Below are 129996 nucleotides of genomic sequence, written 5' to 3' on the forward strand. Positions count from 1 at the left end.
CTGAAATAAAATACTGGAAAATGAGCCATGTAAAATGGTGGCGTGAGGACTACAGTTAAAGGGGTTTAAAGTCCTTGTGTTGCTCAAGAGATTAACATTAAGTTTATTATGCAGATTAAAATTTAAGGGCAGCCTCTAAAAGAAAAGAAATAAAGTATCTAACTTCTAAATGGCAGACCAAAAATACACTTTCAAAAAATCCAAAAATGTGTGGAAAAGCAGGAAATGGGGAAAAAAGTGAGACAAACAGCACAAAATAATAGAAATAATTCCAAATAATAAATGACTATAATATGTGTAATTTGGACTAAACTTGCTAGTTAAGTCACAGACTAAGAGATTGAATTTTAAAAATCCAACTACACACTGTTTACAGGAGATATAAAAAAATCATTAAAATAGAGAAAGATTTAAAATAGAAAGACGGAAAAATGTAATTAGCAAACACCAAAAGAAATCTGGTGTAGCTTTATTAATAACAACAAAATAGACCTTAAGTTAAAGATTGTTACTAGGAATAAAAATGACTTCTTGATTATAACAAAAGGTTCAATTAACCAGCAATAGGTTTAATAATAAACCTATATGCTATTAATAATGTAGCCTCAAACTATATAAAGCAAAAAGTGACAGAATTATATGCACAACTGACAAATCCACTATTACAAAGATTTAACACACCTTTCTCAGTAACTAGTAAACAAATAGTTTTTAAAAATTAGGCTATAGAAGATTTGAACAACACAATTTTTGCCTAATGTACATATGTAGAAGCCTGCACTCAATAATTAGAGAATACATATTGTTCCTAAGTATACACTGAACAGTTATGTATACTGACCACAGTGTAAGTTCAACAATTTAAAAGACATTCTCAATTGGACAATGTTGTTTGACCATTATCCATGAAGCAATTAACTTAGAAATCAATAAAAAAAAAAAGATTAAAAATAAACATTAGGACATTAGCTATACACTTCAAAATAACACTTTATAGGTCATGAAAATGTAATAGAAACGAAAATATTTAGAACCAAATGATAGTGAAAATATTACTGGTATAATTTGTGACATAAACTAAATTAGTGCTTAAATTATTCATAACCTTAAATCTTATATTAAAAAATAAAGTCAGAATTTATACAGCTGAGCATCCACCTTAAGGTAAGAAAAGAAAATCAGAATAAACTTGAAGAAGGAATAAACACAGAAAACAATGAAATAGAAAAAAATACAACAGAGAAGTAATTAAGCCAATAGCTCTTTCTTCCTAAAGATTCAAAAATTGGACCAATCTTTGATAAGACTGATCAAGAAAAGACAAGAAAAGGTACAAATAAAGAATTTAAGGACTAAAAAGAGGATATAACTAAGATACACTAGAAATCTAAAGGTAATAATACTAAAAGCAATTTTGTGCTAATAAGTTAAAAATTAGACAAAATGTAGATTTTCTTAGAAAAATATAACTTACCAAAATTGGCTGAGGAAAAAGAAATCCTGAATTTTAAAATATATATTAAATAAGTTGAATTAGTAATTGAAAACTTACCTATCAATTAAACAAGTAAATTCAACAGGTTAAAATTATTTCTCTAGTGAGTTCTGCCAAATTTTCAAAGAACAGATAATTCCAATCTTATATTAAATCTTCTAGAGAACAGAAATAGAGGGAATACTCCCCCCAAAATTTTCAGGGCTAGTTCAACCTTGATACCAAAGATAGACAACAGTATAAAATACAGACGTATAGAATACAATAGGAAAAACAACAGACATTCATTTATGTAAATACACAGATGCACAAATCCTAATCAAAACATTAAATATAATTTATCTCTATATAAATAAATCATGGTCAATTTGGGTTTATCTCAGAAATACAAGGATAACTTAACTTTAGAAAAATCTATGAATGTAAATCACCGCGTAACTACAGCTGACTCTTGAACAACGTGAAGTTTAGGAGGGGCGGCAACCTCCGCACAAAAATCAGCATATAATTTCTAACTCCCCAAAGACTCAAGTTGTCCCTCGGTAACCATGATGGAGGTAGGTTCCAGGACCCCCACGGATACCAAAACCCTGGGATGCTGAAGTCCCCTATATAAAATGTCATAGATCATTGTACACAGTTCACCCTCTGCCTCCGCGGACTCCCAGCTGCGTATGGAAAACAGTACAGGTATGTATTGGGAAAAAAAAAGTCTGCACATAAGTGGACTGCGCAGTTCAAGCAGTTGTTGTTCAACTACATATTAAATGGTATGCTCATTTCCATATATATAGAGAAAAGTTATTTGATAAACAATTTATAAAAGATGCTGTACCAAAATCTTAGAGCAAACATCATATTTCATGTTAAAACATTAGAACGATTCCCTACAAAATCAGGAATGAGACAAAGGATGCTTCCTATTCCACTTATATTTAGCAAATGAATTAGAGCTTCTGTCAAAGACAGTAAAAGAAGAACAAACCAAAAAAAAAAGAATGAAAATAGAGAAATGAAAATGTCATTAATCACAGGACATATGACTATAGAAAAATCCAAGAAAATCTGAAGACAAGTTATTAGAATTAATAAAAGCATTCTCTAAGGTTCTACATGGAAGTTATACATAAATCAATTTCATTCCTATGCATGAGAAACAGTAAATGTACTGATGTTTTCACCATTACAATAGCAACAGCAAAAAAAAAAAAAAAAAATAGGGTAACTAAACATAAATTTAACAAAAGATGTATAAAAACTTCATGAAAAAAAATTACAGAACGTCACTGAAAGGCATTAAAGAAGACCTAAATAGATGGAGAGGTATACTATCTCCTCATCCAGAGGAAGACAATATAATAGAGATGGCTATTCTTCAAAAATTAATCATATCAATTCAATGAAATTTCAATCAAAATCATGCCAGATTTTCTTCATAGAAATTAATGGAGTTATTATAAAATTTATATTTAATAAAAAGGCCCAAGAAGAGCAAAGGCAATTTTAAAGAATAAAAACAATGTGAAGGTGATTTGATCTATAACATCATGACTTATACAACTACAGTAATTCAGATGTGTTATTGGTACAGGGATAGACAAAAAAACAGCTGAATAAAATAGAAAGCTCCAAAACAGACTTGTGCTAATGTGGAAATTTGAGAATATAGGTATCTTGAATGTATAGATCTCAAAATAGATATGTAACTCTCTCTCTATATTGAATATATATAAAATAGATAAATATGTATATTCAAGATACATATATCTCTTGTTTATGTATTATATATACTATATAAATTATATAAATATGCATAAATATTCTGTGATATTTATGATGCACATTTTCACATTGCAGGTTTTATGGCGTCAATATTTTTATGGTACATTTCAAAAATTCCTGCAAATATTTGCAATAAGAAGCTAAGTGCCATTTAAAAGCCAGAATTTATGTGATAAAAAATACAATTAATTTCTTATTCAAGTTTTCATGTTCAGGTCAAAACTGCTATTTTATGCTTGCATTTTTGCTCACTGGGTCTTTTCATTTTCTGAGTGTCATGTGACTATCTATATGTATACTTTTCTCAATATAGAGCCCTGAGTATGCGTATTTGTATGAATGACAGAGGTAAAATTGCAGATCACTGGGAAAACAATGGACCAACCTCAATAAGTGGTTTTGGACAACTGGTTAAGGAAACGGAAAACGAATTTGGATCATGTCCTATTTGGGATCCCTAGAAGCAGAGCCTGAGATGGGGATTCTTGTTCAAGTGGCTTATTGAGGAAGCGCTCTCAGGGAATATGGGGTTAGGGGAGAGCTTCAGTTTGATTCCAGGGGAAGTTCTAGAGCACAAATTGTACCATTAGAGTAAGTCCCACTCTGTAGCAAAGGTTGGCCTTTTGAACTCTGTCAATTACTGGCCTACGTCTGTCCTTGGGGATGGGAGTGGGAGCCTTCTAGAAAGCTGGCTACTTTGGGGCCTGCAATTCAGAGAAGGGGGCAGCTGACAGTTATCAGCCAGCACTCACAGCAGGTAAGGGAATGGGTATACTGGCTAGACGAAGAGGATCCATCTGGCCAGTACAGGTGGGAAAGAGTGACCAGCTGTCCTGATTTGCCTGACCTGGGATTTAGCACGAAAATTCTCACATCCTGGGCAGCCTTCCCAGCTCACACGCCAAATATCTTGGTCTTCTTGTGATGGGTGTGGGAGATTAGGGGAAAAGTACAAAATCCATGTGACTGCCCCCCCCAAAATAGGGGCTGAGAGCAACACTGCTTTTAATGTTGAATGGACACACCATAGATTATTTGACTTCTATAGTCACCATCATTGTTTTTGTCCCCGACCATTGATGTTGATAACCATGAGTTGCATTTCACAATTGTGATCATCGTTGTATCATTCTGAGGGAGGTGACCTAAGTGTGCAATTTAAGTGCATTGCAGTCATAAGCATTAGCAGTCCATCTTTGGCTTTGCCTGTGGATTAATCGTTGTGCCTCGTATAAACTGAATCTTTTAGCATCATGAATACGGTAACCATGCTTTATAAGAGTTAAGATAATGAAAATGAGAATGATTATAATACCAACAACAGCATGACCCAGACATCATTGAAAAAGAAAGATAAATGACTGTGTAATGTTAATGACAGATGGAAAGACAATATAACTAGATTAGGAAGGAAAAAAAACAGAGCACACTGCACAATATGTAGAGAAGAATTTTGGATTGAGCATGGTGGAGAGGGGATGTGAAGGCCCTTGTAAATCAGTTTACAACTCTGTAATGAGACAGACAAGTACTTTAAATTCAAAAGTTTTTCAGTTTCCTCAAAAGACACCCATGCTCAGTTGAAAATAATGGCTGAATTATTTTGGGCATGTCACATGAACCAATATGCATTATTGTATCATGCCTTTGATTGATCTGCAGAAGTGAGAGAGGTAACCTTTCCTGATTCAAAAAAATGTTCCCTCTAGCTCTTAAGGTAATTTGACTTGAAAAGTGAAGTTTCAAATTGTCTTCAAGATGTCTATAAAGATTTTAATGAAACCACAACACATAAACCAAAGGGTGTTACATCTTGTCCAAAGACAAAGAAGACTTGGCTCATTTATCTGCTTTCAGTGCAAATGTTAATTTTGACAAATTCTATTCAGCCTAAACTTCTTACCAAAGAAAATGAAAGGGTGTCATCTGCTAAACAAACACCTTATACAGAACACTGTTAAAAGAAGGGTGTGGTTTGCTTACCTGTGATAGGGAGGTTTTCATAATGAAAGTGTTTGGTCAATTTCAGTTTCCTCAAAACGTATGGAAGCATTTAATGAAATTTTTGACTTTATACAAATGGAAGGAGATAGTTTCCTTAATCATATGCCTACAAGATGGCTATCATTGTTGCCAGCCATAGAAAAGATGTTAAATGTTGGCCTGCTATAAAATCATATTTCAAAATGTGGAACAAGAACAATGTCCTGCTCCAATTTGGAAATACGTTCGAGAATGGGGAGAAAGATTACAGTGAAACAAATAAACTTGCTGGTTCTCCCAAACTGTCTGATAACTTTTGAAGATGCCATAAGGAGTCTAGAAAAGAATGAACCAACTGCATCTGAGTTATTCAGTGTTGTGACAAAAACTTCAACAGGAAAAAAAAAAAGCTTAATTTTTTTGGAAATAAACTTTTTCAGAAGTTAAAAAAAAGCAATCAAGTTAAACAGAACTTTTTCTGAATTTCTTCACTAAAACTGGGAATTTCATTGGACACTAACTTCAATTTAACAAGTTGAAATTACCTCTATTCTTTAAAACCATTTACCCTGGGGAAGAGAGGTTTAACTTACTATGACATACAGTGTGCTTCAAAGTGTTTTAAAAATGATGGGCATTTTAGATATGGAGAATCTACATAGTTAATTTACAAATGCAAAGGACATGATTGACAAACAGTTGGTTTACCAAAGTAAGTCTGCAGATTCAAAATGGGTGGACATTTGGAGAGCTGGAATGGAATTCCAACAAGTTTAAAAACTTGCTATGTTAGTAAGTAAAATCCTAAGCATTCTATACTGAAACACTTTTGTTGAGAGAATATTTAGCATAACATCATTTGCATCAACAACAGGAATTAGTGCAATGCAGGCAGAAGAACAGAGCTACAAGTTAAAATTTTATATTTGATTGCATTCAATTTTACCATTACATGAAAGAAAAGAAAGATGTCCTAAAGGCTCCAGGCATTTCAGAGAAGTATTAAGGAAAAAGAAACAGAAAGAATACAAACATCCCACCATATCATGGGACAAAAACATATCATTGTATTTTTTGATATAGGTAATATCTGTTTAATTAGTTCTATTGTATTTACATTCTCCTTTTAAAATTATTACAGAAACATAAAAAGTCACATTTTTCTCACACATATTATTTGCTTAATTAGTCCTTCTATTAATTATTACTAGTTGCCATTTTTAACTAGTCCCATTGCTATTTTGCTTAAATGATAGCATTTAAGCAACATAGAAGAAATATAACAGAATATATAATTTCAAGTAAATACCAATTTTTCATGTTTTTAAATTAAAGTGATAAAGTGTATAATTATTATATATTATTATTTATTTTCACACCCACCAGATTGCCAAAATATAAAAAGTCAGACATTTCCAAATGTTAGCAAGGATGTTTAGAAAAGAGACTCTTATATGCTACTTGTGCAGTATAAAGTGGTACCGTTACTTTGTGAAATAATCCACAATATGTAGCATATTAGTGTTGTATTGCTGTGTAACAAATTATTAGAAACCTAGTGTTTTAAAACACATTATCTCATAGTTTCTATGGGCCAGGAGTCCAGGCACAGTTTAGCTGGTTCTTCTGTTCAGGGTATCAACAAGGCGGCAATCAAGGTATAAATTAGGCTATTTCTTCTCCATTTGGAGGCTTGAGTCCATTTCCAAGCTCTCAGGCTGTTGGCAGAATTCATTTCCTGGTGGTTGTAGTACTAAGGGCCCTGGCTTCTTACTGGCTGTCACCTGGAGGCTGCACGCAGGTCCTAAAGGCCATCCACAGTTTTCTGCCACATGCCCCTCTCCGTAGGCAGTTCACAACATGACATCTTTCTTCTTCAAGGCCAGCAGAAGAGTACCCAGCTCCAGTCTGCTAAGGTAGAGACATATATGAAATGTGATCATGGGAGTGACATCCAATCATTTTTGCCTTATTCTATTGGCTAGAAGTCAAAGGTCCCACACACACTAGAGGGGTAGAGATTATATACAGTAACATCAGGGGGCAAAGATCATCAGGGCCATTTTCGAATTCTGCCTACCACACTGAGTAAAGTTAAAGTTGCAATGTCTTAGGATCTAGCAGTTTCCCTGTACACACGAAGATACGTACAAGAATGTTCATAGCAGCATTGTTTGTAATAGCAAAACTATTCTTTTATAGTTTTTAAATCTCTCAAAATACAAAAGGTACAGTCAGAGACATTAGCTAATAAAACACTATGTATGGTATGATAACATTTTGTAAAAGCAACATATATATAGGAATTCTGTTTCAGCAATGGCCTACCCTTGTTGTCTTGAACAAATCCTCCCACCAACTGGACAAAGTATAAAAAAATTAAGGCATTGAAGTGCTAACATGGCAGTGAGAATTTGTGGGTCCAAGATCTGGAAGAAAAGGGAACCATGAGAGGTGAGCCTGACGTTTGCCATCACTTTTCCCCCTGAAGTGATTGCTAATTCTGAAAGCACTGGCTGAACTGAGCTTTTGGCTGTCTGCCTCATGGGACTTAAGAGACCTGGACGAGGAAGCGAGGCCCTAGTAAATACACCAGACTTGGCTGTGTTAAACTGAAAATAGAAGGCCTTTACAAGTGAGAGGTAACAAGCGTTTATTTGAGATCAAAGACTAGTTATTCAGGAATCAGTGATTCTGGCAGAAACCCAAATAGTGTTCCAGTTAGGGAAGGGGAACAATTACATCAACAGAATGAAGGCATTTCTGTTGGTGCAGATAACGTAACATAATGATGGTAATTCCAAACAATTTTAAAAATTTTCAGTTCAGTAGTCATCATTGATAATCATAATATCTTTCTTGTTATCTTTGAAAACAATTCTTTGGGACACAACGTTGCTTTAGGCCCAGTCTGCCCAGTTTTAACATTCCAAAGGTTGGAGGCATAAGAAGTGCAAGGCAGTTCCTCTGGGATGACAGCGCTGCCCCCATTTTAAAGTGGCTCTGTTTATATTATTTTTTACAGTGGGGACCCTGAAGGGATACCCTAGCTAGGAGTAAGGATGAACTGGAAATAAACTGGTTTTAACGAAGACTAAAGTCAAGTTCTGAATAATCTTATCTCCTGATTGGAATAAAGTGATCTGTCTTGAGCTTAGCTGTGGTCAGGCATACTTGCCCCAGAGTCTCTTAGAATACTTTCACTTTTCTCAGCCCCTTTGATCAAACTCAACTCTGATACTAGAAAACACACCATCAGCGGATAATACCGATGCAACGGCAGAGAGATCCAGGACAAATAAACATTGTACAGCCTGCAGTATGATCCTCTCTCCCACACTTATAAATGTATTAAACTACTCCAACTCTTTCACCTTGCTTTTGGGTGGAGAGGTGGGGGTGTGGTTTAAATCGATTTGATAAACCATGTCACACGTGAAACTTTCTATTCCTTGGCCTCTGCTTGTCTGGCTTCAGTCTTTCTTCTTTAGAAGCCACTGCTCAAAAAGAATTCACCATAAAGAATTCCATCAAATTTAACAGTAACAATTATTTGCCCCAAATTTTCGTTTGAGAGCACCGATTGAGAGTAAACAAGTATTTGTGTTTCATTTAATTTCTTAATGACTTTTTTAAAAATTAATTTATTTATTTCTTTTCTAATGACTTTTGATACTCCTCGTACCTTATTAGGCAAAGGCAATGGGAGAGAACTGAAAAAAGGAATATACAGAAGCTTCCTGAAACGTGATGCATGTGAATGCCTTAGACATGATGTACTGACTTTTAACACCTTTGTTATACACCCTCAGCCTTCATTCATTCCATCATTCATTCAATAAACGTGTATTAGGTACTAACGGTATTACCGGAAGCTAGATACAGATAGAGACGCGCAAGGGTTCGATCCGCCCTGGAAGAGCTTCGAAGACAGGTTATATAGCTTTAACTTCGTAACTCAACCTAAGAAGTATCGCTTAATCGTCACTCCACCCACCACAACTCTACAACCTTTACAATTGACTCCGAACCTCCTCAGCGAGACCTTCTCCTCGATCTCCCACTCTTCAGCTGGTTGAGCTAACGGATAGAGGTTCCACCGAAAGAAGGTTGAAAGACTACATCTCCCGGCAGCCTCTGTATCAGGGCAGCGAAGGGGCGCGCGCAGGCGCGAGGGCCGGCCCCCGTGCGCAGACGCACTGCGAACGCCGGCTGAGCTAGGTCTTGCTGCTGGGTGCGCGGCGGCGGATCGCGAGGCCTGGTGAGCACGGCCAAGGATCTCGCCGGCTCTTCGAGGTTGTGTGCGCGAGAGGTACTGCGGCCCGGCGAGCGAGCAAGCGGCTCACCACAGCAGTGGCACGGGGATCGCCCGCCGTTAGCCTGGTGAGTGCGGGGACCCCTGCGGCCCCGGCCCCTCCCCCTCCCGCCGGCGGATCCGGCAGTCCTCGGCGGGACCCGGGAGAGGTCCCGGGGCGTGGGAGGGCGCCGGCCGTGTTCGAGCTCGGGTTCCTGGGCCCGGGCGCTCGCGGCGCGTCCGTGCGTCACTGGCCCGGCTGTCCTAACGGCCGCGCGGCCGGCGGAGTGACTGGGGGGGGGGCGCCCGGGAGGGGGAGCGCTGGTGTGATCGCCATCGGGAACGCCGGTCGAGGCGGGGCGGCGGCGGTGCTGGAAGCGGCGGCGGTGACTGCGGGGCGCCGAGGCAGCGGGGCGGAGAGGAGGCGAGCGCGGAGCCTGCGCTGTGGCCCAGAGCGAGCGGGTGGGGGACGGGGTGAGCAGCGCAGAGTGCTGTGACTGAGGCAGGAAAGAGCAGGGGTGGGGGGCACGCAAAAATCCTGAGCCAGGCTGGATGGGACTGTCTGGGAATTCACAAGTTACAGCCGGAGCCGGAGCCGGAGCCGGTGGTTTGGAGGGAGGTGGAGGCGGGGGTGGAGACGTAACGACTGCAGTTTACAGATGTCATAACAACATGGGCCTGAAGCGGCTGACAGGGGTGTGGTAATTATAGGAATGACAGAACTTAGTCTGCACATTGCGTGTGTAAGTGGTGATTCGAGGGAAACAGCGAGGTGTTAGAGTAAGCCCAAAATGGGACAGGAAAACTGGAGGATGACTGGAGTCAGGGAAGTCGTCATGAAGGAATGTTTAAGGTTTGAATGAAAGCATTTAACATCCCCCTTTTAAGTGAAAGATTTCACAAGAATTGATTTTTAAGGTTTAAATTAAGAGTAAACAATTGCGCAGTATTTTCTAAAACGTGTTAAATAATATTACTTTTTTCTTTAATAAACAGTTTCTTCAAAACTTGTTTCTAGCCGATGGTTTTGCTCCCTCTTGTTGCTTTAAGAGTCATTCTTGACATTGTTTCTTCCTCAACTTGTTCTTGTATTTGTGATATTTTGAAAGTAATCCACAAGTTATTCCCCCTCCATTTTAAAGATTGAAGAGATGAAATTTTAACTTTTCAAAGAAAAGTGAAAATGAACTCTCTTGTATTTTTACTGTAATAATTTATTATTGGGAGGGGCGCTTTTATGTGTAATACCTGATTTTAAGATGGAGGACATGAGCAAAAGTGAAGGAATTAACATTCATTGAGTTCCTTTCCAAGTATTGTGCTAAATACTTTATATTAAAACATTTAATGCTTACAGTAACTCTGAAGTAGATATTAATTTTTCCTGTTCTACAGATGAAAACGTGGACGATTGCAGAAATTTAACTTACCTAAGGTCATCCAGCTCTTGTTGGAACCAGCCTTAGAACGCAAAGTTACTGCCATTTTTTGAAAATTATTTATCTCCTTTCAGACCTCTTGGTTGTGTTTTCTTTATTTAACCCATTCATTCAGCTAATACTTAGGGAGTGATTATGTGCCCCAACACTGGGGATGCAAGATATGGTTAAGACACTCTTCCTGTCCTCGTGTAATTTATAGTGTAGAGGGGAAGACTAACAAATAACGAATATAAACACTGCATGACACTTCATCTGTCATTATAGTTGAGCAGAAACTGTAAAGAACTCTCCTAAATAGCAAAGGAAGTTCAAGTAGAATCAGGTAACATAAGCCTTGAGTTTACGGTAGTAGGGAACGAAACATACATTTATAAAAACCTAGAATAAACTACATGATAGAACTAAATGCCTCATCTGAAGTCAGTATATTTGCATTATGTTATTTTATGTCCTCATGGAAGTTTTTTCACAAAGCTATGATTTAATATTATGTATCTTGACTTCTCTCTAGGATTGATACATAAGAAAAGGCAACATGAAACTCTTCATTGCCATCCAAGACACTGTTTCTAATTTTTTTATTTATTTTTACAGAGTAGAGACTTAGAAACAATTTTTTTTAAGACCCCAGTGATGAGCCTTTTAAAAAAAAAAAAAAAAAAAAACAAATGGCTGCTTTTATTACATTATTTGTGTTTTGTAGGCATTGGTGTTTCTCTTTACACTTTGGCTGTGAGGAGAGTCAGAGATGTGTCCAATTTTTATAATTTTCCTTAGCCTTGACTATGTCACAATTATACCAGATAGTCTCGAATTGCTCTGAGTTGTTTCCTGGATTATTTTCTTTGTTCCCTGTTGCTATCAATTTTGTTTTATTTTTTCCCTTTCATTTGAAAGTAGGGATTATATTTTATTTTAATTTACAATGTTTTAGGCATAGTGTTTGTTGAATTAATGATGAAGTCTTGATTTATGATGTTTGTATTTTACCTCTGTCAGATTGTTTTAAGAAGTATATATGAATACTTTGTATAAAATCAATTAAGACTTTTGTATAAAATCAGTTAAGACTTTGGTCCATGTATGTAAAGATGACTGATCTAGTGATAAAGATAATTCCCTATTACTATCTTTGTTTTAAGATTTCTGTACTTTGCAGGGTATTATGAATTCAGCCATAATAATGGAAGAAAACATTGCAAATGGTAAACAATTCAATTAGCTATTGTGGCTGATTTCACTCTATTCTTGCTGCAGTAAGCAGGAGGTGGCCCTAGGCCACTGAGGGGCCAAATAGAGCCTGCATTAGAAAAGTTTGAGGCCCTGCAGTTGAAAGAGCAGGGATGAAGACTGATGGAACAGTACAGTTTTGTTTTGTTTCGTTTTGTTTTATTTAAAGATGTTCCAACTCTACAAAACTGACCTAAGTGATAAAATGGTTCTGACCTAGTGTAGTAGACTAATTGGGACAGTTCTTGAAAGCAGGCAGTAATCCAGAATGTGGATAATGGGGATAATCTCCTTCACGTAACAAGAATAATGCTGCCGTTCATATACAAAGATAAGTCTGCTTACTCATCGTCATTGATTTCCCAGTGTGCGGAGGGATATGTGCTGAGTTGTCCATGAGCCTCTATATTCTGTGATCAACAAGGCAGCTTAGGGTCAGAATGGGGGTTTATAGCTAGGGAACAGAAAGACAAGCAGAAGGTAGAAATATTTATTGATGGGTCAAGCACTACATCAGATGCTTTCACTTAATTATCCTTGCATAATACTTTGAGGAGGTGGTTGCTTGTACAGGATGGTTAGGTAACTTGCCCTACTTCACAGAGTAAGTGGTAGCGCTTGCATTCAAACACAGGCTTATTTGGACTATGTTCACCTCAATCATTAAAACTTGATTTTGTTTTGGTTTGCAGTTCAGTCTCTCCAGCAGAACAAACTAGATGTAGTTTGTTTAACATCATGAAATGATGTTGTGAAGATTTAATTTACTAAAAGCTGAATGGCTGTTCATGTTCCTTGCTTTATTGCCATTAACAACACAATTTTTTAATTAGAATAATATCTGAAAAACAACTGTCCCTTGTCCCAGCGTCTGCACGTTAGAGGCTACCATTTCTGTCTTTTAGCTGTTTCCTCTTTCATATTTCTAAATAACTTCTATTACTATTTCTTGATATGGCAGTTTTAGACGTTATCTATTGACTTTTCTCCACACCTCCACACTGCCTCTCCCATCTTCCCAATATAGTTATCATAGGTGTTTATTAAGTCAATATTCAGTGTGTTTATAATATTATAACTATAAATATTCACAGCTGAATCATGTAGTATGATATCTTTTCTTCACTTAACCAGTTTTTGTTTTTCCAGAACTTAATACCTTTTTCCCCCCCTTTGTTTCCCGGGACAACTGTCCTGCAGCCCTCTGTTCTTTTAATGCAGTCTGGACTGATTTTTTTCTGAGCCTACTTCACAGCTTTTATCCTGGAACTTCGCTTTATGTCAGTCTTAAAATTCTCTTTGCCCTTTTCCTGTATTGGATCTCCTATTTCCCATATATTTTTTTAACTTCCTGAGAAAAGGGCACCTGGGAAGTAAAAACTTTCTGAGAGATTGCATGATTGAAGAAGATTCTCATTCTACCTTAATATTTCATCAATAATTTGGCTGGGTATAAAATTCTAGGCTTAAAAAGTTTGAAAGTCATAACTGTTGTTTTCTGCATTCTGGTGTTGCAGTGGAAGTCCAAAGGCATTCTGATTATTATTTTTTATATGACCTTCCTTCAATCTCTAGAAACTTTTAGGATAATTTTAACTCCTGAAATTCCATAATGATGTGCATCAATGTGGGTCATTTTTTACGTAAGGGCACTTTGTGGACCCTTACAAGCTGGGAATTCATGTCCGTTAGTTCTGGGAAATTCCTTTTATTATTATTCTTTGGACTTTCAGTAAAAAAAGTTTTAGAGTTAATTATGCTTCTCAGTTCTTGACATACTGTCAACAGACCTTACAAAGTCCTTTAAATTTTTCTCTTTCATTTCTGAGCTCTACTTCCTTTATCCTTTCCAGCAGGCACCCGCTGCATTGTGGTTGATACATTCTTTGGTTATACATGCATCATTGTGGAATATGCAGAGGGTTATGTGTATGTACTTAGTTTATGTACAGTCATGTGCTGTGCTGAATAGTGACGTTTTGGTCAACATTGGATTGCGTATACTACGGTGGTCCCATAAAAGTTCTTGTCATGGAAAGTTACTAGTGATGTCATGACATCTTAGCCCAACATATCACTCACGTGTTTGTGGTGATGCTAGTGTAAACAAACCTGCACTGCCGGTCGTATAAAAGTATGCCACATGCAATTACAGTAGTCGGCTAGACCATGCAGGTTTGTGTAAGTGGACTTTATGATATGCAGAAATGAAACCACTTAACGTCTCATTTCGCAGGACGTATCCCTGGCGTTAGGTGGGATGACTATACATGTGACCTCTGAATAATTCGGAGGTTAGGGCACTGACTCCCATGTAGTACAAAATCCAAGTATAACTTTTGATTCCTAAAAACTTAGTTGTTCCTTGGTGTCCTTGGGGGATTGGTTCTAGGACTGCCCCCTTCCCTGTGGATTCCAAAATCCATGGATGTCAAGTTCCCTATATAAAGTGGTATATATAGATTATTGCATAGAGTTGGCCCTTTGCATCTGCGGACTTCCATCCGCAAATCGGAAGCAGTACAGGTATTTGCAAAAATCTGAGTGTAAGTGGACCCGTGCATTTCAAACCCATGTTGTTCAAGGGTCACTGTATTTTGTTATAGACCTTGTTCTGTTTCTTTAATGCATTGTTTTTCAGACCTTTCTGTTTTGTTGTTTGTACATACAGTTATGTATAATGTAGAATTATGTAATGTACATGTACCACATTTTACTTTTCATTCCCTAATGACTGATAACAAAGTTGCTTTTCTGGCATCACAAATATACTCTTGTACATCCTAATGGACTTGTATGAGTTCTTTCGGATATATACCCAGGAGTGGCAGTCCTGGGTCATAGAATAGGAGAACTAGTTTATGTTATTATGAGTAGTGCAGGAGGGTTCTTGTTTGCCTACATCTTGGCCAGTACTTGAATTTGTCCAGTTTTTTGTTTTGTTTTTTTCCAGTCTGATTGGTATAAAATGGTATCTCATTGTTTTAGTTTACATTCTCTGATTACAAATGAGTCTGAGCATCTTTTGGATCCATTCAAGTTTTTCCTTTGGATAACTGTCTATTTTTTTCTTTAGTCTGTCTTTGGGTATCTTGTCTTTGTTTTCATCGGTAGAAGTTCTTTGTGGAGGTTAGATTGGAATGGACTGTTGTTTTAGGCTTGGAAAATATTTTTTTCTAAGAAAATATTTTTTTCTAAGCCTGTCTTCTGTTTAATTTTGTCCATATTTTCTTTTGTTGAATAGATTTTTATTTTAATTTGATGCATTGTTTCTTTGATAAGCTCTTCCTCATCAGTTTTTGTTCTCTATTTTGGACTTTGGGGATTGGGACTTTTAGGTGGTTCTTCAATTTTCTTTTCCCTCCAATTTTCCATCACTTAGTTTTTTCTGTTTACTGAGAGATTTCTTCAGTGTTATCATCCAACCCTTCTATTGAATTTTGCATTTCTATCTATATTTTAAATTTCTTAGAGCGTTTTGAAGTTCACAGCAAAATTGAATGGGAAGTACAGAGTTCCCATCTACCTCCTACCCCCATACCGCAATCTCCCCCCTCCATCAACATTTGTATCAGAGTGGTAATTGTTATAATTGAACAAACACTGATCAATAAACAGCGTTATCACCCAAAGTCCATAGTGTACATTAGGGTTTATTCTTGGTGGTGTACATTCTATGGGCTTTGGCAAATGTGTCATATACTGTGTTTAGTCAGAGTAGTTTACTGCTGTAAAACTTTTCTGTGCTCTGCTGTTTCTCCCTCCCTCCCCTCAAACCTATGGGAAAGCACTGATCTTAGCTTTGCCTCTTCCAGAACATCATATAATTGGAATCATACCCATGTGTTTTTTCAAAAAGCTCTCAATGTGACAAGTATTATACCCCTGTCCCCCACCCCTGCAAAGACGAGAGGAGGGGAGGATATTATATAAATACGAGGTGTGACAATTAAGTTCACGAATTCATCCTAGAAAAAGTGCTATACACCTCATTGCTGAATATCACTATGGTCTCCTTTCAAGTACTCGCCTTGGGAAGCTATGCACAGAAGCCAGCACCTAGTACACCCTTCAAAGTAATTTTGGAACTCTTTTTCTGGAATGGCCATCAGAGCTCTCGTCATATTACCCTTGATGTCCTGAATGTCATCAAAATGTCTTCTTTTCAATATTTCCTTTATATTCGGGTAAAGAAAGAAGTCATTGGGGGTCAGATCAGGTGAGTAGGGTGGACGTTCCAATACAGTTATTTGTTTCCTGGCTAAAAACTCCCTCACAGACAGTGCCGTGTGAGCTGGTGCATTGTGGTGATGCAAGAGCTCATTTGGGACCATTTTTGCACACAACTTTCTCAAGCCAAAATTGACAGTTAAGGTTTTCCTGATTGTTTCTCTATCGATGTTTACTTGGTCTGCTGTGCTTCTCACAGTCAGCCGACGATTTTGACACACAATTCGATGAATTTTTGCAATGTTTTAGTCAGTTCTGCTCATTACTAGCTGCCCTGACCTCTCTTTATCAATCACGCGTTCTCTCCCCTCGGAAAAACGTTTAATCCATTTGTACCTTGCTATTTTCTTCAGGGCATTATCCCCATAAACTTGGACTGACGTACCTGATTTCACTCCCACTCTTGCCAAGTTTAATAAGAAATTTAATGTTTGTTCGTTGCTCTAATTCAAGCTCAGTCATTCTCGTGACTACTCACAAAAGCACACAACAGCAATAATGAACGCCACTCAGCAAGACACCGCCACATGTCGACACAAACACAGCTGTGAGACACTGATGTACCAAGGTTATGAAACCTTACCGAGCTGCTTGTACAGTGCTGCCAATGTAAGTGCATGGTGGCAAGTTCGCGAACTGAATTGTCAGACTTCATAATCTCATTTATGGGTACATTTATAGAAATTTTAAGGAAAACATTAAGAGAATTAAAAAGGGTGATACATCATGACCAAGTGTGTTTATTCCGAGAATCAAGAATCATTCAATATTAAGAAATCTATTAATATCTTACCATATTTAATAGGTGAAGGGAGATAAACAGTGACCATTTTAATAACTGCCAAAAAGTCATTTGATATAATTCATATATTTCAGGTTTTTAAAACTTTAGTAAAGTAGGTATGGGTAGGTGTACTTGCATGTGGTTTTTTTTGTTTTTTTTCAAAGTGTCTGAAAACAATACTGCAACACAACTGGAGCTCTCATTGCTGGTAGGAATGCATGATGGCACAGCCACTTTGGAAAACAGTGTGACAATTTCTTATAAAGTTAAACATGTGCTTACCATATGACCTCAGCATTCTCACTCCTAGGTTTTTACCCACAAAAATGAAAACATTTGTTCACACAAAAATTATGTGTGAATGTTTAAAGTGGCATATACATAATCACCAAAAACTGCGAACAACCCAAATGTCTAGCAACTGGCGAATAAACAAATTGTGGGATACAGGGGAATATACTTCAGTAAAATTAACGAATTACTCATAGATGCAACAACATGGATGAATCTCAAATTAGTTAATAGAGTGAAAGAAGGCCACACTTACAAGGTTATATACTGTATGGTTCCATTTATGTGACATTCAGGAAAATGCAAAACTGTAGGGACAGAAAATAAAGAAGTGGTTGCCTGAGGTTGGGGGGAGTAGCTTTACTAGAAAGGGACACGACAACATTTTTTGTAGTGAAGAAAATATTCTTTATCTTAATTGTGGTGGTGCTTACTTAAATGGTAAATTTTACTATATGTAAATTATACCTCAATAAATCTGACCTTTAAAAAACCCCAGTATCATGGCTAGTGGCAAAACACTAGACGTAGATCAAAATTAGAAATGAGATAAAAATGCCAAATCTAACCTTTGTTGCTTAACATTGTCCCGGAAGTATTACTTAATACTTTAAGAAGTGAAATGGGATACAAACATTAAAATGGAAAGACAAAAACTATAATTTTTTAAAGCTATTAAAATATTAGAAACAATTTAGTTGCTGATTTAATTCAGTGGCTGACTGAAACAGAAATAGATAGTAATGAGTAATTTTCCTGTATATAGACAGTAGCCAATTGGAATGTAATTGAAGGAAACTTCAGATTTATCATTGTAATCATAACAAAAAAGGTAAATGGAAATACGTATTTAATTCTTTTAAATATTGTAACGATGTTGCGTTTCCTTTTGAATCCTATCTGAATATCAAAGGATTTCCTTAAGATTATCTGGAACAAGGGTTCTCAAATTTTTTGGTCTCAACTTCTTCACATACTTACGGACCCCAAAGAACTTTTGTTTATGTTATTTTATATCTGTTACTCTATACTGTACTAGAAATTAAAGCAAAATTTGAAAATACGGGAATACACAGCACACATTCCATTAGGCATCAGAATGATGATTCTATCACATCATAAAGCCTCTGAAAAACTTATGAGTGAAAGTGAAAAAAGCATATAACATCTTAGTAGTATTATGAAAACTGTTTTCATGAGACGCATTTTTTTTCACATATCATATTGTCAAATGTGGAAAAGTTTAGATCAGTCCCGGGTTAGCTATGGTGGTCATTTGGATCTGGTACACTCATGTTTACGGGTAAATTGGTGCAGTGTTTTAGAGGGTGTTTGACAGTATCAAACTTTTAAATGTGCATACTTTTGACCTTGAGGTTCCATTGTTTATAATTCATTCATGGATATAGCTGTAAAGTGTGTGCAAATACATGAAAATATATTGGTTACAACATCGTTTGTGATACAGAATTGGAAACAAGCTTAATTGATGTCTAGGGTCTGGTTATTATAAAAATTAATTAATAAAAATGACTTAACTCTGTAGGCATTGATATGGAAAGTTGTCCAAAGTTGAAGCAAAGTACATAACTCTGTGTATAATTATTCCATCAGTGTATAATAAAAACCAAAAGGATATGTGTATACTTGTATAACCCATTTTTGAAAGGATGTACAGAGAACTTGATGGTGGCTTCCTTTAGAAATCAGGGAAGGTACACGTTCATTTTTCTCTTTATACCCTTCCGTGTTGTTTGGGGTGTTTTTTGTAGAATATTTTTCTGATTTTTGAGCCTTTTTATAATTTAAAAAGGAAGAATATTTCAAAGGCACAAGTATACTGTATGGATGGTAGAAATTGTTAGTGTTGGACTCATTTGTGAGTTCTTGTATACCACAATTGAACAAAAAAGGTGAGAAAGAAAACCAAGAGGCCCAGCCATTTCTGATTTCTACCTGCTGCTTTCGAGGCACGGTTGCTCTAATCATATGGGATGCACTGCTATTCCTCTTCACTTGTGCTTTCTAACGTCTGTGCCTTTAATTTATATTCTTCTCTCTGTTTTGTGGGTTTTGTCTTTTTCAACCTTACCTGCTGAAATCCTGTCCTTCAAAACCTATCTGAAACGCCACCTTCTCTGTGAAGCCATCCTTGATCACTTTAGTCAGAGAGATTTTTTTTTGAACCTTTAGAGCTATTTATAGCCATTTTTTCATTACACAAATATCAGGTGTGAACTCTATATGGGCCAGACAATGGAAGTTTGCTTTCATATGTTTCTTTTCTTCACCTCATAAGGCATTATCTCCATTGTGAAAATGAAATTAAGACTCACAGAAGTTAGGTATTTTCCCAACATCATTGTTCTAAGAGGTAAATTTGAAAACAGGACTTCAAGGCCAGACCACTTCTCTGGACTTAATTTCTTATGTCACTTTAATAAAAAGAAGCAAGTCAATAGTTAATTTTTGTGTGAATATTTCTTTCCGTTTAGATTTTTTTACAAAGTTTTGAAATAATTTCAAGCTTACAGAAGTTTTAAGAAATGTGCAAAAACCTCCTGTTACCCTTCATCCACGTTCCCCAGTTCACTTTACCTTTTACTCCATTTGCTTTATTATTTATCCTCTTTCTGTATATGTGTACCATGTTCCAAACATTGCCGTTTCTTAATTGTTTGCCCTTCCAGCTCCATGTTGAATAAGTCTTCCAATACTGAAGTTTAATTAATTGGCTTTTGATCTTGTTAAACTTTATCCAAGTCTTGTCCTGTTACTATAGGCGTTCTCCTTCCTTTGACCTAAAACTTCTGATTCTTGACCTTGGATGATCATTGCAACACTACTATTAGGCTATTTTGTAATATTTTAGAGCCAAAGTGCTTTCTGCTTCAGGAACCCAGCTCTTCGTGTCATTTCTCAGCACTGTCAAATATGGTATCTTCAGAATTATTTGCAAATTCTCTTCTGCGTTGCACCCAACTTTCAGTCTAATAAAGTATAGTCTGACAAAATACCATAAAAGGGTACCACAGACTGGGTGGCTTAAACAACAGAAATTCATTGTCTCATAGTTCTGGAGGCTAGAAATTCGCAATCCAGGTGCCAGCAGGGTTGGTTTCTGGTCAGGCCTCTTTTCCTGACTTACGGGTGACCACCTTCTCATGGTGCCCTCACATGGCCTTTTCTCTGTGCACATGCAGAGAGAGAAAGATCTTTGTCTCTCTCCGGTGTCTCTTCCTTTTATAGGGACACCAGTCCTATTGGATTAGGATCCCAGCCTCATGCCCTCATTTAACTTAATTATCTCCTTAACGGCCCTATATCCAAATACAGAAGGTGCCAAGAAAATGTATGTACATTTTAAGAAAGGAAAAACCTATTAAAATTGTAATACTCAATGTATACTGATAACAAAAGATTGAATACAAGTCACGTTTGACTTCTGCAATTACACAGCTGCTCAAAGTGGTTACCATCAGCGTCCAGACACTTCTGATTACAGCGAATTACTGCTTGAGCAACGTTGACCAAAGTGTCCACTTGTGTACATTTTTTTGGCACCCTTGGTATAGTCACATTGGGATTTAGGACTTCAATACATGAATTTGTGGGGGCACAAATAAATTCATAACAGCAGTGCGCTGGGTTTATAATCAGGAGATCTGAGTTTATATCCTTGTTCTATCTTGTGTGTAACCCTGGCAAAGTCACAACTTCTGTGAGCCTCCTGAATCCTTACCTGTAAAGGATTAGAATAGTAATTCTTGCCCTATAGGTTATTAAGAGATCCAGTTAAAATAGATGGTGTGACACCAAATTATAAATTAGTGGTTCTCAACCCAGGCTTGCATGAAAATCATCTTATAATTGTTCATGTGACTTCCAGCCTGACAGCATAAGGAGCTCTGCGGACCAGCTCCCTAGTAAAACTGGGGGAAATTACTTTAAGGAAACAACTATTTAAAGCCTTTGGAAATGGTTCTAAGGCATACCATGAATAAAGATTATTGTGCAGGGCGTCTGGCGGGGTCTCTGCTCCCGCTCCCCACAAGAGAACGCAGGATATGGCCAGGCCCAAAAGGAACACCCAGGGAGCCATAAGTAGGGGAGTCATATCACTATACTCTCTCTGGTGGCATCCGCCTCTCTGCAGTCCACTCTTGTTAGCTCAGCCACCATCTTCTTGCTAGCCTCCATTTTCTGCTAGTGAAGCCACGGCAGTTATATTAGTGGCCAATGGCTCACTGGTTACAGCTGACGGCCAACTAGCCACAGCTGATGGCCATCCAATCACAGTTGATCGCCATTTTCTACCTGAGCTAGCACCTTTCTATGTTAGGCCGAGAGCCTGAAAACTGCTTTCTGGGGCTCTGTCCCCACAAGATCCTCCAACTGGATGGAAAGTTTTCTACCTGGGAGGAGCAGGACATCAGGATTTCTCATCCTGCCCCCAGCTGCCCGCTGCTAAGGCTAAGTTCTGGGCAAATGCAGTGGATAGACCTTATACTATGCTTGCTAAGTCACAAAACAAACCCTAATACATTTAAAAGGATTAAAACAATACAAAGGATGTTTTCTGATGACAATGGAAAGAAATTAGAAATCAACAGAAAGAAATTTGGGGAAATCACAAATATGTGAAAATTAAAGAACATACTTCTGCTGAATAACCAGTGGGTCAAAGAAGAAATGTAAAGAAGATCAGAAGAAAACTTTGAGATAAATGAAAATGAAGTTACCACCTAAGAAAACATGGGATACAGCTAAAACAGGGCTTAGAGGGGCACTTCTAGCAATACATGTCTATATTAAAAAAGAAGAAAGATCTTGAATCAATAACCTAACCTTCCATCTTAAGTCACTAGAAAAAGAAGAGCAAAGTAAATCTAAAGCAAGTAGAAGAAAGGATATAATAAAGATTAGAGTAGAAATCAATGAACTAGAGAATTGAAAAGCAATAGAGACAATTAAGGAAACTGGTTCTTCAAAAAAGGTCAACAAAATTGGCAAACCTTTAGCTAGATTGACATAGAAAAAAGACTCAAATGACTAGGATCAGAAATGGTAGAGGGACCATTATTACTGACCTTAAAGAAGTTAAAAAGATTATAAAGGAATACTTTGAACAATTGTATGCCAATGAATTACATAGCTTAGATAAAATAAACAATTTTTTAGAAAGATAAAAACTACTGAAACTGACTTAAGAAATAGATAATCTGGACAGACCTCTTAACAGGTGAAGAGATTGAATTAATCATAGTTACCCACAAAGAGATGCCCAGACCCATATAACACCACTGTTGAACATTTAAAGAATTAATATTATTCTTCACAAACTCTTCCCAAAAATTGAGAAGGGGAATACTTCCCAACTTATTTTATGAAGGTAGTATTACCCTAATACTGAAGACGTCGTAAGAAAGCTACAGACCAATATCTCTTATGAATATGAACATGAAAATCTTCAGCAAAACACAAACTAAATTCAACAGCATATGAAAAGATTTATACACCATGACCAAGTGGCGTTTATCCCAGAAATGCAAGGTTGGTGTAAAGTTCACAAACCACTTAATGTAATACATTAGTAAAATAAAAAAGTCACATTGCATTGAAATAGGCACAGAAAAAAACATTTGACAAAACCCCAAACCATTTAGTGATAAAAACACTGGAAAAACTAGGAATAGAAGGGAACTTTATCAACATAATAAAGGGCATCTATGAAAAATCCAAAGGTAACTAATGGTGCAAGACTGGATACTTACCTAAGATTAGGATTAAGACAAGATTGTCTGCTCTCTCCACTTCTGTTTGACATTGTATTGGAGGGTCTAGCCATGGTGATTTTGCAAGAAAAATAAATAAAAAGCATCATGATTGGAAAGAAAGAAGCAAAGCTGTCTCTGGCAGATGATATGAGCTTGTGTGTGGGGAATCCTAAGGAATCCACTAAAAAGTATTAGAATTAATAAGGTGAGCAAGGTTGCAGGATACAAAATCAGTATACAAAAGTCAATTGTATTTTTATAGACTTGTTATGAACAACTTGAAAGTGACATTAAGAAAATAATTCCATTTCCAGTAGCATCAAAAAGATTAAAATACCTAGGAATAAATTTAACAAAAGAAATGTGAAACTCTGAAAACTACAAAACGCGGAAAGAAATGAAAGAATATCTAAATAAATAGAAAACATCCCATCTTTGTGGATTGGTAGATTTAACATTGTTAAGGTGGTAGTACTGCCCAAAGTGATCTACAGATTCAGTGCAGTCCATATCAAAACCCCAGCTGACTTTGTAGAAATCTATATACTGATTCTGAGATTCATACGGAATTGCAAGGGATCCAGAAGAACCAACACAATATTGAAAAGAATATTAAAATAGAATTCACACTTCCTGATTTCAGAACTTACTACAAAAATGGTAGTCAAGATTGTGGGAAATTGACACTAGGATACACATGCAGATCCCAATGGAATAGAATTGGGAATTGAGAAATGAAACTATATATCTATAGTCAACTGATTTTCAGCAAGTGTGTCAAGTCTACCAGAAGCAATGTGTGACACATGGAGCATGGTCATGATGGAGGATGATTTACGGCACACTTTAAAACACACCTTCCCAACCGTAGCTCACACCCGACTGATTGCACTGAACAAGTTGAAACTTGTCACACACTGTTACTAAGGCTCGATGCACCACTCCCTGTATTGAAGATCCCTGCCTTTCCATTGGATGGCACTCGGCAGCAGCATTCACCATATTTTGTGATCACAACAGAAAGGCTCTGTGTCACACATCGCTTGTGGTGTGGCAATTTCTGTCAAATAAAAGCATTACAGTGTGTCCTCATCCACCTTATTCACCGGATCTGGCACCTTGTGACATCTGGCTCTTCCCCAAAGTCAAAATGATTCAGGACATTGAGGCAGCCACGACAGTGCAACTAAAGACACTCACGAGAGAAGACTTCTGGAACTGCTTTAGAGAGTGGCAAGAAGGATGGGATAAGTGAGTGTGAAGTGAGGGGTAGTATTTTGAAGGGGATTAATGGCAATGTGTCTTTTACTGTAATAATTTTTTAAAAATTTAAACGTACTTTTTGATCACACCTCGTACACTTTAATAAATCTGTTTTGAATTTCTGGTGTCCCTATGGGATAGGCCTGGGCCTATATATGTTTAAAAGGCTGAGCTATTAGAATAACAATGCCCATTCGTTCCCTCCCTCTCTTATTTTTGTAGAAATCATGACTACTCCGGGAAAAGAAAACTTTCGCCTGAAAAGTTACAAAAATAAATCCCTGAATCCTGATGAGATGCGCAGGAGAAGGGAGGAAGAAGGACTGCAGTTACGCAAGCAGAAAAGAGAAGAGCAGGTAAGTCCTTTACCTTATTAATTCCTTTTGAACTTAATGTTCCATTTTAAGCCTGAAGCCATCTCCCTTAATTCTAATTTTAACGTTTACACACACACACGTACACACTCTGAAAAATCAACATGTTTTGATGCTTTGGGAATGGGGGAGAAAAGGTAATGAAAAGTGGAATATAAGAATGAAGAAATCTCTCAAGTTCTCATGTTCCCGATATAACCACTGTTTAATACTTTGGCCTATTTGTTTTTAGTGTATTTTATTTTTCTATAGTTGCAACTTCCTTAACATTTTATGTGCATGTTAATGAATTCTCAAGTGGCCAACAAAACATTGCTTTTTGTTGTAAACTTTAATTTGAAAATTTTTAAACATTTACAAAAATGAAGAACAGATAATTAACCTCATAAACCCATCCTTTGAGTTCAGCAATTGTCAAGTTTGCCTTAGTTTATGTCTGTCTATCTTTTCTTTATTATGTAGTATTTTAAAGTAAAAGGACATTTAGGACATTTTTTTTTTAATCATTTTAATCTGACAACACCTACAGGTGAATCACTTACCTTCCTCTGAAAATGCGGAGGACAAATTGTCCATCACTTTTGGCGAAGAAGTTTAAAGCCATAACACTTAGGTGACTTTTTTTTGCTAAGGAGAGACTTTTGAGTTTGGAAGGGCCATTTGACCCCCGCACTATAAAAGTTTGATAAAAGGCAAATGAATGAGTCAGAACTCTTAATATCTGCGAGCTAAGGTAATCAGTCAAAAGTTCTTTTGCAGTTATAGTGAGCTATTCTTAACATACCTATATACTGTCCTTTTGAGTAACACTGCATTAGATAATCCAGTTAGTTGAAGTCCAGGAGTACATTACAACCTCAGTGTTTTGTTAGGGCTGTAGATGTTTGAATCAAACACTTCATAATCCTCATCATTATTATTATTACTATTTTGGGGGGGCAAAGAGATTGTATAATATTGTAATAGTTTGTATGAAGTGCAGCAAGTTATGAGTTCTTGACATTCTGCTTTGTCATGTTTGAAAGTAACACCTATTCGTGAAAGGATGGGTTTCTCTTGGTTTCATCAATTTTAAATAAAATGTCATATTTACTTACCTAGCTGAAGGCAAGTGCTGTATATTCTTAATACATCACGTGGCAAGTATGGCCCCACATAGCTGACTAAAAACATTTTTAGTTGAAATTCTGTCATCTTCGTTGTACGAGATCTGAAATTGTGCCCTTTTTTTAAAATTAGTTTATTGGGGTGACAGTTGTTTGTAAAGTTACATAGGTTTCAGGTGTACAATTCTGTATCACCTCATCTATAAATCGCATTGTGTGTTCACCACCCAGAGTCAGTTCTCTTTCCATCATCATATATTTGACTCCTTTTACCCTCATCTACCACCCCCTTCCCCTCTTACCCTCTGGTAACCACTAAACTATTGTCTGTGTCTATGAGGTTTTATTTCTTCATTTGTTTTTCTCGTTCCTTTGTTGTTTTCAGTTTTATATACTACATATCAGTGAAATCATATGGTTTTTTACTTTTTCTGTCTGACTTACTTCGTTTAGCATTGGAATCTCAAGATCCATCCATGTTGTTGCAAATGGCACTATTTCATCTTTTCTTACCGCTGAATAGTATTCCATTGTGTATATATACCACAACTTCTTTACCCATTCATCTATCGAAGGACATTTTGGTTGTTTCCATGTCCGGGCCACCGTAAATAAAGCTGCAATGAACATTGGAGCACACATATCTTTATGGATAAAGGTTTTCAGATTTTTGGGGTAGATACCCAAGAGAGGGATTGCTGGGTCATATGATAGTTCTATTCTTAATTTTTTGAGGAACCTCCACACTGCCTTCCATAGCAGCTGCACCAGTCTGCATTCCCACCAACAGTGTATGAGGGTTCCTTTTTCTCCACAGCCTCTCCAACACTTGTTACTGTTTGTCTTGTTGATGATAGCCGTTCTAACTGGGGTGAGGTGATATCTCATTGTGGTTTTTATTTGCATTTCTCTGATGATTAGTGATATTGAGCATTTTTTCATGTCTGTTGGTCATTTGTATGTCTTCTTTGGAGAAATGTCTGTTCAGGTCCTCTGCCCATTTTTTAATTGGATTGTTTGTTTTTTGTTGTTGAGTTGTATGAATTCCATACATATTTTGGATATTAGCCCCTTATTGGAGGCGTTGTGCAAAAATCTCCCATTTGGTTGGTTGCCTCTATTTTGTCGATGGTTTCTTTTGCAGAAGCTGTTTAGTTTCATGTAGTCCCATTCATTTTATTCAGCTTTTACTTCCCTTGCCTTTGGAGTCAAATTCATAAAATGCTCTTTGAACCCAAGGTCCATAAGTTTAGTACCTATGTTTTCTTCTATGCAGTTTATTGTTTCAGGTCTTATGTTTAGGTCTTTGATCCATTTTGAGTTAATTTTGGTACATGGTGACAGATAGCAGTCTAGTTTCATTGTTTTCCATATGGCTTTCCAATTCTCCCAGCACCATTTATTGAAGAGGCTGTCTTTTCTCCATTGTATGTTTTTGGCTTCTTTGTCAAAAATTATCTGTCCATATTTATGTGGGTTTATTTCTGGGTTCTCATTTCTATTCCATTGGTTTGTGTGTCTGTTTTTATGCCAATACCATGCTGTTTTGATTATTGTTGCCCTGTAGTACAAGCTAAAGTCAGGGAGTATGATACCTCCAGCATTGTTCTTTCTTCTTAGGATTTCTTTGGCTATTCGAGGTATTTTGTGGTTCCATACAAATCTGATGATTGTGCTCAGGTTTTAATAAAAGTTTCTGTGGTAAGTTTCTGGAATATTGCTCTATTTAAAATCTTAATTTTGTCATTTCATATGTGCCATTTTATGTAGGGAGAACTGGTAAAACTAATCAGTATCACAACAGTACTTGATGTATGCCTAATGTGTAAAATAGTAAACATTAATAAAATACAGATTCATGTAGGTACTGTTTAACTCTTTCCACAATTATTTTGTCATCTTTTGGGAAAAGTCACAGGCTAAGGCCAGCTGAGGAGCTAGATTTGAGAAAAGTATGTTTTTCTTTTTTTAAACCTGTTTTTCTCTGAGTAATATGCGTACATAGTTGAAAAAATTAAATAGTGCTAAAATACTTGAAGCCAAACCAGCAGTGGTCTCATTCCCATGTAAATCACTTTAAACTCTCAACTGTTCAGTGTGGATTATACTGCTAAATTTCTAAATAATATGTGTATGTTACTATATATCGTTATCAATTTAAAATACCTATTGATGTTCTTTCGTAATAGGTCAAGGTTTAAGCTCTCTACCACTCTTTCCCTTACATCCATCCTCCTAGTACAGTTATATTACAATAGCTGAGTATTATTTATTGCTGAACTGAATTATATACTATGGTTACATTTCCTTTCTTATACTTTGTTTTTCCTAGAGTTAATTGTCTCATTTTTCACCTGCTTGGCTTTCTTTGACTTCCTGGCTGCCACCTTCTTCTCTCCTACAGCTCTTTTAAATTATTTTTATCTGATTTCCTACTTGGTTAAACTTTTCAGATAATTTATCAGTTCCAATTTTTTTCCCCTCTGGAGATCTCCACCCTACATTTTCTGTCCTTTTCCTCCAGTCAATTTTGTTGATCCTGTGGGCTTGCTGTACAGATGTAGTCTTAGGACTTCCCTTTGCTGGGAATTTCTCTTTTCTTACCTTGATTCTTGTGATGTAGGTGGTGGTGTGCTTTTAATTTCAAATTCTACTTGTTGTCAGCACATGTATGTTTCATGACCTGTAGTAATTAAAGATCACTAACAGCATCCTGCCATACCATATTAAAGATACTGTGAGGCGGCACAGTTGGTCAATGTGTGGTGCTCTTAACAACAAGGTTGCTGGTTCGATCCCCACATGGGCCACTGTGAGCTGCACCCTCCACAACTAGATTGAAACAATTACTTGACTTGGAGCTGATGGGTCCTGGAAAAACACACTTAAAATAAATTTTTGAAAAGCCAAAAAAAAATAAAGGGAAGACCCTAAAAGGAATCAAAACAGGTAGTAGTATACAGCGGATCCAGAGTCAGAATGGAATTGAACTTTTAACAGCAATGTTGAAAGCTACAGGATTGTCAGGGAAAATGATTTTCAGCCTGTGATTTTTTTACCCAACCAAACCATCAAACAACCATTAGGAACAATAAAGGCATTTTCAGATTTATTTAAAAGAAAACCACACACACATAAACACTGTGGATATAAATTTTGCAATACCAATAGGTGTAATTTTAATGATTAGGTTTGATTTTGGAGTCATTTAAATATTTTAAGTGATTGTAAAACAAAATGAAATCAAAATGAGGGAGGAGATCCTTAGAAATAAACAAAAGGAATGAAATGGACCTGTGTCTCATGCTTGTAGCTAAACCACGCAGTGAGGAATTATTTTAATATATTTAAAATATGGCAATATGATTAATTATCTCTATTGGGATATATCTTAAGCACAAAAGAAATATAAACAAATCTTCAACTGCTTTTAGTAAACATAGGATTGATAGATATTATGAAACGATATACATTTGTGATGGATACAGCAAATAAGTATTTGTTAATTCGGGAAACCTGAATTTTTTAGATTAAGAAAATATGGAAATATAAAATCAAAGAAGTTGTATAAATTTGAATTGATAATATCACGACGATTCATGATGTATTTTCTTTCAAACACACACACACACACACACACACACACCCCTACACACCTACCTCTGTCCTGAAAAGGCCTAGAAAGTATAGAATACCTTGTAGTAATGAGCACCCCTAGCACATTATGATTGTGGTCCTTAGAATTTCTCTCACAGGAACAAGGCTGCTTGGGAAAATAGCTGATTCTTGATTAAAGATAGAGAATGTTCAAGACGAACCTGTAACATTTTTCATAAAGCAGGGAAGTAATCTAATACCATTGAGATTGTGTTGAAAAGACCAAGGAGGCTCCGATTAGCCAAAAGTAAAATATTTTGAGTATCAGAAAGGGTACTGTGAGGACTTCTGCTCCTAGCCAAAATGGAGTAGCAGGGCCCAGATTTACCTTCCTACCTATAACAACCAAGAATAGATAAAATACAGTAAACAACAGTTGAAGGCACCAGACATCAAGCAGTGAATGACAGTGATCTCTAGAGATGGGAAAGAAATGAGGTGAGCCCTACGATTGTCTCATCTTATAGCCTCAGAGTTTTCAAGATGCAACACAGGTAGAGGGGACTAAGGTATAAGGTAGAGCCCATAGCCTCCCTGAGTTGAGAAGACAGAACTGAAAGTCCAGGAAGACCAAGGCAAATAGAGTTTATAGGATGGAATACCAGAAAGGAGAGACCTGTATATATATAGAGAGAAACCTGGAGCTCCTCAAAGGGTTTCCTTGAATATTCAGCAGAGTTCTGATCAGTTTGAAGAAACTGCCCAAGGCTAGAGAAAATCTCGTCCAAAAGGGTGGGAGGGAACAGTGTCTGGCACTTATGCAGGGCTGAGAATAGTGTCTGTTTCCCTAGCCAGACGGGAAAAACTCAGAATTCATGGAGCGTTATATAGGGTATTCAGGAGAATCTTGCCTCAGTCATGGAGATTAATTGACCATAGACTTAATTCTGCTCCAGACCTACCTAACACATCATAAAAGCGAGATCCAAGAGGATTAAACTTTCCATATAACTTAGCCGCATACCAGAACAACGGGCAAGAAGATTAATAGGAATACAAAAATATCCAGTATCAACAAAGTCAAATTATGTCTGGGATACAAACAAAGATTGCCAGGTAGACAAGGAAGCAGGAGAACACAACCACTAATGAGGAGAACAATTACTAATTGAAACACCCATAACTGACCCAGACGTTAGAATTAGCAGAAAATGACATTAACGCATTATTGTAACTGTATTCTATATATTCAGAAGTAGAGACATGGAAGATATACAGAAGACTCAAATTGAACATCTAGAGATGAAAACTACAGTGTCTGAGAAGGAAAATACACAGATAGGATCAATGTCAAATTAGAAATTGCAGAAGAAAAGATTAGTGAATTTATTTGTAGGGATTGGAATAGAAACTATCCAGAATGAAAAAGAGGTGAAAGAATACACACATGAGAAAGAAGATACGTTACTTGACAACTTATAAGAAATATAATATTAATACATGGACAGTTGGAGTCCCTGAAGGAGAGGAGAGAGTGAAAGAAATAAAATTATTGAAAGAAATAATGGCTAAAAACTTCACAATTATTAAAAACTGTAAACCCACTGATTAAGGAAACTCAGTGAATCCTAGTCACAAAAATATGAAGAAAACTACACCATGGTACATTATAACCAAACTACTCAAAACCAGTTGTAAAGAGAAATTCTTAAAAATACCAGAGAAAACACATGTTATACGCAGAGGAGCAAAGATAAAAGGTGATGTCAAATCCTCATTGGCAAAATACAATACAAGTCAGAGACATTGGAAGAATAGCTTTAAAGTACTCAAAGAAAGAAACAGTTAACTTTGAATTCTGTACCTGGCAGAAATACTTTTCAAAAACAGTGGTGAAATAAAGATGTGTTCAGGCATACAAAAACAGAATTACACGTCACCACCAGACCTGCACTACAAGTAATGTTCAAGGGTATCCTTTAGACAGAAGTAAAATAATGCCCTGGATTACTTTGAAGCAAATCCCAGACATCAGTTATTTCGTTTATAAATACTTCAGAAAGTGCCTCTAAAAGATAAAGACTTTTAAACTTAAACCAAAATAGTGTTATGTACCTTAAGAAATTAACAGTTAATACCAAGCATCTAATCAACATCCATCAATTTTTCACCCCAGGCTTTAGCAGCCTTTGATGGTCTTTGCCTAGATCCATTGCTAGGAATTGCAGTGATCATTCTGTCATACTTTCTGCTTTTATTAGCTCGTAGGTCATTCTAAAGAAGAGCTTATCCTCAATAAGTTTTTGGTTTTCCTGAATTACTAATCATACAGGAAAGAGAAATACTTGATTCTCTTCCTTTGTTTTCAAAATAAAGTGTTGGTTCTTTAGCATCTTCTAAAGGGACCAGTAGAATGTGAGTGTGCTTTAATATTATTAAGAACTTACAGTGTTTAACATAATATTTCGATTTATTTTAACTATTACTCTCTGTCTTTAAAAAAACACGACTCTGCTGTATAGTTGACATAAAATGTACAATTTGATGTTTTGATATATTTATATTCTGTGAAAACACCACTGTAATTAAGTTAGTGAACATATTTATCTCTCCCCAAACTTCCCTGGTATACCTTTGTAGTCCCTTTCCCCACCCCTCTCCTGTCTCCAAGCTACTTAAAATCTGTATTCTGTCACCACTGATTAGTTTGCATAAATGGAATCATACAATATGTGTTACTTTTTGCCTGCTTTCTTTCAGTGAGCTTAATCATTTTGAGATTCATTTATGCTGTTGTATGTATGAGTAGTTCATTCTGTTTCATTATTGAGTAGTAGCCTATTGTATGGATAAACCACAATTGGTTGATCCATTAACCTGTTCAAAGTAATTTGGGTTGGGTTGTTTCCGGGTTTTAGTGATTGGAAAGAAAGCTCTCATGGAGAGCTCTTAACGGATACATATTTCCTTTTCTTTGGGATAAATATCTAGGAGCAGAATGGTTGGGTTGTAGAGCAGGTGTAGAGTTAAGAAGCCATCACCTGTTTGCCAAAATGGGTTGTATCATCAGCGATGTATGGAGTTTCAGCTCCTCCGCGTCCTTGTCAGCAGTCGTGTGGGTGGTCATTGTCATTTGACCTGTTCTAAGGAGCAGGTAACAGTGTGCCGTTATTATGTTAATTTGCATTTTTCTAATGACTAAAGTTGAGTGCATCGTTTCACATGCTTATATGTATATCCGTCTGCACATCCACTTTAGTGAAGTCTGTTTAAATATATTCTTGTCTCACAGCTGACTTACCGTTTTGTACATGTTTTCTCTTTTATTTTGGAGTGTTTCTATTGTGTGTCGTTAAAATGCACTAATGTTTTCTACATTATCTAATCTGTTAATCCACTCAGCATACTTTTCATCTGAAAAGTTGTATTTTTCATCTCTTAAGTGTTTGATTTGCCTTTTTTTTTTCATGTTTCCTACCTGTCCTCATGGTTCTACTTTCCTGTACTTTTTGACTATGTGGATATATTTGTAACATGTTTTCATGCCCTTGTCCCTGTTTGTCATCTTTGTCATTTCTAGGTGATTTTGATTGATGTCATTGATTTTTCTCTTTCTCATGGGTAGTCTTTTCCTACTTCTTTTGCACTTGGTAGCTATTGATTGAATGTCAGGTGTTGTGAATTTTACCTTGTTTGGCATTTGAGTTTTTTATATATCTTTTTTAACAAGTATAATTTTGTACGGTTTTAATGTGTAAAATTCTGACATTGTTGTTGGATATAGTTAAGTTACTTGGAACGCGTTTGCTTTTACGTTTCATTGGGCTGGACCAGAACGGCCTTTAATGTAGGGCTAATTTAGCATCACTGCTGAGTCAGTACCCTTCTGATATCCTCTATAGTTGGAGTTTTTTTCTATTTCAGCAGTCAGAACAAACTATTCCTTGACCTTTGTGACCCTCTGAAATTGTTCTGCATGCTCCTTGAAGGTGGTTCCTTTTCCAGCTTTGGATCTTTTCCTCACACATCTGCACTGATCAGTACTAAGCTAAGACTCACGGAGACTCTGCTGCAGATTTTTGGTGTTCTCTCGTGTTGATCTTTCCTCTTCAGTACTCTGCGTGGCGGATTCTAGGTGTCTTGGCCTCCCTGGTTCTGAACTCCGTCTCCTCCACTGAGGAAGCCTCCAGGCCCTGTTTGGGTTCACCCGCCCTGTGCTGCAGCCTGGAAACTGTCCAGGCAATAAACGGAGGCGGTCAGAGGACTAATGTTTCGGTTCTTTTCTGAAGGATCATTGCCTGTGCTGCCTGTCGTCCCATGGCTGAAACCCATTATTTTAAGTATTTTTATCTGCTGTTTTAGTCGTATAGGGTGAGAGGATAAATTATTGCTCCATCATGGCTTGATGAATAAGTGTACTGCCTAGGACTCTCAAGGATGTAATGGAAGCCACCTTAGTGGGCTGCCTTTGGAGAGAGCTATTTTCCTTTGCCTACACAAATTAATGGATGCTTTAAAGGTGGTGTTCAAGCAGTAATCCTTTGTCGTCACTGGTTGCAGGACAGGTTGGGAAGGTCAGGAAGCCTCAATCTTCTATCTTTGAGGGTTTAGGAGGGAAGTATTAAGGCATCCTGATAACATTTTTATGGTTATTTCCCCTGATATATTATGACTATCCTATCACTACTCCACACAGAGGGAAGAGGGAAATGACCCAGCATGCCCAGTTCCTTTTTCCGACCTGACCTTTTTAGTGCACCATGCAGTGTCAGGCCTCTCAGTGAGTTTTACCTCATCAAGTGATACTTAATTGCAGTAGATTATAAAACTAGAGATTTCTGAAACAGTTCCTCATCAGGAAAGGTTGAAGGCAGCACAAACTTCAGAGTTTTAAAAATGATTTTCAAAAAGGTCCATCCTTATTTCCTTTTAAGTGGGGTGACTCGTGTTTGGCTATTGAACTCCCTTGTCCTAGAATTGCTTTATTAACAGTCTTTTATTTTTAGTTATTCAAGCGAAGAAATGTTGCTACAGCAGAAGAAGAAACAGAAGAGGAAGTTATGTCAGATGGAGGCTTCCATGAGGCTCAGATTAATAACATGGAGATGGCACCAGTAAGTAAGATAATGAAAGGAACTCTTACTAGTGTTTCTCTGATGAAGATACCAGGTTTAGATCTCTTTTTGTGTTTTTAAAAAAGGTTATGTGGCTATAAAAAGTACTTGGCATTTCATTTTTTAAAAAAAAACCATATATACTTACTTCTCATAGTTTATTAAATGTTTATTATATTTTAAATAACATGCAGTTAAACAGGATTAAGTAAATTATGAAGATTAATCCAGGTATTAAAATTTACAAAGATAATTATAAAATAAAATTATTCCTTCAAAGTTGAATAACAAGGGATACTTGCAAGGAAATCCTAATTTGTTGCTCATTTCAGTTACAAAATTGGACATTTTTATATGATTTAAAAAATTGGTTTCATATCACAGCTATTGGAATTTTCTATTATAACTCATTTTGTAACTGTCTTGAGGTTATACAGATAGATAAAAATTATGCTTTATATGGATTACACCTGTCTAGATTTCCAGTTTGTTGTAATAAATTTGATGTTTTAATAGATCATACATGGTTTTCACAAAAAAGAAAATTCACTATTCCTTTATCTGAGTCGCCTATTTTCTTCCCCGAGTAGCAAACACTGTTACTAGATTTTTATTCCTTTTAAGAAAATAAATTCCCCCCTCGTTTTTTTTTCATGGTGGCAAATTATGCACAGTATTTTATAGATTTTTTCTTTCTTTCACTTTAGAGGGCTCCAGTTTTTATGGACCAGTTTTCTTTTGGAATTAGGAGAGCAGTTGAAAATCCTTTTGGAATTGATACAGACATTGTTGCCAATACTATCATTTTATGGTGAATTTTTCTAGGCCCTTCAGGAAGTTGAGCTGTTCCTTTTTTTTTTAAGTTCATGTTGAAGTTATTTTTAGTCAGGGTTCTACCGAGGAAACAGAACCAATGGATGGGGGGGAGCGAGGGAGGGAGGGAGGGAGGGAGGGAGATTGATTGAGTGACTGACTGACCGACTGACTGACTGACATGAAGGAATTGGCTCATGCAATTGTTGGAGCTGGTAAGTCCAAAATCCATAGGGCAAGCCAGTGGGCTGGAAGTTCAGCTGAGAGTTGATGTTGTAGTTTTGAGACTGAATTCCTTCTTCTGGACACCTCAGTCTTTGCTCAACTGACCGAATGAGGCCCACCCAAACTTTGGAGGATAATTTGCTTCCCTCAAGTGTACTGACTTAAACTGTTAAGTCACATCAAAGAAAATACCTTCATGACAACATCTAGACTGGTGTTTGTGCAAACAACAGCTAACCAACTTGACATATAAAATTAACCATCCTAGTGCATTCTTTGTCAATTTGGCATCCGCACAGCTCCTTAAACCACACTGAGTCTCAGATGAAGACAGTAACAAAGTGATACGTCCACGTAGCGTGATACTATGCTATAACTATCTTGCATGCAACTTACAGCGTACCAGCCTTTTCCCCAGAAGAGGCTGCAAAGTTCTCGGGTGTTCACTCCTCACCCTGATATAAAAATTAAATATTATGATGTTAATAATAAAGTTAATGATACTTAAATACTATGAAGGTAAAGTCATATATCTTATGTTGTAAGGGGATAAGAAAGGGAAAAAACAAATATATATATAAAACATATTCATAACAGAATTATATAGTTACCTTTGTTTGCTCAGGCATCAGTCTTACAAGTTTCAAAATTTGTATTTTTCTGACTTAAGAGCAGAATGCTTCATTCTCCCCATGGAGATTCTTAACTGTTAGGTATTGCTTACCATCCAGTATTTACAACTCTCCAGCTTTCTCCACAATTCATCTTGTTGACTGTAACTCTTCATGAAATGGTAAGAATTTACTTCATTGACAAATGATCCTGAGAAGAGAGTTAACTACTAATAATGGGGATGGGTTGTAGTGGGAAATGGAAAGCTCAAATAAAGCAAGAAAATAGTGGGAAACTGAAAAGTTCTAATATAGCAAAAAAAGAGAAATTTTAAATTAAGAGTCAGTTGTTGAATTTAGCAGTGGCTGGAATCTGTGATTTATACAAGATTATACTCATTCAGTAAATATTTGTTGAGCATCTACTGTATGTCAGCTATTAGTGATAGAATGGTAAGATAGATGGGGTCTTTGACTTTCAGAGAGCTTACAGTGTCCTGGGGGAACCTGGGCAATAAACAAATAAGCAAGAATCCTGGACACAGGATTAAAATAGAGAAATGGGGTAGACATGGAGTGGCTGCTCTAGATTCAGAGGTCTTGAAAAGCCGTACACAATTCTCATTTGATCTGAATGATAAGGAGTCGCTAGCCCTTGGATCAAAGCAAGGAGAAGAATAATAATAAACACTTTGTCTTAGTATTTACTATTAAGATTACTACTTTCTCACTGTGGTGAGCTTTCTAATGATAGACAAAGAATTGGGCTTTATCACATATTAATCATCTCAGACATTCCTACACATATATTGTCTGTGACTCTTAGATAAATATGACTAACTTAATAACTTGGTTGCAATTTATACTATTTTTGTTTTCCTTTGAATTCAAGTTAAAATTTCATTATACTTGCTTTTTGTTTGTGATCCCAGGGTGGTGTTATTACTTCCGACATGATCGAAATGATATTTTCCAATAGCCCAGAGCAACAGCTTTCAGCAACACAGAAATTCAGAAAACTGCTTTCAAAAGGTGAGTTCTGAATATGTTAAGTATGTTTTTCCATTTATTTACAAAGTATTACTTTCCCATAGCCTGTTTTTCACACCACAGATAACTTGGCTTCAGAGTGTCTATCAGCAGAATACAAGGATGCATACAGAGATGTGTGTAATTATGAGCCATAGCTAACTTCTGGGTTTCCTTATTCTGTGACCAGAAAGCAGCATTATTTTCATTTCTGAGCTATCTTGTAAAAGTCCTTAAAGTGATAAGAACAGTAGTCGGTATTTCATGTTAATTCATATTGAGAAACTCCACTCTTTTTAAGGAAAACTTTAAAAGTATTACTTGAAATAACAATGATTGTTGATTTTAATGTTGGCAGTTTATCACTGAAATTAAGTATGGATGTATTGGTGGTTAGAGTAACTACCTTTTGTATAATTAGGGTAGAATGCAATATGATACTTCTTGCCATCTGGGCAAGTAAAAAGAACTCTGGAACTCTGAATCATATTAAAATATCAATAGTAAATACTTAACACAGCTGACCCCACAGTGGTAAGTTACAGTTGTTTGGAGTTATTAGAGGTAAATTAATATATTCCTTGAGGTTCACTGGAATAAAAACCTACCACCATAACAAAAAAAAATGTTTTTTTGCATAACTTATTAAATATTTGAAGGCCACTGTCATGTGTACCTTCCCCACCTCTCAAAAAATCTTTTGCCTCTTTTCAGCATACTGAGCCTAGTGGGTTTCTCACATAATGTACCTTTTTAAGGCCTTAGAGTGGTGAAAGGGCCTTAGATTGGTGCAAAAGTAATTGCGGTTTTTGCAATTATTTTTAACCTTTTAAACCTAAGTTACTTTTGCACCAACCTAATAGTAGAGTGGTGAAAACTGCTTTCCTGTGTGTATTCTAGTTTGCCAGCCACCAACGTGATGCATAGTACTGCAGCTGCGTTCTTACTACTCTCGGTAGTAAGAGATTGCCTTCCTTGTCCTGAGACTGTACATTCTAATAGGATAGTATCAGTTATCTTAGTAGGCATGGCATAGTTATGTTTCATTGTATTTGTAGTTATCTGAATTCCCTAGCCCTTTTCCTCATGAACTGTTTTTAAGTTTTGTCTGAGAAGTCATGTGGATTTACTTTCAAATTGCTTTTTTAAAAATTCAGTGGCTGAGTTTTGCTTTAAAACCCTTTTGCTTTATTGCCAACTTTGGCTTATTGTTGTTCTTTCTATATGTTGTTTCTGTAATCTAGCATATTAATACTTCATCTTTATTATAGTATCACATTTATTGGTTGTGTTTATCTGAATGTTTGATAAAAATGTTGAACCAGGGAAAGAACATGTCATTAGAGCTCTCTCCAAATTTACATTGAACCATTAGTCACCTCTTTCAATAAGGCCATTGACTTGGCTAAGGATTCCTAGTTGTTACTGTAATCTAGCTACCATGTTTCTTGCATTGCTACATGAATATCATCAAAAATTTTGTTAAATCTCTTGTTGAAATTACCTTGCTGATTGTTCAGGACATTTCCTAGCCACCCAACAAGATTCTACTGAATGACTTCATTTATAAGATACTCTATTGTCGTAAATAAAAATGAGATTAATTTGGCAAGTCGTCTTTAGTGAATTCTTGCTGGCTCCTACTTAACACTCCAACTGCAAAATTCAATCCTGCAAGCACACCCAGAATCTCCTAATGCCATTTTATGTTTTTCTTTTGTTTTTTAAGACAACTTATGTTAAAAAAACAAAAAAACCCAGATGAACAATAATCCCATATACAGAATAAGGGCTAGAAGGAAGTATATGAAAATAGTAACAGTGGTTGTCTTTGGATGAGTTTCTCTCTACTTTCTAAGTTTCTAAAATAGTACAGGTGATGATTTTAACTTTTATGAATTCTGCCCATCGTTTCCATGTTAAGGCTTACCTCATTGTGAAATCCTTCAAACTACCCTACTCTCAAAGTAACCAAGCTCAACTTTACATTTTTTTCTTTTTTTTTAGATTTCCAACATGAAAGAGATGCTAAAATGGAAGGAGGGATATCATGAAGTAATTTTGAGTTATAAAGTCTTTGCATTGAAATTAAAGGATTGTTTTTCTTTTTTCCTTTTATTTTATGGGGAGACAGAACCTAATCCTCCTATTGATGAAGTCATCAGCACACCGGGAGTAGTGGCCAGGTTTGTGGAGTTCCTCAAACGAAAAGAGAATTGTACACTGCAGGTGCGAAGCCTTTTCATTTCTTGCCTCAGATCTAATTCCCTTTGCTAATTTATATTTTGTATACCGAGTTGTTACTTTTTTAATCTATATGAAGGGTTAATTTTTTGATAATATTTCTGACAATCACGTTGCAAATTTCTTTTCATAGTTTTGTTAACTATGGCCCTTGGTTTTGCTCTGTAGAATTCTTGGCATTGTTACTCGTGTAAAAAATGATTTTATGATAATTATGGAGAATACTTGCATAATAGGGAATTGTTTGCAGTAGAGTAGCCATTATAGATAGGACCTAAGTTTGGGCTACTCAAATTTGGTTTTGAAGTATTTTTAGATTCTACTTGTTGGGTTTCTCAGGGCTGTGTAACATGGGCGCTGGGTCAGAGACTCAGCTAATCCCCAAACCTAGTCCTGATTAATCCTCTCCCTGACCCCAAAAGAGCTGACACAGCGATAGGCTTGTCAGTAATCTCAGTGTTTTCTGCTATGTTAATTTAGTCTGTCAATACTGTTGTATATAGGGGTTCTAAGAGGAAATTCTATAACTTCTGGATTGTGTAGTTTTCACAGTAAAAAGAACCATTGTCAACTGACTCTCATCCTGAGAGTTATTTAGAAATTTTAAAATACTATTTTGTTCCTGAATAAAGTTGTATTTTTGGTAAACTGGTAATTTTTCAATAGTTAGACTTCCTTGGAGTAACCAGCTGAATTAATTTCTGTATTCTTTATCAAATATCTGTGATACCTAAATTCTCACTTGTAGGATCTAATCTGAAGGTCTCAGGTCCGGTAAAGAAACTCTGCAACTATAGAAATTGGCTAGGTGCCAAGTAGATCTCAAAATGGGGTAATTTTTCCAAGTAAATATTTGCCAGTAACAAGTTAATCATAAAGATAACTCACCCCCTTGTTTGCTTTGCCTTCCTCAAAGGCAGTAGGGTTGGGACATTTCATAAATGCCAGCTCTGTCCCCAGGTTCCTTACTGTCCAGAGCATTGTACATAATTCATAAGACTTGATGCTTTGTCTTGATATTTTCTCTCCTTTCCTCCCACCCCATCTTTCTCCTTTTTTCACTCTCTTTGTTGCGGTGATGAGTTCCTTCCAGAGGAAAAACAAGAAATCCAGAGAAGGTAGAGTACTTCAGTGTCCCATCAGTTTTTCTTCTCCAGTTTGACATTTACTAATCCCCAAGTTCATTTGAATTAAGATTCTGTTTTGCTAGCTGCCTCCTGGATTGTAATTCTGGTCCCCATCTAAGGCCAGGATCACCAGACATCTGAAAAATAATCAGGTTCACCTACAGAGCAAGGAAAGAAAGACTTTTCTCAGAAAAAAAGGAAATCCAGACAACCAACACTGCAGAGAACAGAGCCTGAGCCCCTAAGCAACCTGCCAAGAGAACCAGAGGAACCAAATGAAGAGCCTTACTGCAGTTTATCATTTGAAAAGCTTTGTAGGAAAAGGGAGGTAGGGAAAACTATCATTTTGTTCATGTGAAAATATGTTTCTGTCCTATCTCTGATAAGGAGAGTAGTTCCAAGATACTGGTTTTACTCCTGGATCTAGCAGTTTTTAATAAGTGGTTGCAGAGGTCCAGTTTGTTAATGTGTTCAAGAAAGATGGTGTAACCTCGTAGGCCTGGAATGAAAAGTCAGAGAAATGGGTGTTTCCGCCTCTCTACGTTCTCCAGTACTCCCTAAAGAACATATGTTCTCTCAGACAGTACCCTCACCTGGCTAACACATGCAAATTCTACATCATTTTTTAATCTAATCCTAGAACTTGTATCTTTAACATATCTGAAGATGAACGCCTTCAGAAATCTCATTTGCTTCTATCTAAATTCTCAGAGTCCACCCTTGTGTGAACTGAACTGGTAATTAGGCTGAAAGCTTGAGAAATGATTCCTCTGGAAGTGACCACCTTATGATTTTCATCTTAGCGGCCCAAAGACTCTGAGAAATAACCAACCTGTTTATTATCTAAAGGTCATCTCCAGCTTTTCTTCTGTGTACATTTAAGTACAACATGGTGTTTTTTCTCCAGTGTGACTAATGGGTAATCTTGACCACCCCAGAAGCAGGAGAAGCAAGTGTATTGAGGGAGACCTTAGGGCCAAAAGGCTTCATGCTCAAATTAGATGTGCTCTGGGAAGCTTGGAGTGTACTCCTTCTGTCTTCTTGGAGAGCATTAGGATGTAAGTTGTCCCGGATACTTGTACCTGCTTACTAGAAAGTTGAGTAGTGTGTCTTTGGAATGGGGCTTTTGCCAGAAAGAGAGTAGTAATATATGGTCATAATAGCTAAACTGACTAATAAATCCTGTGGACAAACTTACTTGTTCATTCCAGAGGTAAAGAGCAGTGAATCCTCGTGAAGAGTCTCTTTACTTCCTTTCCTGCTTTCCTTATCCCCAGATCCATGAGGTGCTTCAAACCAGGGAGCTAAAAAGGCCTGCTTTGGGTAGTGTTACCCAGATGCTTGTTTGCCCTCAAATGAGATGAACATGGGTGGAATCTAGCATTTGGAAGCAAGCAGTGCCATTTGGCTAAGAGCATTCTCATGCTCACTGACAGGTAGGCCTCAGATACAGTTGAGCCCTTGGCATGAGATTGGTCTGCCTTATGGTATATTTCCTATTTCCTGTGCCGGCTGGTTGGTTATTTGAGTCCAGGCCCAGCATCTTTGTACTGTCCTTTGCAGTGCAGAGATACTACATTCTCAAACCTTATAGAAGCTTATGAAAATATTTAGAAATAAATTGCCTCCTAGTTCCAATCATTAGATAACTCCTTTTAAAGTCATAAATCTGAAGTGGTTTAGTTTCCTCATTCCTGCCTTTCTTGTCCCTTCTAAAAGCTTAATGTGATAAACTGCAGTAAGCCTTCATCCTCCTACGTCTTTTCCCATCTTCCTTGATCCCTCTGCCTTTCTTGAAAGGTTGCTCAGATGACTCAGGCACTGTTCTCTGCAGAGTTTGATATCTGGGTTTATTTTTCTGATGTGAGCCTTTCTTTTCACTTGCTCTCCAGGTGAGCCTGGCATTTGCTAGGAACCAGAGTGGACCCGGCAAAGTGGCCAGCAACAGAGTCCTGATGCAAATGGAGAAAGGGAACCAGGCGTACCTCAACCTGGAGTGGGAAACTTGATAGGAGGTCAGAAGTATTTCAGCTTTGGATTTTCATTTTCCTTATTTAAGGAACTGAGCATCAGAAGGTAGAGACTGAGAAAGGGAAGAGAGAAAATATCAAATCTTTAGTGTGCCCTTCAGATTTCAATTGTAGCCTTATTTAGCAAGTTCTGGATAGTGAAAAATAATGGAATTACAATTTATAAGCAAGCACAGTTGCATGATAGGTTGTTTCCTTGCATGATGCCTTTTTTGGAACACTAAGAATACAGTAGTTTAAAACAACAAAGAGGAAGTAAAGATGGTGGTTATTTTGGCTACCATTACTTTAGGTAGTACCATGTCTCAGATTTTTTTTTCATGTCTTTATGTTACTGATTTGGTTTTGAGTCACATGGTTACTTAAATTACTTTTTTCTGGCCATTTCTGTCATAACTTTATGCAGTTGTTTTGGATATCAACTCTGGGCTTTCCCATATCACAACTCTCTCTCATGTTAAATTCTAATCCGGAACCCAAGGCCGAAACAGTAAAAAGAACAAAAAATAACATGATTGCAATACCCAGTGAAAGAGAAATTACATACTTCACAGCACAACCAGTTTTTAAAAGCATACTTAATATTAAACACATTTGACAGTTGCTTCTTCCAGTACTTTAATGGGCCTATACTCATGGAGTTGTAATTTTTTCCTTCTCATTCTCCTTCATACATATATACATATATATCACACACGTACACACAAGTATAGAAAATTACACAAATATAGCTTGATGAGTTTTTATAAGGTAAACATTAATCAGCCATGTGTGTGCATGAATGTGATTGTGTCCAGTGGCCTTCCCATTATAGTTATTCATGTGTTTTTGTCCCCAGTAATGGCAGAACTAATTTCTGGTTTCCATTCTTACTAAGAGAGACCTTGAATCTTCTTTCCATTCAGAGGTTATCATCATTGTGTACTTCTTAGTAGTAAACATAACTCTGGTACATCTTCTTTTGCTGAGACGTCCAGATTTCCAATATTCTTCCATTCATGTTTAGGCTATTATTCACTTATTCCTAATTTTCCTAATCACTGTCACTCTTATTTTATTTTGGTTCTCCATTTTATTCACTTCAGTACCATCTGGAATTCCCTCTCATTTTCTGTGAGACTGTTAGTCATTAGACAAATAGCAGTTTGAACTCTGGCAGCAATTAGTATTCGAATTTCTTCTTTTTGATAACTAATGTATCCTTTATCTGCTCAGGCTTTGTTCCATTTCTTGTGCATTAAAGTCACACTGCAATTCGTTTTCTCTTTGATACAGTTTGGTATATGTGCTGCTCTTAACACATTCCTTACAGATTGCTTTTCACTCACGATTTTCATTTCTTTGACTTGGTCTCTGCAGTATCTGACGACTCTTTGTTGAACTCTGAGCCTGCCTTCTGGTAGGAAAGTTTGCTTTTGTACTCACGTCATCCATCTCTGTTTTACAAATTTTCCTAGTAAGCGAAAGAAACTACATTTTAGGTTAACTGTTTTCTTTTTGGTATCTACTAAATGATCTGGCATATTGTTATTTGAAATTTCTGGCCCTAGATACCAAAACTACAGTTGAAAGTTTCTTGTCAGTCTTATACTTATGTTTCAGAGAGGAAACTATGAAAGAGGAAGCCAAAGAGGCTGGCTTCATAGGGATATTTGATGAGGAGGCTATAATGTAGTTCTCTTTGACTGGCTGGGTAACATTACTCAAATCATTAGTCAGATTGTTGGATCTTTTTATAATAGTTTCCTCATTGATAAACGAGAAAAGTCAGACTTCCCTGCGTCGTTGTGAGAAACACCTGAGAGTATGTGAAAAATGCTTTGAAAATAGGAAGTTACTGTACAAATGTAAAGTTTCAATTCAGACTGATTGAAAAGGGTTTGAGCATTGATTTAATTATGTTTATGAGTTTATATTTTGTGATAGTGTTTAAAAGTCTCCTGAACTTCTCTTATAACCAAAAAGTTCTCAGATAGAAAATATGTTCCATTTAACTTTTAATTAAATTTAACATTTAATTATGCTCCTGGTCTGGACTTCATTCCTGCTGTAATATCAGTGTCCAGTGTGGCTGCCAGACCACTTTATCTCACTTTTTATAGGTTCACATTTGTAGGTTCAAAAGAACCTCTTTAAGGGTCTCCTGCTATGAATTTGCTATTCATATGGCTTTGGAGTGTGTTAATCAGCATGTCTTCCTGTTTCTTCCATCTTCCCTCACTCTCATGATTGATGTTTCAGTTTTTCATAAGACAACTGCCTTTCATTTGACCCAAAAGCTTAGAGGAGTCACAGCTCCATTTTTTGATGACTTTTTATTGATCTCTCATTGAAGGGCATACCGCTGAATTTTTTTTTTTTTTTTTCATATGTGCTTCATTAAAGGATAAATAGAAGACAAAATGGGAGAAGAAAACAAAACTAAAGTTTAAGAATTCTTAACTCAAATAGAATTGTAAGAGTTCACTCTTGGATTTTAAGAGCTCATTCCTAGATTTCTCCATAATAGGTTAGAGTCAAGTTACTATAGAGATGGGTAGAATTAGTAATGTGCTACATTCTTCATTGGCCCTAATTTTCTTCATACCTTCTGTTTAATAGTTTATCAACCTTTAAGAATGCTGTTTTAAAAAAGTCTTACTTCTGTGCCTTGGTTTGGAGCCTTCTCATTTATGGAAAGCCCTTATGCTCTGAAGTTGCCATTTCTAGTAATTGTATGTCTGTTAACTCCTTTTGGCCTACGTATCATTTAAAATATTGTTTGCCTTTTTCACTCGGCCTATATTTTATACATTTTACATGAACATCTTCTCCCCATTTCACTTTACCCATCCCATAGAAATTATTTAATTTTATTTTTTAGTAGATAATATACATGGTTTAAGGCCAAAGGTATAGAACGCTTTACAGTTAGAGTGTCTTTCCTTCCCATCCATGTTCCACAGTCTCCCTGACCTTTCCATGGAGGTTAACAAGTATTTACAGTTGCCTGTGTCTCCTAGAGATATTCTGTATAACAAGTAAATTAATATGTACATCCTTCTTAACCCTTTTAGAAAATACGACACCGTATTAATTATACTCTTGCATTTTTAAAAAAATTCATATCTTGGGAAATCATTCCATATCAACATATGAAGTACTCCCTCATTATTTTTATGGTCTCTTATCACCTCTGCTTTGATCTGAAATTTTAGACGCCCTGAATATTCCTCTAGGCTGCTGCAGTATTCTTTTTGGGAATTCTTCCTTTAAAACTAATACAGTATTCACCTGATAGATTATATGCAAATAATCATCTCAGATTCTTTTCTTCATGTACAGAAATCCTTATTGTTATAAGTAAACAAGCTATTAAATTCTAATAAGATAATGAAATTATTTTTATCTTTATAGTTTGAATCAGCTTGGGTATTGACAAATATTGCTTCAGGAAATTCTCTTCAGACCCGGATTGTGATTCAGGCAGGAGCTGTGCCTATCTTCATAGAGTTGCTCAGCTCAGAGTTTGAAGATGTCCAGGAGCAGGTAAAAAATAAAAAAATAACAAAATAAAACGAGAAGCAGGTGAAAGAATACAAATTTTCCCTTCGGTCTTATTCAGAGCCTCAGTTTAACCACTTGACCACAACGATCTGTGGTTCATCAGAGTGTTCTAGAAATCTAAACCCAAATAGAAAATTTCAATAGGCAGAATTTCTTCTAGAAACATAAAACCGTTTTCCCTTCCAACCCTGAAATTCTTTAAGCGCTATAGATAATACTTTTTAAATCATGTAAGCTGTGACTGAGCTTTTTCTTATGGGAATCTCTAGTGTTGATTGAGTAGCAGGTGAAGACTTGCCAAGTCTATGTGTTAGACTTGCCACTTTTGTGCAGAAAAGACTTAGAAAACATGAATTTTTTATCATTGTAAACTTAACCCAATTCATAAATATAAGTCATTGCTAAACGAGAATGATTGTCTTCTACAGCTTTATTGAGGTATAATTGACCTACAATAAACTGCATATATTTAAACTTAATAAGCTTTGACATATGTGTATACCCATGAAACCATCATCACAAGCAAGATAATTAACATATCTATTACCCCCCAAAGCTCACTAAAGTTTTCTACATTTCGATTGCTCTTGAATTCTTTGTTTACTGTTTTCTTTTGTAAGCAAGCTTAAAATACATTTTTAATCAGCTGAGTAAGCCATATGAACCTCTGCTGTGTACCAAGGGCTATGTGGAATGTTACTTAGGGATGGGTTCTCTGAAGGTAAAGAATATACAGAAGAACTTGTTCCTTCCTTTAATAAGCTTCCTATCATGAGCGTGCACATGGACGCTTTATAATAGTATCTTCTTTCCCCAATCCCACAACTGTCATCTGACTCCATGATCAGTGGACTTAGGGGTGTCCATAGTTAATGTCCCTGTATGATATGTTGATTTCTACTGTACAATTTTTGTGAAGAGTTATTGTGATTTGTTGGCATCTTTTTTTTTGAAAGAGTTATGAGAGAAACTACAACCTGTCATTAATGAATAATTCTTTCACAGGCAGTCTGGGCTCTTGGCAACATTGCTGGAGATAGTACCATGTGCAGGGACTATGTGTTAGACTGCAATATTCTTCCCCCTCTTTTGCAGTAAGTTTCTTTTTTCTTTTCTGAGTAATAAAAATATGGGAAGTTTTACAGAAAGCAGTGTATCTTACTGGAAATCATTTTGGATTTCCTGGTGTTATTTTTCATTATAGACATTTTCTTACTTATTCCGATCATTTCTTCAGACATCGTGTCTAATTCCACTCCCAAAATTCGGAATTGGTTGTGTTAGAATTAATTAAACTTTATTATTCTGGAGAAAATGGTTTAGTATTTGTATTGTGCCATCCAAGAATCAATGCTCGTTATATAGTTTACCATTGTATCATCACACTTGTAGGCTATTTTCAAAGCAAAACTGCCTGACCATGACCCGGAATGCAGTATGGGCTTTGTCTAATCTCTGTAGAGGGAAAAGTCCACCTCCAGAATTTGCAAAGGTAAGGATTATGCTTCATTAAAGAGTGTAGCAGCCATTATTAATGTGAACAGAAAGAGAGAATAAAATTCTGACATTTTAAATTTTGTCAAAAATGATATTTCTAGAGAAATAGGGCTGTTTGTTGTTTGTTTTCGTTTTAATTTGGGTTAAATTTTCACTGCCCGAAAAAAGCTCTGAATTAATCTTAAAACCTAGCATTTTTTTGTTCATGGCAAAGTATGTAAAATACAAAATTTCCTAGCATTAGTACCTGTGAAAGTTCCTTTACTTCTTTGGCCTGCAATGAGTGTGTTTTGACAAGGAATGTCTGAGAACTGGTATGTATTAGACTTTGCTCTCTGAAATGATTTTCCTTGGGTTGCGACCACCTCATCAAAGTAAACTGCAAGGCCATTGTCAGGATTGCAAAAGATGGAAGTATCGCTAGGCTACTCCATCTCTGGAAGTATTAATCACCTCAAAAGTTACCAGATGTGTGCCTGGTTGCTTTCTGGAGTTTCTCGCCTCATTTCTGGCTTTTGTTCTGCTGAATTTCGTAATCATGTCATCTTCCTTTTATAGGTTTCCCCCTGCCTGAATGTGCTTTCCTGGTTGCTGTTTGTCAGTGACACTGATGTTCTGGCTGATGCCTGCTGGGCCCTCTCATATCTATCAGATGGACCCAATGATAAAATTCAAGCAGTCATTGATGCAGGAGTATGTAGAAGACTTGTGGAGCTGCTGATGTAAGTTACCTTTTAGAAAGTCTGTCTGCTCTTTTGTCCCTATATTAGTTTTCCAGCTATTGAACTCAAATATTAATACATTATACTGATTTATTGTGCTTTGGGCTTCTGTCTCTTGTTACTTGTTTATATTGATGTCAAATCTGTTTGTTTTGTGGCTTTTAAAGAGCCTCTCAGTCTTTTGCTGTTAGCAGTCCTTCAGAAACAGTTGGAAAAACGAACTATGTAATTCTAGCTCATGCTTAATGACCTGAGACAACCACTAGATAGCAAAAGGCATATTGACACTAAAAATAGTTATTCCTTATCTTCCTATCTGATTTAGAGCTTAATCTAGACTGGCGTCATATTTTGAATTTTATTTTGCTATATTTCTTTGTGATGCCTTTGATTTATGGAGTGGAAGGTTTACCAATGGCATAAATAACTTGAGACTGTATTAATCAAATTTTTAGATAGTGCTGTAGAAGAAAAAAATGAGAATGCTAACACATGAAGACATGATACAATTATAAACCATCTGAAAGTTAATTGAAGTAAGTACAAAGTAGATGCAGGGAGACATTGCCCCAAACGTGAAATGGATTAGATAAGTAGAATATACACAATACAAAACTCTGGAATTATCGTTGGGTGCAGGTCAGCAGCATAATGCTGTTGTGAATTAAAAGCAAGATGCTGCAGGAGTCAGAAGCGTTCAAAACCTGGGAAGTAATCTTTTGTATTCTTTAGTCACTAGATTACTATGTATCTTAAGCATTTATTTTTAGTCATGTGATCTTAAATGTGAAGGAACTGGTACAGTTTTAAGAAGAGTAATCAGTCTTATAAAAGGGGAGAGAAAATAGGGTTTTTAAGAAAAGTTAAAAGTAATAGTAACTTATTTAGCCTGAAATCAAGACTTAGTATTTGTCTTCAGATATATAAAGGGTTTTGTGGAGGGTTTTTTTTGACCAGTAAGTCAGCTGTGGTTTAGTAGAATGAGTTCGCTATTTGAAGTGTGAAGCCTGGCTTTTATTTTCAAGTTATTTCAACTGTTGAATATTCTCAACTCTGAAAATTACGGTTTGTAAAACTTAAAAGTGTATTAATGTTAATTACTGCTCTCCATTACCTCAGCAACATAGAAACCAAGTAAAGAGGAAATGAAAACTATGAAAGAATGAGAGGGAAACGTTGGAATCTAGGTGATGGGATACCTGGAAAAGATTATGAGGAAAGATTTGTAGTTTGTTTATTTTTGTTTTTGTTTTTTTGAAAAATACTAAATGAAGGGACAGACAGCTCTTCTGGGGGACACCAAGCATCATTGTGAGAGGGTTCCCTTAATAACCACCATAGGTACCTTTTTGCTCTAAAATCCTATCACATATTATTTGGTGTGGCTTTCAGCCCTAAGGAAAAGAGACTAAGGAAGAACTGTTGGATATAACATTTCTTTTTATGTTGCAGGCATAATGATTATAAAGTGGTTTCTCCTGCTTTGCGGGCTGTGGGAAACATTGTCACAGGTGATGATATTCAGACCCAGGTATGAATAAGTGGCATCTATTTTTTCCCTTAAAGAACAGTACATTGAACCCCATGATTATGTTTCCATTCTAGTATTGAATTCCATATTTGGAGAATTAATACTTCGTTTCATTAATATCTGTGAAAAATGTTGGCTTTAGGCAATTACTTTCAATACCTTCACTATCTCTATTTTGACCTGTTGCTTGTAGCAGTTTTGGGTTCTCCTATGGTTTAACTTAGCCTTTTGGTTAGGCACGTTTGTTTCCCCCTATTCCTTCTGCTTGAAATGGTTCTTGTGAGCATCCGAAGACGCCAGTAGCATCCTTTTTCTGTGTCTGTCATCTTCATCTCATCGTCTCTGATAGCTTCCTCCTTTTTGTACATGGTGGGTCTCTTATGTGAGGAGGATTCTGCCCTTCTAGTTCCTGATGTCACGCCATTCAACTTCTGTATCAAGTCTAGTTGTGAAGGGCGCAGCTCACTGGCACATGTGGGAATAGAACCGCCAACCCTGTTAGTTAAAGCTCGCGCTCTAACCAACTGAGCCATCTGGCCACCCCAGCCAAATATTATCTTTAATTTTTGACGTGTTTCTTTTCCAGACCACGTCTTTGGCATTTTAAAAATTGCTTTGTGACATCTTTTATTTTGTTATTTAGAAAGATTATACCTATTTAACTTAAGTTTTATTTTTTGATCTATGTTAATTTAATAGGCAAAAATGGCTTTATTTTAACTTGCATTTCTTTCATTACTTGTGAGATAATTTTCTATTCAAATTTTAGTTTCTCTTATCAATTTACATATTAAAGATAGCAACCTTCTTATCTGTTGTATTTTTCCCCTATAATTTTTTTCATTGTTTTTATGCTTGGAATGTCCTTCACTATCCCAAAACCAGCTATCTTAGTTACTGATATTTTCTTCTGTGTTATGGTTTATTTTTTTATATTAACTCTGTAAATCTATATTAATTCTTTATATGCTTAATTCTTTATAAATACCTGTATTTGCTTCTGGACTAGATTATTTACTCTGTCCAGTGATTGATTCTTGAGCCTGGCACCTGTTATTTTAATCATAACTTTATGACTTTAGTTTCTGGTAGAGTACATCTCTGTCTTCATGTGTATTTGTCTTACCTACCTCACCTTTGTAAGCTGTTTGATAACTGGGGGCATACTCTTTTTATATCCTATAAAGCACCTGGTATACTTCATTAAGTATGTATTGGTTCATTGACAAGTTATCAGAGGACTTAAAAATCTGAGATCACTTCTGAATTTCTGGCCACTTGATATATTATCCATCCAAAGACATTTTAATATTCTATAGGGATAGGGAGGTGAATAACTAGTACATTATTGTACCTTACTAAGTATGGCTTTAGTAGTTGAGAATGTGTACAATGAAATAGTTTTGGTAGTTTCAGAAACTAATTTTTATTAGCAGGAAATACTTTTTTATATGTATAAAGTTACTTGTTTCTAAAATTTTGGGAGGAGACATTAAGTTATATCTTTACCCTTACTTTTCCTAAAATAAAGTTTTTGAGTTAAAGATTTACTTACATTTGGATCAGTACAATAACTAAAAATTTTAAACTTCCTTTTAGGTAATTTTGAATTGCTCAGCTCTGCAGAGTTTATTGCACTTGCTGAGTAGCCCAAAGGAATCTATCAAAAAGGAAGCATGTTGGACAATATCTAATATCACAGCTGGAAATAGGGCACAGATCCAGGTAATCTCATAGCACCTGTCTTTTTTGTGTATTTTATTGCTAAGTAAGGTTTTTTCCAGTTTGTCTTTAAAATACATATATTTCATTATTGACTTGGAGACCACTAACTTCCAACGTTGTTGTATTTAGTAGTTCTACTTATTACTTTTTTAAATCCTACTTTAAAGAAGTTAAATCTTTTGAAACTTATACTTGGGCCTTGGTTTTTCTCTTTGCCTTTAATATTTAAGGATTTGCCAAGATCTGAGAAATAGTATCTTGAATTTTTGCAGTGTTTTATTGGACTTTATGCTAAGCAAATTACCTTTACTTTTGCAAGTGAAATATTTATTTTCTAGTGGACCCATTATTGTAATTCTTTTAATTTTTCATGAACCATTGGGAACCCATTTTTCTGCAACTGGTTATCTGCCCTTTACTTTTGTTCTTACATCAGTGGGAGAGTAACCCAAGTGGAAGACAAGCAGTGGGCCAAATGGTTCAGCATAGGCCATGAGAAAGGCTGGAACAACAGGTTGGAAAACACAAGTCTATGGGACTTTACCCAGCATTCTCATTTAAAGATGAAATTGAGGCTCAGAAAAATAAAATGATTTGCCAAAGGCACCTCTAGTAAATGATAGGACCAAGATGAAGTATCTTTCTGCTAAACTTTGCTTACTTTCTTCGTTGGTATAATGGAAAGAATTCTTAACCAGGAAAACGTGAGTTAGTCATCACCTAACAGAATGCTGTCAGGGACTGAGATTGATAGCTGTTGCAATTTATAGCATGCGTACGAGGTGATTTCAGCTGTAGTTGATTGTCTGCTACCACTAGGCTCTTATGTGGAACTTCTCAGTTTCTTGATAATAGGAAATGATGTGAACCCATTTTAGGTTCTCGAGTTAGGGAGAAACATGAAAAAAGTAATTTGAGGAAGACTACTTTAGTATTAGTATATGAAAGGGATTGCGTAAAAGTACTCTGTCCATCTAAAAGCTATTCTGTTAAACTGGGTGGGAGGTGATGTCTTGGAATAGGGTGGCGGCAGTGCTAAAGGGAAGGAAAAGGTGGACTCGGGACATTTTAAATTGAAAATGTAAGAGACATGGAGACTGATTGAATTTAGAGTATGAGGTGTGGTCAAACAATATGGTGAAAGTTTAAATAAAATAAAATTTATTACAGTAAAAGACACATTGCCATTAATCCCCCTCAAAATACTCTCCCTCATTTCAAACACTCTTATCCCGTCGTTTTTGCCACTTTCTGAAGCAGTTCTGGAAATCCTCTTTCGTGAATGTCTTTAATTGCACTGTCGTGGCTGCCTCAGTGTCATAAATCATTTTGACTTTGGACAAATGATGCCAAATCCGAGCCAGAAGTTGGTGCCAAATCCGGTGAATAAGGTGGATGAGGACACACCGTAATGTTTTTATTTGACAGAAATTACCATATACCAGAAGCTATGTGTGACGTGGAGCATTATCATGATGGAGGATGATTTACGGAACATTTTAAAACAAACCTTCTCACAACCGTAGCTCACACCTGACTGACTGCACTGAACAGGTTGAAACTTGTCACACACTGTTACTAAGGTTCAACGTGCTGCTTCCCATATTGAAGATCCCTGCCTTTCCATTGGATGGCACTCGGCAGCAGCACTCACCATATTTTTATCACAATAGACAGGCTCGGTCCCGCATCACTTCTGGTACTGCAATTTCTGTCAAATAAAAACATTACGGTGTGTCCTCATCCACCTTATTCACCAGATATGGCACCGTGCGGCTTCTGGCTCTTCCCCAAAGTCAAAATAACCTGAAAGATAAACGTTTTGAATCGATTCAGGACATCGAGGCAGCCACCACAGCACAACTAATGACACTCACGAAAGAGGACTTCCAGAACTGCTGCAGAAAGTGCCAAGAACGATGGGATAAGTGTGTTCGAAGCGAGGGAGAGTATTTTGAGGGGGATTAATGGCAATGTGTCTCTTGCTGTAATAAGTTTTTTAGTTCAACATTCACCGTAGTTTTTGATCATACCACATATGTACATACGTACTTACATGCATACATACATACAAACAAAAATAGCCTTTGTGTCCTAGAGAGGTTTGGAAGGAGACCTGATATAGAGGGTAGATGGTGTGTTTGAGGCAGTTAGCATATCTAAAGTGAGTTGTTGGCCACTCTGGGCTGGGGCTCCAGTGAGAGATGTGTACCAGAGAATTACATCACATGTCTGAGTGGGTGCTGTGCAAAACATGAAAATAACAGAGGAACAGAGAATTGAACTTTTATAATTTGTTACTGTGGTTGGGATAAAAGAGAAAACTAAGATTACAAGGTCACAGACACTAACGAGGGTATTATCAGTGATATCAAGTATAGCCAAAATGTTGGGGATAGTACGGACTTGACCCCTTCCAATTAATTTTTAACAGGTGTCATTAGTGAAGCTGGCTTGAAAATTTACTGTTAGGTTGTAAAAATAATTGCAATTTTTGCAATTATTTTTAACCTTTTAAACTATAATTACTTTTGCACCAACCTAATGGTATCATGAAAATTTTTGTAAATCTTGTAATTTCCCTTTCCATTTTTTTTTTTAATCTCAGACGGTGATAGATGCCAACATTTTTCCAGCCCTGATTAGTATATTACAAACTGCTGAGTTTCGGACAAGGAAAGAAGCAGCATGGGCCATCACAAATGCAACTTCTGGAGGATCAGCTGAACAGATCAAGTAAGTACTAGCCAGGTGGTATCTTATAAATCAAAGGAAAAAAACATTGTGTCTACCAATTAAGAATGCTCAATTCTAGCCTGTTGGAAGATGTTCTCCGTTTTATAATTAGACTCAAATACTATAGAAGGTGCCAAAAAAATGTATATACATTTTTAAGAAGGAAAACTGTATTAGAATTGTAATACTCAATATATACTGATAACAAAAGATGAATACAGGTCACGTTTGACTTCTGCAATTACAAGAGCTGCTCAAAGTGGTTACCATCAACATCCAGACACTTCTGATTACAGCAAACTACTGCTTGAGCAACATTGACCAAAGTGTCTACTTGTATACATTTTTTTGGCACCTCCTGTATATATTTAATTCCTTCTATCTTTCCCATTTCTTTCTTTCTTTTTTTTTTTTTTTTAAAGATTTTATTGGGGTTGGGGAACAGGACTTTATTGGGGAACAGTGTGTACTTCCAGGCCTTTTTTCCAAGTCAAGCCGTTGTCCCTTCAATCTCAGCTGCGGAGGGTGCTGTTCAGCTTCAAGTTGTTCTTTCAGTCTTAGTTGTGGAGGGCACAGCTCAGCTCCAGGTCCAGTTGCCATTGCCAGTTGCAGGGTTGTGGGAGTTGAACCGGCAACCTTGTGGTTGAGAGGATGCGCTCCAACCAACTGAGCCATCTGGGAGCTCAGCGGCAGCTCAGCTCAAGGTGCTGTGTTCAATTTTAGTTGCAGGGGGCGCTGCCCACCATCCCTTGCGGGAGTCGAGGAATTGAACTGGCAACCTTGTGGTTGAGAGCCCACGCTCCAACCAACTGAGCCATCTGGGAGGCAGCTCAGCTCAAGGTGTCGTGTTCAACCTTGGTTGCAGGGGGTGGAGCCCACCATCCTTTGCGGGACTCGAGGAGTTGAACCAGCAACCTTGTGGTTGAGAGCCCACTGGCCCATGTGGGAATCGAACCGGCAGCCTTCAGAGCTAGGAGCATGGAGCTCCAACCGCCTGAGCCACCGGGCCAGCCCATCTCTTTCCCATTTCTTCTTGCTGAAAGTAATTCTGGGAAGTGAGAACTAAGGCATAGTTGAGATTTGAGGCAATATAAATATTTACAGGGGTGGCTGCAGCCTGCTGTATGGCTGCTTGGTCAGAAACATCTTGTGTAATCTAGAAGGTTACTTGTAGAATCCTTAGTTCAACTTTAATAGCTAACTCTTGCTATTTCTAATTTAGATCTCTTAATACTGGAATTGGACCATACTTGAAAGAGAGGTATATCTTAGAATAAAGTGCCAAGTTCAATAGAGACTCCTAAAGTACTATGGTATTCAGTAAATAAAGTGAGAAATAATGGATTAGCTTGAGACTTAAATGGCCTCTTGGGTAGCAGTTTATCTCAATGGCTAGAGAAGGCATAAATATGGATAGGAATCAATTTCTCCAAGAAACATCATGTAATTAAATGCTAAATCAAGAACATCCAGTATTTCAGATAGGAAAAAAAAGAGTAATAATGAGGAGAAAAATTGAACCCAGACTCTTTACTTGTCTTAACTTATTTTATGGGAATTCAGGTGAGGGGAAAGGGTTTTGTTGTTGTTGTTGTTTTTAATTGGGGAAGGGGAACAGGACTTTATCGGGGAACAGTGTGTACTTCCGGGACTTTTCCAAGTCAAGTAGTTCTTTCAATCTTAGTTTTGGAGGACGCAGCTCAGCTCCAGGTCCAGTAGCCATTGTTAGTTGCAGGGGGCGCAGCTCACCATGGTTGAGAGCTTGCGCTCCGGCAGCCCCATTGCCCAGAGCTCGTGCTCTAACCAACTGAACCACCCATCCACCCCGGAAAAGGGTTTTGAATGAGTGTTAAAGCATCAGCCCCTTCCTCACATGTAATATCAGGAAAACAGCTACGTCTCATATTCTTACTTTGTGGGTTAAATATAGACACCCAACCAATGCTAATTTTTAGTGTTGGGAAGTTAAAAATGAAGGTAGAGTAATCCTAAAATTTCAGAAATTGGTCACGTACAGAAGATAAGAGGTATTTACCTGAAATAATAAAATTGTAAATAGGTTAACATGTCCAGTAGCTATTTTGGTAAAGTTCATTGACAGGACTTCAAGGAAGACTTCAGGTTGTCTTCAGAAGCATGTTTGTATGAGAATAGGTCTTTTTCAACCTCCAAGATTCTGGTTCTGGGGTATAGCAGGTCCTTGAATAACATTTCATTATAATAACACAGAAACTTAATTCTTGTTTTTGTCAGTTACCCTATGATAAAATTGGTTTTGCCTAAAGTCGCAGAACCTATGGACAAACATTAAGGCCTCACTTAATATACGTACTATGATTGTAAGTTCCACCACTAGATGGCAGTAATGTACAGTAATATAGAAGTTATTTAAAACTGTTGCTAGGTTTTATGTTCAAATTCAGATTTATATTGTCTGTACATTATATGCCAGATATGTTTTCTCAATTGAAATGGTTAAACTGTATACATACATTTTAAAAACATTTCTAAAACACTGGTATATGTCAGCAGGTAGTATTGGGTATTTTGCTCTGTTAGAGAAGAGTAGAATGGCTACTATCCCTTTTAAACATACAGCATAGCTGTTTATAATAATTAAGTTAAATATCAAAATCCCAGCAGTTTCTTCTTAACAAGATGAAGAGTTTACTTGGAAGATTATGACAAAAATATTACAGTCCAAATTATAAAAAGTAAACTGACTTTATCTGCTCATTCTGGTTGAGGAGACAAGATTTAAATGCAAGATTCCATTAGAATAATTTAGAAAATATCCATAATCCTAGGTTAAATATAATCAAATGCTAATACATACTCTTGTTCATAAGAATGAGGAATAAAGAATGTTGGCTGGAATTAGAGGAAGTTTCATGAAAGATATGAAACTTGCCATGTGGGTAGATATTTGGCAGTTTTAGAGAGAGAATAGCATGAGGAGAAGTGTGAGGGAATATACACAGTAAATGTTACTGGAAGAGGCAAATCAATCTTGCTATAGGTTATTTTTTTTTATTAGTTTCAGGTGTACAAAACAATGTAATAGTTAGACATTTACACCCCTCACAAAGTGATACCCACCCCCAGTCTACTACCCCTCTGACATCATGTTACAATTCCATTGACTATATTCCCTACGTTGTACTCCATATCCCGCACGCACACGTACACATTTATAGTTGACATTCAATATTATTCAACTTCAGCTTCAGGTTTATAGCACAGTGGTCAGGCATCTACACAGTCTATGAAGTGGTCTCCCTAACATATAGGTTATTCTTTCGCAAGGATGGGAAATTAAGTAATTGTTGACTTTGAAAACTGAGATGAAGGCCTTAGTCTTGGGTATTGATTGGGAAGACTTGGAGTATTCTTTAACCTAGAGAGTAAAATGAAGAAGATAGTGATTTGAGGAGCAAAGAGAGAGCAATTAAGATGCCATTGCAGTAGTTTAGTGTACAGTGATGGCCAAGATGAAGATAATACCTGTAGCATGGGATATGGGCCTAGATACGGGAAAGCAGGATCCGTAGGACTTGGTGGCAGGTTATTGATAACAAAGGAAAGGGAAGAGTCAGAGAAAACAGGAAAATATTGGTACTGTTGAAAAAAATTAGGACACAGAGGAAGCAAAATCCTCTTTGAGTGAGATGGTTTTAGACACAGTAAGTTTGTTGGTCATCTAACTTTATCAATTCTGTCTTTCAAAACTCAGTTTCCTCCATTCTAGGGTATCTGGATTTCTCCTGCATAAATTTCTTCTTCCTAAAGGAAATCCTAAATATAAAATTACCAATTAGATCAGCTCTCTTGGGTTTAAAACATTAATATAATTTGAGAAATATAATTTACTTTTCAGATAATATATTCTTGTGGAATAAATTCCCTTACCCAGAAGTTTTTTTTCTTTTAAATTATTCATTCAAAATTCATTTTTTTATATTATAATATTTCTCTTTTTTCTTTCTTTTTTTATTAGGGAATATTAAGGAATAGGATGTCGAGTCATTTTTCAATCTAGTTTTGGGGGGGTGTGGCGCAGCTCAGCTCCAAGTCAAGCCGTTGTGTTCAATCTAGTTGTGGCGTGTGCAGCTCACTGGCCCATGTGGGACTCGAACCGGCAGCCTTGGTGTTATGAACACCTCGCTCTAACCACTGAGCAAACCGGCTGCCCAGAAATTTTTCTTAATGGTAGCCTTTTCTGCCACAAAAGCCAGCTAACGTTGATGACCATTGATCACTTTATCCAGATGTTCAAAACACACCACCAATAGGAGCCACTCCTAGATTTTAACCAAAGCGTTATGCTTGTTTTCCAGTCATTTTTCAAGTCTTCAAACTTCTCCTGAGGATTTTCTCAAAATAATGTAGCTTCCCAACTCCTGCATAGCCCATATGCCCTGGTCACTTGATTTGCTTTTAGGTGTAAATTGTCGTCTTTGGAGAAACTGGCATCGATAGTGAAATACCACTATGGTGGTCTTAAATCTCCAAAGATGAGTGTTTGCACAAGAAAATAGCACCTCAAATTCCTTCTGATCTTGTAAGATATTTAAGGAATAGTAGTGTCAACTAACTCAGTGAGGCCATCACTGACCTGAAAGCACAGCTTTTAATCCTTTATGTCCTTGGAAAGAAAATAGTCACCTGCTGTGTTTGCTCATCTCTGGTAATCTATGTTAAAATTTTTCAATGCCTAGAATTCAGAACCCAGAATTCATTAAATGAATTATGCCAGAATACAATTTTTGATACTGTATTTGCAAATAAAAATCTAACGTCTTCAGAATTCTGGATTTATTAGCATATTTTTGGGTAGAGCTCTTTTTTTAATAAGAAAGTTTAGTCATTAATCTTATAATTTGTATTTAAATTATTCATTTAACTTATATACAGGTTCTAGAAGCTTTTTAGCAACCTTAAAATTTGTTTTTAATCCTCAATTGTTTTCAGTACACTGGTTTTCATAATATAAGATTTCTACAACTAGACAGTGTTACAAAACTATTATAAATGAACTTTTTAAAGACAGTATAAGGATCAGAGGTCAGCCAAGATAGTGGGGAGAAAAGATCACATCAAGAGCCGAATAGAATCAAATTTGAGGACAATTTTGAAGATTCTGAACAAGTCTCTGAAATACCAGTTGGTGTTCAATAGACTCGCCTGTGTAAGCCAGTGAAGTTTAAGTACAGATGTGTAAACCATCTATTAACTACTGTAAAATTTTGCTGAGGTTTAGTGACAGATTTACTAATAAATCTGTGGTTCCCAGACTCTTCCAGTTGAGGAAACTGAAACTCAGAGAGATCAAATAACTTGCCCGAAGTCATCCAGCTTGCCTGTAGCACGGCTGGGATGTAATAGTGGTGGTTATCTCTGGTTACCTTTTATTTTTCTGAATGCTTTTCTGTGTTTTCCAAATATGCAACAACTAACATTTATAATTATGAAAGAGGCTTAGTTTTGTTTTTTGAGAAAAATAATGAAAATTTATATAGATATGTTGAAGGAATGGTTGACAGGTTTTGGTCACTAAAACTGTGGTGTAAAGGAAGGGGAAATGGTCAGAAATGGCTTTAAGCCTAGATGACAGACTTATTCTGTTCATAGGACATGTAGTCTTAATTGTCAGGAAACATTTAAATAAAATTAAGCACAATATTATTAAATTCACCCGAATATATAATGCTAAATAAGACATAAAAGTACTTTAAAAAAAAAAGAAATTAAGGCTTTTTAAATAATAATTTTAGATTTATGAAAGTTTTGCCTTTTCCAGAGTGTCACACATATTTGGATCATATAGTATGGAGTTTTGTGACCATGGCTTATTTCATTTAGCAATATGCATTTATGCATTTAAGGTTTTTTCATATGTCTTTCATGACTTGGTTGCTCATTTCTTTTTATTGCTGAATAATATTCCATTGTCTGATGTACTACCTTTTATCCATTAACATACTAAAGAACCGGTTGCTTCCAGTTTTTGACAGTTATGAATCAAGTTGCTGTAAATATTGGTGTACAGGTTTTTGTGTGGACATGTTTTCCTCTCAGTTGGGTAAATGTCTAGGAGAATGATTGCTGGATTGAATGGAAAGCTTTGTAAAAAAAACTGCCAAGCTATCTTCCAAAATAGTTTATCCTATTTTGCATTCCCGCCAGCAAAAAATGAGAGTTTCTATTGTTCCACATCCTTGCCAGCATTTCAATTTTAATAGGTTTGTAGTGTTTGAATTTGATAACATATGATGTTGAGTATCTTTTCATATGCTTATTTGTCATTAGTATATCTTTGCTGAGGTGTATGTTCAGATCATTTGCCCAGTTTTACATTGAGTTGATTTCTTATCTTCAGTTTTTAAGAATTATTTGTGCAAAATAGAATTGGTTTGCTGGGCCTGTTGTGCTGCCTTTAGCAGCAAGTGTGTCATGTATCAGAGATGTGGTTACATGTGGAACAAGGATGAAACTAATCAAAATTATTCTGTTTTGATGAGTTGCTCATATTCAAAGTAAGAGAGTATTCCAGTTCCTTGTAGTCCAGTAATTGTGGAAGGAAAAAAATGGAACTGACTGCCAGAGAACTGGTTTTGTTTGATTCATTTGTAGCTTTTTTTGTGATAAGGTGTAGCTTGTGTGGTTGAATGTGTGCATGTTTTTATCTCTGCAGTCAGTTTGAGGATGACCCTTTCAGCAATTTAGTAAAAGTTTTATGAAATTAAAATCTTTGACTAAATTATTCTTATTAATTTAGGTACCTCGTAGAACTGGGTTGTATCAAGCCACTCTGTGATCTCCTCACAGTCATGGACTCTAAGATTGTACAGGTTGCCCTAAATGGCTTGGAAAATATCCTGAGGCTTGGAGAACAAGAAGCCAAAAGAAACGGCACTGGCATTAATCCTTACTGTGCTTTGATTGAAGAAGCTTATGGTAAGATAGAGTATTAAATAGGTGTCCTGAAATTATGATTTTCTTTTTCTCCTGCTTTTCTGGCCGGTCCACATATGTCATTCACAAATACATAAGAAAAATGTGTACTCTTATAAATGATAATGTTTAGTATGCAGAATTGGAAAAGAATATGCATTGTAGATGTGAAGAGAAGCAAGTACCCTTCAATTTAGCCCATTTTACACTGGGCTTTTAGGATCTTCTGATTCCTTGACTCTGCTTGTCCTTGTGTCTTCTTACTAGTCCATCGGAACCTCTAGAACATTCATATCTACTGTCACTGATGCCTGACTCCTTTTCTCTTGTAAGATTGAGAGTTCTGGTTTTGAATTGCATCCACGACTTAAAAGATTTCTAAGTTTCATCCTGAAGAGTCACTATCTGCCTTTTGGTTTCCTCATTCTTCTAATCTCAGTCTTAACCGTATTAATCATTGGTTTACCAGTGTATTAGGTTGGTGCAAAAGTAATTGCTATTTAAAAGGTTAAAAATAATTGCAAAAACTGCAATTACATTTGCACCAACCGAATACTTCAACCTTTTGAATTCCCTAAGTGATTTTAATGCATAGCCAGGTTTGAAAATGACTGTTCTAGGGTTATTCCTGAGATTGAAACTATGGGTGATGGGGTATGTTCATGTTCAAATTTATCAGCTAATGCAGAATTGTTTTCCAAAATGATTTTAACAATTTACCATTTTTTTAAAAACCTGATTATAAAAGCTATACCTGCTTAGTGTAAGGAATTTTGAAATGTATAAAAAAGGAAATGTTCCTCTACTACCCAGAGATCTTTCTCCAGAGACAACTCTTGTTAATTTTTTGATTTATGTATATTTTAATATGGATATGTATATGAAATATCTATTTTTTCCTTTGATCAATATTGATATTTATTTCTGATACTGCTATAGCTGTTAGACTCCTTATGGCTACATGTAAAAGAAAGCCTAGTTCAGTTGGGCTTGAACTTAAGAAAATGAATGTGTTGGGTAATTGTTCTAATCAGACTTCTAAGTTAAGCAATAGAATTTGATTTTAACCAATATAAGGATATTATACATTTGTTGAAATGATACGGGATAGCTCAGAGCCTAGGTAGATAGAACCGGAGCCAAGGATTGATTAGGCCATGGGTACGGTCCAGTAGGAATACTTCTACTGGCCCTAGGCGCTGGGTGATGGGACTCTGATGGAAATTGGTGCTTCTGGGGATTGGCTATTACTTGCATATATGTTGTTAATGTCAGTTTGTAATACTAGCATTCAGATGTAATCCCCAGCACTACTTTCTATGCTGTTACAAAATACGTATGAGACACAAGTAGAGAAGAGAGTCTTCCTTCACCTCAAGGAAGGAGACACATGGCAAAATATTGTTTCATTGAAATTTCCTACATTTAAACAAGAGATTTTCCTTTATTCTTTATTCTAGGTCTGGATAAAATTGAATTCTTGCAGAGTCACGAAAACCAGGAGATCTACCAGAAGGCCTTTGATCTCATTGAGCATTACTTCGGGACGGAGGATGAGGACAGCAGCATCGCACCCCAGGTTGACCTTAGCCAGCAGCAGTACATCTTCCAGCAGTGTGAGGCGCCTATGGAAGGGTTCCAGCTTTGAAGCAACACTCTGCCGTCATGTTCCTGTGTCAGACCAGGCTACCCAGTCAAGTCCTCCTGTGGAGCCCACAGTCCTCACGGAGCTAACTTCTCAAACGTTTTCCATAATACTGTTTGCGCTCATTTGCTTGCCTTGCGCACCTGCTCTCTCACACATCTGGAAAACCTCTGGCTCTCTGTGGTGGAATACCCTTCTAAGAAAAGGGTAACCAGAACGGCCCACTCTCTTAAGGAAAATCCCTAGGCTTTGGAGACCTACACTTCTATATTATAAGAGTCATGGGAACATACACATATTAATGTGGCTCCCTTTTTTTGTGGGGGAAAAAAGAGGACTCCTCCTCATTCTCTTTAAAGTGGGAAAAAATACTGACGTTAAAAGATGAGACTAAACCTTTATCTTGAATTTCACACAACTACTTGCAACCAGGGAGATGTTCGGCCCTGTTGTGTACACTTCAGAGTACTTTCCATGAGTTCTTCCACAGTGAACCCTTGGATTACCTGGTGGCTTTCTCTAGCCAAATTTGCATTAATCCTTACTGAGATTGGATGGTTTTCTTTCCTCTATTGGCGCCATTCTTCACAGATATTAAAGTTAAACCATCCAGTCCCTCACCTTCAGCCTTCAGTGAATGTGCTTTTAGTTGTCAGGAATGCTGAAGAATTAACACTTTGATTCTTAAATGTGATACTGGTTTGAAGATTCCCTTAGAACAGAAAGGAGAGGGGCACATATTAATTTGTATGGCTATTGCTTCTCTTTGGTCTTATGTGTCTTAGGATTTGGAAGTGGTTCAGTTCTAATGCTGGTTGAAGATTTAGAATCCTTAGTTACTGAAACAAAAAAGTAAAAAAACAAGACAAAAACCCCCGTGCAATTTTTCCCAAACTTAACCAGTGTGACTAGAGGCTGTGTTTCTGCATTAAAAAAATGTTTCAGGCTTTGTGGTCCTGATCAAGGTCCTCATTAAACTGGGAGCTCACCCTAGGTGCTTTCCCCTCTGTGACTGGCAGGTAACACATACTTTTAAAGGTTACTTAGGGAATTTTTTTTTCTTCATTGGGTGCAGCTTGATTCCAATGTATTCATGCTGCATATATGATCCCTTAATGTAACATCCTTATTTTAAATAACCATCTTCTCAACATGACCTGTTTAACCCAAATAAGGGCAGTGATCTTTTTCTTATAACCTCATTGTTCCCTAATCATTTCATCTCCTACTAGTATTGCCCAGTCAAGTGCCCCTCTTCCCCCACACCCCCCCCCGCCCCATAAAAGCAGCTTCTACCTTCCGGATCATTTAATGATGACTGCAATCCATACCTGCAAGTGGCGCTTCCAGTGCTGTCTTCAGTGATCCACATTTGTGCTTGGACTGGAACGAAAAAAATAAGCTTAATTGCCAAGAGAACTGCAATTGAACACACGACGTCTTGGTGCTAGTTGGCCGTCTTGACTCAGTGTTGGGACACACTATCAGAGAAGATTTGTATTTGTGGATATGCTATTCCAAATGAATTCTGAAGGAAAAGTTGCTCACTTCTGTTTCAGAGAATACCCTTTAAACGTACTTTAATCTTGTCCTCTTCGTAGAATTCATTAAAACCCCAAAGTGTAACTATTTGGAAGTTCCCCTGACTAGCTATTATACATCTCTGGTAAATCCTGCTGAATGTCAGGGATATTCAGAGCTTTCATACCTCATCATGTCATTTAAGCAGTTATCCTATGTGACCTGATTTAAACTTTAAAAATCCACTTCATTTAAAGTAGAAAGATACAAAGACAAAGGACATTTATCAGCCAAGCCTGTGACGCAGTCTTCGCATCTAGCCTATAGTTGTGTCTGTGCTCTGGATGGATACCGTCTGATGTCTGTCTGTCATTGATGGAGCAGCCACTGCAAAACTAGTCACCTCCCATCTATAAATGTTACTTTTTCTAGTGCTGCTTTGTGCTGAAAGAACATTTTAGTTTACTGCACTTGACCTGTAAAAGACTTTTGATTCTTTGTAATTTTAGGGACAAGTTAGGTGGTTAATTTAAAGAAAAACTTTCAGTGTTGCCTTTACATCACATTAAAATATAACTTCTTTCAGAAGGGTAATAGAAGCACTGATTCATAGTAAAAATCTTGTTTTTAGTTTTGACTTTTTTTGTGTGGCTGTTTTGTAAAATTGTAAATTACTGGTAATACATCATTTCTCTAGGATGTTTTAAATTATGTAACTTCTATTGGGTAATTTTAAAAAATTTCAGTTCATTTTGATAAACCAGTTTGAATGGAAAAAATACAAAGCACACAAAGTTGTTTCCCCTAGTAAGAATAGCTTACATTGGGAATTTTTGCTAGCAATTGCAGGTGTATCAAATGAATGAATTAAAACAAAGTCCATTCAACTGATGTGGTCTATTTTCTGTTTAAAACAGAGGTGTTTATCTTGCTCCTGTCGTAGAAGTTCATGAGCCACGAGATACAAGCTAAATTTTTTTAGAATAAAATGGTTTTTTTTAATATAAAAATTGGAATTGACTAAAAGTTAAATCCCAGCATAATTGTTGGGAACTGATAAAGCAGCCTTTTTTGGTAATAGAAATAACATTTTAGGAGATAACTAAGTTCTATTTTTAGTTCTCTGCCTGGCAGATTCTGTTAATTTACTTTCAATTTATTGAATAATTTAAGATGTTACTCATTACAAAAGCATGTTAATTTCAACACATGAAAACTCTTCTGTAGTTTTGTATACTGATGAGGGGCAAAGTCTGATTCTCTCCTCCCCCCTTTTTCTCCTCCAAGCTTTCAAAGTATGTTCTTTGTAATGAGAACTTCAGTGGGGAAAAAAAGCATTGAGAGGATTTGAGATGTAAAGGCACCTTGTATCTGAAGGACCAGGTGGATATGGTTAGATTGGGAAATACCGGGGAAGGTAAAAAAGGTAGATATAAAGAATGGTGAGATTTAGGAGACAGTTTTCCATGGAACATGTTAATTCATATTCTTGTTGCTAATTAGGACCCCTTTAAACTTAAAACCTTTGTCAGCTGTATTGTTTTTGAAAACTCTCTTCCCCGAGGATTGTTTCTTCCATCTCCCAGATAAAACTGAATGGGCTCAGAGTTGTTTTCATTATTGTCACAGATACAAACATTGACAATTATCCCATAATAAATCTGAATTATTCCAGATTGTTGCTGATTTTGCCTGAGAAAAAATATGTAGTATATTTTATAAACCAAAACTTTGTCAACTAAATCCTATTACACATGGCTACCCACAGGCAACTTTGAATTTACTTCTCTAGTGCTAAATAAACATTTCAGTTATTTAATCCCCCAGTTTGGGGCTGTATTATGAAAGGGTTTTTCCTCAGGTTGAAGGATTTCTTTTCTTTCTTGCTGATTAGTTTTGTGAACATTTTTATATCAACAGATAAGTCATAACTGTTTTAGAGTTTGGGGCTTTTATATGTATTAGAAAATTGTGATGTCTAAGGATGATGTTCAGTAAAGAAAAAGGATCCCGTTTTAGAAAGGGGCATTGTTTGCTTTTCATATTTATATGCTATATGCTACCTCCTACATTCCAAAATTTGCTCTTTTGCAGAGATAGGTGCACCTACCTACACATGAATGTCTCAAATCTGAATTTTTTGCCACATAAAATTAACAGCCGTTTTCTTCTGTTGTGAGGTGAGCAGAGTAAATGTATTACCTACCCAGTTGGGAAATACTTGGGGCTACCTTTTCCTTTCATCAAAAGTTAAAGTTATACATATAAAAAAAGTAATTGAATGCTACGTGCGCCACTAGTACAGTAAGTCTGCTCTAAGATGGAAAATACTCTATAGCATGCTTTATTGTCAGAAAAGGATAGGTAATAACAGTGGGTACCAGGGCATCAGAAGAATGTATGCTAAAATGAAACAACATATTCTGATTTTAAAAACATAAAATTGCTACTGGACATAAAATGTATCTGGATGTTTGGAGTAAGAAGAAAGTATAAAGGGTAGATGAAATTCCATTCTGTTTTCACCTAAGGGAGACAAGTCCCACTGTGTTTTCCTATAGGTCAAATAAAGGTAACTTGTCTTTATTTGAGCCTCTGTTGTGTGCCAAGTGCCTGGCTAAGGGCTTTCATTTAATCCTTCATTTTTCTCATTTAATCCTCCAACTGCTCTTTAAGATAGATAATTGTCACTATGTTACACATGACAAAATCAAGACTTAGGAGAATTTGCTTTGCCTCAGGTCACAACCCTTACTGTCTGTCCAAAGGTAGGGAAGAGTCCTACAGGTTTTGTCTTGAAACCAGCAGTCATGGTGGAATTTTCTGTGCCAGAAATTCCCAGAACTAGACTTAGACCAGCCATAGCTGGGCCAGCTCTTTTGTTGGACCATTCTTTCTGATTCCCTCGTCATCAGCACGTTGGGGGGGGGGAGGGGGAGACTAAATCAGGTGACATACGCTGGTGTGTAGACCCTCTCAGACCAAATATCTTTCCCCTTCTGTGGTGCTAAAACTCTATATGACCTGACCAACAAGTTAAAAAATAATACGCAAATGATTAATTTTGAGTTTAGTAGCATAATGACTAAACTCAGAAACACGTTTCCATTCAACAAACTCCAATGTAGAAGGTACTGACACAGAGAAGGAAAGGTTTTGGAATAAAGAATACCACCGCCTTAGAAAGCAGTGCCATCCAAGGATGTAAATTTAACACAGTTGACTTCCTAAAGGAGTATTGTCCCAAGGAGTGGCACAAGTTACAGAGATCACCTTCTAATGTATGTTGCTGAGTATGTTCTGCTTACCTCATCATTTTGACCACCCTCTGTCCTTTTTCAAAGTGTTCTTACACTTTGATTTGGAATGGCTCTAATGATTCTTTGTACTTGAATGAGTGAGTGCCTTGCACCAAGTAGACACTGAATAAATCCTGACTGACTGAAGGAATATGCATCCATGTGATATTAGTAAAGGGTATTTGGTTACAAAAATTAAGTTCAAAGGAATTCCTTTATGCTGCTGTTTGAAACCAGGATTAACAACTCTTAAAGCTACTGTCTTAAAATATGTTTTATATATAGTAACCTTTCAAGAGACAGAATTTGACCTGAAGCTTACAAAAGCAAACATTGTCATCGAGGTTTGTTATATAAAAACAAAAACCCTATGCCTTCTGAGAGAAATGAATGGGTATATTTTACAAGATAGCTGAAACATAATCAACCCTATGTGTTACCAAAAATAGCTCACCGGTCTCCTGGCATATTCTAAAGTTGAAAGCTTTTTTGTCCAGTTATATCCAACCGATGTGGAAGCTGGTGGTTGCCTTAGGCTATTAAATAGGGATTTTTATTTTTTTATTTGTGGAGTACAAAACAGAGACATTTACGTACCTCAGAAAGTGATAACCTAAACAAGTCCACTACTCAGCTCTACATAGCTATTACAATACCATTGACTGTATTCCCTGAGCTGTATTTTAACACCCCGTGAATATATATTACATATACATATATATTCATATATAATAGTTGACATTCAATATTAGTTTCAGGTGTACACCAGTGTAAATAGGGATTTTTCATTTTTACATGTATTCTGCATGAAAACTTTTTTAATCCATTCCTCCAGTTTAAGCAACAGATCAGTAGAAACAGAAAGATGGTGTATTTCTTCATTCCATCATTGCTTCTCTACCATTTTTGAGAGATTCTACTGACCAGGTATTTTTTCTGAAAACAAAATTTTAAAGCAAAACAGCCTTAGTTCCTGCAGACTACACTTGTCTAGTGTGAATTGGGTTTCCAAGCTTATTTTAGCTAACTTAGATGATTATTGCTCTTATTTCATTTGCCATTTTGAAAGTCTTGTTTTGGGAAAAAAGGGTCATTTCTATGGTCTTGAATGTTTGCAAAGAATAAAATGGCTCTTTAAATTCCTTTTTTATGTCCACTTAACCAGAGGAAGCCAGTGGAGTCCAGTGGGCATCCACAGTGTGCATCACTGCCTTACCTAAACCACTTGGGCCCAGCATTATTTAGGGTGACGGGGAAAGAGAACATAGAAACCCAGAAGATAACAATGGTGGGAAGCATACAGTACAAGGTTTGAGAGACGTCTCGGCAGGCTTGAGTGTAAAATACCATATAAAGAGTGTAGAACTTTTGAAGATTAAGTTGTGATTATGAGGTGAGCCCTCTCGAGAAGTCCTCAGTGACTAGTGGTTTGCTGGGGACAGTCCCTGTTTTTAGATCAATTCGCACCTAATTTAGTGACCCCTTTCACTTAAAAAAAAGTCTCAATTTTTAGATAAGTTATATTGCCACCCCATATATAGCCTAACTAGATTTTCACATGCTTAAATTTCTGGTGGTCTTAAGCAACTGGATATGTATGGTTCTATTATGCTTAATTTTAGAGGACTGGATTTGGTGATCGGAGTCGCTATAGAAGCAAGTCAGTCAAGATGTTCCTTAATGTAGGAATCGCTCCCATGCCACGGTTAGGTCTGACATACCAAAAATTTGTTTTTAATTAAAAAAAAACCCAAAACGACCCATTTGTGGCAATATTTCTATTTAGAATATTTGCCAACTTTACTGAGGGGCAAGAGGAATAAACTTTTTAACCACTGGTGAGATGTGGTTCTAAAACTTTTATGGGAAATTTAAAGAAAATGAGTTGATTTCTACAGGGAGGGAAACTTCCAAATCACCTATGGTGGTGATAAAAGGCAGCAAAAAAAAGAAAAAGAAAAAAAAATTGTTCAGACTAGGACCTCAGTGTAAGGAACTTTGCTTGAGAACCCCAAATGCACATCTGTAATTACGGTTTCTGTCCCTTCTACCTGTATTGGTATTCCTTGCTCTTACACACGCCATGGTTGCTGGTGCTCCCCTGCCCCCAAGGAAGTAAACGAGGAACTTCTTAGTCCTAATTCATAAGGACTGCAGTATTAGGACTATATGTTAGTATTAGAACATTACTAATGAATAAAGTTGAACTACTTACAGCTCTAATTTTCTTTCCATGAATTCCTGATGCTATTGGTAATAAAAAAAATTCCAGATAATCAGCAAACGGATTTTAATACCGCGGAAATTTCAAATTCTGGGAAAATTTGAAGAAAATTATTTTTCCTGGTTACTCCAATCAACACATTTTTAACTGTGTGCACCCTCTGTCCCTCATACTCCTGATACTTCTAGTGGGCTAAACATACTCCAGCTCCAAATCACCCATCCTAGTTCTCATGAGTTTACCTTGTTTAATTTCCTCTTTACTCTCCTAGTGCATAGAGCAGTTATTGGAAAAATAGATTTACTTACATTCTTTGAAACAAAGCCTATACTTTGTTCTCTGAAGTGCTCTTAAGTTTATTTTTAATAAATTAAAATGGAAATAATTTCAATTGATGGAGAATTTAGAATTAAACCTAGAATTGATTCTAAGCTTCCCAGTAAAAATCACGCTAATCCAGGCTAATGGGAGGAGGAAAGGAGAGTGAGGAGGCAGAGTTTAATCAGAGTTGAATTTTAAGATATAGTATAGTGAAAACAACTTGTGTTTTTTTTTTTAAATGTTAGAGGGGAGGTCCATGGTGGCCACCCATGCCTTCACAAATAGCTAAGTCATGATTTAATGCAGATAAATGGAAGCCCCAAACCGTTGTCAAGATGCACTTCCCATTCTCAGCACCTCCTGTGTTTATCCCGTTAATTCGCCCTAGCTAAGAATAAAGCGATTGTCCAATTCCTGTCTAAATTCCAAACTATAGTAGGGTCTTAAGAGTAATGAGGTTTTTACTATAGTCGATTATAGGTGACCTAATTATGCTATTGTGCTTTATAAGACAAGGCTTTCAATTATCTCTTACAAGTATATGATAAGAAACCCTTTGTTTCCAAATGCTGCAATTCTTGTCTGACAGAAAACATCAGGAGGGATATTTGCCTCCTGACTTCAACTCAGCTACCAGCTACCGGGCAAACCTTTTAAACATAACACTTACTCTCTCTGGGAGCACTCTTGATTGAACAATTAGAGGATTGGAAAAAACTAGTCACGCTTCCAATTTTTTTGCAAACTTATTATTTTTGTTTAAAGAGCAATTTACATCGGAAAAGCACGTATCCTTTACATAATACTTGCACGGCCATTAACCATTCCTTAAAACTAGGGTAAGTCTATAAAGCCTAATTACGAATAACCTTCTACATGCCCTACACCAACTTCTTTGTCCCCTCTTCTGTCTCAAGCACCTATGCAGATCTTAACTCCTTTTCTTAATTTCCTTTCGGAGCTTAAACCATAAGGAAGTGCTAAAACAACGTTTGCTCGTTTTCCTTGGCACTACCGTGTCGTGCTGAGCACTGGCCTTCAAAGGCCCCTAACATATTCTTCTCTAAACGTTTAAACCAGAAGTCTCTACGCTCCCCTTGCTTATTTGCAGCCTTGCCGCACACACCAGGTTCTACACCACCACAAGCAGAAGCGAGCAGAACCACACAAGGAGTCACAGGCGTCTTGGATCCACGTTCGCTACATTTCGGAAAGCTCGCCATCTGGGCAGCTCATGTACCAAATGCGGGCTTAACCCTGCGGCTAAGGGCATCGGAAAATTGAGACCTTTCTCATATAACACGAATTCCAAACAGTGAATGTTTTTTTGAAATATATCACTGCTTCCAACGCCAGCCACTCATATTCAGGAGACATCCTCATTCCCCCACTACGCCCAGAAGGCAAAGCACTACTTGTATGTAGAAGGCGGGGTGGGGCAGGTGTGGGCAGGAGGGGAACCGGAAGGAAACCCGACGTCTCCGTTTGCGCAAATGCAAAGTGAATGAAAGCCTCTCCCATTGGCCATCTCGGCCCGGAAGTAGCAGAGGCTCCTTCTGCTCATGCGTTCGGCTGTCCTGCCCACTGGGTTAGTGATTGACGCGGCGGTGTGGATTCTTTTGTATGTATGTGGGGAATGTAGCCGGCACGCCCGGACCTCCAATAACGGTGCCTACGCAGGTTTTCTCTTAGCTTCTGAAGTCTGTTTAAAGCGTTTATTCAGTCATGCTCAAGTACCGAAAGTCTGTCTAGACTGGTAGGGTTGCTCAGTGTTCTCAAACATTGAGGAGCTGGGGGGGAGGGGCAGTGAAAAATACTCTAAAAATTCCCTCCTCCCGACCTGCCCCACCCCGCGCCGCTTTGGACTGCTGTAACGTTCGCAAAATACCCAACATTAATACCTTATTTGCCGACAGCGCATGGGACTCTTCTAATATTTTTTCAACTATGTTTAAAAAAGAGAAAGCGAGGAAAAACAAGTCCAAACCATGCTGCTGAATCACTGTGTATGGTAAAGACGACCCAGAAATTGTAAAGGTTAGAAACCGTTTATTTTTGAGTCTGATGTTTTAATCTTCATTTTGCTGGGCAGATAGCCAAAAAGCCAAAGTACCGGGCTGCTTGGTCCACGGCCGGACGCCTAGCCGACCTGACTTGGAGCTTCGTAGCCATGGCAACGGAGGAGTCAGGAGACGCCAAAGCAAAGTCGGCCCTCTCTTCATCAACCAATCGGAGCCAACAAGCGTCTGAAAAACCAGACTATGCTCTCAAATTTACCCTCATGGGACACACGGAAGCAGTATCGTCAGTTAAGTTTAGTCCTAATGGAGAATGGCTAGCAAGTTCTTCTGCTGATACAGTAATTATAATTTGGGGAGCCTATGATGGAAAATATGAGAAAACACTTTATGGTCACAGTCAGGAAATATCAGATATTGACTGGTCATCAGATTCCAGTTGTCTTGTTTCTGCCTCAGATGATAAAACTCTCAAGATTTGGGATGTGAGATCTGGAAAATGTTTGAAAACGCTGAAGGGGCACAGTAATTATGTTTTTTGCTGTAATTTCAATCCATTGTCCAACCTCATAATTTCAGGATCTTTTGATGAGAGTGTAAAAATATGGGAGGTGAAAACGGGAAAGTGCCTCAAGACTTTGTCTGCTCATTCTGACCCAGTTTCTGCTGTTCATTTTAATTGTAATGGGTCCTTGATAGTATCAGGTAGCTATGATGGCGTCTGTAGAATCTGGGATGCTGCATCAGGTCAGTGTTTAAAAGCACTTGTTGATGATGATAACCCTCCTGTCTCTTTTGTAAAATTTTCTCCAAATGGCAAATATATTCTTATTGGAACTTTGGACAATACTCTTAAACTATGGGATTATAGCAGAGGCAGATGCTTGAAGACATACACTGGTCATAAGAATGAGAAATACTGCATATTTGCCAATTTTTCAGTGACTGGTGGAAAGTGGATTGTGTCTGGTTCAGAGGATAACCTGGTTTACATTTGGAACCTTCAGACCAAAGAGATTGTACAGAAATTACAAGGTCATACAGATGTCGTAATCTCAGCAGCTTGTCATCCTACAGAAAACATTATTGCATCAGCAGCATTAGGAAATGACAAAACAATTAAACTGTGGATGAGTAACTATTAAATCCTTTAGAAATCAAGTAGTAGAGCCAAGGTGGCAAAAAGTCAGATATTTAAAAAGATGGTTTCTCTTAATTTTGGCATGGTTTTGTATTTATTAACATTGTCTTGGAATGTAAGATTTTAAGACCTATAATATAAATTTACAAAGACAGATGGAAAAGCAAAGAACCTAGGGCTTCTGACTTTTACTCTTGAGGTCTATTATTAATCTCGTTTCTGTCCCTGAACAGATTTCCATTGTTCCCCTCAAAGACTGTTCTAACGGATGGGTGTATTTGAGAAATAACTAGAAGTAAGATTCACAAGACAGGATGACTGATTAAATGAGGGGGGCAAAGGAGTATGGAATAAACTCCAAGGTTTTCTGTTTGAGAGATCAGATGAACAAACGTAAGCCTGGGATGATGGTGGATTGGAGATGTATGTCAGATGCCACTCAAACACTGTGATAGCCCACGTGATGGGACATGACATGGTCCATGGAATCAAGTCTGCAAATTGGGAAAAATAAGTCATGGTTAGGTTTGTTCTCAGAGTCTAAAACATTATAAATGGCATTTTACTGAAGGACCTCTCAATGCCTTGTCAGATTGTACCGTCTCATGATTTTTAAGCAAGCTCGATACCTGAATGGTGAGGCTGCTCTCTTTGATTGTGTCTGACCTGCTAACTACTACCCGTGCTTCAAACTCAGTTCAGAAATCACTTTGTGGAGCCATCACTGCCTGCATGACTCCAACCACAGCTGACAGCTGAGTTAGGTTTTCTTGCTTCTCCTATAGCTTCTGTTAATAAAGTTCAAAATATATCCTTTACTAATTTGTATTGCAATGGTTTCATGGACTATGTTTCCTGTAAATTATGAGCTCTATGGAATCAAGAAGTATGTCTTACTCATTTTTGTATTCTCAGTTTTTGTATATAGAAGGGACTCATAACGTTTGAGGAATGATAATGAATTATATCACCACCACTTCATTCCTTGCTTGTTTTCAATAAATATTTGGAATCAGTTCTCCATACTATTGTTTTTGTTGATTAAATAATCTGAGTATAGCCTCATATTAATTTTATTCAAACACTTTATATAGAAAATACAAAGTGGAAAATAGTTTCTGCCCACTTTACCTACAGAGACATGAGAAACATGAAAAAAATCTAGAAATTAAGTTAAAAATAATACAAAAATAACTGAAAGCATCAAGGGCAAAACTGTCTTCTGTATTCTACAGTGCCTTATAATAGTGCTGATTAAATCTGATTTGCTTGAAAGTTCTGAGGAACATAAGATATTAGAGTTATTAATAGGGTATGACTGCTAAGAAGTTTATATGTGAGGGTGCTTGGAGAAATGGGGTTAGATAGGGACAAGTCTTAAATTCTGGCCAATAAATTTATATTTAACCCATAAAGAAGTAGTCACTAAGTTCTTGAAAAGGAGAATGACACAAAATGAGAAATTACTGTGTAAATTCTTGCTGCATTTTAACATTTATGAGCTTTGGTTTAATAAAACATTTTTATTATAATGTCCAAGTTACACCACTTTAAAATGCTTCTTTAGGAGTTAAAAATGGTATTGTTCTATGAAGAAAGATTGCTTATTTTTAAAAGAAGTACATTAACATTTACCCATATTTAAAACATTGGTTTTGGTAAGATGTAACATGAGTGTTCCAAAATAATCAAGAAAAACTAATTTGCTAAAATGTGTAAGAAACAATGCTTTTTGATAAATTTGCAAGTAATAAAAATCAAACTCGGTATCTAAAAAGCAGCTATGTTCAAATTACTCGAAAATAAAGTATATACACAGACATCATGAACCCCCTCAGATAGATTATGAAACTATAGGTCGATGGGTATATTACATTTAACTTGAGTTTTTTCTTAAACCAAGTTCCCAAACAGTTGTATAGATTGCTTTTTAATCTGTTATAACCCTCTGAGGAGAAGTAGCAGGTTGGAATGGCTATGAGGGTTTGTCATCCATTATTGCTCATGAAGCATGTGAGATAAATGAAATACTTAAGATAGAGACCAGCATGCATACCTAAATATGAAACAACTTGGCATCCCACTCAAAGTGAGGGACATACCAGGTGCAAATGCTTATCTTTCAACTAATAAGAAAATGCAGTTGATAGATTTTCATAATTGACAAGTTTAGTGTAAAGGCATCAGGAAAACGACCAGTTGGGAATTCTAAGTCATGGAGTAGAAGAGGTGACTGTGCTGGCTCCAAGCAACTCCATGATGCTGGGATTTCAGAGCCCTCAGAAACGCATAGCCAGACCACTTTCATCACCTTGCCAGGACATTTGTAAAGACTGCTCTCTGAAAAGCCTGTCTGCCAGCACACCCAAAGATTGCCAGTTGTGGTCGGGCTGCTTCCCGGGGCTCAGAAGAACGTGGCACGTGAGGAGGTTAGCTGTCCAAGATGAACTTGGCAGTGTACTCAGATGGTCTTCCTGATCTCTCTGGAAATGAATGCAAAGAACAGAGGAAAAAATGCAGAACTAGAAGCAATACTTTAGTAATGGGAATTAAAGTAAGATATGGTACCTGACTCAAAAGAGTTAATATTGTAAGTCGAAATAAGCTGTCTCATTTTTCATTCTTTCATTTTATCCAAAAGGCTGAGACGCTGCATTGAACCTGGATCAAAGCCATGAAATATAGACAAGTCATTTCTTGAAGAAAATTTATTTGTACCTCTAGAACAGAAATAGGGAAATGCTCTAAGTTTGTACAAACCATACTTTCATTAAATAGATCCTCATACCGCATTCTTTTTAATACAGGCTTGTTGCTGTAACATCACTCCTGGATTTTCAAAATCCAGCCACCATGGATACCTCAGCTACTCTGTTTTGGCCTTCAGAAGTCCTTCCTCTCTCAGACGAGCTTTCTTTTCTAAGTTCAGGCTTGTTAAAGACTCATGTCTTTTGGCAGCCTAAAATGAAACAAATTTATACAAATGATTATTTATGCTGGTTCAGGGAGGATGTAATTCCTTGGCACTGATGTCAGCAGGCTAACTAGGGCACAAAATAGTTTGCTGTGTGCACATGGCATGACAGTCCCCTCCATGTGACTTCCGCGTCCTCTAATGCTTCACAGTGTAGCAGTCCATCCATTCAAGCACAAGAAATACTACACCCCCACTTTCTCTTCCTTTCTTGCCTCTTTCGTTAAATTTTCTAGCCTGTCTTCTTCCCTTGTAATAATCTATTCCCTTATCTTTCCCTTTTTCTTCTCTGTAGTATTAAATGTTTCTCATTTTCATTTCTATCCCCTTTTCTCCTATCACTTTTCTTTGCCGCTACCACTTCTCCTTCCCCAATGCATCTGTATGCTTTCACGCCCGTCTAGCTCCTTACCCCTCTTTTACCAAAAAGATTTTGCTTTGGGGACCCCAGACTTCAGCAAATACTGCCATTGATGACTTCCAGCAGTATCTTTCCTACTACTATTCATCCTCTGAGAGCAAACAGTGGTGGTGGAGAGGCAACCATCCTCTTCCCTTGCTTCCCTCCCTGTGACCTGTGAAGCTTTTATAAACAGACCACTTAAAAATTTTTATACCAAATAAGTGAAACTAGCACCCTTCGAGGTGGTATTTTCTTATTTCTGTATAATTTCATGTGTAAATAATTAGCTATGGGAAGGAGAGGAGAAAGGATAAGTTGACAGTGAAAACAAAACATACAATAGCTGATTTTTCTAAATCACATTAAGTTCAAAGCTCTCCATTCCAATAGCATTTACCAACTTTTTATACATGGATAGTTCCATAAAAGACAAATAATGTAATTTTATGGTCTAGAACAGGAGAGGAACTCTCTACAGTACAAAGCATGCATACCCTTGGATGAGGCCAGAGGAGACCCTAGGGAGTAATTTGTTCCTGGAGTATTTAAACTCAGCTAGTAAAATCAAGTATAAAAAAACAGTGCAGGTTTCTCAGAATTCTAGGAATTCCTATATCCTGTCCACATGCTTCTGCAGGTCTCAATCTGAGCACTAAGCATGAGAGGTCAAAGTGGGAGACAGAAGAAAAATGGAAGTGGGGCAGGAACAGTTGTTCCCAGGTCTGCACACTGCCCTTCGTGCACCCGTAAGGTCAGCCTACATGGTAGGTATTTTCCATTGCAAGACTCACTTCCTTTTACTCTGGACTCCTTGGGATAAGGAAGTCAGTTACCACTGGGTCTATATAAGAAACTTTAATATCTGATGATAGATACAAGACATCTCTTTCCACGTGGAAGCTGTGATACATAGCATTAGGTGTGCTATTAAAATAAGGGTTTGAGCTTTAGTTGCCTGAGAGCTCCAGCCTACCCTTGCTGATGGTCTGCCCTAGCCAGCCCCTCAATCGTGTAAGCCAATTCTCTGCAATAAATCTAATATAAACCTCCAAAAACAAAAATAAGGGTTTAACCAGTGCTGCTACATATGAAACAACTATTTTAATCACAAGGTAGTATAGTATGAAGTTTGGTAACTTACAAACTTGGCTCTAAATTTTAATCTTGCCACTTACTAGCTATGTGACTTTGGGGAAATTATTTAATATCTTTTAAGCTTCGGGTTCCTTTTTTATAAAACACGCATAGTAAGAGAACCTACCTCTTAGGTTCTTAGGTTATTGTGGTGATTAAATGAGTTTAACAGTACCTGCTATATAATAAGCACTTAATAAGTGGGAGCAATTTTACTGTCACCTCAATTAGGTTGATGTTCAAACTTCGGCTCCGCCATTAGGGAGATGCAGGGCCTTGGACAAGCTACTAAAGCTTTCCAAGTTACGTTTCTTCATCTACAAATGAGATAAAGAGCAGTGACAAGACTGTGCCCCAGGATGATGGCAGTTAGAAGAAGGATAAACAAGCCCACGTGCTGAGAGTGCTTCATGGACACGCACGGGGTTACCATCAAATATGCAGGGTCCTATTTCTTGTTTCACATTATTGATGACATCTGTGATAACCAACACTGTTTTCTACTTTACATAAACCTAACTTAGTCTTTCCCCTTGCCAAAGTTAGAATTTGCTATTTATCTTCAGGCACGATATCCCATGTTTGTCCCTACTATGTCTTATTTTGTTTCTTATAATTTCCCGTGTAGAAAAGTAGCTTCCTCTTCTCAGAGAATAAATATGAGGGTCAACCTCTGATTTCCTCCAAGTACCTCGTGGAAAACAGAGAGAGAGGAAGCCCACTCTCACCTTCTTGCCCTCAATAACCATCAGGATGCATCCTGCCACTGTCAGCGCAATCATCACATAGCTGATCTTCACCCGCATCTTGTTCTTGGCAGCATCGAGCATCTCAAACCTAATAGTACAATGAGATCATGAGAGCAAGTTAACTTTCTCTTCCTGAAGTTGCAGCAGGATCTAAAGCTCTGTGTACTACACATCGGGAGTGGAGTGGTGCCTATACATATGAAAAAGGCGGTGGGGCCTGGAGATCTTGTAGGACTTTGGGGAGGTCAGGGCATTTTCACAAATCACTTCATATATAAAATACGATAGCACAAATTTAAAGTAGGAAAAAAAGAAGAAAGTATGAAGGCAGAAAGTGAAGCCAGGAACAAAGCTTCCCCCTAACCCCCTAAAAAAAGGCCAGGCATATTAATCTTTACTTGTTATGGTGGGCCCCGATTTTGGCTCTCAAGTTGCACATTAGCAGCCAATGCTAAAAGTGGGGTTCTTAAGAAGGTATTATGTGATATGATTATTTAAATAATATCCTGACAACAGATACTGCAACAAGCTTTGTAAGTGTCAACACAAAGTACAATTCAGAAGAAAAAACAAAACAAACAGGAGAGAGTTAAACAATGTCTCTTTGTACCCAGCTTTCTGCTCTCTGCCTTGAACCAGTAGATTTGAGGATACCCGAACGGCAGAAAAGACCCTCTAAGCAATGCTCTTTTAATGTTTATCTTTCAACTAATGTTTTGCTAAAATTGAGAGACAGTGAACTTGAGCTCTTTGGCCAAGTGCCTCTTCTAATGTGTCCACCCATGTGCCTTTAGAGAAATTTGAGGACTGGATTATCATTCTTGAGTGAAAGCTGAGAGGCCAAAGAAAGAGTCTAAGGAGAAGACCCCTTCGCCTTGGTGATTCTGCAGGTGGGCAGTGGGGCGGAGCTCTATTACCTGAGTGTCTGGGAGACACTCAGGGCACGTGGAGTCCTAATGGGCCCAGGAGAGAGAACTGCTGTGCTCAGCGGGGTGGGAGTAGGAAGTGCTTATTTCTAGATGATGGGATTGGAGTGCTAATTTTCTTTCTTTTCCCCCAGGTTTTCAACACATACTACATTTGACATCGCAGGGGTGGGAGAGAATCCTTTAAAAATGCTTGAAAGGAAGCACAGGATCCAGAAGGTTGCAGGAGGTAGAATACTAAAAGCACGTGCACTGTGACGTACGAGCCGGGGCTCAGTGAGGCGGCAATGTGCTCGGAGTTCTCCAGGGACTGAAGTTGGGCCTGCAGGGTGGGAGGAACCAGAAAGACTGCTAAGGACAGTGAATTGCTCTGTGAAGAGCATCGGAGATCCCACCAACCACAAACGACTCAGGTTGACAATATTTTATGTGAATGAGTATTTCCAACTGAAGTGCTGTGATCCTTATGGAAAGTGATCTAGTTTACATTTGAGGGAACATTTAAAAAGTAAAATGCATTTAAATAAGGTCATGATGTTGCCCTCCATTCTATAGGGAGCCATCAGAATGGGCAAGTGAAGCAGTGCCTGTTCAGAGCTACCAGCACATGATGAACGGCTCCCAGGCCCAGAGAAAGGCCTTCCAGGGTGATTCACTAGACAGTACTTTGGGCTTGAGGGGACCTGGGAACCACCTACAAGGCTGCCACAGGAAGTTGTTCCGTAGCAGTCTACAGAGCTCCTATTAGGGCCACGGGTATATATCAGCTTGTTTTCTGCTGGGATTTTCAGGAAGAAATTAATCAGGACAGGGAAGAACTTGGTGTCATTGATATTTCCAGCATGCTATTATTTCCCAGGAGAGTACGTTGACACTTGAGCTAAGATGGACCAAGGCTTTCCTGCTGAAATAATTTTAGTGAAAATAATGTGCTATTTAATTTGACGGGCAGAAGGGGAAGGGCTCTGTTTTAAAACTGTTGTAAACAGAAGGCAAACAATATTTATCTTCTTGGAAAAAGATACCTTGAAGGAACACAGATCTTTTGCAATCAGGACTTGAAAACAGAAGCCAGAAGGTGTTAGGAATAGCTTGTTTGCTAGAAGACACGTCCAGGAGCTTCGTCCCGCGTCCCTGTCTCTGAAGAGGATGACGCCCCACAGGAGAGGGGGCATCTATCTCTCAGAACCTCTCTTGGCCAAGATGCAATACAATCAGTGGAGGAGTGGTTCTCCATGGGGGTGATCTGGTCCCCCAGGGGACATTTGGCAATGTGTGCAGACATTTCTGATGGCTGTCACTGAGTGCTACTGGCATGTAGGGAGTGACGAGGCCAGCGATGCTGTTACACATCCTTAAATGCACAGGACCGCCTTCTGCAACAAAGATTTTCTGGCCCAAATGTTAACAGTGCTGAGTTTGAGAAAACCCGGGTTGGAGGACTCTACAGACTCTAAGAAAGTCCCAGGATCCCAGCCAGAACTGGAGTTAGGGAGGCACTCTTTCCTGGATCCCAGAAAGAGAATATGTTGCTTTTAAATACTTCTGTGCTTATGATTGAATACTTCAGTGGATTTTATAGGATATAGTTATTGTCACTGGTGCCTAACTGATCCACCCTGATTAAAACAACCTAAAAACAGTGAACATTACTATTTAGTCACATTTCTGTAGCTATGAGAGGAAATGGTGTCAGCTGACTTCAGAACATCCGACAGCTCTTCACTAGGCACTACATATCAATGATAAGACATAGATTTTCCGGCACTGCTTTTATTCCAGGTACTTGCCAAAGAGGAAATATTTAGAGAAGTGAAAACTGTTTTAAAATTTGGTTGAATGGTTTTAAATAGTCAGACTCAGAGGAACTGCTCGTCATTTAAAACATATCAGTGAGAAATAAAAGCTGCCTACAACCCTAAGTTCGGCACTCACGAGACAGTCTCTGGGATTTCATCTTCCTTTTTGAAGCGACCTGACCATATCAGGATCTTCTTCTCCCAATCCGTAGGTTTGTGTAATGGCACTCTGTGGCTGTAAGTCTCTATGAGAAAAACAAGACATCTTACTTATGTAAGATTATGATTCTCAAATTTACCAAGAGAAAAATGCTATTTGGGCCATTTTAGATCTATTGCGTCTAAATGTATGCCACCTGAGTAGGTTTCATTAGTAAGTTGGAGGCAGAGATAACGATTGGTGCAAAGGGAGAAAGAACCAGGGAGGGTGACAAAGAGAAGAAGGCCAGGGCCGATCTTGGGCGTGACCCAGGAAAAAGGACAGGAGAAAGGGGTAGCAGAGGAAACTGGAGTCGCCAAAGAGGCAGACGAACAAGAAAGGTACAGAATCAGACTGTAACAGAAAGTCTGTCCAAGACAGGGGACATCATGGAAGATAAGGAGCAGAAAGTTAGGGCGTCACAGAGTGTCAGGGTTAAAAGGGACCTTGGAGATCACCTCATCCAGCTCGCACCTTCTGCCTCTATGTCTCTTGCAGACAGACCTACCTGCACACACACTCATTCCCACCTCTGGACCTTTGCTTATGCTGTTCCTTTCACTTAATCAGAAGGCAACAGCAAAAGAACAGGAAAGTCAATAAAGGACCAAAGGTGAGGAAAGAGGTTTAGAAGTTTAGAAACAGTATTGCTGTGGTGTTATCTTTTACTACTTCCAGCATTTGGCACAACATTTGCTGTAGTTTTTTTCTTCTCCTTCTCATTTTAAGTATTACATACCCATTAAAGACAATTCAGACAATTTTCTAAGTCTTATCCCCGTAAGTGCGTATGTATAATTTATATCAGTATCGTGCTTGTATGTACACACAATGTAAAATTTCATATTCTGCTTTGTTCATTAACATTGTAACATTTTCCATGCTAGTGTACATGGTATTTATAAGCACCATTCCAACAACTGCATAATCTCATCAAGCAGACCTGATGTACAAAATTAATCATTCCCAGTTATTTGACACTTAGATTTCTCATTTTCCTATTATATAAAAATGGGAATATCTTTCCAAAGTTTTTCTCACACATATAGAATTATTCTTTAGGATAGATGCCCAGAAGTGAAATGCCAGGTTGACGGGTAGAAACATTTTAAGCTCTTACTATATATTCTTTGAGGATAGCTCCTTTCCACTCACCAAGACCTGCCTGGACCTGGTTAATATACTGCCACGGAGAGTGAATAAGCAAATAGTTCTTAGGACCCTACGGTTTACAAATTATATTCCTTCTTCTCATAGTGGTGATACTGAGAAGGGTTTGAGTCAGGAAGAGGACGAAACATAGCTGAAGTTAATGCCCAGGCCAGAGCTTAGCTCTAGTTTTAGTTTACCCAAAATATCATTTCTTGATTTGGTTCATCTTTGGGGTTTCTTAAAAGATCATTTCTAGGCCACTATTTACTTTGGTGCATCTGTTCTTTTACAAAATACTCCAGTCCAATCTTTGAGTCAAGAGATAAAAATGACAAATAAGGAAAATGAAGAAAGCACTGCTACATGTGATTTCTTTATTTTCCTTATTTGTCATTTTTAATGAAGAAAGCACAGCCAATGTCAGGACAATCTGGGAGCCTGAACTGCATGATAGGGCATGACACAGGAACCCCTGTAACCACCTCTCTTTTAAGTTCTTTTGATTCCAAATTGTCCTGCTCTTTGGGAGCTGCCTAGTCATTTAACTGGAAAAGCTAACAAAAACTTACGGGATGGAGCTTTTGGACTTTCCTGTGGTTTGGTGCAAAATCCATTTATTCTCTTCAAATCAGAGTTTCTGGTAAGTCTTGGAGACGAGGAAGCATCTCTTTCACATAACCTAAACCAATTTCCTAGAAAAGAGAAAAACATTTCAGAGAAAGAAAATCTGATGTCTCAAAATGAGAAATGCCTGAAAGGTATATATTTCATTTATAATAATTATCTCAAATGAATATATTATTCGACATGTAAGATACATATACTATATTTACGGTGCCATGAGGTGTTGTTTTAAAATATTGATGTGTTGCTGATTAGGAAATTATGTATTTACAACATAAACATTTTATCAGCTGTAAGTTTTATGAAAGTACCTCACAAGTCTTAGTACAATAATGGTTCTGGTGGAAATATTATGTATTATAGCAACCAACTGTTTAAGTAAAGAAAGATTAGCAACCTTCTAGAAGTGATAAACCAAGATGCCAAGTTGCCAATACTCTTCTGGTAAACTCTGGGTAAGGAGCTGCAATGACAAGGGGTTCTAGAAAGACTTGTTCCTTCTAAAAATCAACTTTGGATAGAGTCATGAATTATGTGTAATTTAAAAATTATATATATATGTATATATAATGTATAAAACTATTACATGTAAGAATATAGTAGTTAATTTTAAAAATCTAAATTCTAAGCACCTATAGAGAGTAGTATTATAAATCTCCACATATTCATCACCCAGTTTCAACAATTATCAATACATGGCCAATAAATATTGTTTCATCTGAACCCCACCCACTCCGTACCCCTTACTGGATTATTTTAAAGCAAATCCCAAACATATTAGCTCACTCATAAATACTTCAGTATGCATCCCAAAACAGTAACTTTTCAAAATCACATCTAGAGTATCATTTGTATTACTAAAAAATAATTCCTTGTTATCAGCACATTAAAACCAAATATTATGATTCCATTTCCTAAGTGGGTTCATAACTTTTTTAGTTGGTTTATTCTAAATAGGTGCAAACATTGAATGTGATTGACGCTTCTTGTGTAGGTCTCCCCGCCTGCCTCCTTCCTTTTCTTCTAATTTATCGAAGAAACTACGTTATTAGTTCTATAGAGTCTCTCTCAGTTTTGATTTTGTTGATTGCATCTCCATAATGTTAACATATTCCTCTATTTCTTGTAAATAGATTTTTGAGGTTTGATCATATTGAAATTAGAATTTTTAGCAATATCTCATAGGTGTATTGTGTACCCCTAGTGCATATCCACCAGTTTTGTCTTTTTGTGATATTAAGATTGATCAGTAGGTGATTTCAGTCTGACTCATCCCTAACAAAGTTCCCCATCCACCTTTCATCTAATGTTTTTAGCAGACATTGCTGATTGTTACCTGATCTATTGTTTCAGTAGAGGCTGCAAAGTGCAAGTATTATTTTCCACATTAACTATTTGGTTATCCTAAGGTAAAAGTTATGTGTAATAAATGTTTCTTTCCCTTTATTTGCCAGTTTTCAAATTAATGAACTGGTTTCCTGGCAACCTCTACAGATGACTTTTAGTTTAAGTATCATAAGGAATTCTTGTATTTTAATGCATGATATGCTCCAGTCCATTTGCCATTCTTCTTTTTGATACTCAGATGTTCCCATCTTTAATCACTGGGAACTCGTCTAAGTTGGCTCATGAGTCCTTTCAGCATGTGCTCAATGATCACTGATAGCTCCCTTCCTGACAATATGTTCCAGACTCATTTTGAATGCTTCCTGGCCCCGATTTAGAATGAGACATTCCTTCAACGTGCTCTGGTTCCTTTAAAGAGGAAATGTTTTTAGAGATGCTCAGGGAGGGCGGCTAGTCCTTACTGGGTTTGTAATGTTTCCAAGCCTTTTTACTTAGTAAACAAGCTAGAAAAGACATTCATTCTTAAGAACTTAAATTTCCATTAGCAATATTCACCTTCAGCTTCAGCATGTAAATTTCAACCGGTCGATAATTAATCAGAATTGAAGTACAGACAGCCAGAAATAGTTCTGATGAGGGTGGGGGATAAAGGAGATACGCAGTCTGAGTATGGGGCTCATATCAATTAGTTAAAACTCCGTAAGACTTGCTGTTCATCGCATGATTAAGTCATTTTTCTAGGATAAATGTTACTTAGATCATCACAAACCTCTAGTTATTTTCTAGACTTCTGAAAAAGTTGATTTTAAGAATTTTTGGCAGTATTTTCATTACTTTTACATAGGAGTGGATTTCCAGAGGTCCTTACTCTGATTTACCAGAAGTTGGAACCTCTATTTGTGTATAAAGATCTGTGGTTACCTGCATAAGAGGTCTCATTTATTGCAGTTTTCTAGGTCTGTAATCCCAGAAAGCTTTGCCTGGGAAAGTAGATAAATTCAATTGAGCTCAGCTTCTTTCCTCATTTTAAATGTGGATAATGTAGCATTTACTTCACCAGGGCTAATTTGAGGGTTAAATAGAAAAAATAAATATGACAGCATTTGGCAAGATGCTTGACACACAGCAGGCACTCTAAATATTAAGTTTGTTTTTTGAAACACTATTTAAACCATTAATCTTCAAAACATTTCCAGAGCACTTTTCAATTTTACCCCTAAAGTGGTCAGAATTTCTGACCAAGGTAATTATACAGTTACCAGGACATGAGAAAATTCTATAAAACTTTTCAATAGGCTTTTTTTTTTTTTTTTTAACAGCTCTCAGAGTTAAAACAAAATTATTTAATGCTGTGATTCTCAAACTTCATTGTGCATCAGAACAACCTGAATGGCTTGTTAAAACACAAATCACTTTTTCGGAACCAATAGTTTTGGAGTGGAGGTTCGATCTGTACTTCTAACAAGTTCCTCAGTGAAGCTGCTTCTTCTGGTTTGGAGTTACAGTTTGAGAACCACATTTTTTTTTTTTTCAATTGTGTTAAAATATACATAATACAAAATTTACCATTTTAACTATTTTTAAGAATACAGTTTTGTGGCATTAAGTACATTCACATTGGTGTGCCACCATCACCACCATCCACCATCACTACCATTCATCTCCAGGACTTCTTCATCTTCCCCAGAGAACCACTGGTTTAATGAGACCTACGATGCCCATTTCACACCATCCTGTCCCATTCCCCTCTGGCAGACACTGAGACAGAATGGAACAAGGGTAACTGGCAGTGAGCTAGATGGACTCTGCTCTCTAAACAGGAAACAGAAAAAGAATCAATAATTATTTCCTTACGGAGCTGCCCTTCCTCATCCCTCTTAGTTACAACAGAAGCAATTTAGGAAAATGGAACAGAACAGAGGCAGTTGAGAACAGAAGTTGCTTCTCAGCTGTTTGGGTAATAATGATAAAGCAAAAATGCTAACATGTACACCTACTTACTATCAGTCACATAAATGCATGTTTGGAGATATTCATTCAACAAATAATAACTGAGTACCTATCATATGTCAGGCATTGTTCTAGGCAATATACAAAAACAGATAAAAATCTATGCCAGTAGAACTTACATTCTATTGGAGAGAAAGTGTATGTAATGCATACACACGTATGTATATATGTCTGCATATACAGTTAGCTAGCAAGTGCCAGAGAGAAAACATTAACAATGGGGATGGGACATATTTGTATGCTTGTAATGAAGTGTGTGAAATTTCACATAGGGTAGTCAGGAAGTCCCGTTTGAGAATGCCACTTTTGAAGGAAGTGAGGGTGCTAGCTTTACGAATCTACCATGTTTCCCTGAAAATAAGACCTAACTGGAAAATAAGCCCTAGCATGATTTTTCAGGATGCTTGTAATATAAAATAAACCCCACCGTATTTCCCCAAAAATAAGACCAGGTCTTATATTAATTTTTGCTCCAAAAGACGCATTAGGGCTTATTTTATATTACGAGCATCCTGAAAAATCATGCTGGGGCTTATTTTCTGGTTAGGTCTTACTTTCAGGGAAACACGGTATATGCAGACATCTGGTGGAAGCATATTCCAAACAGAAACAATGGTAAGTGCAAAAGCCCTAAAGTGATTCTAGAGACCATAACGAGGCCAGAGTGGCTGGAACAGAGTAAAGAATGGGAAGAGAAGTGGGATTCGAGGTCACAGAGGTACCTGAGATGGAAGGAGGGGACAGCAGCTTGAAGGCATGAAAGGTTTAACTAGATGAGAAAATATCTCCCAACGTTTTCTTACTACAACTTCAACTGGATGCCAATAATTTTTACCTCCCTAAAATATAAATGCTGATTAAAACACACACGAATATAATCTTATACATAATAGACGGCGTTAAAAAATAATTTAAAAAAACTGACAGCACTAAAACAACGAAGTACTTAATGTGATCTCAGTTTTTACTTTATGATTACAAAAAAAATGAAAGCATAAACGTTTTAGAGGTAGTATATTTTGTCTTAGACATCCAAGCCAGAAATTTTCCATCTTCTGGTGGATCACAACTAAAAACATACAACCCAAAAGGAAAACAGCCCTTTAACCCTCTTACTGCACTTGCAGCCTGTCCCTGGCTGACAGCGCTGCATCCCCAGGGCCTCAGCAGGAAGTCAAGATGCAGCCTCACAGCTGCCTCGAAGGCTCTGACAGGCCAAAGGCTGGTTACTCTTAAGGGTAGAGGCTCTCAAACTTCAGTGTGTATCGGAATCACCCAGAAGACTTGTAACACAGATTACTGGACCTCATTTCCGGAGTTTCTAATTCAGTAAGTAGGGGTGAGGCCCGAGACTCTGCATTTCTAACAATTTCCCAGGTAATGCTGATACTGTTGGTCTGGGGCTCAGTGTGACAACCAGTGCCTTAGAGGTATGGCTGCTAGCTGGAGGATGGAACGGGTCAGCTGGGATCAGGCTGGTTCAAGTACTGGCTTCTGCCCTGTTGTCCCCTCCTTTCCAACCTCATGATGGACAGTATAGAAAGATGGGGATGCCTTTTTTCCTCAGAATCTTGCAAGATCCTCCTGGAGATAACCATGAGTGATGTGACCTGGGACATGACCAATTTTTGGGATTAGTGATGGTAAACGAAGGTTCAATGAATGCTGGAAGAGAAAGAGGCTTTTAGAAGATGATCTAATTTAGGGTTTCTTAATCAGTGTCAAGATCAGTTGTCAGGTGTGTTCCAAGTGTGTTGCCAGCTATGAAGTTTGCCAATGATTTGCTTAAAAATAAAATCATGGATTTGTTGCAACCCATAAAACTGTACATCACAAAGACCTTTAATATACGTAAATTTTAAAATATCAAGACCAGGACGTTGTGGGGAATTCCACAATGGAAGGAGACTTTGACAAATGTATCTTAGTATTAGACATATAGGACATAAAATAACCTCATGACTTTCAAGGTGGGGAAGAAAGGAGCTGACCTAAGTAACTTTGGAAAACATTGTTTTGATTGGAAACTGTAAGACTAAAGACAAAAAGAACTATATATAATCACTGTACTCTAACTGGACAATTTGTTTCTTACAGGAGCATGGGTTAATGATTCTAAAAACTACAAGCATACTACGGTTGAACAAATAAGTAAATAAGTAAATAGGGTTGAACAAATAAGTAAACAGCCAGGTTTCTGACTGTCAGGGAAAGAAGTGCCAAAAGCAAGGGTGGAAGGATAGAATGAACCCTGTGGTGCGGGATCAGTCAGAGAACTCACTGTGAACTCTTTCAGCTTTATAAATATATGTATTTTTATATACAGATAGGAAGATGACATAAGATAGACAGATGGACAGATATAGACATAATTATGTGTATACACTGGGCTTAGTATACATACATGTATTTCCCAGCTCCACCCACTGGGTGGGCCTGGCTTCAGTGACACTTCAGTACCAACAAGCACACTCGGTGCCCAGATCTTGGTTTCTAAATGCCATTAACCAATTAAAGGAACTGAGGCTCCTTAGAGAAAAATGGTTGGTTCTAGGCTGGGGCAGAGAAAATGCAAGATGAACTGGCAACATCCTGTAGCACCAGAAAGGAAAAGTGTTCAGAAAACAAAAGGATGGGGTCATGTAAAGGAACACAGCAGCTGATCTGATAGAGTCTAAACCGGACTAATTTGAGCAACAAAATAAATGAGGTAGTATAGATTATAACTTAAGGTATAAAATATACAAGTCCATGTAATTTCTAATTTATCCAAACTTTTGGATAAATTTGTTTCCATGTGTCTGGAACACGATAAGCACTCAGCAGCTGTTGAATGAACATGGGTGTCTTTTTGATTCTCAAAATTTGATGTTCCTATGAAATCAGCTTGGGTAGCTCATTAAAAATCCAGATTCAGATTTTGTAAGTCTAAGAGTGGGTGGGAGCTGACAGTCGGCATTTCTAAAAAGCTCCCAGGTAATATCAACCACAATAACTGGATGAATGAAAAAATGGGGGAGAAGAGATAAATCTTCCTTAAAGAAAAATCCCAAATATATGGAGATACTCTTCCGTCCTGGACTCCTTTCCCTTTGAGTGTGGATTGGACTTAGTGACTTGCTTCCAAAGAAAAGAGTATGGAAAGGGAAAAACAGTAACTTTGCAAGGAAGAAACAAACCAGCCAAGGTTAAAATCACCAGTCATAAATCACGTGGATATTATGTACTAACATGATGTGATGAGAAGGGCACATTAGCTCTGCTCTTTATTCTTTCCCAACCTCCTAACCCCAGTCTCATCGTAAGGAAGCATCAAACCCAAATTGAGAGCCATTCTACAATATATCTGACCAGTATTCTTCAAAACTGTCAAGATCATAAAAATCAAAGAATATGAAACTGTCACAAACCAGAAGAGACTAAAGAGACATGACAGCTAAATGCAACGTGATATCCTAGAATGGATGCTGAGACAGGAAACAACAGAATAACTGGTGACAACCGAACAAAATCTGTCCTTTAGTTGATAGTAATGTACTAACATTAATTTCTTAGTTTGACAAATGTACTGTGGTTATGTAAGATGTTGATATTACAGGAAACTGGGTGAGGGCTATACAGAACTCTGTACTACCTTTGCTGCAACTTTTCTGTAAATTAAAATTATTCCAAAATAAAACAAATGTGAAAAACAGGGTACATGAGTATTAATTATATCTTGTTTTTAGTTTATACATCTTTTATGAATATTTTATATTTACTTGATATTTAACATTTAAAAATTAGAATCTGATGTCATCGCTATTAAAATATCAGTCACTCACTTGCATCCCAATATGATTTTGGAATGGAAGAGAAAAAGAAAGGAATGGGGTATAGTAGGAAATGTGCCCAATTCACGGTAGATCAGAGCTATGCAGGTGAAGGTTATCTGACTAGCGTAACCCTGGTGGAAATGAGATGAGAAAATTATACAAAAGAGTATCTATCTTGTCATACCTTGCTATTCTCAAGAGTGGTTGACATTACCCAGGAGATTTTTTGTAAAGGCAGACTCTCAGCTACCACCCCCAGACCTACAAAATCTGAATCTGCACTTTTAATGAGATAGCCACGTGATTCACAGGAACATTAAATTTTGAGAATCAAAATGACACCCATATTCTTTCAACAGCTGCTGAGGACTCCATGTGCCCGACACATGGAACGCAACAGCCATCTCTAGTCTAGGACAGCGCTCCCCGGCCTCAGCTGGGAGTGGCTGAAATAGATGCTCGGACTCCAGCCCAAACCTTCAGAATCTTCTGAAGTGGGGCCTAGAAAAATGTTTTTACAAGCCCTCCACGTGATGCTTACGCATACTCAAGTTTGAGAAGCACTGCTCTAGAAAAGTGAATTTCAAACTTTGCATATTGGAATCACCAGAGTACCTTAAAAAAAAATCGCACAGGGTCATCCCAGACCAATTAAATCCCAATTTCTCGGAGTGGGACTCTGGCATTAATATTTTTTCAAAGAGTCCGTAGGTAAGTGATTCTCCTGCACTGCCATGTTTGAGCACAAACAGCTAGCGCGAGTCCCAGCTGAACACAAACTACACGCGTGACCAGGGAGCACCAGCGCAGCTTCATCTGTCTCTGGCTGGGCTCAAAATTCCTCTTTTCAACAGTTAATTTACTGAACAGAAGCTCTGCTTTACTTCTAATTTCTGAATGTCAATACTGTGTAACTTATTACACCGACAGTTTGGAATCCCTGTGGAGTACGCTCAGCTTTCAGATTTTTACAGAGCACGCGGTCTCTAATACACCACTCGGTCCTTGAGAACATGCAGTGAGAACTGTTCTCCAGTTGCCTTACCTCAACTCCTGTGGAAGAGGCTTTATTGCACATCCCTCTTGCAAAGCAGCTGGCCGCCCATCATGGGTAAACACAGCCAGTGTCTGTCTCACAATCAATGACCAGACCCGATCATGCGCACTGATGTAAGACTGTTTGCCCATGCACCTCGTTCTCTCTTCCCGGTGGTTCCTGAAGGCCAGTAGCTACCACGACCTCCGCTGGGAGAAGCTTGTTTCTGGGACAACGTTCCTCTTTTCCATGTCTCATGGAAAGATTTCCTTATCTAAATACTTGGTTCTCAGGCTAGGCCACAGATGCCTATTTAATCCTGTTAGAACTGAAAAAGGATATTGCTAGTCCTACGGTCTTGCTGTGCTAGGAAAGGGCAAGTCTGAGGCAGGAACTTTGAAAGTTTGTTTTGTGAATCACAGTCCACTTTAAGTGTCAGAAAGAAAAAGCTGTGTATCCTGAGGACAGCAAGGTTCCTATACATACACTATCTCATCAATACGGTATAATTACTATGAATTGTACGTCTTATGTTTGTAGCTATTCAACAGACCTAGTAGAAAGAATGGTTAAATTAGGGTAATTATGTCATTAGAGAAGTTGGAGCTCTTATTCCTAACCAGAGCTCATTTAGAATAGAGAACCATTGATTTAGCTTCCACATTAGAAACAAAGCTGGACTGCCTAAGGGGCTGACCACAACAAAGCAAATGAACAAAACTGAAATACCTACTTGCTCTGAGCTTTCCCAAAGATTAGACCTGAATGGCTTGCTATCTCCTGTCTGCAACTATTTTGACAAGGGATGGACTTTTTTTCTGGCTTCAAATGTGGTTTGCCCTGCTCTTGTATGTGATGCAGACTTCTGGGTCTAGTGCCCGGCTGTCACTCACAAGCCTAACTCTTAGCTCTGCCTTGCTAACCAGGCCCCTGCCCCTGCTGACGTTCTAGGGCTCAGAACTGAAGTGCCGATAATGGCCTACTCCCTCTGGCTCCGTATGGTGGCTGCCCAATGGCCCTCACAGTGAGAGGTCTTTATCTGCCCAGCTCCAAGAGGATTTGGGAAACAGGCAGAGCAGTTTTGAGCAGGAGAACAATAATAATGATGTTTCTGGAAGACAAATCTGAGTGCAGAATGCAGCACAGGACTGGGCTGAGGGACAGGGAGGGAAAGGGAGCAGGAGTGGGAAGACATGAATAAGGAACCTCCTGATGAAGAGAACTTAACAGATGTGAAAAACATTAGGGAGGGAAAATTGGCAAGACAGATCGACATAATGAGTTTTGTGGGCTGGCTAGAACCCTAATCACCATTTGTAACATTGGTTCTATGAGAAAAATATTTTAGAGTAGAAAAAACAGATTTATAAATAAATCTTTGGAACCTGGCCAGTTTTTAAGTTGCGGGGGTGGGGGGGAACTATGGAAAAAAGTCTTGCAAGTCTATGTATCTGGTGGCTAAACTTCAGTGAGATGGGGCCACTCCTTGGTAAACGATTTTCTTCCCATTAACATTCCAGCCCACTCTCAACAGGGGCTATTTGAAACTCTCTTGGCCTTCACTGTTGACCTAAATTAGCTTTGTGACAGAAACAGATTCCCTATCTCTCCATCTGTTTTCTCCTCCTTCCCAGCAGACTAGTCCTTCCAGGCAGGCTAAGACCTGATATTTATTATATTATATTATACTATACTGTATTATATTATATTAATTATATTATATTATACCCGGTCTTATACTAAAATAATACCAGGTCTTTATTAAATTTTGCTCCAAAAGACACATTAGAGCTGATGGTCCAGCTAGGTCTTATTTTCGGGGAAACACGGTAGTAAACCCTTCCATCTGTGATCCCTCTTATTAGGAAGTTGTACCAAACTTATCTCACCATCCTCTCTCATCTCGGATCCTTCCTTTCCACTGACCTTTTCATGCCAAACGGTGCTTCCCTGCTCTTAAAAAACAAACAAAAAAACAAAACTTGAAATCATAAAGGTAACACTTGCTCATTACAGGCATTTGGAAGCTAAAAAAAAAAAAGTATGAAGAAAAATAAAAGCACCCATAATCACACTCTCCAGGAATAACAATGTGGTGTATTTCTTCCACCCTTTTTCCTGTGCTTATACACAACATATACATTTTTCATACTCACATAATACTATACCTTGCTTATCTCACAAACACTTTTCCTATATACTAATTTAAAAATTTGCTAGTTGTATAACATCCAACAAACAGAACTTGAATTCAATCATTCCCTATGACAGGATTTGTCTCCCATTTTTCAGTATTACAAATAATGTTCAGTGGACATTTTTCTACACAAATTTCTGACGGCTTTGCTGATTATTTTCTTATATAGACTCCTGGTAGTAGAGGGCTAAAAGGTATGAGAGTTAAAAGATATGAACACTTTTATGATTCTTAATATAGATAACCAACAGCTTTCTAGATAGGCTGAATCGATTTACACGTCTATCAGTAGTTGATGAGAATTCCTATTCATCACACCACAGTGGCACTGGGAGTCCACTATCTTGGATGAAACACTCAGTTGTTCTCAACAGCTCTTATAAATAAAATACTAATCTCCTTGCTTTCATAGCTCAAATGGCTGAATGGGTGGCATGTACCTACTACTTTCACCTCGCCTCACCACCCACACATTTTACTACAATGTTTCCTCCGCCACTCATTTTACTAAAATTGTTGTAACAACACTAGTGATATGAATATGTTTTTTAGATTCTAGTATAACTAGAGTTGTATAACTCTTCCCATCTTTGTGGCCATTTGACGCTGCTGAGCTCATCCTTCTATAAGGATTCAGTCCCTCCTGACATTCTACCGCATTGTCTCTTCTTTCCTGACGTCTATGATCCATCTTCTTTAACAGCCTCTTTGCCACTTCCGATTACTTATGTCAGGCCCTCAAGGTTTAGTCTTTGCCTCTATTCCGCACTGATGGTTCCATGTATTTCCCTAACTTTACCTCTCCTTTGTCCTAAGGTCTTTGACTGAGACATACAATTTTTACCTTATAACTCAATGCCACCTACCACTCAATAAAGTACCATCCTCTCGGCCAAACCAGTATCCCTTCCCAATTCGTTTCTTTTTGAAAATGGGGCAACAGTTCTTCAGTTCTCCATGCTCAAAAATGTCAGTCTTTAAGTCCTTCCTTAAATTACTGTCTCAAACCCATACAAATCATTTCTTCAAAACACGTCCCGGATATGTTCCTCTTTTGTCACTTACATCATCACCTCACACATAGATTACCGTTGTATCTTCACAGGCAGCAGCTATTCATGTTGTATGCAGCGGCCATCTTAATTTTCCAAAAATGTTTCTTTAATGACTTCTGCTTAAAGGCTTCCTTTTTGTCCAAATTCATCTGGTTCAAAATCCTCAAAAAGCCATACCTATCTCCTAGTACCTTCTGACCAAAATCCAAGGCAATCCTTTCTCCCCCATACCCTCTCCAGACTCATTACTACCCCTATCTTTGCTCATGTGACTTTCCCATCCCTTCTATTTCAATGAAGCCTTCAGTAGATAATCATAACCGACACGGCTTTTCCTTTCTCTGAATTTTTAAAGCCAGTGTTATGCTGGCTGTTGGGAGCGGGTTGGTGGGGAAAAGCCCTGATTTGCAGTATTTGCCAAACACCGTCACCATGGCAGATTTCAAGCTACCAACGTAACAACACTTTGTAAAACTGGGATGAGATGTGCAATAAAGCCACTAGGAACCGGCTCCAGACACCACAGCAGAACTCAAAATCTGTTCTGTCATCTAGAACTTAATATAGTCATGTGTAAGCTCAGGTGTATTATATAGATATGCTTGTTCACTGAAATAAACTCGAGCCCTAGGAGGAGTGGCAGTCCACTCATTTTAGAGCTTTTATAGTATACAGGGCACAAAGCATGTGCTCAATAAAAACCTGTTGGCAAGATCTGGAGGGAGAGATAAGCAAAGCCAAAAACTGGAGCAGTAAAAACGGTAGGTACTCATTTAGAGTTAGTTAGCAAGAACAAGCCAAAAGAACAATGAATGTAGAGGCAATAAAATCAGAATGGGAGCCAGCAGATATTGGTTATGGCCCACCAGTGTACGTGTGCGTCCCTTGGCAAGTCAATTTCCTTCTTGGTCCTTAAGTTTCTTCATCTTTAAAATGAGGGAGCTGGCCTACAAGACTTTTAAGGTATTTCTTGACTCCAGTGCTCAGTGATGTGGGTTAAACTGACAAAGAGGCTGCCCATGGTCCATTGCATTGGTATAAAAATAGTCATAAATTCATTTTAAAATCTGCTGTCAAAGGAATTTAGGACAGTAAAACTTTTCTGAAGGTGTGAAGAAACATTCTTATAAGGCCATTCTGTTCCTTTGACCTAATAATTTTTCTGTGTAGAAAGATACAATGTCCTGAAGGTTGTATCTATTTTATTCTATACTTTCAGAAAGGAGGTAAGAACACCTACCTTATATTTGCAGCATGTTCCAAGATATTTCCTAGTGTCTTTCTTCCAGAAAATATCTATTGCCTGTCTACTGTGAGCTGGACACTGATGAGTGCTGAGGATTTAGTAAAAACACAACAGATCCAGTCTTTACCTTCACGAAACCCACAGAAATGTGGGCCAGTAGCCATTTAGCTCCAAATCATTTTTAACTTAGAGTACAGATTGCTCTGAGTAATGGATATAGGCTATGGATCCTCTTCCCCTAAAACAGGTATATAATCGTAAACATTTGAATATAATTGTATCTTATATATATAATAATTTCAGAGGTCCACAGGACCTTTCATCTATGAAGGAGTCCAAGACTTGTAAGTTAACCCTGACCTATAGCTACAAAACAAATTCAAGCTCAAAAAAGTCCATTTGCTAAGGGAGTATGCCAAAGATTTCCAACAGAAACAATTAAAAATAAGGGTCGATCATTTAAGGATTAAGCTTTGGCTATTTGAAATTTCACTCACCTAGAGTATCTTATTCCAAATAATATTCTGGATAAGTGAGGTATACATTCATTCCTTGGTATCTTATGGGCACTGTGTCCAGGACCCCCTCGGAAACCAAACTTCAAGGATGCTCAAGGCCCTTATATAAAATAGTATAGTATTTGCATATAACCTACCCACATCTTCTAGAATGCTTTCAATTACCTGTAAAATACTTTTTAATACCTAATACAATGTAAATGCTGTGTAAATAGCTATTATATAGTTCAGGGAATAATGACAAGGAAAAAAGGGTACATGCTTAGTACTGATGCAACCACCATAGGCCTAACTACACAGTACACATCAGCGACAAGGTAACATTTTTCTGAGTATTTTTGATCCATGGTTGGTGGAATCTGTGGTTGGTGGAATCTGTGGATAAGAGGACTGACTGACTATACCTCCATTATCTGGTTAAGGCTGCTTGTTAAATCAGTCTTCTTACTTGAAAATCCAATTGCATACAAATGTGTGCTTCCCTTTCACAAGTAAATCTGCATTTCATGACTCTTTCATGTCACAAGAGAGAGACCAAATTAGCCGGGGACAAACACATATACACACTTATTGTGAATAAACAGCTTGAACAAAGCAAAGAACACAAGTTCCAGAATGAGAAGGCAGGCTTATCTCCTGACTCTAGCACTGTGCAAGTCATTTCATCCTCTGACCTGTTTCTTTACTTGTAAAATGGAGAAGGGAAGATAAGATTTACCTAAGAGGGCTTCTGAGAGAAATCAGTCAAGTAAAATAATATATGTGAATGTATTTAGCTATAAAATGGGCAAAAGTGGGTGAAAGACCGGATTGTTTGGACTTGCTCACAAAACATTCAGACATTCAGGGAAGATCATTTGGAAAGAGTTGCTCATGTAACATCTTTAGTGGATCTATCTGGAGTGAAACTGTTCTTAAATGGCTCAAGGAATTTTGAGTGAGTGCCCGAAAAAAGTTCTTAAACATCACAAGTCTGCAGAGAGGCTTTGGAATCTTTATAACGCATAAATACATTCTCAAGGCAAGACGATGAACTACTTATAAACACTCAGTCTTAGCTGCTATGTAGTCAAAGTCACTTTCAGTCTATTTTAGTTTTTTTACAGAGTAATGGCCCTTTCACTTACCTTGCTGAAAAGCTTTATAACAGTTAACTGGATGTACAGTAGTCCCACCTTTCCCACAGGGGATACACTCCAAGACCCCCAGGGGAGGCCTGAAACAATGGATAGTACCGAACCCTATCCTACATATCCTACACATAAGTACATGTCACGGCTTCTCGTTGGCATATCCGAATTGCCAGCATCACTACCCTTGCGCTTTCGGGCCATTATTAACTAAAATAAGGGTGACTTGAACGCAAACACTGCTTATCAAAATTGCCAAACTGATAATCAAGACAAGTACTAAGTGACTAACAAGCTAGTAGTGTATACAGTGACGAAATGCTGGTTTACGTCCGGGGTGAGTTAGAATGGGAAAGTGCAAGATTTCATCATACTACTCAGAGCAGCCCCAAACTTAAAATTTATAAATTATGAAATTTTCTATTTAATATTTTCAGACCACAATTGACCACAGGTAACTGAAACCAAGGGAAGCGAAACCACTGATTAGGGGGGACTAGTGTATACAAAAGATTTTTGGTGAATTAGTTCAACAAAGCTGAACAAATCAATGAAATCAATCTCTTTTAGTGGAGGGGGTATTTGTGCTAAAGGAAGTAAATAACATTCTCCAGTTTGAGTCCATTTTCCAGTCCACTCTCCATTGGAAGGCAAAGTAAGCCATGTATGTAAAGGTAACTTTTTTTTTACATTACTTAATTTATAATGCACATTTACATAATTTCCATAGCCAAGTTTGGGGCCATTCTTCCTTTAAACTTTGAATTAAACAACTTTTTAGTAATTTGATAACAAGGAATAAGAGATCAATCATCATGCCTTATCAAAACTCATAAAGGTGACTAAAGGAGTGATTGGCATTAGTGCCTAGTAAAGAGCCAAGAGGCAAACGCTGACTTCTTAGCTTCTACTAAGCAAGGCTCTGCTGGTACCCCAAGAAGGCAAATTAAGCTCTGACTTCAAATACCCATTATATAAATGTCAAAGTCAACTAGGAAAACAAACCGCAGATCCTGCATTGACGTAATACTTTCCTCCAAGAAATTCGAAGCACTTAATTGTAGAATTACTTAAAAGAAATATATCCCCCATTTTAAGAAAACAATTATTATTATTCTGTGAGACCTTAATACCCTTGCCTAATCAGACACTAAACGGGCAGAAACTCCAGACTACATAGGTTTTCCGCTGAAAGCTGGGATAAACCCTTGAGATGGGGGCGAGGGGAGACTCACGACTCAAGTGGAGTAACGGAGGGGAGAGGTGAGGGTGGAAAGCTGACTAAATCGGGCAATGAGGGGGGGAGTTCTAGGGAAGGCAGTTACCTTAAGAACTGAGCTCCGAGAAGGCTAGTGATGGAGGAGGGGGCAGGAATGGAGGAACAAGAGGTCAAAAGTTGGTGGGAGCGGGGTGGATGGAGAGCCAGGAGTGAGGGTCACTCCGGGCCAGCCCCCACTGTTTGCTTAGCAGTTGCTCGTTCAGCCCTTGCTCACTCCCATTACTGCTACCAAGCGGGTAGGATTCCGAGCAACTTGAGCGGAGTGCGTGATGCCAAGCAACTACCAGGCCTGCAGAGGCTGCAGGATTCCTCGAACCCTAGTGGCCGAGCTGGCTTCCCCCACCCCCCGCCCCCCTCCGCCCAAACCAGCACGGCCCGCGTCTCACCAGTCGCCAGGCGCAGGCCGCGGAGGCTTCCCATGGCCGCCTACTCCACTGACCAGTACAGCGCCGCGGGGGCGGCGGTGGCGTAGGTACACTCAAAGTCACTAAGTGCCGCAGGAGGAAGGACACGACTGGCGCTGGCGGGCGGGGCGGGCGGGGCGTGAGGGCGGAGCGAGCGGGCCGTGCGTGACGCACTGGGCGCGGGGCGTGTGGGACGTGCGTCTCGTGCAGAATATGCGGGCGGTGTGGTCCTGCCCGGTCCTGTCCGGCGCAGCGTTCTGGATACGTCCTTAAAAGTGCCGTTTTGGAGTCTGGTTATAAATGGGCCGTTGGAATATAATTATTTGCGTCTACGAAGGTACCCGTTTAAAATGGAAGGAAAGTGATATGGTCATTGCAAACTTTATGAACTGCAGACTCCCGAAATCACACGGCCTAGATATAGTAGTTAAATCAGTATTTCAGTACACTGTTCTTCCAGTGTTTTCATGCCTTTATCAGAAACGCATAACTGGGGCCTAGTGCCCCAATCCCTGTGGGCTTTGGGAGTATCTCTCAGGCTGAGAAGTTAGCATGTATATTTCCTATTGTTTTCTATTTACCTAGTTTTGTAACACCAAACATTATTTCCACACCTAAACACTTTATTCAACCCTTATCCACCCACACTGCCAGAAATGTATTTTCTTGCTATTTCTTAGTGGTCCCAAATTCTTAAGGAGCAAAGGCCCCTCTGCTCAAGAGCCGAGAGGTAGATAATGGAGTGGGAGGGTTAAGGAAAACCACTTCTACTCTAGGTTTCCTCCTCGTACGACCTAGTTGGTACAAAGAGGACATTCTTTCTATAAGAAGATGGGATTAGTGTAAAATGATCCATTCAAATTCTGACATTCTTCGATCCATGCATATGGGTCGGTTCCAGGAAGACATGTGAAAGGCGTAAGGATGGGAAAAGAAGACAGCAGGGATACAAGTTTCAAAGTGAACGAGGACCACCGAAAAGACAATCCCAGTTCTCAGTTGTCTCGCGGATAAGTCTCTAGAAATATCTTTTGTCAGGCGGCGCCGCGGACGCCTTTGCTTCACCGTGATTGGCTCGCGACGGGGCCCTCGCGTTTGTCCAATATGGCGGCGCCCAGTGGCGGTGTGAACTGTGAGGAGTTCGCTGAGTTCCAGGTGATGGGGTTTTTCTCATGGGGCAGGCGTGTTCTTCCTTTTGTCCCTGGACCCTGTTCCCCCCTCTGGCCTAGGAGGGAGTGCGGACCAGTTGTAGAAGAAACGGGCAGTGCAAGGTTTCTTTTTCCAGCCATTGGAGGTCATGGGGGGCGCGGGGTTGGCCTTAGGGAGCCAGGCTGCTCCGTGGGGGTCATGGTTCTCTCTGTGCCGCCCAGGCCTTGAGTAACCGCAAGGGAAACTCCGGGTGGTTGCGCGGTAGTGAAGACGAACTCGGCCCGGTTGGTGGGGATTGTTAACAATTCTTTAGCTATCCCCCGAACTCAGTTCCTAGCCCTTGCCATTCCCCTCCTATTTTAACTTGAGCATTTGTGGAGAGAAAAAAGTAAAGGAGAGCTTATTTGCTTGATAAAACAAAATAACCCTGTACAAATTTTACTATTTTGATGGGGCAGACGTTTGGAGTCTTGGAGGGGAGATTAATTCTAGTACCAGCGCCCGCGCTGCTGCCTTAGTAACCATTAGAGAAAATGTAACATTTAAGAAAAAGGCTGGTATCTTTTATATATTCAAACACCAGAAGTCTAGGGTTAAATGTTAACCCATGAATTAAAGAACAGGGTCTGGATTTTGACCAAGTTGCTGTGAAAGTTGTATGTTCCATTGTAAGCATCAATGTGTTGCTGTCTAGATAGAGTTGAATTAAAAAAATCATGACCTTACAAATGTATTTTTAACTAATGAGACTGAAAAATCATTTCACGTGTCATTGACCTATCTATAGTAAGCTTTGTGCCTTGAGCCTTTGTAGGGAGTGGTATTCTTGAAGGTAACCTCAACAGACTAAATTCTTTGACAAACGTCATTTGGCCAAAGAAGTTTATGTGGGGTCATTATTTGCACCCTCCTCACCACTTAAGCTACTTCTCAGACTAGCTCAGCACACCACCTGACTTCAATTGTGATCAAAGTGCCCAACAAATACAAATAATAATCTTAAATAGGATAAAAAGACTGTTGAATTCTAAAGTATATGGAATATTTAAGGTTACCTGGCCGCTTCGTGGCCTTGGTCTTGCCACATTAGTACTATGATTTAATTTGAGTTAATAAACTCAGATAATTGAACAATGATGGCTTTAAGGTTTATCATAAAAAGAGGGAGTTAGATTTTCTGGATCTAGTACTGCTGCCATTAACAGCTTTGGGACCTTGAGCTAATCACTTAACCCCTTTGGGAATTAACTTTTGAATCTGTGAAATAAGGTTATGTTAAGTAACACGTAAAACTGTTTCCATTTCTATAATTTGAATCTCTAAAGCCGAATTTTAAGGATCTCTTTTTCCTGTTAAAACATCCAGCAGTACTTAAAGAACACTGATTTTTCTTTTGGAAGGTCAGATAAAATAAGTGGGCAAAAGCTAAGCCGTCTTGCAGAACCGTTCACAAAGATAACATAAATACAAAGATCATAAAATAAGTCTCATTAGTGACACGTGAGGGAAGTTTTTTAGATTCTTTCTCTAGGACTTTTCCAAATAGAACTTCATTTATAATGGAGAGTATTCTGGGTTAAAAGTCAGAAGATCTGGTTTTCCAGAGCTGGCTTTGGCACATCATTTCACCTTGTAAATGAGAATAACATTTGTCTCTCTTGCCTCAGAGGCACATAAGAATATAAGAGATGTTGCTGTAAAACTAAGATTTTAGTATAACATTTAGATTTAGATGAATTTGGTAAAATTGTAAAACATGGTTAACTGGCATACTCAAAAATTATTAAGCAAAGCTTAAATTTTTTTAAGCTATGAAACCATTATATTTTCTGTGTAAGTACCCTAAATGTGAAAAGCACTTCACTGAATACTGTGGAAGAGAAACAAGAAGTCATATATTTTTTTATTATAAAGGTTAGACGTATTTCAGAATTTCATTATGAAAATATTCAAACGCTACAGAAAAGTTGAAAAATTGTATGAACACTCATGTACCCACCATCTAGATTCTATAATTAGTGATTTGCTGTATTTACTCTATCACATATCATCTCCATCCACAGTCTACCTTTTAATTTTTTTTGATGGCATGTCAAAGTAGGTTGCAAACATCAATATACTTCATTCCTAAACATGTCTTTCAACATGTATATTATTAACTAGAGTCAAATATTTGTTTGTTTCTGTAAAATTTGCATTAGTGAAATACACAAATCTTAAGTGTACGGTTCAATGAGTTTTGATATTTACGTATACCTGTAGTGCAAACCTCTATCAACAGAGAGAATAATGTCATCTCTGAAAGTCTCCTCATGCCCCTTCCCAGTTGGTCCCTGCCCCATCCTTACTCCTCCCCTCTGGCAACTAGTGTTCTGATTTTTTTCTACGCAGGTGCATGTTTTAAAATTCAAATTTTTTTTTTTTTTTTTTTAAGATTTTATTGGGGAAGAGGAACAGGACTTTATTGGGGAACAGTGTGCACTTCCAGGACTTTTCTCCAAGTCAAGTTGTTGTCCTTTCAATCTTAGTTGTGGAGGGTTCTGTTCAGTTTCAAGTTATTGTTCTTTTCAGTCTTAATTGTGGAGGGTGCAGCTCAGCTCCAGGTCCAGTTGCCGTTGCTAGTTGCAGGGGGCAAAGCCCACCATCCCTTGCGGGAGTCGAACCGGCAACCTTGTGGTTGAGAGGACACGCTCCAACCAACTGAGCCATCCAGGAGCTCAGCGGCAGCTCAGCTCAAGGTGCCGTGTTCAATCTTAGTTGCAGGGGGCAGAGCCCACCATCCCTTGTGGGACTTGAGGGATTGAACTGGCAACCTTGTGGTTGAGAGCCCACTGGCCCATGTGGGAATCAAACCAGCAGCCTTCGGAGTTAGGAGCACGGAGCTCTAACCCCCTGAGCCACCGGGCCGGCCCAAAATTTAATAGTTTTTAAAGTGTTTTAAATTTTTACACTTATTTTTCTATTATAAAAGTCATACTTAGCATGCCTGGAAAATACCCTATTTCCAAAATGAAATAAAACACAGACAATAATGTTTAAAATTGAACATTTTAACATTCAGCAAGAATTTATTGGATATTGTATTAGTCTGGTGGGGCTGCCATAACAATACCACAGCTGGGTGGCTTAAACAACAGAAATTTATTTTTTCACGGTTCTGGAAGCTAGAAGTCCAAGATCAAGGTCCTGTCAGGGTTGGTTTCTGGTGAGCCTCTCTTCCTGGTTTACAGATTGCTGCCTTCTCACGGTGTCCCCACATGGCTGCTTTATGCATGTGGAGAGAGATCTCTGGTGTCTCTTCCTCTTACAAGGACACCAGTCCTGTGGGATTAGGACCCTGTCCATCGACCTCATTTAACCTTAATTATCTCCCTAGAGGCCCTATTTCCAAATACAGACACACAGGCATTTTACAAGGACACAGTGCAGTCCATAACAGATACTGCTAGGTTCCAGGCACTTGGGAAGACCCAGTGGACTGGATATCAAACAAGGAACTTAATGTAAGTAGAGACATAAAACATATAGAAAATATTGAGAATATATATGAATAAAATACTATAACAGTTCAGAGAAATAAATCAAGAAATGGTAATTGAGATGGGCCTTAGGTGGACAAGATCAAGAGTATTTGTAAGTAGAAAAAATAGTACATAAGGCAGAAACTTTTATGTATTTGGCGGAAATAGCTAATCAGTATTGCTGGAATTCAGGGTTTGCTCAGGGGCACACTGAGATTACATAAAAGATTGGAACCAGATTGTGGAGGCCTTGGATGCCAAGTGTGAGGTTAGGGAGTCATTTTTTTTTTTTGCCGGGGGAAGGGGAACAGGACTTTACTGGGGAACAGTGTGCACTTCCAGGCCTTTTTTCCAAGTCAAGTTGTCCTTTCAATCTTAGTTGTGGAGGGTGCCGTTCAGCTTCAAGTTGTTGTCCTTTCAGTCTTAGTTGTAGAGGGCACTGCTCAGCTCCAGGTCCAGTTGCCGTTGCTAGTTGCAGGGGGCACAGCCCACCATCCCTTGAGGGAGTCGAACCGGCAACCTTGTGGTTGAGAGGATGCGCTCCAACCAACTGAGCCATCCGGGAGGCAGCTCAGCTCAAGGTGCTGTGTTCAATCTTAGATGCAGGGAGCGGAGCCCACCGTCCCTTGCGGGACTCGAGGAATTGAACTGGCAACCTTGTGGTTGAGAGCCCACTAGCCCATGTGGGAATCGAACTGGCAGCCTTTGGAGTTAGGAGCACGGAGCTCTAACCGCCTGAGCCACTAGGCCGTCCCGGGAGTCATTTTTGAGCAGAGAGGATGAGATGATCAAATAGGGGCTTTAGGGAGGATTCATCACTTCTACCACCGTCTTTGTTCAGGCTCTGTCATTTTTGCAACTAGCTTAGTGATAGGTCTCCTTATTTTCAGTCATTCCTTTTTCTAATATATACCCCTGCCCCTTCAGTCCAATCTCCATAACATTGTGGCTTTGTACTGCTAAGCTTCTAAATTTTAGAATCTGAACCATGCATCTAATTGTATGCTTACATGACTAGATCTAAACTACTTAACATGTCGTACAATCCCAAAGTGCCTCGCTAGTTATATCTCTTAACCACTGCTCTTATTCATGCGTGTTTCTCTCCCCCTCCTCCAACGTACTTTTGATCTTTGTTGTCCCACCATGTAGGCCTACTGTTCTCTGAACACATTATGTTCTTTGTTATTTCCATGTTTTTTTATTACTTGTGGCTACCCTGAAATCCCTTCTTCCTGACCCTGTCTGAGATCCATTTCATATATCACCTGAACAAAATCAACTAAGTATTCCTTCCCAGAATGTTTAAGTCTTGGTATTTCTGTTAGGAATATTTATTCATTTATACACAGTTGATTTTGAGGTATATGGTAATTAGGTACAGACTAAATAAACTATTTTCTAGCATCAGAGATGGTTCCTTTTGCAAGATGCCCAGCTGCTCTCTGTCCTTGTGCTTGAGGGTACTGGGTGTCAGAAGACTCTTGCAGTTGCAGGCAAATCTGTGTCTCTGGCTTGTGGGGAACACAGTGTAAGCACTGCTACAAAAACTAGGTTTGAGGAACCAGGTCTGTCTAAAAAGAGCATCATGGGATCTACTGGGTATCTTCAGGCAGAGGGTGAGGAGAGGAAAGGTTAAATTCCAGGTTAGTTTTTGGAGTACATTTGTATTTTACTGTCCTGTGATAGACCTTTTCCCAGCCCACTCCCCCCATCTACCCTAAAAACTGCCCGAAATAGTAAAAGGAATTTACCTGAGGATTAACCTTAGGAATAGACTATAATATAATTGTAGGGGCAATAAAAATTTTTCTCTACTGCTCCCTACTACTAAATGTGAGCACTGCCTCAGTACTGAAATTGCCTTCCAAGAGGATGAGATTTTCACCCCACAATTATAGGTAAGACAAAATGCAATTCCAGGATAAGTACCTAAATAATTGTAAAAGGTCAGCCTAAAATGAGATATTCATGATATGTCAGAATCTCTTGTTTTGAGGAAGATGCAAGGTAGGAGAAGCTGGAAGCACGACAAAATTTGCAGAGTTCTCTTTTGCTGTGCTGTGACATTTAGAAGATGATTAGCGTTCCGGGTCCTACACAGAGATGTAGCCTTCAGTGAGCTACTGAAGCGTGTGTCTTCTGTTATCTCTGTAGACTTATGTTGCCATTTGTTGTGTATGATCTGCTCAGGGGCATCTTCTATATATTTTCTTGGTGAATTTGTGAGAGACAGGTTATGCCTTTGGGGCTAGGGATCAGGCCGATAGTAATTCCTTATGAATGAGACACTATTTAACAGCAGCTCTTTTGCGCCTGCATTTAAATTAATCTTCCAAATGCTGTCAGTCTGTGAGGACCAGCCAGGCTCTTTTCTAGACCTGTTGGAGTTGCCTTAAGAGCTCTGGCGCTTTTTCCATTGTAAAGAAATGTGTACTTAGTGAGGGGGTTTATAGTTCTTTTCCTGCTCCCTTTCCAATTTTAAAAGAAACTCCTTCCTGCATCTTATCCTCTTCTTTCCTTATCTTGAGCTTTTCTAGTACCTTTTCTGTGACATTTAAGAATAGCTTATAGTTCTTGACAATCCCTGGACAAGTGAATTCCTAGTTTAGAGACTCATATTTTCTTGAATTCAGCACTGCTCAATAGAACTTTCTGGGATGGTGGAAATCTGTGCTGTCCAATAGGGTAGCCACTGGCCACGTGTGGCTCTTGAGCACTAGAAATGTGGCTGGTGCAACTGAGGAACTAAATTTTAATTTTAATTAAAAGAACTTCATGTGGCTACACAAAAGCCAAGCTCTAGATCATTTATTGATAATTCTCTAGCACACAGAGAAGAATTGATATATTTGATAATCCACATTTATAAGTTCCACTGGTAACACTGAAATTGATTCACCTAGTAAATGCAGGTGAATTCCCATTGCTGTATAAGGAACTTAACAGTTTGTCCAAATTGTTTTATTGGAGAGGAATTTGACTATGGAGCTACTGATCAAACTCAAAACTGTATCTACTCTTGTGCTCTACTACCCATTTTCTACTCTTTAATACTTTAACCTAAACAATCATTTCAGGACACAAACCTGATCATGTAGCCCCACTGTACTTAAACACTTCTCCACTGCTCCCAGGAAAAAGGCTAAAATCCTATAATGTGACCTATAATGTTTGGGCCTTATATTACACCATTTTTTGTCTGTTATCTGTAATTAAGCCATATTAACTTTTCAGTCCATTAAACACTATACTTAGATGACTCTTGTCCAGGTCGCCTGTGATTGCCATCCTGCCGAGTCTAAAAGTTAATTTCTGTGTATATCTTTCTTAACTTCTTAGTAACATTCAACATAGTTGGCCATTAAGATGATCACATTTGATCCAAGAGAGAAAACTATCTGTGTATACACATGAAATATGTATACATATATACATATATATGTATATGTGTGTGTATATATATGTCTATATATATGTGTATGTATGTATATATGTGTGTGTGTATATATATATATGTATGTATATATATATATATAAAATTACAAAAAAAAGATGTTCATGTCTCAGCCAAGGAAACAGAGCTGGTATCCATTGTTAGAATTACTATTACATAATTCTTGTAATAAAGATTTTTCTTTGGTTGCACTATATTTGGCATGGTTTCCCCACTCCTAACTTACAGAGTTGTGAAATACCCAAGAGCTTAATGTTTTGGTTTAAATGTTTCTTTTTTTATCACTTAACTTTTCATTCTGGTTATTATTCTTTTATTTTAAATATATATAGGAATTACTCAAGGTGATGAGGACGATTGATGACAGAATAGTACATGAATTAAACACTACGGTTCCAACAGCTTCCTTTGCAGGGAAAATTGATGCCAGCCAAACCTGTAAACAACTTTATGAGTCTGTAAGTGTATCTCTTGAGTCTTTCTTTTGTGCTTCTTTTTTTTTTTTCTCTTTTGTGCTTCTTTTATCCCTTTATTTGCAGGCAAAATAACTCAGGTGATATATGTATAATTAAACTGGATAAAAGAATGGTATCTTCATGTTTTTTCTTGCCTATATCTGAGAGTGTAAGTTTTGATCTAGTTTCTACAAACTAAAGAAATGTGTGATTTTATGTATAAGTCTGTGAAGAAATGGTTCTAAGGAATGGGAGTGGTCATTTTTTGGCCCCCTCGTGGGCAGCCTTTAACTTAAGGAAACTTTATGAACAAAGGAATGAAGGAGAGAACAAAACAATCAAGGAAAACAGTGAAACTAGAACGAGGGCTTTGAATGAGTCAGTCCTAAGAAGCCAGACAGCTGATGTAAGAAGAATTAAAATCCTTCATGCCTTCTAGTATGTCTTCTTTTTTCCCCTCACTCATCAGGAAAAGGAATAAAAGTGTTTGGTGGTTGGGAGAGAAGGAAAGTAACAGATAAATTGTCCTTTCCTGAGGCTTTTTTTCATTGACTCTTAAAGATTCCCTTTATTTCTCTGTCTAATTTCCAAAAGCAGAAGGTAATAATGAGGTAGCTAAGTATTTTTTTTAGTTCATTTACATTTATTCATTAACTTGGAAGCTGAAATTCAAATGGCATTTGCTTTTTTAGGCTCTACTGCAATATTACTATTTGGATTCGTTCTCTTGAAAAGAAGGTATTACTTAAAACCTAAAGTCCATTTCTCGGTTATAAAAAAAAATCATTTTTGGATAAGCTTATTCATATCAATTAAATTTAAAGAATTAACTGCTGATATTTGTTCTGCTTTTATATGAAAGTATGTTATTTTACTGAATGGAAAGTGTGTTATTTTAATTCTTGTGCCTTGAGAATTGCAGGTTTGTGGGCTTTAATGAGTAGAAACCAGTATTGGAAGTGGAGCATGGAACCACGTCCTAATTTATTATGAGCTTGTTTGACAGTTCACTTAGTTTCTTTGGGTAGCTCTGTCTAAAGAACTAAAAATTTATAATCAGTTTAGTGATCTTCACTACTCATATAATCTCTATAATCTATTCAATTGTATCCAGTCTTTTTTTTAATTAATTTAGAGGTTATATTGTAGTGATTAACAACACAGATTCCAGATCAAAATCCACCTCTGCTACTTCCTAGACGGGTGACCTTGAACATGTTATGTTACATAACCTCTTTGCCTCAGCTTCCTTATTTGTAAAATAGTGTCTTAATAATACCTCCTTCATAGAGTTTTTAAGAGGAATAAATGAGTTAATATAAAGTACTTACTGTACTAAATGTTTTACATATAAACGCTTGCTGCTTCTGTTATTAGTAACTGCTATTATTATTATTTATTATCCCTTTGTTGAACCAGGATAACCTTGCCTACTAAATTTGGAACCTTTCTGCTTTGGTTATTATTATGTATGTGTTAGGATTTTCCTCTGCCTGTTGGTATCCTAGAGGGATCCAGCAACGTGAACATCAATGCAAAAGATTATTTATCTATCAAGTAGTGTTGTGCCCAGATCAGGACTTCATCAGAGTGTCTCTGCTAAGTACCACTGAGTTCCCTTAAATATTGTCGCAGTTAAGAAGTGGGATTCTATGAAATATCTAAGCTGCTTAGATATTTAAGTCATCCTGCCTTACTTTAGTCCCTGCCCCTTCTATCTATAGCTGATGAAGGAATGTTTGCGCTCTAATGGTCGTGCTTCTTTATAGGAGATGATATCAGCAAAGTTGTTAGAAAGCGCTCATTGTAGAAATTCCAAATCTTAAAAGTATGCTCTTAGGAAAAATAAAATAGTTTTAGTGAGATCCCTTTATTAGAGCATATTCTCTTCAACCTATGAATTTTTTTGTTTTGTCAGAAGTTCTGGAAGAAGATTCAAAACAAAAAAATGATATAACAAAAACATAATTCTGTTTGATTTTACAGATCATTAAACCAAGGGTCATTGTTGGGGTTCTAAAAAAACAAATGATGTTTAGGAAAATAGAATTTAATTTTTAGTTTATTTAGAATCAATCTTTGTTCTAGAAAGAGAAACACCAAAAAAACTATAATTATGTAAATTGTTGGCATTGTTTTAAAATAATGATTAAGAGACAATGTGAAAATTTTAGACTAAAAGAAGTTCTCAAAATACTGGTAAAATAAAACTGGAAAGTTCTTAGATATACCCCTTTTTGACTAGTTTTGAATCATTCTCCTGCCTCACCCCAGTGTCTTCATTTCAAAATTGCTTGCCCCAAATCAAAGGAAGTATGGTGATGATATGCTTATTCAGGATTTTTCTCCTCTAACCAAAGGCTTTGCCTTGTACCTTACCAAGTTTCTTAATAAATTTTACCTCAGTTCCTTTGATAAACACTTCCTATGTCAGAAACAGTTCTCATGTGACCAGTTCCTCAAGCATCCAAATTACTAATGAGCTAAGCCTGGTTTAGTACTATATTTTTCTCTGGCAGGCTCATGTCACATAACCTATTGCTAGTTATCAAGTGTCCTCATTTCTTTGACATACATGCACCGAAGGCAGTGCATATTCCTCTTGCATATGGCTCTTAATTTTGAATTTTATGGAAGGATGTTCATGAATACCAGACTAAAGTAATTGATAATACAGAGTCAAAGATGATTTACCCAGTAATTTCTGTTCACATGGAGTGGGTTCCCCGGGGGGCTAATCTGAAGGAGAAGTAAGCAGGTGAAGGTAGGAGGGTGGTCTGCAGCTAGAAGGGTAGCCAAAGAAAAGGGTCCAAGGGGAAGAGGGGAAAAATGGAGGAAAGCCCAAACAAGGAAGGAAACTTTGTGGTGAGAGACTGAAAGGAAAATATACAAAATTTGAATTTGATTTTAAAATGCAGATAAAAGAATGAGAATATTTTTATAGACTTTTAGTTGGTGCTAATGTTTCCAGTTGCTGGGGAGTTAAACAAAATACCAATGTGATTAAATACCATCTGATATATAAGTGTTTTAAGTCATGTTGCTTCTAAATTTTAGAGATGGGAAGGATATTAGCGATTATTTTCTCATAATCCATACTTTTACAAAAGAGGAAACAAGCCTGGGAATGCTAATTATTTAGCCAGTCTTACACAGCAACAGGGAGAGCTTCCTAACTGCAGATCGTTCTTTTCTTCTAATTCTGTTCTGGGAAGTGTAGTTCCCTATCCTCAATGGCTCCTTTAATTTCCTGTAATTATACCTGAAGGAGTAAACAAGTAAAGAAGCAGCACATTAGCCAATGAAATATGGGCCTTGAGGTTGTCCTCATGAATACTAAATGTTACAGTGAGAAAAATTAGCATATTAGAGATATTTACTATAGGTGGGGTTGATGTCTATTAGGCAGTTTAATTTCCTTCTCTTCACATGGGTACAACATATAATTAATACACTTTTAGTACTGTACTCTAGAAATGCAAAGGTTTCTTCCTTCCTGGTGTAATTAGACCACTAGTTCCCAACCACAGAATCCCATTATGATCATTTAAGAGATATATTTCAAATACCTTATGCTCATAGAATGGTTAAGTTAATCATATGTGTGTGTGTGTGTGTGTGTGTGTGTGTGTGTGTGTGTGTGTGTACACACACACACACACATATGTATATATGTAGTGCTTAGGTTATCCCTGTTCTAACTGTCACTAGCATAGTGTTAGGTTATTATTCTCTTCAGAGGGAAGAGGGACTGATGTAACAATTACATGGAACAAGTTAACACTTACATTTTACTTGGAGGTGACGCACTGTTATTTATGTGCCATCAATTAAAGTGGCGATTACATATTATTTAGTATTAGGGGCCACAGGGAAAAGGAGACTGAGATGCCGCGCCCCGCGCTGATGGTGAGGGGATGCAGGCAGAGAAACGGGGCCCTGAAGGCAGCCCTGACCCCCTTCCTCCCACCAGCGGACCTGCTTCCTTTGACCTGTTTTTAGGTGATTTAGCAGATGAACACAACCTTCTCTTCCTTCCAGTTTTTATTTTTAAAAATCGTTTTAGAAAGTATTACATTTCTGTAATCTAAAAATAAGGATTTTTAAAAAACACTAAAATGTGATGAATTGGTGTGATCTTTTTTTTTCTCCTCTCTTTTCATTCGTTTGTTCTTTTAGTTGATGGAGGCTCATGCCAGTAGGGATAGAGTCATAAAAAATTGTATAGCTCAGACTTCATCAGTAGTAAAACACCTCCGAGAAGAGAGAGAAAAGAATTTGGACGATTTAACGTTATTAAAGCAACTTAGAAAAGAACAGACAAAGGTAAGTTGAATAAGGTTTGCATTTCTGAGACTAAGTCTTTCCAAACTTTGCCTCCAAAATAAAGGCAGTTTTTTATATGAAAAACTTAGAGTAAGGTATGATCTTTACTTTAAAAAAGAAAAAATGACCAGGGGATTAAAACTTCATTTTTAGTGGACTCTATTTCTTTTACATTTGGAAATATCCAATGGCAAACTGGTAAATTAATGTGCATTTCATGAGCATATGCATTGTAGCAGCTTTAGCTAAAAGAAGCATGTAATCACATTTGATTTCGATTCCTTTATATATTCTGCCATTAAAGATAATAGGTTGGTGCAAAAGTAATTGAGGTTTTTGCAGTTGTTTTTAACCTTTTAAGCTGCAATTACTTTTGTACTAACCAAATAAAAGGATTAATACAGACCAACACCACATCAGAAAACCTAGGGAAATCACATCTGTATCTATGTTTTGAGGTTTGAGTTGAGAAGAAACATTTTTGAAATATATTTACATTTTGAAAATATTTACCTCTGGTTTTATCTATGGAAATCTATAGAAATATAATACAAGTAATTAACTTCAGGATATAACCCTCTTTAGCCATAAAAACAGTACAGTTTAATATAACCAGATACACTAGAACCTCATTATATAATTTATATCCCTTCTATGGAGAAGTTGCTGTGGGTCTTTGGCTCTTTTTGAACACTCCTTTGTTTCCACTTCGTCTCCCATCCCTGCAGCCTTCGCTTTTAAGAAAACAGCAAGCGTCCACAGAATGATATGTCAGAGGAAGCCTTATTTTCCAGTCAGCTATATTGTAGATAGGGCCTGGACCTCAGAGTATAGTTAATGCAGCAGAAATTTTTCTTTATAGCCCTTAAATATGACATGTCAAGAAAATAATGGAAATGTATGTATACCATATTTTATTATATGGAATGCATCGCTGTCTTTCGGGTAGGTGGGCACTTAAGGAGTAACTTTTTATTTTGATATAATTTCAAACTTACAGAAAGGTTGCAAGAATAGTACAAGGAACTGCCATGTACCCTTTACCTATATTCACCTATTGTTTACATTTTGCTCCACCTGCTTTACAATTCATTATCTTTGCCCTCCCTTCTCCCTCCCCTTTCCCTCCCTCTATCCCTGTCTCCCCCCTCCTCCCTTCACATACATTCACATTTTTTTTCCTGAACTGTTTTGAGAGCATGTTGGGCACATTGTACCCCTCTGGCTGGTTATTTCTTAAGAACAGAGGCTTTTTCTTAAATGACCACTGTACAACTATCAAAATCATGTCTGCATTTTAAGATGGCACTGTATGTGACTTACTGATCCTTGCATGACAGGTGACTGAAATACAGTGTGAGATGGAATCATGTTTTTTTATACTGAACAGTTGTGAAGTTTGCCCTCTGTTTAGTAGATGCAGCCAAGCTTTGAAAAGGGAACCTTGTTGTTTCTCTCAGGCCTTTGTTCTTGTAGCTGCACACGGCTGAGGGTACACTTTCCCGTCATCGCACTACGCCATATATCTCACGGGATACAGGATTCATCCACTGTCTTCACTGCTCTCTGGTCGTGATGACTGCTTCAGCCCTGTGTCCACACCTGCTCCCTCTCCAGGCAGTGGTGGGTTCCTCAGACAGTGAACTTAGTTTCTAATGGCCATCTCACTTTACCCTCAGTGTTTATGAAGGCCTATAGAAAACTTGTGTAACACTGGTTATAATTTAGTTATTTTTGGATTTTGTATTTTAATAGACTCTTGAAGGCATTGGCAAGTGAAACTGCAGAGCAGGACTGTTAAATCAGAAACTGAAAAATCCTATTTGCAAATAAAGTCAAACAAAGAACAAAGTAACTCATTAGTGAAGAGCAAAGTTCAAAAACCACTGAGTGTTTGAGAGTGATTGTGTCACACAGTTTGGTCCGCCCTCAGTTCTGCCTTCTGCCTTTAGGGCCCAGAAAGAATCAGCAGGATGACCAGTGCAAGGAGTTTTAAAAACCAGTTAGTGAATAAGGGAAGGTCGTTTTCTAGCCTGACACCGTGTCAGACTAGAAGGTAACCATGAATAGTTCTTAAGCAAATAAGGAAACTTGAATTTTGTTTTTTATTTTCAAATTTGCTATAAAGATTATGGAATTAGAAAGAGACAGTTCTTAAGATATGTTCCAGCTCCACCTCTTCACTTTCTGTGTGAGGAAACTGAGACTCAGAGACACTGACACCCCCAAAGTCACAAACTAGTAAGTAGTAGAACTGGGACTTGAACCCATCTCTTCTGATTCTGCAGTCTGTCAGTGTTTTTACATTAAGTTGTGACTGATACTCAAATTCTGATTACTTTAGTGAGCATATTTTATTTTACATACAGAGACATCAGTCTAAAAGCCTCCTGTTCTTCACCTGAATTCTTAACTCGAAAAGCACATTCCATACTGGAACTATATGACTGCTGTCACCTATTAGTGGCCTTTGAGAGGAAGTTTACTTGCTTAAGACCCAGAACTCCCAAAACAGCCATCTCAAAGGTAGCATTATATTGGTAGTATTGAAATTGTAATATGTGCAGTGTTCAAGAATAGAAAAAAATATAAATTATAAAGGCAGATAGCTCTAAGGAAATAATTCTCATCTACCACTTCTTGGCTTTGTAACCTTGTAAATTAATTGCTCTGAAACTTCTGATTTCCAATTTGTAAAATGGAGTTAATACTTAATAACTTTTTATTTATTTATTTGTTTTTGGTGAGGGTTAAATGATATAATGTGTATAAGAGGTAGCATGTTGGCTGATACAAAGTAGCAGTTCCTTTGTTTTTTGAGTCTCTGGGACTCCATATTTGTTACATTGATCTTCACAACATCCCCCAACCAGTGGTTTCCACGGGTTTTATTTAGCCACTACTTAAGGGGACAAGGGATTCTCCATCTTCTATGGCAGCGCATTCTTTTTTTGGACAGTTGTAATTGTTCAAAGGTTTTCTTACATATTATGAAAACCTGCCTCCCTGTAACGTGTAATTACTGCTCCTTAAGGTTCCCTCTGGAGCTTTAGAGGAGAGGCCTCAACCCACTTCTACGTGATATCCCTTTAAATATTTGAGAGCAATTATGAAGACTATCTTGGTGGCATATTGTTTGAAGTTGTTACTTTGGCAGTCAGTCCAGGCTTTGACAGAGCAGTGATGCTTTAATGATTTCTGGTTTATCTAGCTGATTACAATCTGAACCTGAGGTTGCTATGGTGTAAGCAGGTGGGTTTCTTCAGGCCTGTTGCTACTCAACAACAGCACCAGTTATCAGAAATGCGATGCTTCTCCTTGTTCCACAGTATCAGCCCTGCGTACCCGCCTACATACGCTCTGACATCAATTCTGAGTCTAGGAAGGGAGTTTACAAAGAGCCATTGGATCACTACCAAGTTCCAGTCTTACTAGTGTTACATGCACGTTTCTCAAACCTCTGCTTGAGCTTACTCCTGTTGGTCAGGCTCTTAGGCCTGGGTCCCCAACTCATGGTGGCCCAGATCTTGTCTAGCACTCTGGCATTTTGTCCCCAAATATCCTGGCCTGGGTCTCGACTTTGGCCTGAGGAAATCATCCTGGTTTTAACCTCTTGGCTGCCTCAGCCTCTCGTTTATGTTTTTCCTCTTAATTTTTTCTGAATATTTTCAAGCCCTCTTCCTGGAATTGTTAGCTTCTTTCCTTTCAAGTCTTTCTGACCAGAGGTGACTGAGTCGGAGTGTGATAGGCCATGCCATCTGGGCCGAACAATGGAATTGGCTAATACTATGATTAGATTGACAGTTATAAAGAACATTAGAAAGACGTCAGCATGTGTAGCTTCAGACCTCTGGTGCTCTATGGTCAAGATGTGGAAAACTCATGACTTTCAAGATCACTTGGGCCTTATATATTCTCCTTCCTTTCTGTTTTTCTTCCTGATTCTTTTTTCTTAATCCAAATCAGGTTTCTACCTCCTTGCCTTCCTTTATATTCCTCTGTGCTATCTTTGCAAATCTGTATCATAGGATCAATAACTAGAACTGGAATTACTGAGTTGAAGGACATGTGAATTTACATTTTTGGTAAATCTTACCAAATACCCTTTTTAGAGGTTCTAACAAATTATACTCCTACTGAAAATGTGTATGAGTGTATCTTTTCTCATGCTCTAATACTAGGTTTATCAGACGTCATTTAAAAAATTTTTGTTATCTTATGGCTTAATTTGCATTTCTTTATACATGAATAAAATTATGCATTTTAAAAATACGTCTATTGGCCCTTTTTATTTCTTCTGTGAACTGCCTGGGCATTTGAGGTTTTTAAAAGCTCTTGGGGTGATTATAATATGCAGCCAAGCTTGAGAACCATGGGCTTTATAAGATTTAACAATTGATTAGCTACGGGGAGAATGGGCTGTGTCAAAGACAATTCTAAAATCTAGCCTAGGTAATACCGTTAACAAAGAATGCAGGAGGGATGGCTGGTTTTGTTGGGAAAACATCGTAAAGTTTGGTTTTAGTTCTTTAATTTAACTTTTTGTTACTTCAATTTGTTTTTCCTTTCTTACAGTTGAAATGGATGCAGTCAGAGCTGAACGTTGAAGAAGTGGTCAATGACAGGAGCTGGAAGGTACAGGATAATACTGGTTTTCAGAAAGAACTAGGAGGGAAACTGAACTAGCAAAGGGAAATGGGGTGGGGTGGCATAGTAAGGAGTGCACTGGGGCTCTAAAGAAGAATGGAGATCCTTCCTTTACAAGCAGCTGAGGGTTTAACTTTTTGGGGGGCGGAGGGTATGGTTAGCATCCAAATAGAGCATCTTATAAACATTAGCTTCATAGTGATGCTAGAATTCTCTAACCTCTCCTGGCAACAGAGTTGGAGACATTCTGTATGTTTCCTAATACTAATTATGGGCATATTTAATATTTAGAGTTTTTACTCTTGTTAACTCAGAACCTTCACTGAGGTTATTTGTTAAAATTAGCCTTTCTAAGCCCAGTTACTTTCCATAAATTTTCATATAATTAGCTACCCTTCGTAGTTGCTTGTTTTCTAACATCTGATCATGAAACTTTTTTCTACATAGAGGTATTGGTTGGTATCTGATAATATGGCTTTTTATGGCTCCTACATTCACATGCTCCTTGTGACCACCTGCATAATTTTGATTAGGAATTACATGGGGGACCAGGCTCCAGGACTTTACATGTAATCAAAAATCAAAGAATTCTGATGTTAGTTTTCTGAAAAGGTATAATCTATATACTCCTCTCTAAAACTTCAAAGATTTGTAGAGGGCAAAAATCTATTAAATCTGAACGAATTAACTGAAAATTCTGTTTTATCTTTAGAAAATAACTAATGGAATGGGCTTAAACCCAGAGAGAGCTTAACTGAACCAAAAACTGAAATGTACCAATTTGCAGAGCCATGAATATATTGCAAAATACAAATTGATTTTTTTTTTTTTTTTTTTTTGCTTTATCACATTTCTTTATCCCATCTTCTTTGCCAAGGTTTCCTATTTCTGCCCTTTCCACCAATGTGATAAGGTGTTTCCTACTTGAAAGGTTTTGGCAATATTTGTCCATTTAAATTCTTTTTTTGAATTATTATTTTTCTTTATTGCGGAATATTGGGGAACAGTGTGTTTCTCCAGGGCCCATCAGCTCCAAGTCATTGTCTTTCAATCTAGTTGTGGAGGGTGCAGCTCAGCTCCAAGTCCAGTCGCCGTTTTCAATCTTAGTTGCAGGGAGCACAGCCCAGCATCCCATGAAGGAATTGAACTGGCAACCTTGTTGTTGACAGCTCATGCTCTAACTGGCTGCTCTAACCAACTGAGCCATCCAGCCGCCCCTTCATAAGCTCAGCGGCAGCTCATTGTCTTCAATCTAGTTGTGGGGGGCGCAGCTCACTGGCCCATGTGGGAATCGAACTGGCATCCCTGTTGTTCAGAGCTCGTGCTCTAACCAACTGAGCCATCTGGCCGCCCCATTTAAATTCTTTGGAGAGATAATATTTACTCTTGCCATGGGATGGCGGAGAAGTACAATGAATTACTGGTTTGAAAAATCCAGTGCAGAGGTTGATGTATGTAAAGTGTAATGGGAAGAGTGAAGCATTTATAGATTTGATATTAAAGAAAGTATACTCCATCCACTCCATAGGAAGCCTATATGGAGTGGAAAGTATACTCCATCCACTCTGTAGGTTCCCTACTTGTTTTAAGAAAAAAAAGTAAAAAAATAAAAAAGTAAATAAAAAAAAAAAATTAAATGTAGCTGTGGTGCAATAGACCAGCAAAAATTGTTCGGAAGTCATTTAGGAGTAGGATTTGGAGAAGCTCGGCCACATTGTATATGTCATACCAACCAGTGTGTCAAGGCCACTAATCTGAAGCGTCCTCTGGTCTGAGCATTAGGAACTTCAAGGAATGTCAGGGCTGGGAACTGACATGCGATGAACTATAAGATGAAAGGGCCAGAAAGAGTCTGTATAACTTCGACATGTTTTCTTTTAACTGTGAGAGTTACATGCCAAAGAGTATGTAACATGTAGAATTTAAAGAATGTTAATAAAATCAGCATTCGTATATTTACCATCCAGCTTAAGAAATTGAATACTACTGGTACCTTAAAAGCTCCCTATGTATATTTTGCTTTTATTTTTATAATAGGCCACCAAGGCCAATGTAGGTTTTTTTTTTAAACTTTAAAAGATTTGTTCCTTATGTTAATGAAGTATAAGGGTAAATTCTGAGAACAAATCTTTTAGGTTTTTATATTTAAAAATAGTTTGAACACTTCAATTATTAGACACGATAAAAGTTTTTTAAAATTAAAGGATATACAGTAAAAATTCTACTTCTCATCCCTCTCTTTCAGTCACTTCCTTTCTCTTCCTTCTGAAAAGATGGTATATGGTTTTAGATATTTGTACTTTTTCTAATTTTATGTATGTGTACACACACACACACACTCACACTTCCCTTTTGTCACACAAATGGAAGTTTTTCCTCTTAATAGATCTTGGAGATCTTTTAGATTAGAATATAAAGAGCTTCCTTATTCTTTTTTACGCATGCATTATATGCCATTGAATGGCTGTATCAAAATTTTTATTTAACACAGTCCCACATTGACAGGCAGTCGTAGAGCATTCTTTTAACATTTATGATATGTAATTTGTGTAGATTTTTAAGAGGCAAAAGAAATAGAATAAAACATTATATAAATTTACACAATTTAGCAAAAGACTGGTCTCCCTTCAAGTATACCTACTTGGAAGAAGGATCTGGCACTCATTTAGAAAAGCACAACAGACAGCTAAATACACTTTGTGTTATAAGAAAGAGGGAAAAAAGCTTAGTCTTAAACTTATTTTAGATATTTTTGTCTAACTGTCCAAAATATGTCCAGAATATGGAACTAAAGTGTCTGTTAGTTACTAAATAAGCCAGCTTGTGATGATTTTCTTCTTGAATAATTTAAAGAAGAATTTAAAGTTGTTAAAATATTAAAATTACCTTATAAATGGATATCAAGGCTTTTTGTACTCTTAGCACCTAGAGTCAGTTTGAACTGGTGAGGAAACTCCTCTGTTTCCTAAAACTGTTGACATGGCACAAAAACATACGTCCTCCTGAACCACAACAAATTTAATTTCATTCCAGGCCTGACTTATACGGATAACTCAGTGACTCATTTCTGTTTAAATATCTCAGGTGTTTAATGAACGCTGCCGAATTCACTTCAAGCCTCCAAAGAAGGAATAAAAAGATACTTTTTAAAAAAGGACCGGGTCATCTCATAAGTGCTAAGCATGACAGACATCAACAAGGCGGGCTTCCTAGGATGATTTCTGAGCCAACAGTCCAAGACCTTTTGTTGATTTCAGCCCCACTTAGCCAAGACCTCACGTATAAATAATTCTGATAATTATGGAGAAATCAACTGCTATTTTATACTGATTCTGTAAAAAAAAGATGTTTTGTAACTATTAAAATAATTTTCTGACTCAGTGTATATATTTGATTATTTTTCAAGTTGAGACAGTTTTTTAAAGAGAATTTGAACACAATTTTAGTATCTGATTTTATTTGTATTGTACCTTTTTGATATTTACAAATTTATTTGCATGAACGTGGATCTTTTTTGGTCACCAGTGATTTTTATCCCTTTCTCTTTGTGGGTTTATTGCTCTTAAGTAAAAGGGCGATGTTATAGGCTGCATACTGTCCAAAGAAACTTAGTACCTTGTCTTTTCACACACACACAAACTAATTTTGGGTGGACTTTTTTCCTAGACAGTATGTCCATAAACAGTGAAAAGGAAAGCAGTAGGACAAATTCAGAAAAGGGAAAGGCAGAGAAAGACTTGCATGATAATATTCAAATGAGTCAGCAAAAAGCTATAATATCAAGATCTGGTCATTGCAATAAAGCACTTCCTAGTACAGGATGATTGTATTAGTTTCCAAATGCTGCCTAACAAATTACCACAGTTTGGCAGCTTAAAATCACACCTGTTTATTATCTTATAGTTTTGTAGGTCAGAAGGCCAGGCAGGCTACTAGATTGGGGTCTCACAGGCTGAAATCAAGTTGTCAGCCAGGCTGGACTCTTGACTAGTGTACTAGGGTAAGAATCTGCTTCCAGCCTAATTCAGTTAGCCTAATTCAGTTGGCTGAATTCAGTTCCTTGTGCTGTAGGATTGACATCCCTATTTCCTTGCTAGCTGTCATGGGCTCTTGGAAGCCAGTCACACATTTCGTGACACATGACCTCCTCCCTCTTCAAGCTAGCAACAGTGCATTGAATCCTTTTCATTCTTGGAATATGACTACCTTTTCTGCTATAAGCCAGACAAACTGCTTTTAAAGGGTTTCTCTGATTAGCTTAGGCCTACCACAATAATCTTCCTTTTGATTAACTCAAAGTCATCTGATCGTAATCTTAATTACATCTGCAAATCCATTTTGCCAGGTAATGTAACATCACAGATGTAATGGCTTATATTCAGTTTGAGAGATTAGAGTGGGACATCTTGGGGAGCTACTGTGTTTCCCCGAAAATAAGACCTAGCTGGACAATCAGCTCTAATGTGTGTTTTGGAGCAAAAATTAATATAAGACCTAGTCTTATTTTACTATAATATAAGACCGGGTCTTTAATAATATAATATATATAATTAATATAATAATATAAGACCAGGTCTCATATAATTTAATATAAGACCCGGTCTTATGTTAATTTTTGCTCCAAAAGACTCATTAGAGCTGATTGTCCGGCTAGGTCTTACTTTCTGGGAAACGGTATTTTAGGATTCTGCCTACCACGACAATTTAAACACAAGCCACCTGGCTCTGGCACAGTTTGACCAAATGGGTCGTGGGTAGGCCTTTGTTCAGTATGTTGACCTTCATCAGATTATGCACTTGGAAGTGAGAAATAAAGGTAAAAAGTGCTCATCGTTCTTTTAATAAAGCTTTTGAGCACTTATTGTGGGTCAGATACTATATTAGTTGGAGATATTGATAAAACCTACTTCTGTGGAGATTATAATCTAGTCTCAACAAGAAAAAACTTTCTAGGGCCAGCAGTAAAACAGATTTTTGATAGGATTTACCTATTAATGAATGGTGCCTGACAGAAAGTTGATGTTTAATAATTGGATGGATGAGTGAAGTGCAAGACTAAAAGTAAGACTCAATAAAGATCTTCCTGATGTTCAGGAGGAATTCAGAAACAGAATCCCTAGAAAGGATTTATAACAGCCTTCCCAGAATTTCAGGTCTGCTAAAGTACTAGCTCATCCAATTATATTAGGATGCCTGAATCATTCCACTGTAACCTTATGAAAAAAATGCAATTACAGCAATGCAGAGTGATGGAATAAATGAATAGTATGTTTCATTTGTGATGAATAGTATTTAAAGCCTCAAATATGAAGAGGGATGGTGAATGGCTCTTGAAAGTTGATTTGCCTACTGAAAGTCTTTCATGTAATTGCTCACTTAACAATTTGTTGATTTTTTTTTCTTTCTTTAAGGATAGGTAGGAGTTAACCAAACAAAGAGAAAAGAAACAGAATGTGCAAAGTTCAGAGATGAGTTTGGCCCTTCCTTGGCAAGACAGAAGATAGCCGTAGAAGAAACAGCAATGATAATCCATTTGCAAATTTTAACAAGTATTTGAGTGCCTTCCATATTCTTCCATCACTGAGCAAAACAGAAAGAAATACCCGCTCTTAATGAACTTAAATGTAGTGAGGGGAGACAGACAATAGTAAAGAAGTAAGATGCTGTGGGCTAAAAAGTTCCATGCCAAAAAATAGGGAGGGGGTTAGGAATGGGGAGTGGAAAGTGGGTTGCAAATGACTGTTTTCAGCTGATTAGACAATATTATAGTGCCCTTGTCTTTGAAAAGCTGATTTAAGTACAGACTGAAATATACCAAATAAGTTCAGTAATAAAAGGAAGTTTTCTAGTAAGTCATTGTTTTTTTCTTTTTTTAAGTGGGCTCCAAAGATATCACTGTGGGAAATGGAGCCATAATGTAGCCAGGGCTACCGCAGGGATCTCTGCTTGTGTACCACACTACCTGCTTCAGACCCTGCAGGAATAACTTGTAAGCTTGGGGTCAGATCTCATTCAAATGTGTGGTCTCACTTCAAGTCAAGACAAAAATGAATATTCTGCCTAGAGCCAATCAGATACTAGCGGTTACTTCTGATTTCTGTGTGTACTTAGCCTGATAGTTAAGCCTTGATTGACTCTAAGAAAAAAAAAAAAAAACTTACATAGTTGAGCTTGAACATTGAAGAATATAGTCAAAAAGTGCTTACTCCTGATAGGGCAGCTTTTACAGAGGAAGCCTAATTTACCCCACAGCATTCTGTTGGTGAGGAAACCCAAAATGTTTAAGCAAAGACCTCCCAGCCTCTAAATACAGTAGCCAGCTGAGGGCACCCCTGTAAAAAGGGGAGAGGGTGGGCCTAGGTGAATTTGTGGATCTGGTGCTTTAAGAAAGCAAATCCACTGGCACTGAAAGATAATTGCTGTGGACAGAACGATTTGTCCACTCCAGTTTTTAAAACGAATAAGTAAAATCGGTCTCCTTAAAACCCCCGAGTGACTTCTCACTGCCTCATTTCCTTAAAATGGCTTGTGAAGTCCTTCATGCCCTGGCTCCTCCTTACCTCCAACCTCACTGTTCTCTGCAGTGCACTCTATTCCCCAACAATTAGGAATTTCTGTTCCCAGAAAAGACCCAATCTCACCTCTGAACTTCTGCGCAAGCGCTCCGCTGGCCGACTCCTACCTGAGCTTCATGTCCTAGCTATCACTTCCTTCGGTAAGCCCTTCCTGACTCTCAAACACACACTAGGTGTCCCTTTGTATGCTCCCAGGAAAAAAACACCTCACTCGTGACCTTTGTCACACGGCTCCCTTGCTAGTGTACCTCGCCCCGACCAGCGTTTGAGGACTGGTGCTGTACTTCTCAGTGCTGGCATGGGTAGCACTCATATCCATTTTCCCCGTCTTGACCAACAGAATCCCGATTTTGTCTAAGTGGCGGTGTGCCCAGCTTCCCTGGCAGTTTCAGAGAGCAGTGAGGCAGTTGGCTACTGAGATAGAAGCAGAAAACCACCACTGGGGCATAGCTGAGGAACTTATTTTCCTGACAAAAGCATTGTCCCTTCTCCTTTCTACCTAGAGTAAGGGTAGGGTCGCTAGAAGTGACAAGGATGGGGACTATTTGCCTGTGTAGGACAAACACGAAGATTCAGAAAACCAGAAACCAAAAACATTAAGGATGGCTGGATTCTAGATGGAAGAAAGGGGGAGAAGGGCTCCTAGATGGCATTGTGGGTTGCCATTCCAGTCCTGGCTGTGTCTCCAAACTCACTGAGGGCAGGGATGTAACAGGAGTGGTTAACCTATTTGATTAAGTCTCTATATTTAGGATTCTGTTACATGCTGCCCATAGGTGATACACTCTTCAAATATTTGTCCAATGAAGGAAGAGTATACTACTACTACTAACATTCTCTGTTCTTACTACAAATTAGGCAACATTCTAAAAACTTTATGTGATTTGAGAGATGAATCTTGGGAGATTCTAACAGGGAAAGGCTAGAGCAGACCAGGCCCTATATGAAGGAACAAGGAATTTGGGGGAAATTCATCTCATTTCCTTAAGAAGGAATACTTGGCATCAATAGCGGGCTCAATCAGGACCTGTCCATTTACTCGGTTCCTAAGGATTAGGGTCAGTCTCATTCAAATGTTTTCACATGCAAATGCAGTCTCTCTTTGCTCAACTGTTCAACCCACATTAAATCTCTGACTCCTAATCAATCATGCCTTACTTCGAGCACAAAGTATTCCTGTTTCACTGTCCATTCATCCATCAATCCATCCATATACTTGTCACGTGGATCAGATACCTGCCACAACAGAGCCCTTTCTAGGGGAGACTCTTTGGCTCACAGCTCCTACTGAGAGAGTACCCCATGGTAGCCCATTTCACACTATGCTGATTGGACTAGGGCTGGGCAACTGACCCCAACACTGCCAAAGCTTAAGTTGGCCAGTGTCTTGTGACATGTCCTAGGGGCAAAAAGGTGATCTGGACAATCCAATTCTCCAAGGCTTTCAACTGAGAAATGATGAGGCAGAGAGAAGTAAGACAGAATAGAGAGAATGCTGGTTGGAGCTGGCAGAAAAGTGGACAGAGACCGAGATGCAGACAGCTGCTTGAAGAATAGCTGAGACGCACTAGTGATGGAGCTCAAGAGTAAAACCCCACCACCAGACTCCTCAGGTTCTTAGAGCTGCCTTGGCTTCTGGTTCTGGCTGTGAGACCCAGTTCTGTATGGGTCCCTCTTCCCCTTGAAGCCTGGTTGTTTGGCATTCCCCAGATTCCTAAGCACATGCATCTTTGTGATAAATCCCTGCATTACACAGAGTAAATTAAGTTTTCTTCAACCAAAAGAGCCTATCAAGGACATTCAGTGAATTGGATGGCCAAGCAATATCTCCATGTTAATTCACTGATAGTTAGGACATTTTTTTCCTCATCCAATACTTTTTCATATTATCGTTTAGAGCACCAGGCATGTCTTGGATAGCTTCCTGAAATACTTTCACTGTGTCTGAACTTTAAGTTCCAGCAAAGGAAGCCGCAGACGCCTCCAGGACCCAGGAAGAATCTTGGGCCTTCTCCTATTAAAAACCACGCAGAAAATGATCAATTCACTCCTTTAGGTAAGTGGAGAAACCTGTTTCCCACGACAACCAACTAGGCATTGCCCACAACTCTCGGCAGAATTAGTCTTCACTTGGCCCAATTCCAGTTATTTAAGCACATGTTCTGTGGCAGAGAATTCTCGGAGGGCCTGTTAGACAGCTGGGGTTGAGTCCCTCACAAGAGTACATTTTCTCAGTCTCTCTCTTTGGAGTTAGACAAAATAATTTTTACAACAGAGTACAAATTCTTGCTCACAGATTCAATTTCAAATTTGGTGGGGGAAATGCTTTAGAAATGTATTTTTTTCTTTGGTTGCAAGGATACTGCTAAGGGAAGTCATATCTTTTGAGGAGAAACTTGCTCCTGTATTTGGATAAGCCCTAAATGGCCAACCAACTTCTGAACACCCTTTCCATCAATGGTTTATCCAGTTGTAGGTCTATTTTCTTTATGTTACTCTGGGAATCCCAGCAATTCTTGGAGAATAAATCTTATTGTTCAAATACCACTGCCTTATCCTTTAAAATAAGCCACTCCCTTTTTAAAACCATCTTCTAGGTTAAAATTATTTTAAAGCTATTCTAGTTTTTTAATTTTTGACCAATTTGTAATTATTTATGATATATATATATATACGAAATATGGGTCCAAATGATCATCTACCCCCCAAAAATGTAAATTTTCAATAGCATTTGGTACATAAAAATTATTTTCACATGGTTTTTTCATTTTACCTGGCTTACACAGATTTGCATTACAGTTCTGACATATATTTTTTCTGTTCCCACCATTTATTCTGTTTTCTCCTACTCTCAGTGAAATATTTTGTTATACATTTTTAACTTTGAAATATATTTTCAATTCCATTAGGGCAAGTATTTCCATTAAGCCTTTTAAATCACAGCAGTACTCAACCCAGCTGACACTAGAATTACTAGGACTCTTTCCCAGAGATTCTTATTTAATTCCTCTGCCTTAGGACACCAGCCTGGATTTTTAAAAAGTAAATTAAGTGATTGTAATATACAGGCACGAGGGAGATTACTGCACACATTACTTGATCTTCTTTCCTATTTATTCCTACTTATTGTGTTCTCTTTAACATGAAATCTACCTAACCAGCAGCAGGATATCTTTATCCATTTATTCAAGTCTTTTATTTCCGACAGTGAAGTGCTGTAATTGTCTTTGTGTACGTTCTGTATGTCCCTTATTAGATCAATTCTTAAATATGTGATGTATTCAGACTTTCTACACTAACATCAGGATAAAGTGAAAATAAATCTAATCAACCTGATTATGGCATTTTGTATATGTTTGTCCAGCTGCTGTGTGTATACAGCTATAGATATTTGTGCTCATGTTTGCACTGCTCAGAAAAAGATTCTTGTTATTAGGCCAGTGGGGTCATCTCTGGTAGTCCCTATAATTCCCTATTATTCACTAGCCCTGTCATTAATACTAGCCAGCTAGTGGAGATTTTTTAGTTTACTTATTGAACTACCATGTTTCCCTGAAAATAACACCTAGATAACACCTTAGCCAGACAATCAGCTCTAATGCGTCTTTTGGAGCAAAAATTAATATAAGACCCGGTCTTATAATTATATTATACAAGACCTATATTATATTATATTATATTATATTATATTATATTATATTATATTATACCCGATTCTATTTTACTATAAGACCGGGTCTTATATAATATAGTAAAATAAGACCGGGTCTTATATTAATTTTTGCTCCAAAAGACATATTTGAGCTGATTGTCTGGCTAATTCCCCTTATTTTCGGGGAAACACAGTAAGTGTCTATGTGCTAGGTGATAAAGAAGGCAGATGAATAGGACATTTTATTATGAAGCATTTAGAGTTGGCAGTGTTTATAAAAAACAAATCTCTATTTCAAGTTCCCACTGCTTCAGAAGAGTTAAGCAAATTAATTCTGAGCTTGTGTTAGTAGAGTGTAGGGATTAAGAGCATTATTCCAGGAGGCAAATAGCCTGGGATCATATCCTCACTTTACTAACTAGCTGTGAGGCCTTGGGCAAGTATCAACCTTTCTACAGTCCGATTTCTGTAAAGAGAGGATAATAACAATATTTACCTCATGAAGTTGTTATGGGAATTAAATGAGTTATATGTGTAAAGTCTTTATTACTCTGTGATGTATGATAAGTACTTAATATATACTATTATTTGGGGACAGAGGGATTGACAAGTGACACTAGTAGGGTGGTGAGCAGAGTGCAGAACACAGACATTAGGGCATCTTTAAAACAAGTTTCCTTTTCTCTTTCCCCCTCCCCCTTTCCTTCTTTTCTCCTTCCCTTCTCTTCCACTTCTTCTTCCCTTCTCCTTCCTAAACAATTCAGTCCAAAATCCATTAGGTAGGGCCAAGGAAGGAATACTGTGTACAACTGTATGCCAATAAATTAGATAATATAGATGAAATATACATATTCCTAGACAGACACATTACTAAAACCAACTCAAGAAGAAATAGTCAATCTATAACAAGTGAGGAGATCAAATTAGTAATCAAAAATATCCTGAAGAAAAGCTCAGGCCCATATGGCTTCACTGCTGAATTCTACCAAACATTTAAAGAAGAATTAATACCAATTCTATGCAAATTCTTCCAAAAAATAGAAGAGGGAGGACACACTTATTTCAAAACTTACTGCAAAGCAACAGTAATCAAGAGAGGTGGAACTGGCATGAGGATAGACATGTAGATTAATGGAATAGAATTGAGAATCCAGAAATAAATTCATGTGCCTATGATCGATTGATTTCGACAGGGAACCAAGATCATTCAATGTAGGAAAGAATGACCTTTTCAACAAATGGTGCTGGAACAACTAGATAGCCATATGTAAAAGAATAAAGTTGAATGCTTACCTTATACTATTTATGAAAATTAACTCAAAAGAGACCAAAGACCTAAATGTAAAAGCTAAAACTACACAACTCTTAGAAGAAAACATAGGAGTAAATCATCATGAGCTTGGATTTGGCAAAGGATCCTTAGATCGGATACCAAAAGCACAAGCAACAAAAGAGAAGAGATAATTTGGATTTCATTAAAATTAAAAACTTTGGTTCTTCAAAGGACATCCTCAAGTAGTGAAAAGACAACCATAAAATAGGAGAAAATATTTGCAAATCATGTATCTGATAAAAGACTTGTATCAGGAATATGCAAAGAACTCTTACAACTCAGTAATAAAAATACAAATAGCCCAATTAAAAAATGGGCAAAGGATCTGAATAGACATTTCTCCAAGGAAAATATGCCAGTGGATAATAAGGGAATAATACTGATGCTTGACATCATTAGTCATCAGGGGAATGCAAATCAAAACCACAATAACACTCCACACCCACTAGGGTGACTAGACTCAAAAAGTCAGGTAATGACAGATGTTGATGAGGATGTGAAGAAATCCAAACCCTCATACACTGCTGGTAGGAGTGTAAAATGGTGCAGCTGCTTTGGAAAACAGTCTGTAGGTTCCTTGAACAAGTAAACATAGAATTACCACATGAACCAGCAATTTTACTCTTAGGTATATACCCACGAGACATGGAAACATATGTATACTCAAAAACTTGTACACAAATGTTTATGAAGCATTGTTCATAATAGTCAAAAGGTGAAAGCAACTCAAATATTCATCAACTGATGAATGGATAAACAAAATGTAGTATATCTATAAAAATTATTGGAATATTATTTGGCCATAAAACAGAATAAAATATTGGTACATGCTACAATATGGATGAGCCTTAAAAACATGCTATATGAAAGAAGCCAGTTATAAAACAATATATATTATATACTTCCATATATAGGAAATGTCTAGAATAGGCAAATGTATAGAGACAGAACATAAGTAAATTAGTGGTTACTTAGAGGTGGGAGAATGGAGGAGAAAGGGGGATAATAGCAAAAGGGTATGAAGTTTCTTTTTGAGATGATGAAAGTGTTCTAAAATTGGCTGTGGTGATTGTTGCATACATTTTTGAAAATACTAAAAATAATTGAATTGCATACTTTAATTGGGTGAATTGTATGGTATGTAAATTATATCACAATATAGG

At 37.7% G+C, this 129996-nt stretch overlaps 4 protein-coding genes across 8 annotated transcripts; 3 read left to right on the top strand and 1 right to left on the bottom strand.

Annotated features, from left to right (window-relative positions):
- The first annotated feature begins 9503 nt into the window (after positions 1-9503).
- On the top strand, positions 9504-67304 carry KPNA1 (karyopherin subunit alpha 1). Its single transcript, XM_019714016.3, has 14 exons — positions 9504-9643; positions 24794-24927; positions 34655-34762; positions 37344-37443; positions 39575-39669; positions 46238-46369; positions 47393-47481; positions 47780-47879; positions 48443-48606; positions 50059-50137; positions 51737-51862; positions 54471-54598; positions 61377-61555; positions 63013-67304. Exons 2-14 carry the CDS (start codon positions 24799-24801, stop codon positions 63198-63200), a joined length of 1617 nt encoding a protein of 538 aa, XP_019569575.2. The 5' UTR covers positions 9504-9643; positions 24794-24798; the 3' UTR covers positions 63201-67304.
- Positions 67305-72105: 4801 nt separating this feature from the next.
- Positions 72106-74746, top strand: WDR5B (WD repeat domain 5B). Of its 3 annotated transcripts, none has more exons than XM_019714018.3 (2): positions 72106-72183; positions 72655-74746. In XM_019714018.3, the coding sequence occupies exon 2, from the start codon at positions 72733-72735 to the stop codon at positions 73723-73725; it is 993 nt and encodes a 330-aa protein (XP_019569577.3). In that variant the 5' UTR covers positions 72106-72183; positions 72655-72732; the 3' UTR covers positions 73726-74746. The 3 variants fall into 3 exon arrangements, with proteins under 3 accessions (XP_019569577.3, XP_019569578.3, XP_019569576.3); XM_019714019.3 differs by having other exon boundaries at positions 72112-72150; XM_019714017.3 differs by having other exon boundaries at positions 72132-72230.
- A 1668-nt stretch (positions 74747-76414) lies between these two features.
- FAM162A (family with sequence similarity 162 member A) lies at positions 76415-99860 on the bottom strand. The gene is made up of 5 exons (XM_019714020.3): positions 99701-99860; positions 83627-83749; positions 81843-81951; positions 78961-79069; positions 76415-76680 (listed from the first exon to the last, which is right to left on the bottom strand). The coding sequence occupies exons 1-5, from the start codon at positions 99732-99734 to the stop codon at positions 76588-76590; spliced, it is 468 nt and encodes a 155-aa protein (XP_019569579.2). The 5' UTR covers positions 99735-99860; the 3' UTR covers positions 76415-76587.
- An 84-nt stretch (positions 99861-99944) lies between these two features.
- Positions 99945-120654, top strand: MIX23 (mitochondrial matrix import factor 23). 3 transcript variants are annotated; one of them, XM_074331022.2, is made up of 5 exons: positions 99945-100055; positions 108178-108303; positions 112480-112626; positions 117202-117261; positions 120358-120654. In XM_074331022.2, exons 2-5 carry the CDS (start codon positions 108193-108195, stop codon positions 120406-120408), a joined length of 369 nt encoding a protein of 122 aa, XP_074187123.1. In that variant the 5' UTR covers positions 99945-100055; positions 108178-108192; the 3' UTR covers positions 120409-120654. The 3 variants fall into 3 exon arrangements, with proteins under 3 accessions (XP_074187123.1, XP_019569592.1, XP_074187117.1); XM_019714033.3 differs by lacking the exon at positions 99945-100055 and adding an exon at positions 100688-100873; XM_074331016.2 differs by lacking the exon at positions 99945-100055 and adding an exon at positions 103799-104370.
- Positions 120655-129996: the final 9342 nt, after the last annotated feature.

The sequence above is a fragment of the Rhinolophus sinicus genome, chromosome 17 (genome assembly GCF_057876585.1).
Source record: "Rhinolophus sinicus isolate RSI-liver-muscle chromosome 17, RSI-T2T, whole genome shotgun sequence".
Classification (NCBI taxonomy): Eukaryota; Metazoa; Chordata; class Mammalia; order Chiroptera; family Rhinolophidae; genus Rhinolophus; species Rhinolophus sinicus.

Coding starts and splice junctions, on each gene's coding strand:
- KPNA1 (XM_019714016.3), top strand. CDS start 24,799: ATGACTACTCCGGGAAAAGAAAACTTTCGCCTGAAAAGTTACAAAAAT. Junction 34,763..37,343: donor ATAACATGGAGATGGCACCA/GTAAGTAAGATA, acceptor TTGTGATCCCAG/GGTGGTGTTATTACTTCCGA. Junction 61,556..63,012: donor TTTGATTGAAGAAGCTTATG/GTAAGATAGAGT, acceptor TCTTTATTCTAG/GTCTGGATAAAATTGAATTC.
- WDR5B (XM_019714017.3), top strand. CDS start 72,186: ATGTATGTGGGGAATGTAGCCGGCACGCCCGGACCTCCAATAACG. Junction 72,231..72,654: donor CGCCCGGACCTCCAATAACG/GTGCCTACGCAG, acceptor TTTGCTGGGCAG/ATAGCCAAAAAGCCAAAGTA.
- FAM162A (XM_019714020.3), bottom strand. CDS start 99,734: ATGGGAAGCCTCCGCGGCCTGCGCCTGGCGACTG. Junction 83,750..99,700: donor CGGCCTGCGCCTGGCGACTG/GTGAGACGCGGG, acceptor TCTCTTTTCTAG/GAAATTGGTTTAGGTTATGT. Junction 79,070..81,842: donor GAAATCCCAGAGACTGTCTC/GTGAGTGCCGAA, acceptor TTGTACTATTAG/GTTTGAGATGCTCGATGCTG.
- MIX23 (XM_019714033.3), top strand. CDS start 100,823: ATGGCGGCGCCCAGTGGCGGTGTGAACTGTGAGGAGTTCGCTGAGTTC. Junction 100,874..108,177: donor AGGAGTTCGCTGAGTTCCAG/GTGATGGGGTTT, acceptor AAATATATATAG/GAATTACTCAAGGTGATGAG. Junction 112,627..117,201: donor TTAGAAAAGAACAGACAAAG/GTAAGTTGAATA, acceptor CCTTTCTTACAG/TTGAAATGGATGCAGTCAGA.